The sequence below is a fragment of the Panthera uncia genome (assembly GCF_023721935.1).
Source record: "Panthera uncia isolate 11264 chromosome D3 unlocalized genomic scaffold, Puncia_PCG_1.0 HiC_scaffold_8, whole genome shotgun sequence".
NCBI classification, from domain to species: Eukaryota; Metazoa; Chordata; class Mammalia; order Carnivora; family Felidae; genus Panthera; species Panthera uncia.
The window spans coordinates 69,799,178-69,938,860 of record NW_026057586.1 but is presented as its reverse complement, the minus strand read 5'-3'; the positions used below and the strand labels follow the sequence as shown (position 1 = coordinate 69,938,860).

Below are 139,683 nucleotides of genomic sequence, written 5' to 3'. Positions count from 1 at the left end.
CACAGAATCTGAAGCAGGCGCCAGGCTCCGAGCTGTCAGCACAGAGCCGGACGTGGGGCTTGAACTCACAAACCACGAGATCATGACCTGAGCTGAAGTCAGATGCTCAACCAACTGAGTCACCCAGGTGCCCCAATCCCCTTTTCTATTTCTTGATTTCTGTTCTTTATTATTTCTACAATTCTGCTTGTGTCAAATTTATTTTGTTCTTTTTTCTAATTTCATGAAGTAGAAACTTAGATTATTGATTTCAGACCTGCATCCCGTAAATTTTAATATGCTGCATTTTCATTTTGTTCATTTCAGAATATTTTCTAATTTCTCTTGAAATGTCCTCCTTTACCCATGTATTATTTAGAAGTGTATAGTTTTAATTTGTAAGTATTTGAAAATTTTACAACCATCTCTCTGTTATTGGTTTCTATTTAATTCCATCATGATGAAACATCATAAGAGGACATCATAAGTCGTATGCTTTCATTTCTTTTAAATTTGTCGGGGCTCCTGTGTGGCTCAGTGGGTTAAGTGTCCAACTTGGCTCAGTTCATGATCTCTCAGTCTGTGAGTTCAAGCCCCACATTGGGCTCTGTGCTGACAGCTCAGAGCCTGGAGCCTGTTTCCGATTCTGTCTCCCTCTTGCTCTCTGCCCCTCCCCCGCTCATGCTCTGTTGCTCTTGCTTTCAAAACTAAATTTTAAAAAAACATAAACTTTTTTTTAATTTGTCAATGTTTACTTTATCATGTAAGATGTGGTCTATCATGGTGAATGCTTTATGTGCACTTGAGGAAAAAAGAAGGTTATTTTCGATAGAGTGGTCAATAAATGTAAATTTATTGATTGAAATTTATTGATTGATGGTGATGGTGGTGTCAGTTCTTTTACACTCATCCTGATTTTGTTTACTTATTCTACTGATTACCGAGAAAAGAGTGTTGAGATATTTATCTGAAGTTGTAGATTTGTCTACACCTCCTTTCAATTCTATTAATTTTTGTTTCATGTATTTTGAAGCTTTGTTGTTAGGTACATACATATTTAGGATTGTTATGTCTTCATGGTGAATTGACCCTTTTTCAATATGCAATGTCTCTTTATCCTTCTTAATTTTTTGAAGTCTACTTTGTCTGATATTAATATAGCCACTCCAGCTTTGTTTTGAGTAGTATTTCCATACTTTTACATCCTTTTACTTTGAACCTACTATATCATTATATTGAAAATGGGTTTTTTTGAGACACAATATGGTTGCGTTTTGTTTTTACACATCCAATAGGTCTTTAAATTGGTGTGTTTAGACCAAAATTATCAATATTTGGATTTAGGTCTACCATTTTGTTTTCCATTTGCCCTCTTTTCTATTTGTTTCCCTTTTCCTGCTCTCTTTTGGATTATTGAATACTTTTAAAGTATTCCATTTTAATTTTATATAGTTTTCTTAGAGGTTACACTAGAGAATATACATACTTGACTTTTCAGAATCTATTTAGAATTAATATCTTAATCACTTCCCTTTGATGTTCAGTGGATAATGTATTAGTTTTCTCTTGCTGCTGGAACAAATTGCCACAAACTCAGTGGCTTAAAACAATACCTATCAATATTTCACAATTTCTGTAGGTCAGAAGTCTCGTTGGGCTTGACTGAATCCTTTGCGTAGGGTCTCACAAGGCCAAAATCAAGATATTTCATAAGGCTGAAATTACATGCATTTTTTTGTTGTTGTTTTGTTTTGTCTTGTTTTTTACTGGAGGCACTGAGGAAGGATTCTGCTTCCAAGTTTATTGAAGTTGTTGACCGAATTCAGTTTCTTGTAGTTGTAGCACAAAAGACCCATTTCCTTACTAACTGTCAGGTGGGGGCTGGTCTTTTCTCCTGGAAGCTGCCCACATTCCTTCAAAGGCTTTCCAGCAGGTTGAGTCCCTCTCACACTTTGAATACTGTGACTTTTCCCTCTGTTGCATCACTCTAAATCTGGCCAGAGAAAATTCTCTGCTTTTAAGGATTCATGTGATTAGATTAGGCCTGCCCAACATTCCAGATAATATTCATATTATTTTTAATGTTTTCATTTATTTTTTATTTTTGAGAGAGAGAGAGAGTATGAGTGAAGGAGAGGGGGCAGAGAGAGAGGGAGACACAGAATCCAAAGCAAGCTCCAGGCTCTAAGCGGTAAGCACAGAGCCCGACACAGGGCTTGAATTTGTGAACCTCGGGATTATGACCTGAGCCGAACTCAAAAGCTTAACCGACTGGGCCAGCCAGGCACCCCCGGTAATCCTCATTTTAAAATCTATAAACTCAATTAGATCTAAATGTTCCTTTTGGCATATAAAGTAACATTCACTGTTTCCAGAAAATTGGGCAGGACATCTTTGAGAGGGGTGGGCATTTCACCCACCACGGTTAATTTCTATTGATCTATCTTCAAGTTTACAGACTTTCCTCTATCATCTCCATTCTGCTACTAAGGCCATCCAGTATATTTTCTAATTTTGATGAATATAATTTCTTAGTTTAAAACTTTCTATTTAGTTTTTTTCTATAGCTTCTATTTTTCTGCTAAGTTTTTTCATTTCTAAAGTCTTTTTCCAATAATTCCGTCCAGGTCATCTCAGTGTTCAGACTTTCTTCGTTCTTTCTACATAGAGTAATTTTGGATTGTATCCTGAACATTTTGAATACTATGTTATGAGGCTGTAGGTCTTAGTTAAATCCTATGGAAAATGGTGAGTTTTTGTTTTAAGAGGCAGTTGCCCCATTGAGGTTCAGTTCTGATCTGCCTCCTATGGACTGTTAAAAACAACACTACAAACACAAAGCACAAAATGGAGTCATTTATGCTGAGCCCCATGTCACCAAACTGAGACTTTATTTAATTACAGTTTTGGCTCTACCAAAAATGGAATATTAAACCAGTCAATCAGAAGTTGCCTGATCAGTACTAGTTAGGTAATCTGCCTGATAAATCCCTGCCATCCCCTAAAGAAAAATTACCTTGCAATAACCTACCCACTGTTTTGCCTAAAATAACTTTCTTGTACCTGCTCCTTTCTGTTTAAAAATGTCTTTCATTTTGTACAATTCCTTGGAGCTCCTTTCTTTCTGCTAGATTGGATGCTGCCAGATTCATGAATTGTTGAATAAAGCCAGTAAGATCTTTAAAATCTACTCATTTGAAGTTTGTGTTTTAAAAGAGCCATTGTTCCAACGTCATTTCAATTTTCAAAACTTTTGCAATGTAGTTTAGATCTGTCCTAAGTTTGTGCCACTCAGGGGCCAGTCTGAAATCTGGGTAGTCTACCTAGTTTAGTTCTGGAAGTCATTGGAATACTGTTTAGAGTCAGATCCATGCATGGAGCCTACCAGTTCATATGGAACTTTATGGGATCTATTTCTCAAGCTCTCTCTTCTCCACGATCTCTGCCACACTTACGAGTTTTCAAGACCACCCATTCCCTGTTCCTCCAGCTAGAAATCAGGGCCTTTTGGTCTGCCTGCTCTGCAGCATACATTCTGTGACTGGGTCTGCTCTGGGGCCAAGCAACAGGATGAAGAGATAAAAGGTAATGAGAATTCCTCCCCCTGCCCCTCCCTTCCTCCCTCCATACACACTTTTCTTATGGCGACAGTTCTTTTGGTCAGAGAGCAAGATTCCCCTCAGAGTTTGGTGTGCTTTCCCAGCTGCCACTGCCACTGCTGCTGCCCTGAGTTCTAACTTAAGTATGAGGCTTGCCTGGGGATAGGGCAAAAGAAGAGAAAAGTCGGGGTTGGGGGGGAGGATTTCCCTTACTTTGTCCTAAAGGGGCCCTCCTTTCTACTCCTCAGACCAGGAAGATGGCTTCTCTTGGACTGTTTTCTTCCACATCCAGTGCACAGGTCCAGGAGTCACGCTGCCTCTGAGACCAGGCCAGGAGATACAGGAACAAAAAACAAAACAGGAAGCTCACCGCCAGATTGTTAATACTTCAAGATCTGATTCCCTGTCCCAAACCACCTGCTACACTTTCATTTTCAGAGTCCTCAGAGAGCTGCTCCATTCTGTCCAGTGTTTTTAGTTGCATTTGGGGGAAGGACAGATGATGCTTACTCTATCTTACTCAGAACTGGAACCCTAAGAAATTTATTTTTAAAAATATGTGCCCATTTGCAGAAAAAGGAAAACAAATATAGTCCACCTACAATACTATCTTCAGGCAATAACGAAGTCAGCATTTTAGTGTACTGGTATATTTCCTTCTATGCATTTTTTTTGTAGTTGGAGAAATATAATTTTGGATCTTCCTTTTGAAAATAATCTTTTTAATTTTCAGAATTGGTTGTGGTAGGACCAGGATTTCACATCCTAAGTGGAGGAGGTTGAGATCAAGGGCTCTTGGGAGGGTTCAAGTCCTTTTCCCAAAAAGTTCGCTTCATTCCTTCAGACTCAGGAGAGTAGCCCTTTACTCAAACAACATAGGAAAAGTAGGTCATGTTGGAGCTTTGACATAGTCCTGTAATAGGAGACAACGAAGTGATCCTCACAGCCCAACATCCTGGCCTGGAGCAGGGATTCCAGGTCTCTGTGAGATTTTATGAACCTTTAACTTTCCCACTTTATTTTTTTTTTAAGCTTATTTATTTATTTTGAGAGAGACAGGGACTGTGAGAGTGGGGGAGGGGCAGAGAGAGAGGGAGAGAGAGAGAGAATCCCAAGCAGGCTCTACACTGCCAGCACAGAGCCTGATTCAGGGCTCAAACTCATGAACCTGTAAAATCATGACCTGAGCCAAAACCAAGAGTTAGACACTTAGCAAACTGAGCCACCCAGGTGCCCCTAACTTTCCCACCTTAAAAGTCCAGAATTTCTTTCTTTCTTTATGATGAATTAAAGAATTAATGTGGTTTAAGAAGTTTCTGTGAAATTCATAATACCCTGTCAGATAAATAGTGACATGATAGTGGCCCTGGTGATTTCCCTGAACAACATGTGTTAAGATGGTGATCCTATTACAAACCCCAAAGACAGTTAGCTCTCGACCCTGAAGCACACAACCCTGCTTACCTATCTCTGGGATGTTACATCCAAATGCCCTAAGAATCCTTCAAACTCCACCTCTGGATTTAGGATCTATATCACGTAACAAGCTTGAAAGAGAATCAAAAGATGGATTTTCATCCTGCTTTGTGAGTTCAGGCAGACCCTGGAATTTTTCTGGAATTCTGCCCGCTCTGTAAAATGTAAGTGACAATGGCATCTATGGTGATTCTAAGAATGTGTCCCACAGACCTCCAATAACAGAAAGAAAAACTGACCAAGGGCAGGGTGAAATCCATCACCATGTTTATGCTGAGGCTTGATTTCCCTCAAACTCCTTCTAGCCAGTTCCTGAGTACAGCAGGGATGTACTCAGTAAGGCAGACCCGGTCCTAGGAGACGTGGGACTCTTCTGGTTGGCTTCTTTGGCTCAAGGACTCTGATGGCCCTGCCGAACCTTCCTTAGACTGCAGCATGGTCAGGAACGTTTCTCCCCAACCATGCTCCCCTCTCTCCTCCACTCAGAGTCTGATTTAAATCATGATCTGACAACTCTCCCAGCCTCCCCAGCTTCCTTCCCATTTTCTCTCACAAACATTTGCCCTCATAAAACCCTTGTACTTTTCATTCCACCTTGGTGTCTCCTTCTCAGAGGACCCAGAGTAATACACCATCCTACCCACCTCTCAGAGTTTCCAAGAGACACCCAAAAGCAGAAAGCTCTCAACACATGTAACAGCCTCTTGCCACAAATCTTTTTAGACTTTCCCTTGACAAAACATTTGTAATTCTTTCCCCCTGAAGACAAAAATGTTTTGTTGACTGAGCTGGGGGATACCTGGCTGGTAGCTTCTATGACAGACACTCCCTGTCAACCTGGGCCAGACCCTGCATACCTCCATAACTTCACACCCTGGCTCTGTTCTCAGAGCACAGTGGGGAGCAGGATATGGCAGAATCCAAAAACTTAGGAGGTGAAATCCTAGCCCTGCTGTTCATTCTTTGCATAAGATTTTTGCTATGGTCTGAATATTTGTGTCCGCACCCCCCACTCAATTCATATGTTGAAAACTTAATGCCCAAGATGATGGTATTAGGAGGCAGGGTCTTTGGGAGGTGTTGGGGTCATGAGAGTGTACCCATCATAAATGATATTAGTGCCCTTATAAAAGAGGCCCTAGAGAGCCAGCTAGCCCCATCTGCCTTGTAAGGATACAACAAAGTGACCCAGAAAGAGGCCCCTCACCGACCATGCTGGCACCCAGGTCTCAGACCTCCAGTCTCCAAAACTCTAAGAAATTTCTGTTGTTTATTTCTTACAGTTTTGGAGCCTGTGGAATTTTGTTATAGCAGCCTGAACAGACTAAGATAATCATCTTGGTTCTTCCTCCTCTTTGGGCTTTAGTTTCCTCATATATTTGACAAGGACTGAATTAGATCTGTGGTTTTCAAACAGGGTTCCTGAGAAATTTAGCAGCAATGCCTCAGGGGTAAGAGGTTTCCTGGTTCATCTAAGGCCACTCAGCTTTCATTTGCTCTCTGACTCCAGCGTAGTATGCAGGGACAAGTGTTCTTCCACCAAAGAAAGTTTATGTACAAAGAGAAATGGCCTAGTCCAGGCAGCAGGTGCTGCTGGGCCAGAATCTACCCAGTTGGGATGCTTGGCAGTGCTTAGAGAAGGAAGGAGGGGCACATGAGGGTTGTGGCTGTCAGGAGCAGGCAGTAGGAGGTCTAGATACTGGAAGGTTCCATCAGGCACCGGGAGCAGATCTGGCCTCATATAATTGGAATAAATCAGAGGGAGGGAGCTTGGAGATATCAGAGCATCCAGGGCTTCAAATAGACCAAGGAGTCTGCAAGTGGGGAGCAGAGAAAGCAGCCTCCAGCCCTCATTGAGCAAACATTTGCCAAGTGACCATGGTGGGCAGGATCATATAGTATTTTATCAGGGAGGATGCAGAGGTATGGTTGACAAGATCCACCTGGAGCAGGAGGCTCCCAGACTAATTCCCCATGGCCCCAAGCTGTGTCCTCCTCAATCACTCACTCAGCCAACATTCACTAATGTGGTAGCCAGCCTGAGATGACCTCAAAGATCCTCTACTCTTGGCATTCATGCCCTAATGGTAGTCAAGGTGGGAGGGCCCATACTGAATGGAGTTGACCTAAGCTAGCAGAGAAATAACAGTATTAGAATTAAATAATAAATGAAGTATTAGAGAAATGAGTGTGACTTTTGAGATTGAGTCAAGAAGGACATTGTGGCTTTTTGCTCTCTTTATCACTCACTCTGATGGAAACCAACTACCATGTCATGAGGACACTCAAGATGCCTTGTGGAGAGGCCCATGTGGCAAGGAACTGAGGCCTCGAGCAGCCATGTGAATGACCCATCTTGGAAGTGGACCCTCCAGCCCCAGCCAAACTTGCATATGACCACAGCCCTGGCCGATATCCAGAATTATTCCACTAAGCCACTGCCAAATACCTGACGCACAGAAACTGTGAAATAATTCATATGTGCTGCTTTAAGCCATAATGTCTAGGGATAATTTGTTACCCCAAACGTATACAATTTATGGTACTCTGTGCTGTGCCCAAAACACTGTTCCCGTTGTCATCTGAACCACTACAATACCTCTTCCCTGGTCTTTCTACCTCCTGTCAATTTCCCCTCCACATAGGATCCAGACTGTACTAAAGGGCCATTATCAGGACATGCTTATTGAACATCATGGCTCTTACCTGCTCAAAACCTCTCATGGCTCTCCATCACATTTTGTGTTATTTCCAGGACGTATTGGCAACTGAGCAGGAGCAGTGAGATGGTGGAGTTTCTGGCATCCCAGAACTGATTTTGGAGCAGAGCAGGGAGCGAGAAGAGTCCTTGTTTGCACTGGCCCCCTGGAATGACAATCCAAGGGCCCCCTGGGGAGGCCGGGAGGGGCCTCCTGGCAGCTGGGGCTAAGACAAGGCAGCAGCTTTGTTCTGAATCCACAATGGCAGGATGCCCAGCACAGACCCAGCTTCCCTGGCTTCCTCCAAAGCAGGGCAAGGGGGCGGGAGCTAGGGCATCCACCCCGCTGTGCTCCAAAAGCACTCTCTGGGGGCTCTCAGTGCGCAGTGGAAGGCTGGGTGGGAGGGGGATGGCTAGTGTGAAAAGCTTTGGGAAGGAACTGTGAAGTGTCTGTGTGAGTTAGTCTGCTAACATTTCTTAAGGCCTATTAAGTTTCAGGCACTATTGCTAAGCACTTCCTACACATTAGCCCACTGCAGCCTCCTGGAGCTAGACAGGGTTGGGTTCTACTGCTGCCCCCACTTAACACACAGAGGCACAGGTGAAGGCCTTTTTCCCGGGTCACGCAGCTTAGACACACCAGGGCTGGGGTTTGAACCCAAGTCTGACCCCTAGTATTCTCTTCCACCTACTCTATCCATGCCAGGTATTGGTACTGGGGAGACAGCCGTGAGCAGGACAGCTGTCTTGGCCCTCCCAGAGCCCCTCCTGGTGGAGAAGAGAGGTGATAAACTAGTTCTGAGAGTGGGATGTGCTCAACGCCCCACCTGAAGTACAGGGAGCTGGGCTGACCTTTAGCTGTGGCTCTCAACTCAGCTTGGCATGGGGCAGGGCAGCAGTGCAGTTAGGAAAGAGTTTCCCAAGGAAGGGGACATCTGTTCTGGGTACAGACATTGAGGCGTGGAGAGGCAGAGTGACTTGCCCAGGGCAATCATCTAGTAAGAAGCAGAGCCTAGAGGGGCAGGGGCCCTTGGTGGGGATCACCCCCCACTAAGCCTTTCCTACCAGTTATTCTGGCAATCCTCACTACCCACTCCTAATGAAATGACTCTGTGATGCCAAGAGAGACCAAAACAGGTCACACTATGAGAAAGGGTTTTCTGATGGGGGGGGGGGTGTGCTTTAAACATGACCTTGAGGGAATCTCCTCAATGCAGGATGGTCCTGAGTCTGGTGACAAGCCAGCCCCCCGCCAAGCACAGCTCCAATTCCCCCCTGCCCTATCCCCACAACCACCAAGGGCTGGCTTTGATCTGCCGGGTTTGGGGATGGGGGTGGGATAGGCTCACTCTTCAGCCAAGCCTTCCATGAGGACCCAGGAGCCAGGGCAAGGGTGCTACAGGGAGGATCTTGCTATGGCTGTGGGCCCTCTTGAATGGGGGAAGGGTCCTGGGTACCAGTGAGGTTCTGCCGAACCAAAGATATCTAATCTGTCCTCTCTGGCCAAGCCTCAGAGCGGAGGCTGGAAATGCCCAGGCTGCACAGGGACTGGGCTGGGCCAGTGGCATCTCTGAGTCACAGGCAGGGTGGGTAGTGAGTGACTCAGCCTGGGCCCACTTCCCCTCCACAAGGCCAGCAGAGTGGAGGCCAGGGCCAGGAAACCCTGTGCCTGTCCTTCCCAGGCCAGGTGCCTGAAGGAAGTCAGTGAGGATGGAAGGTAGAGCCCAAGGAGAGGAGAAGTGAGACAGGAGCCTGGTGAGGCCACAGGGGCCAGACCCCGGGGATCTTATGGTCTGGGGCAGGAAGTTCTGACTTTGTCCCAGAAGCAGTATAGAGCCCCAGAAGGTGTGTGTTTTAGAAAGATCCCTCTGGGGCCATGTGAAAGGTGGAGTGGAGGTGCCAGAGCAGAGCAGGGAGGAAGCTACTGCCACCATCCAGAATATGAGCAATGGTGGCCTGGCCAGTGGAGGGACTTTAGAGAAGGGGGCTAGGTTGGGGACCCAGACAGGCTATGACAGGTGAGGAAGGATGTCCCCGTTTCTGGGTGGGTGGCTGGTCACCAGCAGGCCCAGAGCTCTCCCTGTATTTCCTTGGCTGTAACCCTGAGCAATGACACAGGTATACAAGCAAAAATAGTTTATTTAAGGATGGAAGACCCAAAATTGGGGGGCCCAGGGGTGAGGCTACAGCAGCTGCCTGGAATTGGCATAGATGACCCCAATCCCCAGGGGATCCCAGCAACAAAGAAGCCCTTCCCTGGGCCTCCTAGCTGCCTCCCCCACTTCCTGGAGGAAGGATTGTGCAATCGCCAAGAATCATCATCGTCGTCATCAGAACGTGGTGAGGTTTTCCAAATTTTTGGAGTAGTAGTTGATGCTAATCATAATAATCAGTCCGACAAGCACAGTGACTGTGCCAGGTCTGGACCCACCATCCAGTGGTGAGTGAGGTCTGTGATGAGAGGCAGGCAGGGACAGGAGGTGGGTGTCTGGGAATCCCCATGCCAGCTTCCAAGGTGGCCTTTCCAGAAGGCCCCTCTCTCTCCCATGGCCCCAGTAGCTGCCTGCTCTCCACTTTTCCCATGGCCACTGGCCGAGGTTGGATTCAGGCTGGGGCTGTTCCAGGAGCCCACATATTCCCCTAGATGTCATAGACCCTTGCCAGTCTGGTCCCTCCGCCAGAGGCCACGGCGGGCAGCCCAGGAGGCCACGAACTCGCAATTGTGGTAAAGGAACATTCCTGAAAGGGTGAGTGCAATGCCCACATAGCTGAGGGCGCTGAGGCGGCTGCCAAACAGGAGCCGGGACAGGATGAGGTTGCCCACGACAGTGAGGTTGCCCAGGACATGGACGGTGAGGGCAGAGGTGAGAGCCAGCAGGGAGAAGCTGGCCAAGTTGTAGAGCACGGACAGGAGGCAGCTGATCAGGATGCAGGCCCAGAGGTGGGAGTTGGTGGGAGCGGGCGGCGGTGCCACACCAGCCTCCAGCACCAGGGCCGCGCCCGCCAGCAGGCAGAAGCTGGGCAGCGAGGTGGCATACAGCAGGGTCACCGCGTCCAGCCTCTCCTCCTGCAGTAGGGCACCTGCAACCAGGACAGCAGCCATCAGCAATCGGAGGCAGACAACCCCCACTTGGCTAATCCGGCATGGCCTCCGGGGCCCATCACTCTGGAAGCCTGCCTCAATCCCTCGGGCAGAATCAGTGGCTCCTGCTCCGTAACATGACGGACAAGAACCCAGTCACACCACCTGGGTTGTGACCTGTATCCACTCCTTACCAGCTGTGACCTCGTACTTAACCTCTGTATCACCTGCAAAGTTCGGTGATAACCACACCTAATACGCAGCATTGTTGTAAAGATTAAAATAGATAACATTTATAAAGCCTTTGTAAGGTAAATGCTCAGTAAATGTAAAAAGATATGATCAATAAACATGAAGCATGGCTCTAAAAAAAATCTTCAGGGGCTCCGCAGCCCCTGGAGAAAAACATCCGAGGTTCTTAACCTGCTCAGAAGGTCCTGTGCCAAGGGACGCCGACCCACCTTTCTTGGCCTTAGTCCTTACCACACCCACTACCCCACACCACAGCTCCCACCACCAAAGCAGGGACAGACCAGTAGAAGGTCCCAGCTCCGCCACTGACTAGCCAAAAAAAAAAAAAAAAGGAGTGTTACAATAATGAATTGTTTGAGTCAAATGGTGGGTTCATTCATTGCTTCATTCACTTATGACCCCTGGGATGACTAAGAACAACAAGAAAGTCATTGTTTGCACTTGGCTGTCACTCACTGTTTATAACTGATCACTAAGGCTTGTCAAGATGAATTCAGGCCTAAGAGGAAACCTTTTAGTTTTGCAGAGGAGAGGATCCTACCAGCTTGCATACGTGTGATCGTCTGCCTGCGTGTGTGTCTGTGTGTGCACATATGTGTTATTGCCCAGCTGGTTCGCAAAGGAAGCAGTGCCCATCACCAAAGTCAGACACTGCTTCGGTGAAATGATAGTATCTGCACGGGCAATGATGTTTTGGGGCCTCCTCCAAGCTTTAGTGGAGAGAGATGAGTAATTGATGGAGGCCCCCCTCCCAGGGCTCTTGGAGCCTCTGTGCATTTTCTGACACACGGTTTCCAAAGAGCTACAGGGGTGCTTACTCATAGGCTAGAAGAGGAAAACTGTATTTCTCTCTCTCGATTTCATTTTGATGTTTTGGCTTTGTTCTCTAGGCAACAGTTCCTCCAGCGTTTCTAGAAATGAACAGATAATTGAAATGTCTCCTGCTCATTCACTCCAAATTTAGCACCATTACAAGCAGTGTGTGGCTTGTACGTTTAAGGTCCAATCGTTGGAAGGTGTTTAGGGTTTCAGGTGAACTTCACCTCTGTGAGGCAGCCAGGGAGGAAAGTCCTAACCTCCCCCCCACCATCCCCAGCCCCTTGTGCCTATTCTACATCCCACCCAGCCCTCTGCCTCCCTTCCCTGCAGCCCAGGGGAAAAAGCAGTGATCCTCCACCACAGGCCACTCACCCCACCCAAGCCCCCCCAAATGCCAGCCTCTCATCCTGCCTCCTTGATGACCCCTCCCCTGTTAGCCCCACCAAACCCTCTATCTCAACCTCTCCTTCTCTAAAGGCATTTTTGTTTCAGCATCTGAACATACCCAGGCTTCTGCCACATTCAGACAAACATGTCCTCTAGACCCTCTGTTCCACTGCCTGCTGGCTTATCCCATTTTTGTTCCTTCACTTGTTGTGTGACATCACACAAGTCACTCTGTGTCTCGTCTCCTCATGTGTGCCTGGGGAAGGTGACAACAGCCCCCTCACTGGAGTGTGTGAGATGCTGAGCTTAGGGACTGGTGCCCAGCAGCAACTGCTCACTATGACAGCTGTCATGATCCCCCACAGAGCTCCTGCTGGCTGACACCTGTGCCCTGGCAAGGTCTGCTTCCCACTCCCAGAATGCCCTCCTGCATAGAGTTGGGCACAGTGGGGGCACATAGTGAGGGCTCAGCAAGTGTTCACTACTACTATGATCTTATTTTTATCATCATTGCATGCCTCCTCCCCCAGGTAGCCTCCCCTGGTCTCCCCAGGAGGAAGAAACCACCCCTGACCACAGCTGTGCCCACCTTGGCTCTAGAACTTTTCTCTTGCCATAGTAATCTGTTTCTGAGTGCATCTCCCCACCAGCCGGAGAGCTCAGGCAGGGATCAGGTCAGGTTGCTCTCTGATGCAGGTGGGTACAGCTAAAAGCAAGTTCAGCAAGCTGCCCCCCCACTTTCCAGTCTTTTTGTGAGTGTAGACCCCCTGGGCCTGCAACTGGCCCAGGTCGGAAGGAAGCTACTGGCCCTGCCTGTGGCTGCCTGGATGCTCCTCTTCCTGGACTTTCATGCCTACTGCCATGGAGTCTGCTCTCAGGAAAGGAGCTGATATCTGTCATTTACACTCTAGTCTGAATCTGGAACCCCTGGAAGTAGACACCTCCTCTTGTCCAAAACCCAACTCATTTCCTGGCTCCAGTCTGTTTCTCCCCATCCCACCTCTGTTGGTGAGGCCTCCTGCCTCCCAAGCGCCCTCCTTAACACTCTAGGCCATGTAGCCTAACCAGCCTGCCAATTATTCTGTCAGAGCCATTACAACACCACCACCTAAGGAGTACTTGCCCTGTTCCAGGCCTCAGGCCAGGTGTTGGGGACAAGGAGATGCCCAAAACCAGTCCATGCCCACTCAGAGCTCCTGTCTGGGGGGACACAGACAGGTAACCAAGTGGGTACAATACAGGACATTCAGAGTTGTGATAGGGGAAGTAGAAGGTGCTGTGGGAGCCTGGAGGAAGCACCCAACCAAGCCACCTTGAGGGCCAGGCAGTTGACACTTGAGAGAGAAGGCTGGCAGCAGCCAAGAAGCAGCCCAATGCCAGGCACCTGCTGTTCCGTGCCCGTGTGCCTGTGGCCTGGGCGAGAAGCACTGGCCTCAGCAGGCATGGCATGGGCCTGGAAGCTGGGGTCTTCCCAGGTAAGGTGGGGGGGCAAGAGGTCAGGTTTCCCATTGCGACTCCTGCCCAGAGCTCAGGCCCAAGCTTAGTCACCAGCTCTCATGTAACTGGGAGGGCAAAAATAGAACTGAGCTTTGGCCATGCCTCAGGGCCCAGTATGGGGACAAGGCCTCTGAGTGCTGGCTCTGAAGATGCCAGGGCAGGGGCTGAGCTCTAACTTCAACTTTCTCTTGCCTTCAGGCTGCCCCAAACCCCAGCCTAGCACCCTTGGAGCCCCCTCTTCCTTCTCCCAGGCTTGGGTCACAGATCTCAGAGCTGGAAGGGAGAGAGAGCAAGAGACCCCTGGGACTCCCAACAACTCCAACCCTCCTCCACTGAACAGATAAGGAGACTGAGGCCCAGATAAGACCCAGATCTGCTGAAGGCTGACCAACAAGTATGAACAAGGGTGTGGCTAGAACCCAGGCCTCCTACCCCAAATGGGCACCTTGCCTTCCCCAGCCTCTCCCTTCAGTTGAGGAAGAGAGAGAGTGAGGACTGTGACTTGGATGCCCCTTGATAAGCCACAGGAAGGCGTCCTCCACCATCAGACACAGTGATTTGGCAGGGTCTAGGCCTGGAGCCTCCACTTCACCTTCTCCCAGAGCCCCCTGGCTCCTTTCCTCAGAGGTGAGGTGACCCGGGGCACCTCTAGGTCTCAGTTCCATGGGCTATAAAACAGGGATGAAGGTGGTGGTTGCCATGACAATTCAAGGTCAACACCCAGCATGGGGCCTGTTACACTGCAGCTCCCACTAAATATCACCTCACCTCCCAGATCCCGGCTCAAGGTCTTGCCCTCTTTCTCTCTCCCAGGCCCCCACTATCAGATTCCCCTCTGGGTCCACAGCCTTATACCACATCACTTGGACAGCATGGAGTCTGACTGCCTGGGTTCAGATCTTGTCTCTGCTGCTCACTGGCCACATGACCCAGGACAAGTCTCTCTACCTGTCAGTGGGAACAATACTGTGCCTCCCTTAATCAGGGCAGTATGGAGATCCAAAGAGATAAAGGGCTTGAAAAAACACGAGACACAGATCAACGGCAACTATTATTAAATATCAGTTGGGGTCTAGAGCCTAAGTTTGGGGCCTGGAATTCACTGAGCTGTTGGCCCTTTCTGAGTCTCAGTTTCTGCCTCTTCCAAAGTCATGAACCTCAGTTTCTTCATCTGGAAAATGGGATAACAGCCATGCCCCTCCCAGGATGACCCAGGCCACACAACCACCCCAGTCCCCACCTCCTCAACCACTCACTCTGCTGAATGGACTTGAGGCCACGGAGGCAGGTAGCAGCCAGCAGGAAGCCACAGCCAGCAGGAGGTGTCCGGAGCTCACCAGCCAAGCTGCAGGCAGCCCCCAGGCAGAGTGGGCCCATGGCAGCAAATTGTAGCGGGTGGTGGCGACGGCCGAGCAGCAGCGCTGACAGGGCCAGTGTGATCAGTGGTGTAGTAGTGGTGGCCAGTTGTGCCAGATCTAGGGGCACAGCGCTCAGGCCCACATTGCCACAGGCCATCGAGGTGCCGAAGGTGAAGCTAAGCAGCAGCACTTGGCGGCGGGTGCGGCTGGGCATGGGGCGCTGTGCTCCCCAGCGGCATGCCAATGCTGCTGCCAGCATGTGCAGTGCTGAGAGCAGGAGGGGCCGCCCGAAGCCATGCACAGTGAAGATCCACTTGTTGAGGCTCGACATGCTGGCTCCTGCCAGCAGCCACACCAGCGCTGCCACTGCCACCCTGACCCGGCCAGGCCGACCAAGGGCCTGGGGAGTGTCGGGGGGCCACTCGGGGGACCCAGCCGCCCGAGCACCACTGGCCACTGCCACTGCCTCCGCTGAGGTCATCCTGCCGTCATGGTGCTCCAGTGGGCAGCGACACATCCGTACCAGTGGGTCTGGGGCAGAAGGACAGCTCCCCAGTGACCAGCTCTGGGCCACCAGAGAGTCCCACTCTGGGCCAGGCCTGATCCCAAGTTCCTCGGGTCCTGGGCCCAGTCTCAGACAGGTTAAGGCACTGCTTCTTGTGCCAGGCCTGTGCCAGCCAAGGTCCAGGAGCTATGCTGTATTCCTGGCTCGGGCAGGACAGAACCCAGGTCGTAGCTGCTGGGATGCCAGGCTCTCTGGTGCTCCAACCTGGCCTAGTAAGCTGCAGGCACCTCTGCTCAGTCCTAGGTGAAGTCTCCACTCTTCTTCCCGCTTTTAAGCCCACTCCACAATTAGATGGAACCCTCGTTCCTTTTTCTCTTTGGTCCAGACCCCGCGACCTAATGCTTGTTCAGGCCGGGCCCAGGCCTGGCAGGGGCGATCCGGGCACACGCTCCCGGTGGTGCCCGGTGGTCGCGGCTCGCTCCCTCCGCCAGTGCGCCCAGGCCCTGCGGCTGGCTGACACACCGGCCCGCGCTCAGGCTGGTGCCAGGCGACGAGCTCGGCTCGGTTAGGCTGCGGCAAGGCCTGTATTTTAGCCCCGGCTCCGGCTCCAGCTCCTGGCGGCTCCGGCTCCCGGCGGCTCGGGCTGCGGCTGCGGCTCCGGCTCCGGCAGCACCTCCCGCCAGGCTTCAGCCCGAGCCGGCGCGGCGGGCGAGGCCCCGCGCCCTAGACCCCGCCTCCACCGCCGCCGCCCGCGCCCCACCCGGAAAGTTGGGGGGAGCCCCCAGCACCGCCCCTGGCCAGGCACCGCCCCCGGAGCCGGGAGGGCGGTCTCGCTCCGCCCCCACGCCTCCTGCTCACAGCCCCTCCTCCATCCTCCAAGAAGTCCTCCCCTCAGCCGACCCCCCCAGCTGGAGTGTTCAGGCTGCCTGTTCCTTACTCCTCCCACCAGTGCGGGATCAGACCCCTTCACACCCAGCGCCAAGGCAAGCCCCCATAGAGACCAACACGAGGCGGGGACAATAGGGTGCCTTTCTGAGGGATCTCAATAAAATCCCCCAGCCTCACAGGAGACTGCACCTTCAAGGACCCCCACCCAGGAACCCCCATTCCAGGACCAGTCTCGGGGCCACACGATCTCTGGCTACAGTTACTCCGTGGGACCTCGGCATCCAGATGAGTTGGACCACCGGCCCCTTAGGCCCCTCCATAGCCCCTCCCTACTCTCAGCACCTCCTCCCTCTCCCAGCCCAGGGCCGGCCCCTTCTAGGCAGGCGCACGGAAACTGAATCACCAAGGCCACCGACATTTGTGGAAGCGGGGTGCCAGCCAGCATCTATCCCTAGCCAACAGCCCCTGTCCCGTCCCCTGGGCACTCAGAACTGACTCATAGCTGGACTTTCTGGGGTCCACCCTCTGCCCCCTAACAGGACAAAGAGCCCTGGGTGGGCTGGGAGCCAGAGCAGCAGCCACTAAGCCCTTGCCCCTGTTTCGGTCTCCGTTTTCCCATCTGAACAACGGATGCTCTCTGAGCTCAGAGTTGGGTAAACAACGCACCCCAGAACAGAACAAGCTGTTTCGGATTCCAGGCTCGACTCTGAGCTCTGAAGTGTGCGCCAAGAACCAAGGTGGAATGAATGCCTGGAGCAGGTAGGTGCCCACTGCCAACTGTGAGCCTCTTTCCTGACGTCCGGCTTCCTTTCCTGCGGAAGCTCCTGCCCACTGGAACACGCTCAACCTTGGCCTGCTGTCTGACAAGCAAGTCCTGATGACCGCAGCCTGTTCTGAGGAACAAGATCTCAAAGGGGAACCACTTAGCTCGGTCCGCTGCGCCCCGCCGTGGTCAGACCGCGGGATGACAGCAAGCGTCCCCCAAGCCCCATCACAATCACGGGGCAAGGATTAGTACCGTGTCCTCCCCCGACCCTTGTCCCCAGCTTCACTGGAGGCCTGCTGAATCATACGGTTTCTGGTGGGCCCAGGACTCTGCATTTTTACACTTGCCTCTGGTGATTCTGATGCCTGCTGGAGCCTGCAAATAGCTGCTTAATAGCCCAAATTGTAGGGTAAGGGATTTCTAGGTCAAGGACTAAAATAAGGGAGTATTTGGACAGGGTTTCTCTAGGAAGGGTTGTGGGAGAGAAACTGAGCCAGCCAAGGGGGCAACCTCCCTCCTTCCATATTTCCTGAAGAAGAGGAATCAGTGCCGCCTAAGAGTTATATTCTTTTTGAGATTCTGTCAGTTTTCCAGTGTTTCCTTTAATTAAAAAAATAATAATGATGATTTTAAAGATAGTAAATACCCTGACCTTCTCAGAGCTGAGCTCCCAGGGAGTGGTAAACAGTGTTTACAACTCCTCCAAGACTGCCACAAAGCAGCTCACCTCCTACCTGCCCTGCCTGGTAAGGGATGGGCTATGAGTAATGAAGATTAGTCTGATAAGGCTGATATCAGATAGGCCTGAGTGGGCCATGGCAGGATAGAGAGAGCTGCCCCTGTTGTGGTGGGAGGCGAGGCAGAAGCTGAGAGCACAGCCCAAAGCAGGGGTTGTGCAGCCTGAGTGCTGGTGAGGGCATTCAGATTAGTTTTGCCTGGGTCCAGAGCCCCAGTTTTTTAACCTGCCTTGACTTGTAGGCAGCAAGATTCTCTATAGAATATTTCCTTGTGCAAAAATGGGAGCAGGGGGCTCCTTCCATATCCCTGGGGTCCACCCAAAAGCCCAGAGCAGCCTCTCCTTGCCCACAGACTCCCAAATCCCTTAGATCCAAGTTCTGCCCATGGGGGGCCCAGGGTACTATGGGAAGCAGGTAATTCAGGGAGGGACTCTGGGTGGCACCAGGGGCAGGAGAACCCATTTCTAGCAACTGTGCTACAGAGGCTGTGGGAAAGACCTCTCCTCTGGTCACTGCATGTCCCTAGATAAATCACTGCTAGGACCTCAGTTTCCCCATCTGTGATATGATTATGATAGGAGAAGACAGGATTCAGTAGGCAGAGAGGAAAAGATTAGGGCCTGAGGTCCCTGTGTGGGGAAAAACACCTATTTTGGAACAATGCCGGGAGTGTCCAGGTTCCTCTTAAGAGTGTAACAGGTCCCAGCTACTCCACCTCAGGTTTCCCTTCTGGAATTTGACAAAAGACCTAAGTATGGCCATTGACCATCCCTCACCGCCAATCAGGAATGGACAACCCAGCACCTAGAACTATCAAGCCAAAAAAGGTAGAACTTGGAAAGGAACAAGGGGGAAAGGAAGGGGGAGGGCTGACCAGAACCTTATAAAACAGGGACCCTTGCCTTATAGTCCTCGGGCGTTCACTTTTGAATGTCTCTTCTCTGTAAAGAGAGCTTTCCTATTCTTCTTCCTTTCTAATCTTATATTCTAATAAACTTTTGCCAGCTGTTCATTTTGTGTCCACCTCTTCATTCTTCAAAGCAGTGAGACAACGAATCCTGGGTATTGTGGTAAAAAAATCCTGCAACATGATGAGCTGATAAGCATGAACATGCTATGTAAACCCAGGCACCATCACATAGCTGTGAAAGAGGGGAAGTGGTTTGTCTGGAGGTCTACAGATCTAAGTTAAGGCTAAATACAAACCTGGTCCCCAATCCCCAGGGAGGGCCTCTGTTTATCTCTGTTTATCTCTTACGGTGGGGCCCTGCACCAGACATGATTGTGCTCTCACACACACCCCTTCTCAGGGGACCAGTAGATTGTGCCAGACTAGACACCTAGCCCAGAATCCACAGGTGGGCTGGGCTGGGCAGACCCCTCTCCAGGCTATGGGACATGGGCTGAGAAAATGAGAGGGGGCTGGGAAATTGAACTGGAAAGTGACAAAGTCACTGCTGGGGCCACATTCAGAAGAAGCTGACTGAGGGGGAAGATACAGAGAGTAGGGAGCATTAGCAGAGCTGAAGGAACGTTGAGCCCCAACTTCTGTTTCTCTACCACCCTTGGCTGCCCCTGAGTTGGTGAGCTGGGTTTTTTCAGCAAATAGCCTTTGATTTGAGCAGGACTGAGTAGTCCCTGCTCCTCAGAGCCAAACACATCCTTGACTACAATAATCCCTTTGGAAGGGGTAGATCACACCTAGTACATATGCCCTTGAAAGCCTGTGCAGGGGGCTCTCCCTAGCCTGGCCTGAGACCTGCCACTGCAAGCTGGTGAGGAGGCAGCAGGGTGGTACAGTGGCAAGTGCCCAAGGGCTGGCATCAATGGCTCTGACACCTCCAGGCTATATGACCTAAGGCAAGCCTCAGGCCTCTCTGAGTCTCCACCCTTCTTTGTCAGGATTGTAAAACTGAGGAGCACGGAGCAGGTTCTGAAGCCTCTGAGAAGTGCTCCTGATGGTGACTAAGGTGGGGCAAGGGAACAAGCGCTCTGGGGTTCTGGGCACATACATTTCACCTTCAAAGCAGGCTGCATATCTTCATTTGGCTTTCTGGTACTTTGACGTTTGTTTCAATATAAGAATTTTTAAATCGCCTACTTCCCCTTCCAATCCAGATGCTAAATATTTGAAACTGGAGCCCTAGAAAGAGGCATATATGTAATATGCAGGTTTGATAACTTTGTAGCGCTGTAAAACTTGACACGCTGTCTATCAGAAAGCCCCTCTGAGACAAGCCCCCTTCCTAACCTCGGTGAGGTGGGGCATGTGGGGTGCCTCCTTGGCCTGAACCCCACTTCCTGAGGTCCCCGAGGTCAGCTCGGGGTTCAGGGCCCTCCCACTAACAGGCAAGGTTCTGGGGCCTGGCTGCTGGGGCCTGGGGTGGTACCCTGACTGTGTGTTGGGCAAAGCAGAAGCGAGAGCCCAAGCTCTAGGGTCCTGGGCCTCAGGTTGCCTTTGGATTCTGCCATATAGTCATAACAACCATGGGAACCCCCAATTTTCAGTGTTTGAGTGGAAGAGCCAGGAAGCCACCCCAGGCCAGGTCTGTCTCCTAAGGCACGTCCCCTGCCTGACATTGTGGGTGAGTCGCACGTCCTCTTTGAGTACCAATTTCCTTAACTGTAAGGCAGAGATGGAAACAAAAATATCCACAACCTCAGAGTCATGCAAGAAAGTGTCTAGCAAGTACATGCTCCCTAAACAGCAATCACCTTTGCTACGGCCTGCATCACTCCCCCAGCACCCAGGAGAAGGCTCACCCACCTTCCTTTGCTCCCCTGCAGGTACCTCTTCCTTCTGTGTTCCAGCCCCCGGCACTCACTCGCCAACTTGAGGCATCAGGACGCTGGGGCAGGTGCACAAACACTTTAATCATTTCATAGGCAGGGTTTGAGCGTCTCTGCAGAGCCCCCACCAGCTACTATGCCACAGCAAGCACTGGGGCCACCGCCATGAAGGTGGAGTTGAGAGCTGGGATCAGGGCTGTAGCCCCTGGGCCATAGAGGTCTCCTTGCAGGGCTTTAATCCCAGAGGGGCAGTCCTCATAGCACCAGTAGCCGGTGACTTCTCCTCCTTGTGTTGAGGAGTCGGAGATGCTTTTATACCCTACAGACCATGAATGGCCTTCAAAGGATGCCTGTGTGGCCAGACTGAGCCAGACTGGAGCAGACAGCCCTCCCAGGGAAAGCGCTTGGTTAACTGATCCAGGGTGGATGATAGCTTAGGACCTTCGCAAGGGTGGTAGCTGGAATGATCCAGGGGACCCTATCCAAGTGCACATGAGGTAGCAGCAGGGTTGGGCTGTTACAGTGATGTCTGGAGGGAAGGCGGAAGCCCAGGGAGTGGGCAAGGCTGCTGGGGTGAGTGAGCGCAGAAGCTACCAGGTAGCCAGCCTCAGCTCAATGGTTTCTCCATCCTTGGGGGTGTATTCAGCAATACCTGCAGAAACAGATTGAGCAGGGGGGTTAACAGGGAAGAGAATCCTATCCCCAACCTCTTCTTATGGACAAGCACCCTGAGGCCAGGGTCTATAAGATCCACTCAGGGCTTGGTGGTGGGAAAGTGGGAACTATCCAGAGCCAGTCTGGAAACTGAAATTAGCTGTAACCTCGGGTCCCTAAGGCCCACAGGCTTATTTTAAGGTGGGGGAGCCCCCCGCCAGGGGAGTATACAGGACAGCATTCTGGATAACTAACACAGGGTGAAAGGAGCCAGAGACCCCTTGACAACACCTGGTGGGCAGGGTCACTGTCTTCATAGTCCCCTGTGGGGCCAATGGGAAGAGGGACTTGCTCAGTGTGGTCTGAAGGAAGAACCAAGACCATGAGTGAAGTCTCCTTCAGGGCCAGCCTCTGATCACTAGAGACAAACCAGGCTCCAGCATGATACCTGGGTTCAAGCCCCAGCTCTTCACTCATCAGCGGTATGACTTTGAGCAAGTTATTTAACCTCTGTGAGTGCTAGTTTTCCCATCTCTGAAATGGGGACAATAATGGTATCAACAACCAGGTATTCCTTTTTCCCCATGAGAGGGGGTTCAAGCTGGACTGGAGGGCTAGGGGGTGAGAGATAGAGGACACATGGCCCACATCTGCCTCATGATTGAGTTGTCCCAGGCTACCCTCCCTGCGCCACCCCCTTCCTTCCCCACAGCCCAGCCTCAGTAATTAGAGGCCAGATCTGGGGTCTCTATATGCCACATCTTTGTTTTATTACTCAATCTTCTCAGAAGCCAGGCAGAGAAAGAGAATGCTTTTTCTTGGACTCCTTCAGAAAGTCCCACATTCTGGAAAGCACTTAGCTCAATTCCTGGCACATGACAGGTGCCCAACAGAAGCTCCAGGTAACAAGAGCAGGGACAGATGACCCTTAAGAGTCTGCCTGGTGACTGGGGGCTGATGCACAAGGATGCTCATGACAGCTTGAGGTGTAAGAGTTAAAACTGGAGACACCCCAAATATCTAGCAGAAATCAAGAAGCTGCAGCCTATCCATCTCACTCCATGCCCCACCGCAGCACCCAGTGCCAGGGCAGGCCCTGACTGGCCTAAACCAGGTGTGTGGCAATCCTTGCTCTCCAGCCAATGGTGAGTGCAGAACCTGAACCAGCTCCTAGCAACAGGGATGGGTCCAGGAATGTACCTGTGTCCCAATTCCACCTTTGTCTGCTGGGGGCAAACAAAGTTCTAAAAGGGAGCAGCTCTGGGAAGACATAAGAAGGGTGTGGAAGCCAACAGAGAAAGGAGTATGGAGTCACAGGGGAGCAGGGCTGGAGACCAGGTTACACCAGCCCTGAAGTCCTCACTCCAAGACACTCTGGACTTGGGTCACAACAACCCAATGGATGGCATACAGTGGAAGCTAGTTTGCATCATGTTTCCTGTTACTTGCAGCTCAAAGCATCCTCGTGAGTGATATATTCTACGTGGCTATTACAAAAGAAGGGGGAAATATACATACAGCAACACAGAAAGATGTCTACAATACATTAAGAATGAAAAAAGGGGCGCCTGGGTGGCTCAGTTGGTAGAGCATGTGACTCTTGATCTCAGGGTCATGAGTTCAAGTCCCACACTGGGCACAGAGCTTACTTTAAAATAAACAAACAAACAAATAAATAAAATGTTTAAAAAAAAGAACAAAAATTAAAAAAAATAAGTTGCAAAACAATATACAGGGCTCTGCCATGCAGTATGCTAGCACTAGCCACATGCAGCTATTCAGTGTTTGAAATCAGTACAGAAAAAGCATGCAAAATGTCACTAATAATTTTACATTGATTATAACTTGGAATGATAATATTTTGGACATATTTGGTTAAATAAGATACATTATTAATATTAGTGTCACCAACTAGAAAATTTAGAATTACACATGTGCCTTGCATTTTACTTCTGTTGGACAGTATTGCTACAGAGCATGGCTCCATTTTTATGAAAAAATAAACTTATGTATTTAAAAAATTAGGTATAAAAAAATACACCAACAGTTAAAAACAAGAAATAAAAAGCAAAAACAAAAATAAACAAAGAAAAGAAAAAAGAAAGGAAAAGAAAATATATCAATAATTAAAAGAAGTTATTTCCGGGTAGCAAATCATAGGTGATTTTAGCTTTCTTCTTTTTTGCCTGATTTCCTAGAGTTGCCACAGTAACTTACATAAAAATTCTTAAGCATTCAGTTAAATAACGTACAAGCAACCTTGAGCATCAGTGATTATCTGAGGCTGAGGCCCAGAAAGATTCAGAGGAAAGCTGAGGTGTGCTGGCCTCACTGCGACAAGGCTGGATGGGGGAGATGTCCAGAGGTAGCTGGCCACCAGACCTACCCTGTAGTAGTGGGGTGTCAGGGGCTCGGAGGAGCTGCCAGAACTCACGTTCCCCAGCTTCTTTTCCCATCACAGAGGTCAGGAAGGGGCCTGACAAGGTGTTCTGCGTTCCATACCTACCAAAGGGACAAAGAGAGGGAGAAGTGACTTTTGCTTCCACTGACCCAACAGCAGGAGCAGAACTGCCCCCACCAAGAAAGTCCTGGCCTCTCCCTTAGGGCCAGAGTCCTTCCCAGGCCATAGCCCTCACCTCCATGCCTCCGCTGCAGCCCCCTGACACTGCCCACCCAGGGGACTTCACCCCCTCTGCATTGACCAGGACCATGGCCTACAGGAAGGGACGCCTATTATATTAACAACTCAGCAGCTGCCCCCTCTCTGGGAGCTGATGTTGCAGGGGTGACGGTCAGAAGATGCCAGCCCCATATATAAGATGCCAATGCCCAATGAGAGAGCGTGAAGCCAGCATGCAGATAAAAGCAGGAACATGCGAGATGGAGACACCTGGTGGTGGCATTGGGTCTCTGGTTCTGGAAATTTTATGACTCAGTGGCACTCCCCTCTTCTTGTGGCAAGATTGCTCAGTCTTCTCTCTGATTCTACACACCCCATGCTCCCCGTTACCAGAGAGAGTTGGAGTTAGATTTCTGACCTTTGCAACCAAGAGACTCCTTATTCACACCACCCCCACCCTGAGCTCCTGGTCTCCAACTCTGTGTTTCTCCAAACCATGTGGATGCTGCTGCCAAAGGGATCCTCTTAAATCCATAGGCCATGTTCTTCCTCTCCCCAAAAGGCTTATCAACGTTTCTGTCTTAGAGAGGGAGGGTTTTTACAGTTTTAAGAAACAGAAAACCACTCATGGTAACTTAGTCAAAGGGAAAATGTTATTTGAGGGGGTGTCATGGAGCAGTCCCCATTGCCCTGTCATTCCCTAACTCTATGGGTCCGTGTAGCTGCTTGGAGCACGTCTCTCTGTTTCTCTCTCCTCTCTTTCTCTCAGGAATCTCTCTGCAGTCCAGCTTTCCCTGCCATGCATTCATGTGCCGTCAGACATGGCCTTCCTGCCTGGCCTCTGCACCCAGTTCAGACACCTACTTCCACTAACAGAATTGCTTCTCTGATTAATATCCCTGATGTCTTCTCAGAGGCTTTGGAATTCTGAATTAAAACGTTAAGTTCTTTTTTTTTTTTTTTTCATTTTGATGACATTTTACAGACAGGAAGGCCAGCAGGTTCTGGGTAATCTCAATGCCTGCTGGACTGTGGCCTGCCAAAGGTGCTCGGTGCGTGTGGCCGTCTGGGACTGTGTTGGCTCCCAGCAGTATTGCTGTATGAGCTGCAGGCTACCAGGAAGAGAACTGAGGTGGGCTTAGTAGGTAACTCATCACAGGGAGTAGACCAAGCCCATCTGACAATAAAAATTCTTATTCTTATGAAAGCTAACATGTATTGAGCTTACTAAGTGTGGGACCCTGCATATATAATAAGCATGTTCCATGTCTTCTTTGTGCACTAATTCCTGGACTATTTGCATGGGCCCCGTGAGGAGCAGGGCACAGCTGGTGTCTTCAATGGCTCATTGCAAATAACGGGTTCTGGGCCGGTAGCTGGGGAGTGGAGGAGCTGGGATTCCAGTGTGGGTGCTCTGCCTCCAGAGCATGTTTTCATAGCTATGGAACAACGCTGGCCCATGGCTGTCTGTTTCCACTGCAGTGTGAGCTATCAGGGGTGGGGAAGGTGGAAGCAGAGCCTGGGCCGGCACCTCTCTTGAGGGAACATTCTCTTCCATCCTCGTCCCATCCAAGTTCTGTTTCAGGGATGTGGGGTCAGGAGGGGGTGAGGGCTGGGAGGTGGGGGTCTCACATGAATCCTCTGAGCTTCTGGGCCTTCTTAAGGACATCTTCCAAGGAGGACCCAGCAGGGACAGAGATGGAGTTTATGTATGGTGGCGAGACACTGGGGACGTTCAGCACGACACTGATGACCTCTTGGGTCGGTGAAGGGGTCTCCACAACTGGTTTCAACGTGACTATGTCAGGGAGAGAGGAAGGGGCAGTTGGTGTGAGGGCAAGGAGCCAGGTGTTGGTCTTCCTTTCTTCCCTCGAAGACACTGTGGCTCGTCAGAACCACTTCCTGCCCCTTGGTCCCATCTCAGCCAGCACCACCAGCTGCCATCCCAGCCTCCCCTGTCCCTTAGCCCCCCAGTCCCCCAGCTGCCCAAAGTTGGGCCCCTCACTGGTTTTTCTGCCTCCAGTATCCCCCTTCCCACATAGCACCCCACATAGCACCCCAGAGGGCTCTTTCTAGAACATGCATTTATTCATATGACCTCCTGTTACCTCCGAAGGTCTTCCCTCTTCATTCTCCTGCCTGTAAGCCCAGCTGATTCTCCCAGACCCTACTCTCTAGTAAGACCTTCCCCAAAATTTCAGTCTTTTCCACCTCGGTGCCTTTGTTCTTGCTGCCTCCTCTCTCCTCTGCCCTTGCTACTTTCTTCCTCCACTAGCAGATCCCACTCTCCAACTCAAGTCCTTCTCCCACATGAAGCCCTGATTCAAGCTGCTAATTGGAACTCATTACGATGTATCAGAGCTACCCAAAATGTGTCTCTCCCATTCATTCATTCAAACATTTCTATACCGGGCATCATGCAAGGGGCTGCAGATTCATGGCCCACCCAGAGCTCTCTATTTGGTATCTCTCTCCTCATACTGTGGCTTTCTAGAAGCTGTGACTGCATCTTAGCTGACAGTATGTCCCACGTGCACCCCCAAACCCCCGTTGACTCAGCAAATCAGGACTAAGCAACTTCCCTTCCCTGACACATGCAGACTTCAGGAAGGGCCCTGCAGACTGAAAAGAACAGGGCTCCCCTGAAAGGCCTAGCTACCTCTTGGTGCCTCACAGTCTGGGGAGATGAGATCCACATAGCTCTTGCCATTCAGGACAGGCAGCAGCTGGGAAATCATGAGAGCATTCTGGAAGGCCCCATCCTGCACACTGGCCAACAGAGCAGCCCTTGCCTTAAGGCACGCTGTGCCCAGCTCCACCCCAGGCATGGAGGACTTCATCAGTAACTGGTGACAGAACGGGGAAGAGAAGGAGGAGGTGAGGTGGGTCAGCTGGCATGGAGGGGGCAGGTCTTCCAGCCTCTGACCAGGCCACCTCCCACCAAACACCAGGGTGGGCTATGGCCCCAAGCTCTCCTTCCTACCTGTAGTGCCAGAGGGGTGCTGTAGACATTTCCAAAGTAGCCCTCAGGGGTCTGGGCCTTTAGGATCTTCTCTCGTATGTTCTCAATGGCCCGGGTGATCTGGTGTTTCCGATCGGGGTTGAGGTTGGAGTGCTCTAGACAGGTGAAGGCCAAGCCTGCCATGGCCACTGTGTCTGCAAGGGACAGAGCCAATTGGGGTCAGACCAGGCAGGGCCCTGGAGCAATAGGTGACCACCCAAGGCCTCGAAGAAGGGCCATAATCAGATCAGCAGTTTAGAAAGTTTTCACCAGCTAAAGGGAACAACTCAGTCCAGTGTGCCTAGAGTTTGCTCAGTTTGGCCACTGTAAGTCCAGAGTCCTGGAAGCCCCTTAGTTCCAGGCAAATGGGGATGATAAGTCACCCTACCCCTGTCTATTATTTAAGGGTTAGAGGTTAGGGAGAGAACCTGGAGGAGAGAGATCCAAGAGGACTTTATCTTACACCACTCATTCCCAAACCTGCCTGCCCTTTGAAATCACCAGGGAAGTCTGGAACTCACTGATAGCTGGGTCTACCTCCAGCTAGATTTAATCGGTCCAGGGAGCTGCCTGGGCCCCAAGGTGATTACTGTGTCCACAGTGGTTTTTCTACAAGCCTCGGGCAGAGAAAGCTTCCTACTGCCTTCTTTCTGGGGCACCTCCTTGCCCTCCCAACCTACTCCATCCTACCCCCACCCTATGCGAGGCACACACACTCACTCACAGAATGCCAGAACTGAAAGAGACCCTGAATCACAGTGACAAGAAAGGGCACTGGAAGCCCAAGGTCACATAGTGAGGTAGCAGTTCCAAAATCCATGTCTCAGGCTTCCAAGCTCATATAATGACAAGATCATAACTATGTATCCAGAACTTCTCTGTGCCAAGCACCAATCTAAGTCCTTTATTTATAAGGCATCTTCTATCAAGATACTGCTGGGAGGTTATTTTACAGGACAGGCTGAACCATAAAGGCCAGCTGGCTTGCCCAGGGTGTCCTACAATCAGTGTGTGTGACAGAGCAGGGGTCAGGATCTCAGTTCAGCTCCAACACTGGCTCACAACCACTGTACCACACTCAAGAGTCCTCACCATTTCACTCCTAAGGGACTCATGAGGAGGGGCCCCAAGGAAAGGTGATCTTGGGCCAAGGGGTAGAGGCCCTCAGTTGGGGCTGGGGACTGGAGGAGTGCCAGCCTGGCTTTAGCAGGGTCTAGCCCACTCACCCACAGAGAGGTGGCCCTGGTGGAGATGCTGTTCATGTTCCACGGCATACAGGAGCTTTCCCACCACACTGTCATGGAGCCGCTTCTGGTGAACACACAGGGCCAGGATGCCCAGGCCATACTGATAGTAGCTGGTGTGGGGCTGGCCCTTGTTATTGTGTCCTGGGAGGGAGAAAACCATGGGGCAGGGGCTTCATACCAGGTCTGAGGGGTTGCCTCTCTGCCCACTCCCAGCAACCAGCCCAGCCGGCACACAGGACCCCCTTGCCTATGCTTCCTGACACCCTCCTTTGGGTCGCGAGATCCTTCATTCCTTCATTCCCTCAATCCGTTCTTGCTGAAGATCCACTACGTGTCAGGTGCTGTGCTCAGAGTGATGACCAAGCCGGTGGTGACCGGCCAGGCACAGCACAGCCAGGGTCTCCAACAGTAACACAACCTGTACTCATGACAGCATGATTAGTACTGAAATGTGGACCAAAGTCTCTGGGGCCATATGGTAGAGGTCTTTGACTAGCTGGGGAGTCAGAGCAGGATTCTCTAAGACAGTGATGCTGGGATGGTGGGTGGGGGGGAGCTAAGGTGGAGCAGGAGTAAGCTAGAAGGGGAGGGAAATCTTCTAGATAGAGAAAACATATATTAAGACCTTGATCTGCAAGCTGAGAGATCAGTGTGGCCAGAGCCAGAGGGGCAGGTGAGTGGGTGAGCCAGAGAATGGGAGAGTAGGTCTTAGAGAGGAGAAGAAGGGCAGACAGACTGGGCTTGAGGTGCTGTGGACACAGCAGTGGGCAGCCTGTGCAGGGTTTGAGCAGGGCTAATAACATCAGATTTATATTTAAAATGCTTGCTCTGGCTGTCATGTGCCGGGCCGAATCAGGAGGCAAGACAGTTGGCAGAGAGAGGCTGAGGAGTAAGTAGTACAGGGGCTGTGCCAGGGGTCGACAGTCAGGTCAGTCATGGTGGCTGAGCAGTAGAACTTGTCAACAGAGTATATGTAGAGTGCAGGAAAGGCTTGATCAAGGATGGCAACTTCAGCAGGCCCAAGCCTCTAGGTGGATAGTGACACAGGCAGAATGGGGGGTAGGAAAGAAGCCTGAGGAGAAAACCCAAAGTTCTGACTTAGATGCTTCCCCACAGAATACTATCTGATGAGCCCCACCCCCCAACACTCGGCAGACCACGTCCCCCTCACCAATGGCCTTTTTCTCATCCTCCAGGAACCGCTTCAGCTGCGAGACCAGCCTGTCCCCCTTGCGGCCCTCAACAAGCTCACAGTTAGCCCTGAGAGCTAGCAGGTAGAGGGCCAGCTGGCCCATGGAGGGCTTGTCCTGGTAGTCACTGTTGTCATCGTTGAAGGTAAGCCTAGGAAAAAGCCAGTTAACAACACTTCTGTAAGAAAGTGCCACCCTGGTGAGCCTGGCTTGGGGCACCCCCCTCAACATCATAAAGTGAAAAAAAAACCTAACAGTAAGAAACTTTCCTAGAACTGCCCAAAGCAGATGTAATCAGCTGTGCAAGTTGTAAGGTGCATGCCACACATATTTCATAAAGATGAAAAATTAGACTCAAGGACAAACCCTGAGGGTTCTCACATCCAAATGACCTGTGATTACCCCACCATTTTGATCACACTTTGCCTACACAGTCTTCCCTTTCTTCCCTCTCCCTGCCCTGCATCCACTCTTTGAGAGGGAGTCCAAGCAGGACAGGCTTCATGGTGTTCCTGATCCTTCACCTCTCATTCAAACTCCCACAGTGAGCCTCAGAACAGGTCTTCCTTAATGCCCCTGGAAAGGGAGCACAGAGTTAGATGCTGCTAGATGCTGCTTCTGGGCTTAGAATGGAAGACTGCAGTCATGGATTAGTGATGTCTGCCTCAGCATGGGAGGGAAGCACAGACGGATGCTGCTTCTGGGCTCAGTATGGGGTGGGGGGCAGAGGGGGAACTGTGGTCATGGATTAGTGATGTCTGCCTCCAATCTGGTCAAGCCAACCCCATTCTACAGATGGAGGAAGTGCCAAAGGAGACAAACTTGCCCAAAATCTCCCAACAAATCAATGGCAGCCCAAACGAGAACATAGTTCTCCTGTCTTTTAGGATGTGGAGCAAGGTGTGGGGAAAGGAGAAGAAAGTGAACAGCAATACCCCAGGAGGCTGTGCTGGTAACTGAGTTTGAGGATGTGCAGATAGAAGGCCTCCCTGGCCCCAGCCTGCAAGCTGGAGAGGCGCAGACCCACGTAGATACTGGGGTTCAGGTGCTCCAGAGAGAGCCAGTCCATCCAGGGCAAGAGGCGCTGGCCCAGCCTCTCCACCAGCTTGCTATCCACCTGTGGTATTTCTTAAGAAAGAGAACAGACCAAGTGAGGTCACAAGGCCAGGCCACCAGCAAGGAACTGCTTTTACCTTACCAGGGCCTTCTCCGGGGTATAAACAGCTCTACTCCCTCTCCATCCAGTACACACCCTACTTGTATGGGGAAATATGGCTGTAATAAAAGGCAGTATGTAAACAGGGGAAAGTAGATTTCCCAGAAGAGCAGTTGGAGTGGGCCAGGGAGAGGTGGCGGGCTGAGGGCAGAGGAAGCTGGTACCGGGCAACCAGTCTGCCATCAGGAGTAACAGAGAATGGAGGCCAAGCCGTGTGATATGCCCCAGCCACTGCGCCCGACCTCACTTGGTCCTCATGCCAGCCCTGTGGCATAAGTACTGTCATCATTGCTTTGCACAAAAGAGGAAACAGCCATTCAGAATTAGGTTGTGTCTTCCAGAAGGTTGCACGGCCAAGGATAAACCTGCCTACAAAACCCCTGTTCTCTGGTGTTTGGCTAAATTCATGTTCTATCCATTTACACAAACTGCAACCCACATGCAGAACATGTTACATACCCAGTTTTAAAACTCTGCTGGCTGCCTATGGCTAACTGGGGCTGCCTGGTGAGCTTCCTCTGTATAGATCTCAAAATAATGCTTTTCCTATCACATCTGTTTAGGTGAAGGGGACCTGAGATTGAGGGGTGAATCCTTGGAAAGCCATCATCGTTTACAACCATTTCTCTGTGTGCTTTGGGATTTGCCTGAAACTGTGTAACCAAAATGCTGACATACCAGGGGAAGCCTCAGGGATATTTTCTAGCTCCAGCTGACTGCTGCCTTCCACCCTTAGGGAAGGAAACTTGAGCTCAGTAGGTGGCCCTGGAGGCACTTTGGACTTTTCCCCATTTACTGCCTCCCAGTTGCTGTAGGGCTCCAGCTACGTCCACTGGGCCACATCTCAGGATGCTGGGCAGGCCACCCCTCCCAGGAGATTCAGCAATGAAACTGCCAACCAGAGCTCTTCACCTGCCTCTTGGGCCTTCTGATACGAGGACAGGGTTCCTCTCATACAGGCCCACCTTTCTTGGTTTGGGTCCCACCATTTTTTTTTTTTTTAAAGTAATCTCTACCCTCAACGTGGGGCTCGAACTCACGACCCTAAGATCAAGAGTCCCATGTTCTACAGACTGAGCTAGCCAGGTGCCTAATGGGTCCCACCATCTTATGCCTCTTTTCCCAAAAGTCACAGGTATTTGTTGCTACCTGTGGAGGTGGTGGGGGTAAGGGGTAAGGGTGACTTTTCTTTCTCTTTCTCTTTCTCAGTGCCTTTCTGTATCTGCTTCCATTTCTGTAGGTATTTCCCTCATTCTCTCTGGACCTGTCTTAGTCTCTACCTCTTTCAGCCTATCTCTCTGGTCATCTGTCTCTCTGTAACTCTCTTTCCCTCTCTCTTTTCTTCAAACTGGTAGGGGAGCCTCACCCCCACTCCAGGCTTTGACCTCCAGCAGATGAGTCAGCCCTGGGGTTACAAGTGATAAAAAGAGGAGCCAGAGCTATAAAGAGAGGCTGATAACCACAATTCAGCCTCCTTAAAAGGAAGGAGCCAGGCAGATTCACCTCAGTAATAAAAGTGGCACTGGGCAAGCTCCCTCCCATGGTGCCTCCTGCTCACAGGGCCACCCAGCGTTGCCAGCTGACTGGCTTTGACATTCAGAAGCATAGAAGCCTACCCTGGGCAAGCATTAGTGCAGCATCCTTGTCAATTTCACAACTGCACAGAGCTTTAAGCTGGTAAAGCAGATGTTGTGGGATCCTTCACACCACACCAAGGAGGAAGGCCAGGAAACATTCTTAGACCATTTTGCAGGTGAGGGAATGAGGGTTGGGCAGGTAAGTGGCTCAGCAGTAGTGGGCTGTACCCCCAAATCCTGCCCAGGGCTTCTGTCTAGACTATGGGCCCACTATTGAATGGTTCATGCCCAGTGAGGATGAGGACTGGGTCCCAGGTCTCCCCTGGGGACTATCTAGACAGGAACCAAGATCCAATAGTGAGGGGTCTGGTTGCACTTATGGAACACAGGTTGGAGGCTCCTGGTGCTCAGGGAAGACCCTGGCCTGGAATTCTGAGAACTGAGTCCAGCAAAGCCCCAACAGGTCACCAGGCTCCTCCAACCCTTGACAGACTCATCTGTCACTTGGACATGACTGAACCTGCCTCTCGATTTCTCCAAAGATCACAAGAGACACTGGGAGTGAAAGCATATTGCACAGTGTAAGGCCATGGGCAGAATATAAGGAGGGAGGAGAGGTGGGTAGCCCCAGAATACAGAGGCTTCCCTGCCTGCCTTCTGCTTTCTGCCCATCACCAGTGCACAAATAGCCCCAGGCCTGTGTGCTCAGACTCCCAAGGGTTCCCAGAGAGACTCCTGGGGACACGGGCACACAGAGCTGAAGCAGCCAGGCTCCTATGCTAGTATGCAAATGCCTTGCCATGACCTGCCACCTGTGCCTCTCTCGGGCTTGTCTCCTGTAACAGTGACTGCATACTAGCTTCCCTCTGCCTGGGATGCCCGTTCTACCCCCCAAACACACTCCTTTTCTTGCCAGCTCCTTTTCTTCCTCTGGGCCTCAATCCCCCTGTCACCCCTGGTCCTCGGAAATCCTTTCCTGAACACTCTTCCTGAATCAGTGGCCCCCAGCTCTCCACCTCCATGCCTGGCTCACTTCCTTTGGTGCTTACCACGGCCCCCAAATACAGCACTGATTTGTCTCTTGACTTCTTTTGTCTGTACCCTTTACTAGAACAGATGGACTAGGAAGACAAGGACGGGAACTGTCTTGCTCCTTGGTCTTTCCCTAAAGTCTAACACTGCACTGACACAGAGAAGTCTTAGTCAATGCATGTTGAATGAATAAATAAACCCATGAGTGAATGAATGGGAGCATTTTTGCATGGTGGGCTATCAGACATACACAGTTGACCCTTCAACAACACGTGTTTGAACTGCACGGGTCCACTTATATGTGAATTTTTCTTAATACAGTATAGTACTTTAAATGTATTTTCTGCAGTGCCTGGGTAGCTCAGTCACTTAAGTGCCTGACTCTTGGTTTTAGCTCAAGTCATGACTTCACAGTCTGTGGGTTCGAGCCCCAATCTGGCTCTGCACTATCAGTGCAGGGATTCTCTCTCTCCCTCTCTCTCTGCCCCTCCCCTGCTCACACTCTTTCTCTGTCTCAAAATAAATAAACTTAAAAAAAAAGTACTTTCTTTACCTTGTGATTTTCTTTTTTGTTTTTAATATTTTTTTAATGTTTATTTATTTTTGAGACAATGCAAGAGACAGAGTGCAAACAGCGGAGGGGCAGACAGAGGGAGACACAAAATCAGAAGTGGGATCCAGGCTCTGAGCTGTCAGCCCAAGGCCGACGCAGGGCTCCAACTCATGAACTGTGAGATCGTGACCTGAGCCAAAGTCGGACGCTTAACTGACTGAGCCACCCAGGTGCCCCTATGCCCCTACCTTGTGATTTTCTTAATAATATTTTTTTCTAGCCTACTTTATCATAAGAATTCAGTATATAATACATATAACATACAAAACATGTGTTAATTGACTGTTTACCTTATCAGTAAGGTTTCTTTCCAGTCAACAGTAGGCTATTGGTAGTTAAGTTTTAGGGGAGTCAAAAGTTATACATGGATTTTTGGCTGCATGGAGGGTTGTCAGCCCTAACCCATGTTTTTCGAGGGTCAACTATAACTAATCTCATTATAGTGTGTCAAACACTGAGGTCCAGCTAAGTCCCAACTGTTAATGAAGCCCAAAGGGGCAGATATAGTACACCCTCCCACACACCCCAGCCTACTTCCCCAGGTATTATATAATCAGGGGCTCGGACATTATAGTCCTCCCTCCTAAGGACCCAGGAGAAAAGAGGCGCAGGGTAGATCTTGTTACTCACCGCAAATATCAGCGAGAGCCCCCAGGCCCCCAAGCAGGAAGAGGAGGACCCCAAGGTGCCCCATGGCAGGAGCAGGTGGGTGAGCAGCAGGCGGGAAGCTGGACAGACTCCTAGGGCTGGTCTTGCAGAGGCTTTCCTAACCACAGCTGGTCACGGCTCTAGAAGAGGCAGCTTCCTGTCACTGATTAATCCCTCCACACCAAGCAGCAAACTGCTAAGTCAACAGAGAGAAAGAGGAAAAGATCTGTAGCTGAGGGAAAAGGAAGGGCAAAGAACAGAGGAAGGAAGGGCAGACCAGTCTTCCTGGAGGTAGGGAACGGCACCGGGGGGGGGGGGGGGGGGGGGGGGGGGGCAAGTAGGAATGGTATGAGACACCTTGAGGCCAGCCACATTCTGTCTTGCTGCCTAAAGAGCCCTGGGCAAGCACAGAAGGCCTGACATCTGATCTGCCCAAGTTTGTCCAACTGTGCCTGTGTGGTATCCCTTTCACTGTTCCAGCTGTGGACAGGAAGGACTGGGGTGCCTACCTGGTACCCCCCACCCCCAACAGAAGGAGACCCTGGAAGTGCTCACCCAGTTCTGGGACAGGGAGCAAACAGAAAGCTGTAGTGGTCACATGAGTGACTGCTGGTGTCAGCTGTTCTCTGTCTGCCCGCCCAGAGTTGGGGGTGGGAGGGGCTGGACCCAGGCCAGTTTTCTCAACCGGCCAGGAAAGCTGGAGGCCTCCTGAAGACAAAACGAAACAAGGAACAGGATTTAATCATTTGAGACACGAAGCCCTGGGTAGCAGGGCTACTTGTGAGGTCTAGGAAAGTAACCTTAAAAAAATCTGTAAGGAGAAGAGAGAACAAAGGATTCCTCATCTGCCTAACTACACAGGAGAATCAATGTCTAAAAGTTAACCCTGGTGGTACTGTGTGGCCTTGGCCGGGTCACTTAACCTCTCTGAGTTTGAAATAGTTTCTTCTGTGTGAGATGACAGGGTTGGATGAGATCATTCTAAGCTCCTTTCCAGCTCAACTTGTGAAAATGTTATGATCTTAAAACACCTATAATCATTTCCTCTAATGAGGAATGCAGTCATATTATGGCTAATTGCCAAGGTTTAGCCTTTCAAGATAATCTGGTTTTGTGCCTGACTTATCACAATTCAAGCTCTTGACATTGATAAATACAAGTATATGTATCTGTTTACAGAAATACTTTACAAATTAAAATTAGATTCTCTGGTGCAAGAAGACTGGGTGTGGCCCATAGGAGTGAGGTTCTCGGGAAGGAGGGAGGCCAGCTGGAGGCCCAACATCTGCAGATTCTCAGGTTTGGACTTCCAGGGGACCCTCAGCAATTTCTGTGCAATGGAGTTGTCTTGATCTGGGACAGGACCATCCTGGCCCCCCAACCCTCTGCCTGTGGTGGGTGGTGGTGATTCTGATTCCTGCCACTTCCAGGAAGGCAGCCTGGAGGAGGTGACCATGATGGAGGAACTCCCCATCCCCCAGCCTCTGGTGAGAAACAGTTTCCTTTAGGAGGACCACCTCTGATTCCCACAGACTCAAAAGTACTGTGGTGACCAACCAGGGAGGAGGCACATATCCCATAGCTTATCAGAAACAGAATCACTGGGGGCAAAGCTGGGCTGTTTTAGGTAATACCATCTAGAAAAGTGAAAAAGAAAGATGACTAAAATGTTTGGTTCAGGATTTCTACTTAGGGATATACACCAAGAAAGTAAAAGTTAGCTTGGAATGAACAAGTGAAAGTCTGCCCTGTCCATGCATCGGGACAGGTACCGATAAAGTCAGCTGCAATGTTAACAGGAAACATTTTTCCCAAGGTCATGTTACAGCTATAAAGTGTCCCAATAATCATGTTCTTTGAGTGACTATTACTTTTTTACTGAGATTTCTTTGTTTTCCCCCTAAAATCATAAATTTGCTATTTGAAATCATAATTATAAGAAAGAAACATGCCTGGAGGAGCTAACTCACTTTGACACAGAGAAGCAGCCTCAGGTCAGGAGTTTCTGGACACAACATTACACACTCATCCTTGTAATCTCCAAGGGAACAGGACTCTGGGTCCACTTTGCTGTCCAGGTCTGAAGTTGACCCCTCTCACGCAGCTCTGCAATGCATTGAGTCTATCAAAACACTGCTTGGTTTACGTTTCATCTAACCACAGCCTTTTGCCAAATACTTCAATAACCTCTCTGTTTGTGTGGTCAGACCCCCATAGTTGCTCTGCTCCACAGAGGAGCCTGCAGATTCAAAACAGTCCCAAGGATCTGTCTGAGAAGTTCTCTTGGGACCTGCCAGCAGGGATCCAGTGTGTTCTCTCCAAGGGTCCTGGTCAGAACAACCAGCCTTTGAGGATGGAGGGAGTTTCAGGTGAAAGAAGGAAAATAGCACTGCTAGGAATTTAGCCAAGGGATACAGGAGTACTGATGCATAGGGGCACTTGTACCCCAATGTTTATACTAGTACTCTCAACAATAGCCAAATTATGGAAAGAGCCTAAATGTCCATCAACTGATGAATGGATAAAGAAATTGTGGTTTATATACACAATGGAGTACTACATGGCAATGAGAAAGAACGAAATATGGCCCTTTGTAGCAACGTGGATGGAACTGGAGAGTGTGATGCTAAGTGAAGTAAGTCATACAGAGAAAGACAGATACCATATGTTTTCACTCTTATGCGGATCCTGAGAAACTTAACAGAAACCCATGGGGGAGGGGAAGGAAAAAAAAAAAAGAGGTTAGAGTGGGAGAGAGCCAAAGCATAAGAGACTCTTAAAAACTGAGAACAAACTGAGGGTTGATGGGGGGTGGGAGGGAGGGGAGGGTGGGTGATGGGTATTGAGGAGGGCACCTTTTGGGATGAGCACTGGGTGTTGTATGGAAACCAATTTGACAATAAATTTCATATATTGAAAAAAAAAACTACAATAAAAAAAAAAAAAGAAGGAAAGGCTGTCAGACAGGATTACTCAGATTGTCTGATGTTGCCCAGCATTGCATGGATTAAGATAGTCTAACAGTCTTGTGTCACGTGCAAGTCTGTTTTCTCTTAGTAACCTGGAATCCAGACCTTTGGAGATGGGAAACTTGCTAAGTGGACATTTAACTCTTCCCCTGTAGCATTCTTTCCTGGATTTTGATAGTTAGCCATTAATAAGCACTAAAATGGAATGAGCTTGAACCATATGCCTACCACTGTGCTAAGCAGTTCACAAACATTCTCATCTGATCCTAATGAGAAACCTAGGAGTACAGTATTACACTCCCATTTTATAAGAAATGGGCTTGGACAACCATCTCAGCACATGGCAGAAGGAAATGGTAGGTCTTTAAGAATGTACTTCAGGGGCACCTGGGTGGCTCAGTCAGTTAAGTGTTCAACTTCGGCTCAGGTCAAGATCTCGCCATTCGTGGGTTTGAGCCCCAAGTCAGTCTCTGTGCTGACAGCTCAAAGCCTGGAACCTGTTTTCAGATTCTGTGTCTCCCTCTCTCTCTGCCCGTCTCCAGCTCGCTCACTCTCTCTCTACCTCAAAAAATAAAAAAAATAATAAAAAAATAAAAGAATGTACTTCAAACCTAGGCTTCAAAGAATTCCAAAAGTCAAAGAGATAAGACAATGTGAACAGTAAACTGAACAAAATATGTATGGGATTGGAGCTCTGGGCTGGCTCAGTTGGTGGAGCATGCAACTCTTGATCTCAGGGTCATGAGTTCAAACCGAAGCCTACTTAAAAAAAATGTATAGGATCTATACGTAGAAAACTCTAAAATATTGATAAAATAAATCAAGGAAGATCTAAATAAATGGAGAAATATCCTGTGTCCATGGACTGGAAGATTCAATATTGTTAAGATGTCATGGTGACACTGATGTCAATGTGATCTAGAAATTCGAATGACCCCATTCAAAATCCCAGTAAGCTATTTTGTGGATGTTGATAAACTGATTCTAAAGCTTGCATGGAGAAGCAAAATACTGAGAATAATCAACTACTGAAAAAGAACAAAGTTGAAGGACTGACACTATCTAATTTCAGGATTTACTATAAAGCTACAATAATCAAGTGGTGTTGGGGCACCTGGGTGGCTCAGTCAGTTAAGCGTCTGACTTCTGCTCAGGTCATCATCTCGTGATTCATGGGTTTGAGCCCTGTGTCAGGTTCTGAGCTAATGCTGACCACTCAGAGCCTGGAGCCTGGTTCAGATTTTGTGTCTCCCTCTCTCTCTGCCCCTCTCCTGCTCACGCTCTGTCTCTCTCTCTCTCTCTCTCAAAAATAAATAAACATTAACAAATATATATATGGTATAGAACTGGTGAAATAATCAATGGATTGGCTAATGGAACAGAATAAAGACCCCAGAAATAGACCCACACAAAAATTGTCCACTGATATCTTGACAAAGAAGCAAAGGAAATTGACAATGGAAAAAGGATAGTAATTTTGTGTTCTAGTACAACAAATGTGCTAGAACAAATTGGATGTCCATAAGCAAAAAAAAAAAAAAAAAAAAAAAAGTCTATGTAGGGATATGTCTTATTAAAAAAAATGAGAGCTAAATATAAGATACAAAGCTATAAAACTTCTAGAAGAGGCAATAACTTTTTATTTCTTATTTTCATTTTTTAAGATTTTTAAATTTTTTAAAAGTAATCTTTACCTCCAACATGGGGCTCAAACCTATAATCCAAAGATCAAGAGTCACATGCTCTACTGACAGAGACAGCCAGGCACCCTGAGGTGATGACTTTTTAGATACAACATCAAGGTCATGATCTGTGAAAGAAATAACTGATAAGCTGAGCTTCATTAAAATTAAAAACTTCTGCTCTGCTGAGAACACAGTCAAGAGAACGAGAAGACAAGCCATAAACTGGGAGGAAATACTTGCAAAAGACATTTATGGTAAAAGACTGTTATCCAAAATATACGAAGAACTCTTAAAACTCAACATTAAGAAAACAAGCAATCCATTTTAAAAATGGGCAAAAGACCTGAACAGACACCTCATCAAAGATGATATATAAATGGCAAATAAGCATCTGAAAAGATGCTCCATGTCATATGTCATTAGGAAATTGCAAATTCAAACAACAGTGATACCACTACACACCAATAGTGCTCAAAATCCAAAACACTGATAACATCAAATGCTGGTGAGTCTGCAGATCAACAGAAACTGACATTCATTGTTGGTGGGAATGCAAGGTGGAACAGTCACTTTGGAAGACAGTTTGGCAGTTTCTTAAAAGCAAAACATAGTCTTACTATCAGATCCTGCAGTCATATTCCTAGCTATTTACCCAACTGGAGGTCCACACAAAATTCTTCATGTGTAACTTTACAACAACTTTATTCATAATTATCAAAAACTGGAAGCAACCAAGATATTTAAAAAAAAATTTTTTTAATGTTTATTTATTTTTGAGACAGAGAGAAAGAGAGAGAGAGAGAAAGAGAGAGAGCATGAGTGAGGGAAGGGTAGAGAGAGGGAAGCAGGCCCAGGCTCTGAGCTGTCAGCACAGAGCCAGAGCCGGGGCTCAAACCCATGAACCGCGAGATGATGACCTCAGCTGAAGTCAGATGCTTAACTGACTAAGCCACCCAGGCACCATCCCCCAAGATATTCTTTAATGGGTAAATGGATAAACAAATTCTCACACACATATATAATGAAATATGGTATAAATTTAAACAGCAATCAAAAGAAATGGGAAAACAAGCCACAAAGACACACAAATGAAACCTAAAGGCCTATTAATGAGTGAAGAAAGAAGAGAGTCTGAAAAGTCTACCTAGTATATGATTGTAATATAACATTCTAGGAAAGGCAAAACTATAGAGATAGTAAGATCAGGAGTTCCCAGAGATTAGGGGGAAGAAGCTAGGGTAGGGAGATTGAATAGGTAAAGCAATAACAGGGCATTTTTTTAGCACAGTAAAACTATTCTGTATGATAGTAATATGGTGGATACATAATATATGTATTTCTCAAGACTTATAGAACTTTACAACACATAGAGTGAACTTAGTGCATGCAAATTAAAAAAAATGATTGAGGAGATCAGGAGATTCCAGGATAGAAAGCAGAATGTGATAAGCAATCTAGTCTGTATTACCAATATATGAAACAACCTCACTGAAGGGGTGGAGGAAAGGATGCTGACCTAAGAAACTTTGAAAATGAGTGGGATCGTAAGAATAATGGCAAAAGGATTTGCACATAAGCACTGTACTCTAAGTTGTATATCATGAGGGTATGAGTTAATTCTGATACTATTAGGCATGTGTACTGGAACTGAACAATTAAGTAAATGGATGGCAGATTATGGAAGGTAGGTTTCTCACAGCTGGAGTGGGAATTTACAGATAAGCAAGGGGAGGTTAGAATGATCCAGATGATAACGGATTAGCGCTGGAGACATCACTATGAAGTCATATTTAGCTCAACGTAGACAAAGATGGTTACATATAGAATATGTATAGATTTGTGTGTACAAAATAGAACAGTATTGTGAAAATTAAAAAAAGGAAACCTTGTTTACAATGGCATTGGGAAGCCAGCAGGGGGAGCTCTCGTGGCCTACCACTTGTCTTCAGTTGCAGACCCTCTAAGAGACTTTGCACGTGGATACCCTAGTGTCCTAGCTGGAGGAAGGAAGATTTCCTCCTCCCCTGGCAACCACATAGCCAATGAGAGACAGTCAAAGTTCAGCAAATAAGAAGCCACTATTCTTAGAACTCCCAGTCTACTCCAATGGACTATTTACAACAGCCCTTCCAAATCCCCCTTTTCTCTATAAAAAAGTGTTCCTCTCATTTGTTCTCCTGACTCACTTATGGTTTTGCTGTAGCTTGCCTGTCCTGGATTGCAATTCTCAGCTATTACCAAATATAGCCATCTTTTGCCGGTAAAATAATTGGCACTTTTACTTCTAAGGTTAACAGCGTACATACATATATTTTTTGCTATCAGCTGTGAAGGCCTAGAAGCAAAGACACCACAGTAGCAGTAAGATTACCTAGTGCCCAGATTTTGATTTATAATACTATTCTCCAATAAGAGAGAGGAGGGCTCCCTGGAAAATAGCCTGATTCTAGGACTGGGGCAAGAAGTATACAAGATGAGCCTGGAACACCTTATAGTGCCAGAAAGTAAAGAAGTGTGTACACGCCAGCCCTCTCTCTCTCTCTCTTTCTCACACACACACACACACACACACACACACACACAGAGAGAGAGGCATGTATGCATCTGATGGAGTGTGCCAAGGGAATAGAGAAGTCAATGAAAAGAACCCCCTAATGGCCTAAGCTGGAACAATCTGAGCAACAAAATAAAGAAGTATTAGAATATAACTCCCAAAACAACAATATCATTAAGTCCATACTGATTTAATAAATGATTGAATAAGTAAACAAATGGTGCCATAGGCTGCACATTTATGTCTTCCCAAAATTCATGTATTGAAACTTAATCCAATCTGCAACCAATGTGATGGTATTTGGAGGTGGGGCCTTTGGGAGGTGATTAGGAGCCCTCATAAGTGGAATTAGTCCCCTTATAAAAAACACCCCAGGAAGCTCCTTTACTCCTTCAGCCATGTGAAGAACACAGTGAAAAGACAACTGTCTACAAACCAGAAAGCAGGTCCTCCCCAGATATCAAATCTGCTGGCATCTTGATCATGGACTTTCCAGCTTCCAGAAATGTGAAAAATGAATTTCTAGTGTTTATAAGCCACCTAGTCTACAGTATTTTGTTATAGCAGCCTTAACAGACTAAGACAAATGGATAAGAGACAAATATCTTATGCAGAAGAACTCCAAATAATGTGTGTAGATATTCTGCCTTCTTGAAGGGGGAGCATAACTCCCCACTCCACAAGTATGGGCTATGCATAGTGACTTCCTTCAGAAGAGTACAGTATGGAAAGGAAGTGGGAGGAAGAGCAACTTTACAGTTGAGAAAAGATATAAATCCTCAGAATGAGGAATACCAGTGAATCTCAAGCCAGAGAAATATAAACAAATCCAAACTTAGATACACCATAACAAAACTAAAAATTCAAAGATAAAGAGAATATCCTAAAAGAAGCTAGAACAAAACACATTTCCTACAAGAAATAATAATTCTACTGACAGATAACTTCTCACTAGCAACAATGGAAGCCAAAACACACTAGATTAATGTCTTCATTGTGTTGAGAGAATACACCATTGGAATGGTATTCTATACCATTGGCTGGAATTCTATACCCAGTGGATCTATCATTCAAAATAAAAACTGGGTAAAATGAAGACATTTTAAGACAACCAAAAATCAAGAGTTTACCTGAAACAGAACCTCACTAACATACCTCCAGAAGAAGGAAAATGTTTACAGAAGGAAAGTCTAAGATGTAAGAAAGAACAAGAGCAAAGAAAATGAAAAGCTTGAGGACAAATGTAAACAAATATTGACTATGTAAAACAATGCAAATAATGTCTAATATACAGGGCATAACATCAAGATAAAAATAAAGTACAATTGTATATAAGTGTAGAGGGTTCAGATTGGAATTAAAGGAAATAAAGGTCTGTGTATTTTTCCTGAGAAGAATAAAATAATGATTAACTTTAGGATCTGCTAAGTCAAAGGTGTAAGTTAAAATTTGGGGGTAATCATTAGAAGAACAGAAACAGTATATAAACTATTAGAGAGAAAAACAGAATTAGTATGGGGAGAATGAATCCAAAAGAAAACAAAAAGCAGTAGAGGGATGGGGGGCGAAACCTAGAAAAAGTGAATAGATAGAACAAAAGTTAGAAGACATAAACCCAAATATATCAGCTATCACAGTCCATGTACTAACAGTGTCTTGAGTCTACAAGGAGAGGATAATTTGAAACTCTACCTTTGGTACTTTCCTAGACTCCACCCTATATGTCTCATCTCTTGGCTGATTTTAATCTGCATCCTTTGCCTGTAATAAATTGTAAACATGAGTATAACAGCTTTCACTGAGTTTTGAAAATCCATCCTTCTAGTAAATTATCAAACCTGAGGATGATCTTGGGAACCCCTGAACTTGTAATTATTGTCAGAAGTGTGGACTATTCCCTATCTTCCCAGTTGGTGAACTTTTTGCACTATCTAGTCTCCACCAAAAATAACATGGATAAAGTATGGCATATTCTGTATAGCAATGAGAATGAATGGACATTCACACAACAATAAGGATGAATTTCATAAACGTAATGTTGAATGAAAGAAGCCAGGCAAAAAAGAAAACAACATGGAAGGAAATAAAACGTCCATGGCTGTCTCGGTGCTCCTATAGAAAACCCTAGTCTCCTAAGATGTGGACATGTATATGATATAAAGATAGGCAATGCTCACTTTCACTTCAACATTCAACTTTTCAGGTATCACGAGAGTTTAATCTGTAGCCATTTGTCTAGTTAATTTAAGTCCTATCCAAAAGCATAATAAAACTTCTCTTATTTCCCTGAGAAGGCCACTTGGGTACAATCTAACTAGGCCCCTGGCTTAAGCTCCCAAGGTTCCAGGAAGACTGGAGTGCTATTCTCCCCATGTACTTACTTGTCAAAATGGATAAAGCCCAGATACCCCAAACATCTCTACATCATAAGAGCCAGATACTAGGGCTTATCCAGTTCTTGGAAGGATGTATTTACAATCTGTCAGATTAGGGTAAGTACCTAGGAGCTTTTGCATTCAGTGTCCAATAAACAGAGATGTTTCTCTTTCAAGAGGGAAGAAGGCAGCTGCTTTTTTCCTACATATAGAAGTGGGGAAAATCCATTGTTTTCCATCTCTCACTTATGAAGTATGACTCACCACTCACACAGAAAGCCTCCATTAGCTGTTACTGAATTGTCTGTGGGTCTAGGTGCAGGGAACCAATGCTACAGTGCTACTCTAGCTATTGATCTGGTTGTGGGTATCAAGCAAAAATTCTTTCCCTGACCCAGAGGCCTCATGTTTCTGCAGTGTTTATATATAAAATTACATATCTGTGAGAGTGGGTTAACACCTTGAACCCTTCACAGTTCTTAACAAAACAATCCAGAGTCAATTGATACAAAGTTCAAAAACAGGCAATGCTAAGGTATAATTTGGGAAGTCAAATTAGTGATTCTCTTTGAGGAATAGGAACTAAAAGGAAACACAGTTGGGAGGGCTTCCAGGTTGCTGGTCACATTCTGTTTCCTTATCTGGGTGCTGGTTCTATGGATATGCTTACTTTGAACCATCAACAAGCTATGAACCTATGACTGGCTATGTTAGTCCAGGTTCTCCAAGAACAGATGCCAAGATGAGATTAGGGGTGCACAGGATTGACTGGGGAGAATTCTCTGGGAGGGAGCCAGAGGAGGCCAAGGGACCCATCAGCCTGGGGTACAGGTCTAAACCCTGTGAAGGAGAGAGGGAAAGAAGGAAATAAGTAAGGGAGATCAAAGGCTGGTGTATAGCTCTAAGAAAGTTTTAACAAGACTGATAATGAGCCCTCAAATCAGTCACTACAGTGTCTGTGTCTGAAAATAAGCTTTTTAAAAATTGTAATAGAAGTGCTTGACATTAAACTTTTGATTGCCAAGGCATCCATTTCAAGGACATTCATCTGAAATAAACATATTGCCAACTTATGTGATCCAGTTACTAGCTAACCAAACAGATAAGGAGAGAGGCAGTCCCCATTCATGCAGTCTCCGTGTTATTAAGCCCTGGATAACCTATATGACTGCCCATTGAGCGACCCTGCTTTTCTCCTCTGGTGCCCTATTTCCTGTTCTTATGTTTTTAATTTGCCAATGAAGAGTGAAACCTCAAAACCACAGACAACCCATCCTTGACCCTAATAAAGGCAAAACCCCTCGTGCATGCTCTATCTCCCTCTACCCATGACCTTGCTGTATGGCCCTGGGCATGTCATGTACCCTCTAGAATCTGTGAGTAATAAACCTTTTTTTTTTTTTTTTTAATCTCCCTGATGGTTATTGTTGAGGTATGTTTTGCAATCATAATAGGAAGCACAAGGGCCAGTCTGACCACAACACTGGCTCCAGTCTGGGCAATGTCTGTGGGGGCCCACCACAAGTTGTACAGCCCCAGAGGAGTGCCTCACATTCCTAGCTGAGAGCATCACTATCAATAGCTGAGATGGACACAAAACAATCACCCAGTAGAGGAGTCCTGTGATCCTAAGGAACAAGTCTGTATCCTTGCTGTGCTCAGTCATTGGCTGAGAGCAGCCCCATGGGAAGAGTCATCTTGGCACTAACATGTGATAAACCTCATAGCACAGCTGGGGCAGTCAGACAATTGTGCTTCCCACAGTAGGAGATCTAAGGGGTGTGTTTTGCAGCCATTACAGTCCACCCCTTGTGCTATATATATTGGCTTCTCCACACAGGTTCAGGGAATAGCTCCACAGGCCTCGTTTCCTGAGCAGAACTTTAAAAGAGGGAAGTTTGTGGAATAAATTACAACACCCCATTGTTTCAGTTGTTCTCAAGGTTGCAACTGGTACTCCTCCTCTCTGTCTTCCACTATCCATTCTAAATTTACCTGACCCTCAGCTCTCAACTCAGCAGGTCTTGATGGCTAACTCAGTGGTGTAATCCAAACCTTATTGCTGAGGGTCCTGAGCCCTTGGAATGCTGTCTTCATGGCAGGGCATTCCATGTGTCCACTCACAGCTGCAATGGGCAATGGAATACAAGGAAGCTCCCACAATTCACCTGTGCTCTGTACATATTGCCCCATCCCCACTGAATAAAGTGACCTGACCTCTTCTTCCAGCTGGTCAGAGTCAATTACTCCTACCAGTACAGTGACTCCTTTTCAAACCCGATGGTCCCTGGACAACAAGAGGTCAAAGCATCCAGGTGGCAGCCATAACTTATAGTTCAATGGGACCTTTTCTGTGGATCCTGGAAAAAGCATGTTCCCTTTGAGAACCAGGGTCTCCAGCTCTGCAGAGCCCAGAGTTATGAGGATGAGAAGTATAATATCCTCCCAGTGGGTCATTGGGTATAACTGGAATGAATTCCCATTGTTGCAGAGTATTTTCTCCAACCTGATGCTTCAGCTATGCCTGTAGAAGACCATTCCAGTATTCTGTGATGCTGGCTGCTTCTGGATGGTGCAATAAGTGATACAACCACTGAATCCCATGGCCACCTGCTGACTCCTACATAACGTTACATGTGAAATGGGTCCCCTGGTTGAATGAAATGACATGTATCAGGAATTCCATAGGCTGCTGGATAATGATGCTGGCTGAGACTCTCCAGGCAGAAAAGACAAACCCTTACCCAGATTATGTATCTGTCCCTGTGAGGACAAACCAGTGACCTTTCCAGGACAAAGAGTGTACACTGTGGCTAAACTGCCATTGAGTGGCCAGTTGTCTGCCTCAAAGAATAGTGGCATATTGGGGGATCAGTGATTTCTCTATTACTTTCACCATCACATCCATCAACATACATCTACCCCACAGCCAAACCATTAATTACTGCCCAGGAATCTATGTGTGTTCTTCTCTTGGGCCACTTTATCTTCCATATAGAGCAGAGCACTGGTTACTGCCCCACCCATTGGGAAGATCTTCCATCTCTACTGTCTTTCAAGACCAACCCTGAAAGTAGCTATGATGTATCATCTATGGTCTATTTTTGCCTTGTACCTGTATACTGAGCCTAGTCATCCATAAATCAAGCTTGAGTATTTTCCTCCTCCTTCAGCTAGTCAAATGGGACCTCCATACAGCCTTTGGTACAAAGTGAGGAGGGATTCTGGAGCAACTGTTGTGTGTAATAGAGAGGCCTTAGGCTACCTGTTCATGTTGCTTACTTGTGCCCTCTGGTCCCATAAAGGCTTGGTTATACTTCCCACCATGAAAAACAATATGGAGTTTCCTCAAAAAATTAAAAATAGAGGGGTGCCTGGGTGGCTCAGTCAGTTAAGCATCTGACTCTTGATTTCAGCTCAGGTCATGATCTCACAGTTCATGAGTTCAAGCCCCATGTTGGACTCTGTGCTGTCAGTGCAGAGCCCGCTTAGAATTCTCTCTCCCCCTTTCTCTATGCCCGTACTCTCCTCTCTCTCTGTATCTCTCTCAAAATAAATAAATAAACTTAAAAATTTTTAATTAAAAATAGAAATACCATATGATCCAGTAATTTTACTACTGGGTATTTGCCCAAAGAAACCAAAAACACTCATTTGAAAAGATATATATACCCCTATGTTCATTGAAGCATTATTTACAATAGCCAAGATACAGAAGCAACCCAAAGTGTCCATGGATAGATGAACAGATAAAGAAGATATGGTATATGTTGTGTACAATGAAATATTACTCAGCCATAAAAAATAATGAAATCTTGCCATGTGGGACAACATGGATGTACCTAGGTTGTACTAAGCTAAATGAAATAAGTCAGACAGAAAAAGACAAATGCCACATGATTTCACTCATATGTAGAATCTAAAACAAACAAAGAAACAAAACAAAGCTAAACAGACTCTTAAAATACAGACAACAAACTGGTGGTTGCCAGAGGGGTGGCGTGTTAAATAGGTAAAGTGGATTAAGAGATACAAACTTACAGTTATAAAATAAATAAGTCATGGAGATGAAAAGTATAGCATAGAGAATTTTAAAAAATAGTTTGGTATAAGGATATACATACAGACCAACGTAATAGAATTGAGGGACCAAAGATAAACCCTCGCATATATAGCAAATGATTTTTGACTTGTTACTTGTCTCATCACCTTTTTTCCCCATCCATTTCAGCAAGGTTGTTTCATACATTTGTAAAACCTTTAGACTGTTTTGTCACATTCTGCCTTCCATGCTGGGATTCCACCAGCCTCCTAAGTGGTTCTTTTTCTGTGGTTAATTTGCACACAGTAAGATTCACTCTTTGTGCTGTGACATTCCATGGGTTTTGACAAATGCATAGTGTCATACATCCTCCTATACCGTATCACACAGGATAGTTTCACCACCCTAAAAAACTCCTTGTGTTTCATCTATTCAACCCTCTTTCACCCTTACCACCAAACTGCTGTCAACCATTGACCGTTTAACTGTCTATAGTTTGCCTTGTTCAGAATGTCACAAGATTGAAATCTTAAGATATGTAGGCTTTGCTGACTGGCTTCTTTCGCTTAGCAATGTGTATTTAAGATTTATCCATTCTTCTCATGGCTTGATGACGCATTTCTTTTTATTGTGGAGTAATATTCATTGTACAGTTTATACACAATATACCATAGTGTGATTTGTTTATCCATCCGCCTATTGAAGGATATCTTGGTTCCTTTTAAATTTTGGCAATTATGAATAAAGTTGCTGTAAATATTCAGGTGCAGGTTTTATGTGTATATTTAGTGATGAAGGAGCATAAGGCAAGCTGACAGGCTGCAAATACCCCCACACACCCCACACACCCCACACACCCCACAGGGGGGATATGTGTGATATTCCTCAGGCGGCCCAAGAACAAAGGAAAGGGGAAAAACAAATGGTTAACTGGGAGAGATCACAGTCATGCTGGACCCGAGTCTCCATCTATTTACAAATATCTTAGTAAATCACAAGAAAAAAGCAATCTCATCAATAGCCTAATCTCCAGAAAACTATAGACTCCGTTTCCTGGTGCCCCAACATCACCCCTCCATAGTGATGTGAGAAACAAAGGCAGAAGGAAATGACAGGTAGAACTAAATTTCCTTATAACCTGCAGCCCATTGAGAAATACTTGAGGTTGGCAGAGTAAAAAGTTTCTCCAGGAACTCCTTATGGCTTAATGCTAATGCTTTGCTGGAGGGAAAAACCTTAGCCTGACAATAGGTAGGCCTCCAGGATCCTGCGAGTCCTCTATAACATATGAAAATCCCATTGGAAACTTCCCCAGGACTTTGACCTCCACAGTATATAACCAGTCTCTTCTCATGTTCCCCGGGCAGCTCTTTTCTGCCCACGGGTCCTTTCCCCGTGCTTTAATAAAATCACCTTTTTGCACCAAAGATGTCTTCAAGAATTCTTTCTTGGTCATCAGCTCCGGACCCCACAAACCCCACTGTCACCCCAAAAACCTCATCATTTTGTAAGGGTTAAATTGTAGTGTAGGGCTAATGCTTAGCTTGAAAAATAACAGCTTTGTGTTGACACTGAAGGTTAAGAGCTAACAGCCTTGCTTTGCTCTGGTAAACTACGCCTCATACTCTTGTAAATTAGGCTTCACCAATTAAGGAAACAAAAGTTCAAAGAAAAGAGCATCAGAGGCAGGGTCAAGGAGATCGACTGGTTGCAACTTAGAGGCAGAAAGTCTAAAGTAAACACCTCATTAGGCAACTGTTTCTAACTCATCTGGAAACTGTTTCTTTGTTCTGTTCCCAGGTGATGATAAAACGATGTGATCAGTTATAAAAACTCTGTACCCCAGCTGTTCGGGGCCGCACTCTTATCAAGAGTGTTGGTCCCGGATCGGTTGGCCTTGCCTCTCATTGTAATAAACTTTGTTGTGACTGTCACTGGTGCCCGTAGCATTCTGTTTCAGGAGTCGTGTGGATGCAACAATTTAATATTCACATCAGTTGAGTAAATCCCTAAAAGTGTTGTTATTGGATAGTATGGTAACACCACATTTAGTTTTGTAAAAAAAACAAAACCTGCCAAACTATCTTCCAAAGTGGCTGGATCACAATTGTCTGTTTAAAAAAATAATTTAACAATATTTATATCAACAACTACTTTGTGTTTTCCCCATTTTACAATTGAGGAAGTGTGGTACAGAGGGGTAAAGTGGCTTGTCCATAGCTTGGGGATAAAGCCAGATGTGTCTACCTGCAGAGACTGGGTTCTTCACCCAAAATGGTGAATAATGAATTCTGTGAGTGCACAGGAGGAAGAGAATAAAGGCAAAAGGAAATGTAACTAAAATTAAATTTCCTTACAACTTGCAGCCCATTAACAAATACTTGAGACAGGCAAAGTAGGACATTCATCCAGGAACTAACAATTGTCTTTTAAAGTTAACGCCTTGCTAGAGGCAAAAAGCAACCTTAGCTTTAAGATAGCAAGACCTCCAGGATCCTATTAAGTCTTCTTTAACATAGGGAAATTCTTTTGGAAACCTCCTTTCTCTGTGTCCCTCCTCAACTTAAAAGTGTATAACCAATCATTCCTCACAAATCCTGGGTGGCTCCTTGTACCCATGGGTCCTGTCCCCATGCTTTAGTAAAACCACCTTTTGAAAGAGCGGACCTAGGCCAGCCGACTTCATTTTGTTCTGTGTCCTCCATCTTGAGTGACTATATCCCCGACATGGCCCCCTTTTCCGGGAAAACCACAGAAAGAAATTCCAGCTCAAACCTCAGACCACGCTTCCTCCCCTTGAGTAACTTCCCGCTCACCCGTTCAAACTTCCCGTTCAAACCACACCCAGCCACCTGCGCAACGGGACTCTGACCCTTCCCCAGCCAATCGGCTAAGGCCATGACCATTATCCCACCAACCGCCCCTAGATCCCTATAAAACCTTTGTGCTTTTGAAACTCGCTCTCTCTCCGGCATCTCACCGCTGCGTCGGTGCAGGTAGGGGATTGAGCTCGAACTAGCTTGAATAAAGGCTCTTTGCTTTTGCATCGGACTCGGCTCCCTGGTGGTCTTTGGGGATCACGAATTCTGGGCATAACACTTTTTTGCACTGAAAATGTCTCAAGAATTCTTTCTTGACCATTTGCTCCCAGAGCCCACATCATATTACATCAGACAGATCTAATGATTAAAAACCTCTTCCCTCACCCTCTTGCACTGTTGGTGGGAATGCAAACTGGTGGAGCCACTCTGGGAAACAATGTGGCGGTTCCTCAAAAAACTAAAAATAGAACTACCCTATGACCCAGCAATAGCACTGCTAGGAATTTACCCAAGGGATACAGGAGTGCGGATGCGTGGGGCACATGTACCCCAATGTTTATAGCAGCACTTTCAACAATAGCCAAATTATGGAAAGAGCCTAAATGTCCATCAACTGACGAATGGATAAAGAAGATGTGGTTTATATACACAATGGAATACTACTTGGCAATGAGAAAGAATGAAATCTGGCCATTTGCAGCAATGTGGATGAAACTGGAGGGTATTATGCTAAGTGAAGTAAGTCAGTCAGAGAAAGATACCGTATGTTTTCACTCCTATGTGGATCTTGAGAAACTTAACAGAAGACCTTGTGTAAGGGTTAAATTGTAGTATAGGGCTAACCTGTAGCCTTAAGAAATAACAGCTTTGTTTTAACACTGTAGATTAAGAGATAACAACCTTGTCCTATCAATCAAGGGAACAAAAGTTCAAGCAAAATCAACTGGATTAGTTTGATTGGATTGGGGCTGTTTCCACCCCCATCTGGGAACTATTTCTTTGTTCTGTTACCAGGTGATGATAAGACGATGTGGTCGGCTATAAAAACTCTGTACCCCGGCTGTTCCAGACCGCGCTCTGGTCAAGAGTGTCTGTCCCGGGGCGCCTGGGTGGCGCAGTCGGTTGGGCGTCCGACTTCAGCCAGGTCACGATCTCGCGGTCCGTGAGTTCGAGCCCCGCGTCAGGCTCTGGGCTGATGGCTCGGAGCCTGGAGCCTGTTTCCGATTCTGTGTCTCCCTCTCTCTCTGCCCCTCCCCCGTTCATGCTCTGTCTCTCTCTGTCCCAAAAATAAATAAAAAACGTTGAAAAAAAAAATTAAAAAAAAAAAAGAGTGTCGGTCCCAATCGGTTGGCCTTGCCTCTCATTGCAATAAACTTTGTTGTGACTGTTACTGGTGCCCGTAGCATTGGGGGAGAGGAAGGGGAAAAAAAGTTACAGAAAGGGAGGGAGGCAAACCATAAGAGACTCTTGGATACTGAGAACAAACTGAGGGTTGAGGGGGGTGGGGGAATGGGGAAAGTGGGTGATGGGCATTGAGGAGGGCACTTGGGATGAGCACTGGGTATTGTATGGAAACCAATTTGACAATAAATTATATTATAAAAAAAAAGACAGCTTTTCAGGCACAGAGGTTAAAGCTTCTCTGTCTTATCCCTACTTTTAATAAAAAATAAGACAAAAAAACTCTTCCCTTTATGGAACTAAAATCTGCCTCACATTGTCCTGGAGTTATACAACACTTTCCATAAGACAGGAGGGAACTAAGCCTTACATGCCTGAATTGAGCCTGTCTACAACTCTTCAGGCAGTGGAATGTGAATTCAGCAGTGGGTTCTTCAACCAATTTACCTTGGGTGCAGTGACCTTGGGTAAGTCCTTTCACTTCCCTGAGACTCAGATACCTATAAATATCTGGTACCTATATGACCTCGATTTTGAGCTCTGCACCTAAATGTACAACTGCTTTCCTAGATACCTCCACTTGTGTCTTCTACTGACCCCTCAAGGTCAATGTAAGCAAAACAAGGTCCCTCCTGTGAACAGGACCAACTGATACTAAGAATAAAGGCAAAAGAAATGTAGAAAAAACTAAATCTCCTTACAATTTGCAGTCTATTGACAAGTACTTGGGACAGGCAGAGTAACCTTCCTCCAGGAACTCAACTGCCTAGATGTCAATATTTCACTAGAGACAGAGGCAACCTTAGCTTGACATTAGCTGACCTCCAGGATCCTGTAAGTCTTCTTTAACATATGAAAATCCCCTTGGAAACTTCCTTTATCTCTAACCGCCCAAGATACAGGTTAGCAATCATCCTCCAAGCCCACTGATTACCTCTGAAGGGTCTCATGACTTAAGAGTTTACTAGACAGTAGTAAATGACCTTACTTAATAGCAGCTAGCCCCTCAAGGTGCTGGAAGCTTTGCTTCCGAATTCCTTAGAGACTTACACTATCCCTAACTCCTAGTAACTAAAAAGTATAATAATCTCACTCCTCACAATCCCAGTGCAGCTCTTTCTACCCATGGGTCCTGTCCCCATGCTTTAATAAAACAACCTTTTTTGTACCAAAGACGTCTCAAGAATTCTTTACTGACCGTTAACTCCTGACCCCCATAATATCACATCACCAGCTACATGATTTATCAGGGGCAGTGTGAAATGAAAATGCAGGGTGCCTTGTTAAAAAATTGTTAAGAATTTCAAGACAGTGGGACAACTGGGTGGCTCAATCGGTTGATTGTCCAACTCTTGATTTCAGCTCAGGTCATGATCCCAGGGTCGTGGGATCAAGCTCAGTGTCAGGCTCTGTGCTGAGCATGGAGCCTGCTTAAGAATTTCTCTTTCTCCCTCTGCCCTTCTCCCCCCACTCGCATGCTCTCTCTCAAAAAGAGAGAGAGAATTTCAAGATAGCAATGGAGAAAGTACTGGATCAAGCACAGGGCCAGGAACAACTGCCCAGGTCACATGTCTCATACAGGTCTCACTCCCATCTTCCTTTTAGGAACCAGCCACTACTGACCTCTTGTGTCCATCATCTCCTTTTGTCCAGTCACACCCTCCAGGCTCCAGTCATAATGGACTTCTGCAATCTGTCATTCTTCAAATCACCCAAACTTTTGCCTCTGGCCTGGGCAGTCTCTTTCTCCTTCATCCTTGCTCCACTCCTATTGTCCTCAGATTCTTTGTGAAACACTCCTCAGTCTTCTGCTGTTAACATCACATGCCCCTGGTTTTCCTCACACTTCTCTCTGGCAAGTTTCTTCAAAGTCTTTGCCAGCTCACTTTGCCCTACCTGGTTTTTATTTCATTTTTCATTGTTTGTGAAATTGCTGGATCTTTATTTTAGCTTTAGTTTAAGGTAGATAATAGACTTCACATAGTTCAACACAAGCATCAGCCAGTGTTTAACGTCTGTCTCTACCTCTAAAAGATGAACTCTGTGACCATGACTTTGGGCTAGGTCAGATTCACAAAAGCATCAAAGTTAAACTTTCAAGGCAATATCTAAATGGGAGTTTGGAGGCCTTAAAATTTTTATCTACTTCCCAAGACCACACTGATGTGGAGAAAAAAGGCAAAAGGAAAAAAAAATTAAACTTCCTTATAATTTATAGCCCATTGACAAGTACATGGGACAGGCAGAGTGACCTTCCTCCAGGAACTCAACTGCCTTAATGTTTTGCTAGAGGCCAAAGGCAAACTTAGCTTGACATTAGTCCAACCTCCAGGATCCTATAAGTCTTTTTTAACATATAAAAATCCCTATGGAAACTTCCTTTATCTCTACCATTCCTCCCAAGATATATGTTAGCAATCATCCTCCAAGCATATGGCCCACTGATATATATCTGAAGTGTCTCATGACTAAGGGTTTACTAGACAGTAGTAAATGACCTTACTTAACAACAGCTAGCCCCTCAAGGTCCTGGAAACCTTGCTTCAAAACTCCTTAGAGACGTACACTATCCCTAACTGCCTCCCAACTTGAAAGTATGTAATCAGTCACTCCTCACAAACCCATTGCAGCCCTTTCTGCCCGTGAGTCCTGTCCCCATGCTTTAATAAAACCACCTTTTTACACTGAAAATATCTCAAGAATTCTTTCTTGACCATTTGCTCCCAGACCCCAACATTTTACATCTTTCAGGGCCCAACGTGGGGCCTGAGTCTTCTCACCTGGACTCTGAGGCTAGGTGCAAGATTCATGAGTATCTCCTCTTCTATTCCTTTACTTTCATTCCAGGAGCTTTTCAAGGAGTATGGTCTTATCGGAACACTTTCATGTCAATTGTTCAGGCTGCAATGCTCTAGCCCCTGGCTGCTTTATGGGGAGGAATTAAAAGCCTGCCTTTTGACTCGAAGTTAGTACCATGGCCAGAATGATAATAAGACCCAGAAACTTGTTCCCCTCTCTTCATTCATGTCCTTATACAAAGGTGTCTGTCTTGGGCACAGGACAGCCACCTAAGTCACAAGGACAGCTGCAAATCTTGACTCCCATGTGAGGTTTCCTCCTAATTGGTCTAATGTGATCCCCTCCACATCTCTGGTTTAGCCACTTCTGGCCACAAGACCTCCACTCAGAGCCAGCCCAAACTAGTACCCAATTGAATTAAAACCCAACCAGGAACCATTTCTTAGGGAACGTGGCTTTAAGGATTACATGTGTTAGAAAGTTTTTCAGACCATAATGGATTTCTACCTTTATTGTTTCCCATCAATGCTCCCTATTAACTACTTAAATTACAAAATTGGGTAATTTCCCCTTTTAAAACTTTTCTAGTGTTTTCCATGGGTTAAAAAGGGTAGGTTCTTTAAGGCATGGCATGGCATGGCATGGTGCAGTGTGTCACAGTATCTCAGCCCATACACCAGCACCCATTTGTAGTCTAGAATGCAATAGGGAAGCAGGGGACTGCTGGCATCCCTCCTACAGGTCAGGGCACTGATCATAGTGATTTCATTTGAGGGACACCTCAGGTCACTTTGACACCAGGAACTTCTGACATATCCTGCATGGGATGCCACCTGGGAGTTGGAGGTGATTTTTTGGGTAATGGACCTTCTCTACTTTTCTAGGATCTTCTTCAGTTCCCAAGGACTCTTCCTTTTAATGCACTGGAAACAATTCAGATTGCAAAATTTAAGAAAAGCCTGATCTTCTTCTGTAACATTGGATGGCTTTAATACTCCTTAGGAGACGAGGAAAAATGGTTCATTAAAGGAACATTAAGCTTCAATAAATCAGTTAGATTTCTTCTGCAGGAAACAGAGTAAATGGATGGAATGTACTCTATGTCCAGCCCTGCATGGCCCCAAATCAGAACCCTGATCTAAGGGCATTTTGCAGAATGTGTTTGGCCACTAACCAGGCTGGTAAACTCCCTCCTGACAATGGATAATAACTATCTAAATAGGTTTCCTCCTAAACCCAGGTTGCTGGAGGAAACACAGACCATCCCTAACGAAGGGGATGCTGACCCTCTCTCACTGTTCCTCCTAGTAGATGTGGGGGCTTCTTCTTCATTCATTTCCTGGGTTAATGGCTATGATCATTGGAGCCAACTGTGGTTAGTCTACCTTGGGATGGGGACTTTAAAGAATATTCCCAAGCAGCTGCTGAAACTCCTTGTATCAGGGAAGTTTTCTATTTTCTCTGGCCTGACATAGACAGCCTACTTTTACTTGTTGGAAGAAAAAACATGGCATCTGCTCATCTGTCTGAGATGATAAGCTTTAGAACCAGAAGTCCTCTTTCTGGCCCTCAGGCAGCCCCTCACTTCTTCTGCCTCCCTCTCCCCCTCTTCCTGTTTCTGTACCACGTTGGGTGTAGTCTGCATCACTGGCTCCTGTACCATTCTGCATGCCTCTGGCACCATGGGCTCCTCCTCCTACCCTCACTGTCAAGGAGTGAAGAGCACCCCCTTGAAGTGGGTGAACTCCACCCACTTCAGATTTCCCCACTGGTGCCCCAGGTAAAATTGACATTGGGGAACAAATTGACTGACTTTTAAGGAGACCCAGGTGGAACATAGTTGGTATTTAAACTAATTTAAGTTTGTTGGTTTAATTAAGATAGACATGTCTTCGGAGTTATCAGCATTAAATTTGAAACTTTTATTCTACCCTGGTTTACTGATGGTCAAATTAGCTCATGTTACCTGTTGCAATTTGTCAGCAAAACAGTGACTTAAAATGGTTAATTTTGTCTGTCTCAATGTTTTCATGGGTAATTAAGACAGTCTTTGGCAACCTGAAACTTTAAAGTTTTGCTTGGATGATAAATTGGATTGAATTCATTGGACATCTAGACCTTTTCCAAATAGGAGGGAGTGCTAAAGCACTGATTCCTGCATGTAGGTTTGTGCTTTTGGCTTCTTATTGCAAAGAAGCTAAGGATATTTGCATCTGTTGGAAAACATGCTTTGTGCTTAAATGTATTCATAAATTTGCTATCTAAAGAATTCTGGCACAACAGACAGTTCACAATTGATTAGTACTTAGTTTTCACTAGAGACTAAGATTTCTAAGAGTTAAAATTCTGCTAAATGTAATTAAGACTGATAGATATAAGGGAAACAACTCTGTATGTAGGGAAAGTAGGAGATGTATGAGAAAGATATAAGGAACAGGAATACATTTTTGTTGAAGGAAAAAGAAAGTAATTTTGTCCTAAAATGAGACTGGCTGTTTGGAGAGAAATGGATTGGGGCAAAATCTGAATACAAAAGCAACTTGTAGAAGGTTTGTGAAGGCAAATCTTTGGAAAGGAATTTTATGTGTGGTCAGGATGGACTAGATTGAAATGAATGGATTTAAAAAACAATTTTTTAAAATCTTTATTTACCTTTGAGAGAGAGAGAGACAGAGAGAGAGCGCAAGAGGGGGAGGAACAGAGAGAGAGGGAGACACAGAATCCAAAGCAGGCTCCAGGCTGTCATCACAGAGCCCAACACGGGGCTCAAACCCACAAACCATGAGATCATGACCTGAGCCAAAGTTGGACATCCAACAGACTGAGCCACCCAGGCTCCCATGAAATGAATGGATTTTAAAAGTACACTTGTATAAGACTGAAAATCTGCTTTCTCCTGTTAAAAAGACAAGGTTTTCTTGGATTGCTGATCTGCTCTTGGCAAGAAAATGTAAACAAAGTTGTTTTTTCTTTGGCTGCCCAGAAAAACCAGTTTCTATGTTTTGTTTTTATCAGGTCTTTGATGATTCCTAATCCTACTTAGGCTTGTGCTTTAAAACTTTCTGAGGTTTTTAAACAAACTTCCCCAAGATTTAAATCTTAAGCTCAGTCTCTGACTAATTAGGCTTGTTTATTTGGTATGTTATGTTCTGGTATAAGGTCACCACTTGATATTCTGATTATTGAAGTGTTATGTGTCACAGAAATAACTGAATTTCCTTGTCAATTGCATTATAGTCCTTTTGTCATTTGTGAAACGTGTTTAATCTCCAAGGAGATTCATAAAAAGGTCTTTTGACAAATACAGGTATTTGGTATCTTTACGATCCTAAAACTGAAGTGGGGAATAATTTCCAGAACTAACTAAAAAGCTGCATTCAAACTGAACAAGAATTAGTAACATGGGACTAAATGAATTAAGGAAGAGGATTACAGTTGTTGTGACTCTTGTTTGAAACACTGCTGGTTCTCTAATGTTGGCTCCTCCTGATTAAGGAAACTTTCTCTTAAGATAACTATGACTTACAAAAATGTAATGAAAGTATTCATTTGTGAACAAATGGAAGCACTTTTTCTCCCTACCTGAACCCTCTGAAATTCAAAAAGTCTCAGTATTTTTCCCCCATGGCAATTATAATCCTTTGCATAAGTTCAGTAAGAAGCTGCTCTCCTTGTAACAAGACACCACTGGAAACACTGTTTTGTTGTTGTTGTTGTTGTTGTTGTTGTTGTTGTTTTAATTTTTTTTTTTACGTTTATTTATTTTTGAGACAGAGAGAGACAGGGCATGAACGGGGGAGGGTCAGAGAGAGAGAGGGAGACACAGGATCTGAAGCAGGCTCCAGGCTCTGAGCTGTCAGCACAGAGCCCGACGCGGGGCTTGAACTCACGAACCGCAAGATCATGACCTGAGCTGAAGTCGGACGCTTAACCGACTGAGCCACCCAGGCGCCCCATTGTTGTTGTTTTTAAACCAAGGCTTTGACTGGAATGTCATATTTGAGAGAGACATGCATAGACTCAGATATGACCAGATGGCTTTAAGGAATTAAGGTTGGCTTTATGGAGTCAATAAAGCCCTTAGAAATGTTGGCCTGATGCCTTGCTTATAGAGTTCCCAGCAGACTTACCAGGTAAGTAAAGAATGTCACTTCCTGGCAGGTACAGAAACCTCAGGATATTGTGGGGATCTTGAGAAGAAGAATTTGCCCAAATCTACAGCTCTTTCAAGTATGTCTGATGGCAAGTGTTCGGCTTGGCTATTGGCCTAGAGGGGCTACTAAAAGTTTAATCTAGATTCCTTATTAAAGCTCCAGCCAGGGGCGCCTGGGTGGCTCAGTTGGTTAAGTGCCCTACTTCAGCTCAGGTCATGATCTCACAGTTCATGAGTTTGAGCCCCATGTTGGGCTCGCTGCTGTCAGCACAGAGCCTTCTTTGGATCCTCTGTCCCTCTCTCTCTCTGCCCCTTCCTTGCTCATGCACGCACTGTCACTCTCTCTCAAAAATAAATATACTGTAAAAAATAGAAAATAAGAAAAGTTGATTAATAAAAAAAAAGGAAAAAAAAGAAAAAGAAAAAAAGTTCCAGCCAAACAGATTTTGAAAGATCTGTACGATCAATCACTATTCTTGCCAAACTTATGTAAACAATTAGGCCAAGTTGGTTAAAATTGGACTTGTTTTACAAACAAATAAGTCTTGATTTGGCTATCTCTGGAAATAAGGGTGAATTTAAAGAAAAATTATGTTTCAGGAACACACCTTTGCAGATGTTAAATTCTAGTTTTGATTGTCTTTGAATATTTGTTAGTTGTCTAAGGTAGACAACTTGAGGTTTACTTCCAAAAAATTGCCACAATAGCTCATGTATAGACAATCTTCATGTTTGTTATTCTGTGGGGATAATAACAGGACCCCATGGGCATATGATTATTTGAATAGCCAGAAAATGGGAGGGATTCCTCAACAATTGTATAACTCAACTATAATCTTGACCAATTCTGTGTGGCTGGGATGAAAAAATCACTTCTTAAAAGCTGTTGTAGACTCTGGGTCTAAAATTCTCTTGTCTAGCAAGAGAGCAGAACACAGGATTAAAAGCGAGAGACGGCTAATGTCCTGGAAAAGACAAGAGCCCCAAATAAGGGTCCTTGCCCTCTATTTATTAAGATCAGAAGGCTTACAAACGTGATGGGCGTGCACAAAGAGACAAAGAAACTAGGAACATTAACTTGGGGATGTGAGGGAAAAGGGGGTTTTGAAGATATATGGTGTTTGGGGTTTGGGTCAATATAAAACAAAATCCTGGCACCAGGCAGATGGGCAGATTGTTGTTAACAGCAGACAGGAGGCACCCTGTCTTTATCTTAGCTAGCCTAGGGGATAAGGCAGATAGGGGGAATAACCTGAGGGTTAACAAGACAACTTTTCTTTTGTTAACCATTTCCACTCTGGGCTGCTTCACCTGCAGTGCAGAGGTCTGTAGCTCAATTTACCAGTTAACCTAACTTCGTCCTTTCCTCCTGTGAAAGCAGCTTTTTGCTATAGTACTAGATTGGGGGATGCTTCCACCCTGAACACCTAATCTTGTTTACCTCATATACCTTTGTATTGGGTGCCTTTGTGCCCCTCCCTCTCTATTCTGGGGGCTCTGTGCCTCCTCTATTTGGGGGTGCCTTTGCACCTCCCTATTCCAGGTTGCCAATCTTATTTACCCAAACTCGGGTGTAAGCATCCTATGGCTTTGTATTTCTTTATGCCTTGTTAACCTACTGGTGAAGCCCAGGGGATTCCTACGTTTATTCCCCACAAAAAGTGCACCTCACTCCATGGGGTTAACTATGGACTTGTGGAGATAATGGATGGCCCCACTTTCCTTATGACTGTATTGGATATTGCACTTGGGGATGCCCATATCCCCAGACAAGTCTTCTCCTACTTGCCAGTGATTCCTCATAATTAGGATATTGTTAAAGTTAGACATCAAACAAAGAGGGTTTCTTGATGGTTTCATCCCTTAGCCATATTTGTCCCAGGAGTTGCCTCTAATGATATAAAATTGCAAGTAGAGGCTTCAGCCAAGCATACAACAGCCGCCTTCAACCAGACCCAACTCGTAGTCAACCACAAATTCAAAAGGTGGCCCTCTAAAACCGAATGACCCTTGATATCCTGACTGCATCCCAAGGAGGCCCAGAATTAGATGGCTGGCTCCTAATGAGACCCAATGGCTATGCAGCTCTAACCTGTGGTCATGGTTTCCCCCAAGCTGGATAGATTGCTGTACTCTGGGTTTTGCCTGGATGTACAGATGCATTATTAGAACCATTACCAACCCAGCCAACCTTCCAAATTTAAAACAACCATGGACACATTCTGTTGCAACAAAAATATTACTGGGTTTCTAACTGGCATGAATACTCAAATGGTCACTTTATTATTTTTTAAGTTTATTTTGAGAGAGAGCAAGCACGTGCCCAGAAAAGGGGCAGAGAGAGGAAGAGAGAATTTCCTTTCAGTGCAGAGCCTGATGTGGGGCTCAGAGTCACAGTGAGATTGTGACCTGAGCTGAAATCAAGAGCCAGATGTTCAACCAGCTAAGCCACCCAGATGCCCCTCAAATGGGCACTTACAAATGATCCCTCTCTTTCCTTTAATGATTGGTTAAACTCCTAGACTGGAGATGATTTTTGTCAACTATCAAAGGACTCTTATTTGGGCTTCTTCTTCTTTTTGTTATTCTAATCATGTTTTGCTCTTTTCTCCCATACCGCCCACCTGGTGAGCAGGCTCCTTCACTGCCATATCTTCAAGTTGGCAGATGATCCCTTCCACTCAGGGAGATCCATATATGCAGTCTCCCTTAGATTCAGCTGCCTCTACTTTTCATAACTCCTATATATATGTCTCCAAGTGACCATAGGTAGGGACATCTCTACACCCCTATTCAGCAAGAAGTTACAGAAGATAAGACCTTCCAACCTCGGCAACCTTAAAGATTTTAGGGTCAAGATTATTCGGAGGGGTGGGGCAATGATTTGGAGAACAAAGGCAAAAGAAAAAAAATTAAACTTCCTTATGACTTACAGCCTACTGACAAGTACTTGAGACAGCCAGAGTGACCATTCTCCAGGAACTCAACTGCCTCGTTGTTAATACTTTGCTAGAGGCAAAAGGCAACCTTATCTTAACACTAGCCCAAAATCTCCAGGATCCTGTAAGTCTTCTTTAATATATAGAAATCTCTATGGAAACTGCCTTTTTCTCTACCCTCTCCCCCAAGATATATGTTAGCAATCATCCTCCAAGCATACGGCCCACTGATACACATCTGAAGGGTCTCATGACTAAGGGTTTACTAGACAGTAGTAAATGACCTTGCCTTAGCAGCAGCTAGCCCCTCAAAGTCCTAGAAACCTTACATCCAAATTCCTTAGAGACTTACACTATCCCTGCCTCCAACTTGAAAGTATATAATCAGTCACTCCTCGCAAACCCAGTGCAGCTCTTTCTGCCCATGGGTCCTAGCCCCGTGCTTTAATAAAACCACCTATTTGCACCAGAGACATCTCAAGAATTCTTTCTTGACTGTTGGCTCCCAGATCCCAACATTTCACATCACACACCATCTGCAGGTGGTGTGAATATTTGTATAAACCTTGTAATTATCCTTTGAGGAACACATACGGAAGACATATGTACATTTAAAAAGCTCAAATGTGCTGAATGTACATTTAAAATACCACAAGTTCCATAACTCTACTTGGCCTTTTGTCATTTTTCAATCCACCGCTAAGGCTGGGTATATATGAGTGGCTTCTCAAGTCACTATATTTCTGTGAGGAAAAGTCTGCTTTTGATCTACTTTATCCCCACTAAGAGCCAAAGAACCAAAGGAAAACCACACAGGCCAGCGGGGAACAGAGTCCAGCTTCACTCAGCGCCCCTGGCGGTGGCTTTTCCTCCACGGAGGCCAAATTCCCAAGTTCCCACGACGCCTAGCAACCGTTACCGGGACAACGCCACTGCCGCTCACGCACCTCAGAGTGTAGCCGTCTTTGGAATCCCAGAAGGTACTGCGCTGCAGCCGCAGGGCCTTCCGCCTCCCTCCATCCCAACATGCAACGGGGCTCATAAAGTCAAGCGATCGTCATCAGGATGTCTATAGAAACGCCTGAAAATCTGCGTTCGCTGAAACATTAAAACTGTCTAAAATAGGTCCACAGATGGAAAAGAACTCTAAAGAGAGGTCTCAGTGAATTTTTTTTCCAGAAAGTTCAGTAGTAAATTTCGAGGAGGAAAGTCAAATAATTCCCCAGACTCGCTCAGGCACCTCATCGAGCAGCCCGCGCAGACCAGCGGCGTAGGGGCCTCGGGACCCTAAGCGGGGCACGTTGCGGGAGGAAGTGGCGCCGTCTGCCCACGGGGCGCTAGTAGACTCTTCAACGTGGAGCCATGGGAGGCCTAGAGAAGAAGAAGGTAAGTGGGGCATATGACCAGGCGGGGTGGCGCTGGGGGGCGGGGGGCGGGTGGTGGGAGCGACGGAGGCAGGGGACTGCGCCTTTCCCGGCCTCAGCCCTTCATGCGTACAGAAACGGCTGGGATCAGCGCAATGAGAAACAGCCACGAGATGGGGTCCGAGAATGGGCGAGGACGGCTATTCGTCCGATGAAGTTCAGGAAAGAACCTTGGAGTAGGGCTGTAAAACAAAGTTGGTGTTGCCAAGCAAAGCTTCACCCCAAATGCAGCCCCGGTCATAGCATCTTGCTTAATATTTGAAACATAGTAGAGATCCTCTTATTTTCTGTTAAGTGAATAAATGATGGAGGGGAGAGGTTTTTTGGCTTAGGGCATGCATTTTCAACCAGATATCACCCCCAAAGGAACAAAAATTTGTTGAAGGGATCTTAGATATTTCAATGGTTTGTGGCCCTCTAAAATACCACATTAAACAGATCTTTGGTATGTCTGTAGTATTAATATTTCGTGGGGCTGTGAGAGGGGATGATTAAGGGGGAGGTCTAAAAAGCCTTCTGGTGGTAAGGGTTGGTTATAGTGAAAAAGTTGAAAAAACCAGTTTAGGGGATTAGGCACTGAGGCTCAGGACTCAGACCTACGTTTGAATCCCAGCCCTTAAAAATCTGTGTGATCTGGACACAAGCCATGGTTGTTGTGAGGATTAAATAAAATAATTGCTGATCAAAGTAGCCAATACTTAGAGCCACTACTAAGTGCTTTTGGTATAGCACCTGATCCATAGCAACCTCATGGTCCCCAGCATCATGCAGATGTGTGTGTCCTTTATGCTGAGTACTGCAAGGACAGTACAGGAGAGCTTGTTCAGGTGGGTGGACTCCTTCCCTATAGCATTTCCTGTCCCAGAAGCCTATCAGCTGGTTATGCACAGTGATAGTTGCCCCTAGCATGAGGCATGCCCAGAGATTGATGCCATCACTGCAATCATTGCTAATGGTCACTTGGGTTTTTTTCTCCCCAAGTATGAACGAGGCTCTGCCACCAACTACATCACCCGAAACAAAGCCCGAAAGAAGCTGCAGCTGAGCCTGGCCGACTTCAGGTGAGGTTGGAGAGGAGTGGCATAAGGGGGCCACGGGGGTTCCTGAGCAATGAATCATGCTCAGTAATGGTGAAAACTCAGCCACATCCCTATCTTCCCTGTGCCACCACAAACTGTCCAGAATTCTGACATTTCTCATTCTCTTCCTCATCTGGCTTTGCTGTAAGTGAGCTGTGCTTTGCCAGGTGTGGTCTCTAGGGAAGCTGGAGAATGGGTCATGCCACCCTTAATCATCAGAATGGGTCCACTGGTACAAGGCATTGCTACTCTCTGGCTGGGTCTTTGTCACCCATTCGCTCTGTTCTGGCAGAAGAGACCCCTGATCCTGCACCTAGGGGTTCTCAACTCCTCGTAGAGTCAAATCATATCTTTCCACAGCCTGTGGGCCCTGCCACATGGCCCACTTTTAGTCACGCAGCACTTTTCGCTCCTACAGCCTCTGTCCTTCCTAGGATGCCTTTCCCTCTACCTTTTATATGGCTGAAGTGTGAGTTTCTCAGCAAGGCCTTTCCTGACTCCCTTTGTGAAAAAAGGATACCTGCCATCTGGCCCCTGTTAGCATTCTGATTGTTTCCTTTCTGGTGCTTGTGACAGTCTACATTAGGTGGTTTTGGGGGAACTTGGGATTGTCAGATCCTGCACTAAGATGTGAATTCTCTAAGGGCAAGGCCCCCATTTTCATTGTTCCCTGCTGTTTTGCTGGCCTGATGTGGCCAGTGCTTAGTACATTTACCTACAGAAGGAATAATTTTTATCTTCCAGGCGGCTGTGCATCCTGAAGGGCATTTATCCCCATGAACCGAAACATAAGAAGAAGGTTAACAAGGGCTCCACAGCAGCCCGAACTTTTTACCTTCTCAAAGACATCAAGTTCCTCCTCCACGAACCTATTGTCAACAAGTTCCGGGAGTACAAGGTAAGGCCTAGGCTCTAGTGTCTGGATGGGGTCCATCGCTGCTCTGTGACCCACCACCCGTGACCTTGGGCAGATTGTTTAACCTCTCTGAGCAAGCCTATGGAAGGGTGAAGTAATTCTACCTCAAAGGAATGTCTTGAGGATTAACCAAATGAGATCACATGTGTGGAAATCATTTGCACAGAACCTGGCAAATGATTAATGCTTTACCTGTTGTACCTTTCCCCTGGGTCTTTTGGAAGAATAAATTTATTGCCTTTGAAGCAAAGGTGGTACTATTTGAGCGGCTTTTTTTGTGTATTCTTCTTTGCCCAAAGAAACCGCTGCTTTTCGAATTCATTCTGGAATTGCTCCCAGGAGACCAAGCTTTTTATTCCACGAATAGAAACTATTAAATGCTTAAATACCACAGGGAAAGTAGAAACCTCATAGACCAAATGCAGGTAATTGAGAGTAGACTACTGTTACTGAAGCCTTCACTGAGCTGCAGGGCCAGGCTGAGGCCCTGTGCTAGGAAGGGTGAGGCGCCGCCTGGTGGCCACAGGAGACTGGCCAGCGCCTGCTGCTGGCCCTCTTGTGGAAAATGGCTGTCTTGGAGCTGCTGTTCACGACACTAGCAGAGGCAGCTTTAGAGCCTTTGAAGAGCACCAAGGGCAGGCCTGACCAAAAGTACTTATAGGGAAGAAATCAGTTGGCTTGGAGGACCTTCTGGGCCCATGCCTGGCCTTGGCTGCATTTTCCTGTGTGACCTAGCCCCATATGTGGGTCCGTGGCTTGCTTCATGCCCGTGCAGACTGGTGCTGAGAATGAAGGCCAGCCTTCCTGGCCCTGAGCTGCTTTGCTGGTGAGTCACTTGGCCTCAGTTGGAAAATAGAGCTGAAAACATGTTTTCATGTAAATGTGAGGAGTCAGCCTTCTAAGTGGTTATCTCTGGTCATCCATCATAGGTGCAGCAAGCTGGCTCTGCTTATCAGTGTGGGTCAGTTTTGATGTTTTTTGGAGTTTGCTGTTTTATACATCCTGGGCTTGAGGGGGTCAGATGGCACAGACAGCTGTGGTCAGCTTCAGAAAGCCTTGAGAGCCCTCCTGCCCCATGCATCCCTCTTCGATGAAAGAGGGGTTTCCAGGAGCCTTTGGTCCCAGCATCAGTGATCTTCTGTCGCCCAGGTGTTCGTCCGGAAGCTCCGGAAGGCCTATGGGAAGAGTGAGTGGAACACGGTAGAGCGTCTGAAGGACAACAAACCAAACTACAAACTTGATCACATTGTCAAGGAGCGGTGAGTTGGGGACTCAGTCCAAGCACTGGGATTAAGACCAGGACCCTGCTTATGTTGCTGGCATCCTTTTGGAGGAAGCCGACCAAAAAAAAAAAAAAAAACCAAACAAACAAATTGCTATAATGATTGCAAGTCACGGCAAGAGCCATGTGGGATGCTAACAGTGTAAAGGGATCTGGGGGACATATGTTAGTTACAGGTTTGTCAGATAAGTCTTTGGGGGCAGATGTTTCAGCCAGCCAAAGGAAGCCTGGTCAAAGCAGAGGAAACAGCAGGTGTATAGGCCCTGTGGTGATCGAGAGCCAGAGTTCTGGGAGTGCACACCAGGCACATGGTCACACCTGGCAGACATGGCTGGCTGCCTCTGATCTTAAGTGTTTTTTGCCCAGCCTACTCAGCAGTCCCACTCATCCATTGACAAAGTCAGTGGTTCTTAACCAAGCAGTTTTGGCCCCTAGGAGACATTTGGCAATGTCTGGAGGCACTTGTGGTTCTTGTGACTTGGGCTTGGGGGGCAGGGGAGGAGTCTTACTGGTGTTTAATGGGTAAAGGTCGGGGATGCTGCTAAACAGTCCCCACCACACAGAACAACCTGGCCCAAATTGTCAGTAGTGGTAAGGTTCTGAAATTCTGGGCTAGTGAATGTCTGCTTTCTCTTGGGGGCTGATGGCCTGGGAACACTTAGTTCCAGGCTGGATGGACTTGGCTCATTGAGTCAGGCCAGCCATGGGCTAGCATGGGAAGAGCCCTGGCTTAGGAGCCCAACATGTGTCCTCACTATAGCTCTGCAGCCTGGGTGGCCTGAGAACAGTTCCTGCTCTGAGCAAGTTCTCTCAGAGAGAGACGATAGCTCCTGTCCTGTGTGTGACACACAGCTGTTGTGTGGAGCAAATGTAAAATTACACATACAAAAAATCAAGTGTCTGGATTCATGCCCATACCAGGTGGCCATGTGGTTGTGGTGTTCCAAGTGTGTGTCACCCCCATTTCCTTAACCATCCGGTTAAAAAAAAAACAGGTGGCTCGGGTGCTATTTCTACAAAGGCCCTGGATTGGTGGGTTTGTCAATGAGGTGTAGAGAGGAAAACTTTGAGGCACCAGAGGGGGCCAGTTGAGGTTCCCACCTCCACACAAGAAAACCAGATGCCTCTCTTCCTGCTGTCTTTGGAGAGGCCCCTGCAGCCTTTCTTCCATCTTGGTATGGTTCGAAGACTGGCAGGTTCCTCCTGAGGCATTGCAAGGAGTGTTGCCCTGGAAGGACTATGGCCACCTCTGGTCTCGTGGCTTTCAGAGTTCCTTTTTGAAGCAGCAGAACCCTTTCTTCAAAAGAAAACTTCCTGGAAGGCAGTTAGGGTGCCAGAGGCCCTGACAACCACTCTGGCTGGGGGAGGGAGACCTGAGGCCCTGTCTGTCCACTTGTCCCCAAGTGTTTCCAGGGAGCTGCAGGAGCCCAGTTTTAAACCAATAGTCTGTTCCAACAATGTCATTTTCCAAATGATATCACTAGGGTTGGGTGAGGCAAAGGGACCCATTCTGGGTCACAGCTGGGACGAATCCAGGTGTCCTTACATGTACTCCAGTGTCCTCTCCATGACCCAGGCCCCCATCCCTCAGCAGGGCAGATGTGCCGTAGTGGATCCTCCACCGCCATGGATGGCTCATTCTCGTCAGCTTCCTAATTTACCACAGGATTCCTGGAGGCACTTTCTTGCTCTGACTTTTCCTGCCCCAGGACTGAAAAAATTCCAGCATTTTTATCATCTGGTTCTAATTGGTTCTGCAAACTTAGAGGTCTGGGTGGTGAGGCACAAGACATAACCCACTCTGGTGACCTGTGGCTGGGCCAAGCTGTAAGTGCTGCTGAGTGTGGGCAGGCCCCACCCTCCCCCTTGGTCCACTAGGTCAGCATCACATTTTTCTGCTTTCTGTTTTGGACATCCAGATATATTTGCTTTGAACTGCAGTTTCCACCTTGAAAAAGAGTTAGCGAGCCACTGACTCGGTCTACCCTCTTTGGCCACAAATAGAAATGGGTCCAGGTGGAGACTGGTGAGCAGTGGGTGTCTTCAGAACCTCCATTGGGATTTCTCTGGTCCTCAGAGCTAAGTGGGCATTTCCTCATTCCATGGTTCCTCCCAAGGCTATAGGGAAGCTGGCACTGCCAGGCCCCTGGGCTTTGCCCAACTTTGTGGTCAGGAGATGAGAGTGGCAAAGCCTGATTGGGAATGGGGCCTCTGGGGTGACTAACAGGGTGGGCAAGGGATTCAGGGTCCCCCTTGAAACCCAGAGTGACAAAGCCTCTGGGCACTGTTCTCTTGGTCCTGCAGGTACCCCACATTCATAGACGCTCTACGGGACCTGGACGACGCCCTCTCCATGTGCTTCCTCTTCTCCACCTTCCCACGGACTGGCAAGTGCCACGTGCAGACCATTCAGCTGTGCCGCCGGCTCACTGTGGAGTTTATGCACTATGTCATTGCTGCCCGTGCCCTGCGCAAGGTAAGCCCAGGGCCTCCTGGGGAAGGGGGCACCGCCCAGCTCCCTCCTTTGCCTGCCCTTTTCACCACACTGTCTCTCCCCATAGGTCTTCTTGTCCATCAAAGGCATTTACTACCAGGCTGAAGTGCTGGGGCAGCCCATCGTGTGGATCACACCGTATGCCTTCTCCCATGATGTGAGTATGCTCATGGGGAAGGCAGGGGCCTGTGCTGGGCCATTGCTCCTTCTCTGGCTCCTACACAGAGATGAGGACTTGGGCAGGGTGGGGGATTTTGTTGTCCTGCATAGTCCAGCATGTGCTGGGTTCCTGCGTGTGGCCGGGGCTAGGATGTGGGGTGAGGAGTGTACTGCACAGCATCATAGTAAGAACTGGAGTCAGCCTGTCTCCAGCATCCTCCAGCTGGGTGACCTTGGACATGTTCTGCACCTCTCTCTGCCTCAGTTGATGTGCTTCCACTTTCTAAGCCTTGTCCTGAGGATATAAGAAAAAATAAAATCTTTCAAAGTGCCTGGTGCCTGGCCCTTTGGGGTTGCTGAGTGAACAGTGAGCAACTGCCAAGGCTTGGATGAGCCTAACCCTACCCTCAGACCCATGGGGTCGTCATCTCACTCTGCCACTAGTGGCTGCCAGACCTTGGCCAGGCTGCTTTGCGTAACTCCTCAGCTTCCGCTGACCGCTACCCAGGGCTGGGGGGACTGGGAGAGATGGAGGAGGATGAGCACATGAGAAGCTTTTAGCACATGGTACTACTTATTTATTTTGGTTTAAACTGGGAATTTTTGGCAGGGATCCACAGAAATCCTGGTTTTGCCTCCTCGTGGGACAGCATTAGCCTCTATTCCCCTCCACAGTCTCGGTCAGGCTGTCCCTCTGCCTGACTTGTCATCTTGTGGGCCTGCATTTGACCCAGTTTCTTGCCTGTGCCTTGAGCAGCAAATGCACCAGCCTGGCTGGACAGTGTGTTCACCTGCCAAGTTATCGGGTGCTCCAGGTTGAGCTGGGGGTCTGGGCCCCTCCCCTTTACTCTGGGTTGGCAGGGGTCCGAGGCCAGAACCCACTCTGACCACAGGGCAGTGGAGGTGTTTGGGGGTACGCTGCAGTCTGTGGGTAAGAGGCAGCTTGGTCCTCAGCAATCCCCTCTTCCCACTCTTCAAGGCAGTTGTGTGCCAAAGCCTTTGGCCCTTCCCTCTTCCTTGTTCCTTCCCTTCTGTCCTTCTCCTTCCTCCCTGTCTTCCTGCCATGCTTCCTTCCTCTCTGGCCCTCTCTCTCCTTCCTTCTCTCTGATGTCCCACCCCCGTGCTGCTCAGACTGGTCTTTGTATGTCCTCTGGGTAGTGAATAGGGCCCTGTGGAGGCCAGCCTCCACACAGCTGACCCTGGGGGAAGGGAACAGACTGCCCATTCCTCCTTCCTCCCTGGCCAGCTTACTGCTACTTCCTCTCAGCAGGAGAATGGGGGACCAGTCCTGGGTCATAGCTGAGGCCCTTGTGTCCTCTTTCCCTGAGCAGCCAGTGCTGGGCTCTTCAAAGTACGACCCAGGCAGGCAGTAGGGTGGGGGGGGGGGAGGGGGTTGGAGGGACCCTGCTCAGCACTATGCAGTTCAGAATGGAGTTGTCCTCAGATGCTCTTGGAAGGATGGAGGTGTGAGTAGGGGGACAGGTGGGGTACCTCTTGGTCCCTGCATCCTCACACTCACACTGCCCAGTGGCAAGATACAGAAACAGTTCAAAGTCACAGGCATGGCCAGCATAAAAAGGGACGTTGTGATCACTACTAACTTTGACATTGCTCGGGATATCCTGCCATCCAGGTCCCGGAGGTCAGCAGAGCTGGGCTAGCCTCCCGGGTTGTTGGGGGCAGTGCTGCTCAAGAGACGAGGCTGTTTTTCTGGCTTTCAGATCCTTTCCGTGTTTTGCTTTATCAACTCCTCAAGGGCAAAGATGAGTCCTTTGATGTTCCCTACTTGCTGGGTTGGCTGCTCTTGAGGGTAGCTGTGTGCCTTTGCCCCAAGCAAGCAGCTTTTCTCCCATCATTTCTCCAGAGCTTCCTGGGGCTGAGCCAGGCAGCTGTTCCACCCTATCTTGGATCCTTAAGTTGTGCCTTTGTCTCTGGCTTGGGGCTGGGGCTGAGTTGCTGAATTGAGTCTCCATCCCTCCTGCCAAGGCTTGAGGATGCTGAGTTCTGTCCACCCAGGGTGACAGACTGCTTGCTGCAGGGCCACCTCTCCCAGCTGGACTGGCGATGGGGCGGGGCTCTGAGAGGCTAGCAGCTTAGGCCTGGAGAAGACATTTAATGAAGATTATGGGATGACTGATGCATAGGAATGAGCTGTGACCAGACTGGCCTGGAAGGCCACCTCTGTGACCGAAGTCTGGTCTGAGCTGGGATTTATAGGATGATTGGGGAGTTTGGGCAGGGGCAGGGGAGCTCCATCCAGTCCTGGGAGCAGCATGACAGAACTTTCCCTTTTCTCCTTTTCATCTCCCCCTTTCTGGCTCAGGGATTTGGACTGACCTCAGGATGCCCCTAACCTTTGGGACCCCTGTCCAGAGCCTCAGCCAAAATGCTCCCGGGTAGAACATGCCACATGGCTCCTTCTCATGGAACAGAGCTCTGAAGGCAGGGCTACCATGGTAGAGCTTCAGGCAGGCTGGAGTCCCCTGCCCCATGTGGGTTGTCCGTGCTGTCTTTCCCCTGTACCTGCACCTGCACTGCCAATGGGTCTTCTGTGCCCCCCAGCACCCAACAGATGTTGACTACAGGGTCATGGCCACCTTCACCGAGTTCTACACCACTCTACTGGGCTTCGTCAACTTCCGCCTCTACCAGTCGATCAACCTGCACTACCCGCCCAAGGTAGGACCCCAGCCTGGGTCTTTCTCAGTGTGCAGGGGCTGTGGCCCTTCTCCCCACATGGATGTAGAGGGCTGTGGCATCTTCTCCCTCTGATCTTCCCCCTGCCTCGCAGCTGGAGGGTCAGGCCCATGCAGAGGTGAAGGCCAGTGAGGACACCTATGCCTTGGACTCTGAGAGCTCTATGGAGGTGAGAGAAGCTTCCAGAGCACTGGCCCTGTATCCCCTCAGAAGGGTGGGTCCTGGCCTGGGGGTGGGACTGTGCATGGCTAGATGAGTGGGCTCGGGGCTTGCCCTTGCAACGCAAGCCCACTGATGTCCCAGAACTGTTGCTGCTCCACCTTCCCCACCCTGACCGTGCACGCAGACAAGATCTCCCACCTGCAAGCAACAGCTCTGCTTCTTTCCTATAGAAACTGGCGGCCCTTGGTGCCAGTCTGGCCCGCATGGTAGTGCCTGTGGAGGAGGAGGCTGAGGTGGACGAGTTTCCTGCTGATGGGGTGAGGACTGCGTGCTGGGGTAGTGGCGGGCGTTGGGACTGAGGGACCTAGATGGAAGCTGAGGACCATCTCCGCCCTCTGCCCTCCAGTGCGGGTGTGGGCAGGTCTGATGGTGCCATGGCCCCTTTTGTGGCAGGAGATGACAGCACAGGAGGAGGACCGCAGGAAGGAGCTGGAGGCGCAGGAAAAGCACAAGAAGCTCTTTGAGGGCCTGAAGTTCTTCCTGAACCGTGAGGTGCCCCGCGAGGCCCTGGCTTTTGTCATCAGGTGGGAAGCTGATGGCATTGGCTCTGCCACACTCTGGGCTGCGTCCCGCCCCGGATGCCCGACAGTAATATCAGGGTGGTGTCAGCATCCACCCCTCAGGGCGCTTGTGCAAATTCACCTGTGTGGGCTTGGAGAGTGCTTGGCTCACTCTGGAGTATGTGGCAAGCACTTGTCAGAGGGCAGCTGACACCACTTTCTCACCAGCTTAGGGCAGGCCTCCACTGGGCTGGCACTGGATATGTTAGCCTGACGACAGGGCTGATCCTGGTGTGGGGTGGGGACAGGAGTGTCCCGGGAGGGTGAGCTTGTGGGCCAGTGGGTCCCAGGACAGCCACTTCATACTGAGTACTCTTGTGGGCTCCTCCTGTGCCTGTAGGAGTTTTGGGGGGGATGTGTCCTGGGACAAGTCTCTGTGCATTGGGGCCACATATGATGTCACAGACTCCTGCATCACCCACCAGATTGTGGACCGGCCTGGGCAGCAGACACCTGTTATTGGCAGGTAAGCCCCCAAGGCTCTCATCTTCCTCCTCCTGTTTGGGTTTCTGGGTGTAGAGGTCTGTCTCAAGCGCAGATGCAGTGGGGCTTCAGGTTGCTTCCATGACCTGTCTCCACCACCAGGTATTATGTGCAGCCCCAGTGGGTGTTTGACTGTGTAAATGCCCGGCTCCTCCTCCCCGTGGCAGACTACTTCCCTGGAGTGCAGTTGCCTCCACACCTCTCACCCTTCGTATCAGAGAAGGAAGGAGATTACATCCCTCCTGAGAAGCTGAAGCTGCTGGCCCTGCAGCGGGGAGAGCACCCAGGTGAGTGGGCCAGGCGATGGGGTGGATGGGTGCCTCCAGGCTGGTTTTGGCCTCGGCCCCACCTGTTTGTTTCCCTTCTTGGCTACAAAGATAGCAAACTCCTGAGAGTGGGCAGCAGGGGCACAAAGCCCTTTAAGCCTACCTTTGGAGTAAGGCTTAGGAGAAGGCAACGTTTGTATTCTATGATCACCTGTTGATGTTGAGAGTAACTGAGCATGAGTGGTCTGGAAGTTGTCATCAGTATTTATATAGGAGGTGGCAGAGCTCAGGAGGAGGCGCCTTGAGTTTCCTCTGAAGGTGTTTGGGGCTGTGGGGAGAGGTGCCGGAAGGAGCTGTGGTTGGGGCAGCCCTGCACCGTATCTGGAATGTCTTCATGGCTGAGGAATGTGGTGCCTGGCCCCAGTTCTCACCCTGCAAGGAGGAGAGCAGGCTCAGAAGTCGTTGGTTATTTACAGGAAGTATGGATGAATCTGAAGAGAAGGATGAAGAGGAAGACAATGATAGTGATGGTGATGAAGGGGGAGAAAATGAAGAGGAGGAGGAAGAAGATGTGGAGGCCGGTTCAGAAAAGGAAGAAGAGGCCCGACTGACAGCCCTGGAGGAGGAGAGGATGGAGGGGAAGGTACTGGGAAGCTGACTGGGGGTGCAGTCTGGAAAGCAGCTCCACTGGCCATCTTTGGTACCAGCCCTGGGCCAGAAGGGCAAGAGCCAGGGGACTGGTGGGGGTGGGGCATCTGCAAGTGTTGACCCTGTGTCCCCAGAAGCCCAGAGTGATGGCAGGCACTGTGAAGCTGGAGGACAAGCAGCGGCTGGCCCAGGAGGAGGAGAATGAAGCCAAGCGCCTGGCCATCATGATGATGAAGAAGCGGGAGAAGTATCTTTATAACAAGATCATGTTTGGCAAGAGGCGCAAAATCCGAGAGGTGAGTCCCTGCCATCTGCCTGAGACTCCAGGTATGGCCACCAGATGTGGCTGCACATGTGAACTCTGGGGCCAGCTGGCTCTCCTCTGTGCTGATTCCATCCCTTTTGTAGCTTATGCAAGTGGCCTGTTACCTGCTGATAGGATTGGATTGTTTTTCATTTTGAGGCATTCTTAGAAAATATCCTTGAGCGCATCCCTTTGAAGTCTCTGCAGAGTAAATTCTTAGGCATGTCATTGTCAGGTTGAGAGGCCTATGTGTGTTTTGTAGTAGGTATTGCCAAATGGTCCCCAGGGGAAAAGACTACTGTTCCAGGTTGACACCTCCCCAGCAGCCTGGTGAAGGTTTGATTGGCACTCAGCTTTCCCAAGGAGAAGGGTAAATGGGGCAGTTGCCTCTGGCTCTAGGAACGTGGGATCCTATTAACTTGCTGTGGGCCCATAACATAATAGAGTCATAAAGGCAAAGGTAAAGGCATGTTTAATGACCTGAGGTGGTTCAAATAATTGTTTTTTCTCCTGGTAATTTGCTTTTTTAGTTTCTGTGGAAGCTCTGCTTTTAAGGGATGGCCTTGAGTAGGAGAAGTACCCTACAATCACAGCTTGATCCCCCTTTGCTCCTCACAGGCCACCAAATTGGCAGAGAAGCGGAAAGCCCACGACGACGCTGTGAGGTCTCAGAAGAAAGCCAAGAAGGCCAGGCCCGTGTGAGTGGTGGCAGCCTCTTGATGGGCGAGGCCCGCTCCTGGCAGCTGGACTTGGCACAGGCAGGCCAGAGGACCCAGGCTTGGTGGCAGACCAGAGTCTCTTCTCTTTTCATCCCCTTCCTCCCCCTGCCAGCCCTGGCTTCCTCTCAAGCTCTCTGGCTGGATCCCCAGCCTCCCTTGGATGGAGCTCCCTGCTGGTGGCTGGGCAGAGGAGAGGCCTTTGTGCCCAGCCCAACTTGATGCTCCCAGGAATCAGTGACATGGGGGGCAGGACCAGCCCCCCACCAGTTGCTCCCTGTTCCCTGGTTTTCTGTAGTGCACCCCTCCCTGCAAGGTTGGACTGGTGATTTTCCTGCTGCTGTGTTGGGGCGAGGGTGAGGAAGCATTTGTTATTAAACAGCTGGAGTTTTGGAATGATTGAATTCTGTGTCTCATTAGCCTTCTTGGGGTTGGAGAAGGGACACCTAGTGACGTGGAGTCTACCCTTTGTTCACATTCCAGCCCAGGTACTTTTCCCCTGTAAACATTGCTTCCTTGTGTGTAAATTAGGGGTAGAAATTCTGGAGCCTCTCTGGGGAGCCAGGAGTGCTGTAGGTGAGGAAGGTTCAGTGATAATGTTATGCAGACTTAGTATCAAGGTCTAGAAAGTAAGGTGCTCTATAAATACCAACTGTGATTGTTATAACTTTCTGCTGGAGTAAGACCAGAGGTGAAAGCCAGTGCCTAAAGGATTTGTGAGGCTTGAGTTGAGGGGTACCTAGCTTTACCTTGTTGGCTCATGGTCAGAACTACCCAGTAACCCCCAGTGTGGGCATTGCCACCAGTCTGACTTGTGACCCTTGCTGGGACAGCCTTACAGCTTCCCACCTGACCCTAACAGTGCCCTTGCTGAGGCCTGGAGAAACATGCCTTTGCCTAGACTGCTAGGATCCCACTGCAGAGCCAGGGCCAGAAACCAGGGCTCAGGACGGTGCTCAAGGCTATCAGGAGCTGGGGCCAGGGTATTGGAGTGTGGCTTTGGGATGGGGTTCCATGTCCCCCCAGTCGGCACCTGAGGGCCTTGGCCTGTGCCCAGTCTCTCTCAAAGTGTTTTGGGCAGTGGCTGCAGGCTCACCGTGTGCAGGGGGGAAGACCAGAGTTTGGCAGGCTCTGGCAGAGGGACCAGAGAACCCAGGGCCCCCCTCTTGGCTGGGCCTTGCTGTGGGTGGGGAGGGTTATGTTCTACTCTGGCATGCTCATGGGGATAGGGTGGTATATGTCCGTGCAGAGGCAGGGATGGGGTCAGGGCCTCTGGAGCCAAAGCCTGCTGCCCTAGGGAATGAATGCCTTGGGCCTGCCTCGGTGCATGTGCATCCCAGGACCATGGCAAGAGTGCCAGGGCAAGGCTGGAAAGCAAGCCCATCAGATATGGAAAAATCCCCGGCAGCCATGATGATGTGGAATTTTCCCCATTCCAGAGTCGCCCATAATGGTGGGGGCAGTGGGGCTCTGACGTGGCCCATGCCCCACTGAGTGGCCACTGGTTTTGCACTGCCCACAGCTGGAGCTGTGCATTCCCAACTCAGGCGGGCACTACTTCCTATCCTTGGTCCTCTAGGGTGAGGAGGGAAGCCAGGAACTGAAAAAAGGTGGATGGGGATGGGGCACCTGCAGCCTGTGCTATGCTCAACTCTTATGGGCACCCTGGAGAGGTGTGGCAGCTGAGACCTCCTAGTGGCATGACTGGTTGCAGATAGGTCCCTTGTCTGAGCTTCCCTCAAGGGATTCTGGCACGACCCCCACCCCTCTTATCCACATTTTGGACCTCAAAAATATGTCCCCGGCTTGCCCTGACTCTTGAACCAGGAGCCCATACCTTACATTGGATCTTTAGGGTTCCGGAACCCCCAATAAAAGTTCAGCAATTGGTCTAGCCACCTCCCTTTTCCCAGAGCTGGGCTGCCCTCATCACCACCACCACGCCACCCCGTTTCCCAGGCACCCTCGAATCCCCTTCCGGGGCTGGGAGCTCAGCCCAGCCTCAGGGTCCGGCGGTGGGACAATGGCCCCGTTGGCGCTTCCGAGACAAACGCGCCTTGTTGAGCCGGCGGCGGGGGCGCGGCGCTGCGCTCGGGGACGCTGAATGCGGCTTCTGTGCGTTCCGGGCGGGCGCGGAGGGGCCGGGAGGGGGCCGGGGCCAGGGCGCCTATTGGCCGCAGCACCGGGGGACGGGCCAGGCGGCCGCACCTGGCCGGAGTAAGTGCGGCGGCGGCGGAGGCGGGAGCATGGTCCAGGCCCGGTGGAGTCGGGGGCCCGGGCGGGTACGCCCCGCCGCCTAGTAAGGGCCCGGGCGGCGCGGCCCGGGACGAACCAGCCACGCCAAGCCCGAGGAGAACGGGGCCAAGGTATGTTCTGGGGGCCCAGGACCCACCGCCAGCTTGTGCCCTGCCGGGGGTCTCTCGGCCGGTACTACCCAAACCTCCAAACTGGGACCGCAGTCAGACTCAGACTCAGAGCTGAGTGTTTGGGGAGTGCTGCACAACTGCTCCAGGGTCCCAGTGCCCCTGCCGGCTGACAGAGGGTGGGCAGGTGGGGGCAGGGAGGGGGCAGGTTGGTGTGTGCCCTGCCCTTGATTTCTTCCTCATAGACCCCTGTCCAGGGTTTTCCCAGTCCTTGGATGTGGGGTGGGTGGAGCTGGGTTGGAGCTGGAAGTCCATTAATGATTAATCTTGGACACAGCAGCCTGAGCTCTGGAGGAGGAAGGGCAGGGATCTCCCCTGTTCCCACCAGCACTCTCCCCAAGGAGGAGGGGCATCCGACCAGGGGCTAGGGGCCAGGAGAAGGGATGGGTCCCCTCTGCTTGGGGAAGGCCCTGTCCTAAACCACAGAGGGGGCAAGGCCACCAAAGAGAGGCATGTGGGAGTAGGACAAACCTTGATATCCAGGAAGGGCCCACAGGAAATCCAGCCAGTTGAGTTTCCAGGACCAGTGCCCAGGAGGGGGTCCAGCTTGGTCTGTCCCCTCAGTATCAAGCCAGTATTTGGTCACAGCACAGAGTAAGACTGTGGTCTCTTCCCAGTGGAGCCCTTCTCCCCACCTGTCTTGAGCAGGAGAGGGTATGATCACACATCTGGCTGCAGTAACCCACACCAGTGGGGGGGAGGGAGAGAGGGCTGCAGACCTGACACCTGATCGCCTGTGTTGCCAAGGTGACAGGTGCCATGAAAATCCTCAGGAGGACAGTCCAGTTGGGAGAATCCAACCTCTTCCTTTACCAAGGGGGTGACCCAAGGTCCAGGGAGGGTAAGGCACGAGTAGGCCTGGGCCAGAGCAGCCCCAATACTGCTGCACTGTATTTTGCCCTGCAGCGGAGGCATTGCTACCATCCCCATTATCCTTACGGAGAAACTGAGGCTCAGGGCAATTCAGTGACTTGCCCAAGGTCACATAGTTCAAAGGTGACTGAGTTGACTACAGATCACAGGAGTCCTGTCCCAGCCTGCATCTCAGGACCAAAGCCCTGCTCAAGACCTCTCTGCTGCTCTGGGGTCCTGGGCTCTTGGATCTGCCTGTGCTGCCCCAAACCCCTAGCTCAGGACCCCTCCCCCTCCTTGCCTTCCTAGCTCCCAGCTCTGCCTGACACTCAGGGGGTGGGCAGGCTGCTACCCTGGGAGCAGAGACAACAGAGCCCTGTTCCCAGCTGCCACCTCGGGCTGCTTCATTCCCTGCTTCTCACTCAGGCAGAGCCCTGCCTGAAGGAAGCTCCCTGTGGACAAAGAAGCCTGCCTGCTTCCCACATATCCCCTTGTCCAATGGACATGGGTCTGCTGTTTGAGAGCATGGGTTGGAGGCCCTCTTGTCACCCCGCAAGAAAGGGGTGTATCCCTGACAGTCCCCACTCTGGGCCCTAACAGACTGGTGTGTCACCCCAGTGAGAGGCAGTGATTAACCTGGGAGAATGAGACACAGATGGTAGAATTCCAGGCATGGCAGCAGGCTTGGGAAGGGCTTCTTGCTTCACTTTGACTGAGTGAGGAATATGAAGAACGACCCCTTTTGTGAGCCTTATTCTACTCCAGACGGGAAGGGCAGGATTGAGCAGAGGTGTCCATGGGGATCAGTGGGCTGGGGGCTGGAGGAATCCCCAGGTGAGGAGTGATGGTTGGAAAGAACTGGCGTCCCAGACAATACCTTCTTTTCCACCTGCCAGTTCCAGGTGGCTTGGGCACTCCCAGGCCTGGTCCCAACAGTGCCCTGACTTGTCATGGGACCTCAGGCAAGTCTTTTCTTATCTGTGCCTCAGCTTCCCCCGATGTGAAACCTGGGGGTTAGGGAACTTGGGTTTGGAGCATGGGAAGTACGGGTGTTTGGATGAGGAGGGTAGCCTCCCAGAAGTCTGCACTGGTGGGTTCTGTTTTTCCCGCCAAGTGGGTCTAGAAGGGTCATGATAATAATCTGAGGTATGAGCAAAGGGCTCTGCATGCCTTGTCTCATTTGATCCTCACAGCAAGCCCTTGAGAGGGTCAAAGTATTCCCATTTTTAAGAGGTGAGGCTCAGAGAGGGGAAATCACCTGCCCAAGACTGCCCAGCTGGGGAGTGATGGAGCCAGACTTCATAGCCAGAGCATCTCAGCCTCTCTACGAGGGGAGAGGCAGGTGGGAGGACCTAGGACGTGGTGCAGAGCAACTGCTCAGCACTTTGGAAAAACCTTTATATTGTTACATATTTTTATGCAAACAAGTGCATGACATTCCTTTAAAAAACATTTCAGTCAGGGTGCCTGGGTGGCTCATTCAGTTGAGCGTCCCACTTTGGCTCAGGTCGTGATCCTGTGGTTCCTGAGGTGGAGTCCTGAATCAGGCTCACTGTTGTCAACACAGAGCCCGCTTCGGATCCTCTGGCCCCCTCTCTCTCCCTGTCCCTCCCCTGTTCATGCTCTCTCTCTCTCTCTCTCAAATATTAAAAAAAATAAGTAAGTAAAAACAGTTCAGTCATGCTAGAAGATACAGAGAATGATATTACCAACCTCCACCTACTCACCTCTGGTGTTCTCAGTAATTTTGGTGCCAATAAAGAAATGACTGACTTCTTGGTTAACCTGTTCTTTGCCACTCTGAAGCTACTTTGGGGCAACTCCAGTCTGGTGGTGATTTTGCCCAGGCAAGGCAGTGTAGCAGGAAGAGCTTGCCTGTAGTTCTGACTTTGCCCATTTAGCCCCTCCACAAGTTTCTGAGCCTCAGTTTTCCCACCTGTCACATGGGCCAGCAGGTGACACTGGGAAACCTGTTGAGGTCCCAGGTATGGGTGCCATTTGAAACAGTAAAGACAGGTGACCCTGCAAGTTCAAAAAGTGCTTTCCGAGTCTTCAAAGACATTGCCCTCTTGTCAGTCAGCTGCCAGGCCTGGTACCCAACTGGCAGCCATTCCCCCAGCCAAGGGGGCAGTAGGAACAAGATGTCAGGGCTGACAGTTTGGGGGGGATCCTGCAAGCCAGCAAGTTGGGGTTCAGCTTAAGTGCCTCTCTGGGCGATCCTACCCATCTCTACTCCAGCACCCCACTCCAGAGGGACAGAGTGAGGAAGCTTCTGGGTCCTTGCAGGTCACTGCCCCAGGACTCCCAGGTAGAGGACCAACCTCTCCCTTCTGCACCTTTAACTGTGCAGCCCACACTTCCCAGATTCTCTGTCCCATGCCCCTGCTGCCTTTTCCCCACTGTAGGACACTGAGGCTCAGAGAGGGCTATGGTCACACAGCAAGGTGGGGTATGGTTCAGACTAGCCACTTCTCCCTCCTTCACCAGCCAGACTAGTTTTTCAAAATGGAAATATCTTTATTTTTCATTTTAGTTTTTTTCCCCAAGTAATACAGACTCTTGGTAAAACAAAATTATATATGTGTGTATATATATTTTCACTTCATTATATATTGTGGACACCATTTAAATGAATACATAACAAACCATGGGGTTAATGGCACGTAATATTTTTAACCATCCCCTATCATTGGACATTTAAGTTGTTTCTCTCCTCTTTGCTAAACTTTTGCACCCATCTCAGATCTCCTGTTAGATTATCTTCTGTGAACAAATTACCACAGATGGTATTGCTGGGTCTGAGATTGGACACTTTTAGAACTGTAATAAGTTGCTGTCAAACCTGCAGTCCGAGCACCGTAGGGAGTTTTTTTGCTCCACTTTTGAAGTGTCCTCCCCATGAGATTCCCTTCCAGCTACAAGAAACAACCCTAGGACACCCTCACCCGTTCAGCTTCTCTGCCAGAGCCCTGTTGCTATGCACACTGAACAAACAGCATTGATGACCAACAGTCAGGGAATGGTTCATGGGGAGCAGTGTTCCACAGAATGTTCTACAGGGAGTGGCTCTAGAGGCAACCTTTATCTTTATCTCCTTGGGGGGCTCTTCCCCTCCCTGCTCTCTTAAGCTCAGGGCTCTTCACCTTCCTCACCCTTTCTTTGATGATCCCATCTGCCCCTCAGACCTCAGTCCCCACCTCTGTGCCCATGACCCCCAACCTCTTTCTCCTGAGGTCTCCCTCTTATGCTCCAGGCAAGGGATCCTATTGCTCTTTGCACATTCTACAAACATCCCCCACACACCCCAGACTTAACTGGTCCTAAATGGAAACTGAAAATTGAAACACAACTCCAATAGTAAACATACGGCTCTCTTATCTGCCCCCCACTCAGGGACTAGCTCCACCCCCAGCCAGCCGGTCACCCAGCAGGAGTTCTTCCCTCCCCTCTTCCACACCCTATCACTCACCAAATGTTGTCTATTCCATGGCCTACAGATGGTTCCAGTTCATTCCCAGTGCTTTCCTTGGTCCAGGTCATTTCACACCTGGACAGCTATAACAACCACTGTCAAGGTCTGCTGGCTTCTCCCAGTCCTTCCCCACCTCTACTGTTTGTTTTCCATCCAGCAGCCTGATGGGAATCCCATCTCCTCACTCCTCTGCTGAAGACCTTCCCAGGGTTCCCCATTGCCCACAGGATCCAGCCCAGATTCCTTAGCATGCCTCCCAAAGTCTTGCATCTCCTGCCTGCCCCTGCCCCCTTTCTGGCTGTGCCTCCAGTCTCCCCTGTACACCCAACCTCTGACATACACACATACTGGACAGGCCAGCCAAGCTGAACATTTGTTAGTTTCTCAAGTCCCCTGGGTCTTTGCCAATCCAGGCAATCCTGCCTCCTGGCTCATTCTAGGGTAACAAGTGCATTAATTAATGCTAGCTGCTGTAACAGACAAGCCCCAAGTTCCAAAAGGCTTGACACACTGGAAGTTTAGTTGTCATTTTGAAATGGGTGTTAGGACTGGGTGTTGTATGGAAACCAATTTGACAATAAATTTCATATATTAAAAAAAAAAGAAAGAAAGAAATGGGTGTTAGGAGAGTGGTCAAGCGAATACCAGGCTCTCCCATTCATAGCCCTGCCCACTTCCAGATCCTTAAAGACCACCTCATTCATCCAGCCTATGGGAAAGGAGACCACAGAGAAGGCCTCCCCACTTAACATCAACAGTTATTATTCTGCTTACATTCCATTGGCCAGAATTCTGTCACATAAGGACACTGAACTGCAAGGGAGGATGGGAGATGTAGTTTGGCCATGTACTCCAGGAGAAAAGGGAACTAACTGCCTTTAAATTGGAAAACATGCAGCAGCTTCTGCTACCAGGGCCCTGTAAGCCCAGGAAGCTTCCCTGACCATGCTTTTCCTGCTCCCCAGGCTGGATCAGGTGTTTGTGTTCCAGCAAGGCCCACCAATGTGTCCTCCATCACAACCTGCAGCTGTCTGCCCCTCTCACCCCCAGGAATGTGAGCCCGGAGCTCTGGCACAGGACAACATGAACCCCAGCACTGGGCATGGTGCAGGTGCTCCCTAAGTATCTGTGGAACAGATCAATTTAAAACTCATTGTGGTCATGAAAAAGATATCCACAATCTATTGATATGTGGGAGGGGCCTGGGGAGCAAGTTAAAAACAAAATGTGCTTCCCTGAAGAGACCCTTCTGTCATCTGTATGGGTTAATATAGACAGAAAAAACACGGGGAGGCTTGTGCTAAAGTTTTAAGGACAGTGGCCTCCTTTAAATGGTCTTCTTTACATTTTTCTGTAATTGTCTGATTTTTTTTTCAGTGAGCATGCACTGCTTTTATGATTAAAATAAATTTTGCCAGGGTTTAGGGGTTGAGCTGGCCAGAGATGGTGTCACTATCAATATTCTGGCAGGGCTGGAAGCATAGGTTCTGCTATCTGTGCTTCCTACTCTAGAAAGCTTTCCTTCATGAGGCTCTTCTTTACTGGCCTTCCCACCCCACCCATGACCTCACCTTTGGTTCAGGAGCCTGAGCTCCACTCCCACCTGCCTGAGGTCCTTAACCTTGTGTGTCATATCTGGTCCTTGAGACTCAGCTCCCTCCTCTATAAACTAGAGGTGGTAACAGGGCCTTCCAGTGGCAAGGATTAGGGGTGTGTGTGATGCATGGGAAGTCCCGGGCACCAGACTGTGTTTGGTCAAAAGTCCACACTCATAAACCACCTCTCTGCTGTTTGATGCCTGCTCTGCCCTGACTCACGCCCATACATTTATCTGTCTTCAGACTAGCTTGGTCCAGGACAGATAAAACGACTCTACTCCATGCCCTGGACCAATCCAGCACTCACAGATATAAGGACTCTGAACCTTCCCAGTGGCTGTTTAAACTCTGGTATTTCATGGGTACTTGAGGGTTGCTCCCAGGCTGTGTGGGGCTCTGGGGGAAAGAGCAAAATGTCAGAGCAGTGTCAGATGCCTGCTGTTCCCTGGGAGGAGCTGGCAGCCGCTCAACTTATGACAGTGCTCAGTGTGGGATACATGATTGTCACAATAATGGTCACTATTAGCTGAGAGTGACACCTTGGTTCCTAGAGCCCCCCATGCCTGAAGGAAGGGTGTGAGGTGCTTTTCTGGGCATCCTCTGTTCATGGGCAAGGCTGAATCCAGACCTGAAGACAGACCTGAACCCAGCTAAGAGCGAGGCGTAAAAGATTTCAGTGCCTGGGCTGAGCCTGAGGGCCACTGGGGTTTGGGACTAGGGCCCCTAGAACTGCCTCTTCCTGTCAAGACCTTGGGAAGTATTGGCAACTGCAGTCAGGACAGGCATGATCCATACTGCCTCTTTGATGAAGGACTTGGAGCTCAGAGAGGTAAAATCTCATCAGATACCTCCTCCCAGAGCTGGTCAGGTTTTCCGCCTCCAGGAGGCCTCCCAGGCTGGGTTACTTGCTCTCTGGGCTCCCAGAGATTTTAGACAAACCTTGGTCTCTGGTTGTGTCTTAGAATCTTGAAGCCTTGGAGTTTGGCAAGTCTGCATTTGGACTCTGGCTCTGACTGCCCCCTGCTAACTGTGTGACCGTGGACAGATGAGTTCACCTCTCTGAGCCTTGGTTTCTTCACCTTGTGAGTGGGCTAATCCTGGTGCTTCCTGCCTAGGGCAGGCATGCAACTTAAATGAGGTGCAGCTTGAGGAGCAATTAACCTCCCTGCCCCACTTGCCTCCCTGTCCCTCCCATGGCCTTTGAGCCTGTCCCAGACTCTCTGCAGGGCTCTGCGGCTGCTTGTGTCCTTTATCCAAGGACACCTGAGACCTTGCTGAGCCCTTGGATGAAGGAGCTGCCTGGCTGCTGAGGTCTAGAGACAGTCAGGGACCACCCAGAGGGTGCTCCTGGCAGAGGGCCAAAGCAGCACCTGCAAGGTATAGACACATGCCACCTGCTATCCCCAGGGAGGGAGCTCATGAATATTCACACCCGCTGGAGCGTGAGGGAGCCAGCCAGAATACTGCTGGGTGTCATTGGAGCGTTCCTGTTTCCCAGTGACCACAGAGGCAGCCTGAGAGTCAGACGTGGCTCATAAAGGGAGAGGAAAGGGGCAACCAGCTACGGCCCGAGGTGAGTGTGTCTTCCTCCACTCCTGCATTTAGGTCCCTGGGAGAGCAGGACACCTGGAACCAAGGCCTGCCAGTAGTGATGCTATAGGACAGAAGGTTTACCATCCTGGGCTCGGTTTCCCTATGTGCACACTGTGAGGATGAGTCCTGTTTCTCCTTCATTCTCTAGAGGATGCTGGTCCAACCAAACAGGAGGATTGCTGGGCCTGGCCTGGAGCCAGCTGTCAGCACAGATGGAAGGTGATGTGGCTAGGGTAACCAAGAAGGACCGGAATAGATGGGGTGGACTAGGGAGGGGGTGCCATCTACCCTGAGCGCCTGGAACTGTCACGACCATAGGCAGAGGAAGAGAGACCCAGGTTCTAGTTCTGTCTCTGCTATGGCTGTGCTATGTGACCTTGAGGGTGGCCCTGTCCTCTCTGAGCCTTAGCCTCTCTGCCGTCTGTCTTCCAGATTGGAAGCTGTGAGGCTTGGGCCACACTGAAATTGTGCCTGGTACCCCATGGCCTTGGACCTGGGGCTTTTAGCTGACTGCAAGCCTCCATCACGGGCCAGTGAGCACACACCTTGAAGCAGCTGTGACTGGGACCTGGGAGGGTAATAATAATGATGATAATAATAATAATAATAATAATGGTGGCAGCTCCTGCACAGGGAGTGTCTGCTCTGTGCCAGCCCTGTGCTGGGCACTTTCCTTGTGGGATGCTTTCTGCAGAGCACCCTGTGATGGAGAGTTGGTGGCATCATTTTGGAGGAGAAACTGAGACCCAGAGAGGGACACAGCCTTGCCTAGGGCACACAGAAAGGAAGCAGCACAACTGGGTTTCAAATCCAGGACTCTGGCCCCAAGGTGCTGGCTCCAGGTGCCTCTCATATGTGTGACTCACACATGTGGCTCTCACACTTGTATTAGCCCTGGCCACGCTCTGCTCTGAAGGTCAGGGGGGTCATTCATCAAACATTTACCAGGTGCCAGGCTCCAAGAGCTCAGGGATGAGTTAGCTTCAGGCTTGCATGTGGCTGGGCACAGAGGAGATCTCTCCTCCCATAAGCCTGGGACTGCGAACCAGGACTGGGCCCTGGTCAATAGTGATAATAATAATTAATATGGATTGATCTCCATTTGCGTGCATGCATTCTCTCATTCAAATCTCAGTCTCATGACTATTTCCTTTCTGCCAGGCTCCTGGCTGCCAGCCAGCCCCTCTCTGGGCCTCGGTCTACCCAGGGGCTCTGCCTGCGATTACCAAGGGCCCTGTTTGCCCCTAACTTGCTGTTGTGTGTCCATTGTACATGTGAGGAGACTGAGACTCTTGAGAGGGTGAGCGACATGCCTAAGTTCACAGAGGCCAGGCAGGAAGGAAACCACTAGCCTTGAATGCTCCAGGCTGACACAGTAGGGACCAGCCACCAAGGCCCCCCATCTCTCCACTCTTCATCCTAGCTGCTCTAGCCCAGCCCACAGAGGCCAGAACCTGCTGTGCTGCTGAGAGAGAACCCCATTAGCCACACTGTGGCCTCCTGCAGTGGATCTTCTGGCTGCACACACACTTCCTGCAGGCTTGGGACCAGGCCTGGGACGTGCCAGGCAGAGGCTGTCATGGACAGAGCTGGAACCTACATATTGGAGGCCGACAGACTTGGGCTTCAATCCCAGCCCTGCCCCCTGCTTTACCTGGGCAAGTCACATCACCTCCTGGAGCCCCAGTTTCCCCATCTGCAAAATGGGGGTGACAGTGGGGTCTGCCTGGCAGGATAGCTGAGCAGAACCCATGAGATGCTCTAGAGAAACCCCTGTCCAGGGCCTGCCTCATAGCAGGGGCTCAAAAGTGAAACCTGAGGGCCGGCATGGTTTGAGGAAGCCCAAGTGGTGGAGTGAAGTAGTGACGCCGTGATGGGAGGGTTGGGGGCGCTGTCCTGGGCAAGTCTAGGCAGAGCCTGATTGGTGGTTTTGGGAAGCTGGTCTGCCCCCTACTGCTGGGCCTCCACCCCAGAGCCTGTGCCTTCAGCTTCCAGATTTCTGGAAAGTGCCCTGGTGAGTGACGCTGCTGGGACAACGGTGGGCCCTTGGGATCTAGGGAGGGCAAGAATTTTACCCTTCCCTGTTTTAAAGTCAGAGAACCTGAGGCCTAGGGCCTCATTCAGGGTTTGGGCCCGAGTCTGAGGCTCTGGCCTGGCCCAAGGTTCTGCCCTGTTTCCCCCTAACCACCTCCTCGCTGGGCCCCCAGGGAGCGGGAGGCCAAATGCGGCACTTGATTCATGGGGCCAGTTTGTGCTTGGTGGGGGACAGGGAAAGGGGGGAGGAGACGGCGGGGGGCTAGCAGCCACTCCTTGTTCAGGAGAGCCCACCCTGACAGACCAGGAGCAGGTCCCCAGGAGCTCAGGAGGGAAACAGCTAATACTCTTTGAGAGAGACCTATGTGCTAATTGCTTTGCCTACTCCCATCTCTGGAAGAGCCAGTGAGGGGGTCTATCAGCTTCCCAATTTCAGAGGTGAGAAACTGAGGCTCTCAGTGTTCCTGTGATTGAAACACAGGCCTGGGGCTTCCAGAGCCTGAGGTCAGCACCTCCCCCTCCATGACCATACTGTCTAGTCACCTTACCCCACCTGGCAAGCTTTATGACCTATTATTTAAACATATTAAATATATTTTATTGCCTTTTTATTAAAAAATCCATATTCCCTTTTGGGGCATCTGGGTGGCTCAGTCGGTTAAGCGTCTGACTCTTGATTTCGGGTCAGGTCATTGTCTCATGGTTTGTGGAGTCAACCTCCACCCCCCAACCACTGGTTGCCTGCTTGGGATTCTCTCCTTTTCTGCCCCTCCCCTGCACATGTGTGCTCTCCCTCTCAAAATAAACTTAAAAAAATACATAACTGCTTTTTAAAAAAGTAATTGTTACAGAAACGCATAATATTGAAAAATATTCCATTATGTACCCCTTTCCAAGCTATGTAGAGGATACTACGGCTCAAATTTAGAATACTTCCCTCCAGTTGTTTCTGGGCCTGCATGTATATTTACCTATATATGCATATGGATGTGGGGGCATAAAGTTCTGGAACTTTCTTTTTTCACATTAATAGATCATGTGCTTTTTTTTTTCTAGGATTAAAAAAAAAATTTATTTATTTTGAGAAAGAGAGAGAGAGAATCCCAAGCAGGCCCTGTGCTGTCAGTGCAGAGCCCAACTTGGGGCTCAATCTCACGTGAGATCGTGACCTGAGCTGAGATCACGAGTCGGTCACTTAACTGACTGAGCCACCCAGGCGCCCCAGATCATGATGTTTTTTGAGTCAGTCCACTTAGCTCTGCCTTGTTTTGTTATTTGGTACAGATGACTCCATCTGGGAAAAGGCCTTGGTTTGTGTAACAGTCCCCCCCTGCCCCAATGGACACAGATTGTTTCTAGTTTTTCAAATTTCTGACTAAGCTTCTATGAGCACCGTTACATGTGTGACTTTGTCCAAGTGTTTCTGTAGAATAGTTGGAATTTGGAAAGCTTATACCTTCCTCCTTTGATAGAATAAACGGCTTCTGGAAACATTCTCCCCCATTCTCATTTACTCCTGACCTGTCCACCTTGCCCACCTAAGAGTGAACAGGGATATGTCATTGTCATGAGGGAAGCCAAATTCCCTCTCGCATAGTTTCTTCCTCTGCAACTTGTTTCTTCATGTCCTTTCCGGTGACGAGAAATTTCTAGATAAGCAGAAGACTCAGGGATGGGTGCTGGCTGGTGGGGTTGGCCTGGAGTGCTCCTTCTCTAAGAAACATTTATGGGTGCCTTGGGTAACTTTCCCAGAGGGGAGTGTGGGGTCCTCCTCCAGGCTGGTTATTTAGCCTCTGCCCCAGGGATGGTGGGAACGTGCCATGCGTGTGGTCACGGGGCAGCATGCATGACTTCTTGTGGCCTCAGGGGCCCAAGGCCCCCATGCAGCTTGTGTCAGAACAGGAGTGGAAAGTTTCGTGCCCTGGTCTTATAGCTAAAGGGAGGTAGGAAGGCATCCTGAGCCCTAGTTCTCTCCTGGACTCCCATCCCTCAGCATGAACTACCTCCATTACAGTTCATGCCTCATTCCTCTGCTATTAGGGTTGCCACAATTAGACTAAAACTAGACTGAAAACTTTCCCCAAGCCCGCCCCCCCCAAAAAAAAAACCAGGACACCAAACTAAATTTAATTTTCAGATAGACATTGAATAATTTTTATTATGTCCTGTATAATATTAAAATTAAATTTTATTCATTGTTTATCTGAAATTCAGGATTACCTGGGCAAACCTGCCTGCTGGAAATTAGAGAAGAGGTAGGCATGTGGGCAGAGGCTGTGCTGTGTGACTTGAACCCTCTCCTTCCTCGCTCTGAGCCTCAGTTTCTCCATCTGCCTGCCCTACAGACGCAGGGACATAGGGGCCAGCGAAAGGAGTGGAAGAGCCTCAACCCTTCACCAGGCAGCTGGGAAGGGTGGCACGGGGAACAGGTGGGACTGGTTAGGTCCTTTGAAAGGTGAGACATCCAGGCCCTGGGAGGTCCCTGGCCCCAGGCCTGGGGGGACAGGGCATTGGGAGAGGGTCTTCTTCTCCATCTTAGAAAATGATTTCATTATGAAGCACAAAAATGTACAAGAAATACACTGGTGAACACCCAGGTATCCACCGTACCCTTCAGCTTAAAAATTAAAACCAAGGGGCACCTTGGTGGCTCAGTCAGTTAAGCATCCGACTTCAGCTCAGGTCATGATCTTGCAGTTCACGAGTTCAAGTCCCGCATCAGGTGAGCTCGAGCCCTGCTTCAGGCTCCTCACTGACAATGTGGAGCCTGTGTGGGATTCTCTCTCTCGGCCCCTTGCTTACTCTCACCCTCTCTCTCCCCCCAAAAAATGAAAATTAATTAATCAATTAAAATATTTATTTTATTAAAAATTTGTAATGTTTATTTAATTTTGAGAGAGAGAGACAGAGCAGGAGTGGGGGAGGGGCAGAGAGAGAGAGGGAGACACAGAATCCGAAGCAGGCTCCAGGCTCTGAGCTGTCAGCACAGAGCCCGATGTGGGGCTCGAACCCACAAACTGGGAGAACATGACTTGAGCTGAAGTCTGCCGCTTAACCAACTGAGCCACCCAGGCACCCATCAATTAAAAAAATTTTTTTTTATTAAAAATTTTTTTTTAACGTTTATTTTTGAGACAGAGAGAGACAGAGCATGAACAGGGGAGGGGCAGAGAGAGAGGGAGACACAGAATCGGAAGCAGGCTCCAGGCTCTGAGCTGTCTGCACAGAGCCCGACGCAGGGCTCGAACTCACGGACCACGAGATCGTGACCTGAGCTGAAGTTGGACGCTGGACCGACTGAGCCACCCAGGCACCCCTAAAAAAATTTTTAAAACCAAACCAGACAGTAGAACCTTCTCCCTTCTCCCTGTCCCATTGCCGGGTCTCTGTCTGCGTTGGCTTTGCCCACTGTCTGTCTGCAACCCTGTTTCTCCCTCTCCATGTGTTTGTCACTCTGTCTCTGTATAGACCTTGCTGGGGGCCACAGAGCTGGCAGAGGCCAGTCCCAATGTCAAAGGTTGCCCCTCAACCCAGCCAGGCCTGGGGTAGCAGTGGAGGCTCCCTGGGGCCGGCCTCCTAATGCTTGCCCTGTTCTCTGCTCCCTCAGTTGTCTGAGATGCCGCTGCCGCAGAAGAAGCGCTGGGTGTCCATGGCCAAGGGGCTGGTGCTAGGAGCACTCTTCACTAGCTTCCTGCTGCTGCTGTACTCCTATGCTGTCCCCCCGCTGCATGCTGGCCTGGCCTCCACGTGAGTGGCCCTCCTGGAGGGCCAAGGGGCGGGAGGGTTGGGGTGAGGGGGCACCCTGTACCCTGCACCATGCTGTGCTGGGCAGAAGTTGTACTGAGGGCAGAGCTTGCTGTGTAATCCTGGGCCTCAGTGTCCTCATCTGTGAAGTGGGCATAATAGAGCCTGCCTCGTGGATCATGTGAAGAAAATAACACTGTCTGTGTACAGGGCTGGGATTATCATCTGAAGTTGCAATGGGGCTGGGAGGCGGGGGTGACTTGTCCAAGAGAACTCACTGGCACAGGGCCGAGATTCAGACTGCGGTCTGTCTGCCTCCAAGCCTGGCTCCTAGCCATGAGGCTCTCCCACCTCCTCGTGGGGCTGCTCAGCCCAGGCCTGGCATGGCTTGTGCTCTTAGTTGGTGGTATTAAGTTGAACTAGAGGAAATTACCAATTATTGACTTTCCGGTCAAAAACTGACCTACAAAATATGTGGTTCAACCTAATCCTAGTTCATGATAAACGTAGGATGTGGTGGCCATGGATGAGACAAGAACCAGCAAGCTTGACCTCACACCAACACTGCAAATGGAGCCTGTTATTTTCCCCATTTCATAGATAAGGAAAGTGAGGCCCAAGAGACCACACCACCTGCCCACGCATCACAGCCTGGACACAGGCCTGTCTGGTCCCCTGGCCTGCCTCTCCTGCTATCACCATCCTCAACAACCCTGATCTTTAGATACCAGTGGGCAGGGGGTGCTGAGTCCTGAGGGCCCCAGCAGACCCTGAGGCTCTCCCCACCATTTCATCCACAGCAGGACCCCAGAGGGCGCAGCACCCTGCTCCCCGGTCCCGGGTGAGCCAGAGGTGCCCACCCTCGCCAACGGCTCTGCAGGAGGGTGCCAGCCTCGGCGCGACATCGTGTTCATGAAGACGCACAAGACGGCCAGCAGCACGCTGCTCAACATCCTGTTCCGCTTTGGCCAGAAGCACGGACTCAAGTTCGCCTTCCCCAACGGCCGCAACGACTTCGACTACCCGGCTTTCTTCGCCCGCAGCCTGGTGCAGGACTACCGGCCCGGGGCCTGCTTCAACATCATCTGCAACCACATGCGCTTCCACTACGACGAGGTCCGGGGCCTGGTGCCCCCCAACGCCACCTTCATCACCGTGCTCCGCGACCCAGCCCGCCTCTTCGAGTCCTCCTTCCACTACTTCGGCTCAGTGGTGCCCTTCACGTGGAAGCTCTCGGGCCACGACAAGCTGGCCGAGTTCCTGCAGGACCCAGACCGCTACTATGACCCCAACGGCTACAACGCCCACTACCTCCGCAACCTGCTCTTCTTCGACCTGGGCTACGACAGTGGCCTGGACCCGGGCAACCCACAGGTGCAGGAGCACATCCTGGAGGTGGAGCGCCGCTTCCACCTGGTGCTCCTGCAGGAGTACTTCGACGAGTCCCTGGTGCTGCTCAAGGACCTGCTGTGCTGGGAGCTGGAGGACGTGCTCTACTTCAAGCTCAATGCCCGCCGTGCCTCAGCCGTGCCGCACCTCTCCGGGGAGCTGTACCAGCGCGCCACGGCCTGGAATGTGCTGGACGCCCGCCTCTACCGCCACTTCAACGCCAGCTTCTGGCGCAAGGTGGAGGCATTCGGGAGGGAGCGCATGGCCCGCGAGGTGGCCGCCCTGCGGCGCGCCAACGAGCGCATGCGGCACATCTGTATCGACGGGGGCCGAGCCGTGGATGCCGCCGCCATCCAGGACTCGGCCATGCAACCCTGGCAGCCGCTGGGCGCCAAGTCCATCCTGGGCTACAACCTCAAGAAGAGCATCGGGCAGCGGCACGCGGAGCTTTGCCGTCGCATGCTCACGCCTGAGATCCAGTACCTGATGGACCTCGGTGTCAACCTGTGGGTCACTAAGCTCTGGAAGCTCATCCGGGACTTTCTCAAGTGGTGACATCTGGCCCACCGGCAGCCCCCTCTGCCCGCTGCATCGCTGAGGAGGGGCCGGGCAGGGGCCTGCTGGCCTCCCCTGTGCCCTCCTGGTGCCACCCCGGCTCTGGGGGTAAGGTGGGGCTGCTGCAGGGCCGCAGCCAGCCAGGACTGGGCCCAGGCACACAGGGCCTGAGATCAGTATTTGACTAGTTATAGCTTTTTTAAAAGTTAAATCTCCTCCCCTCCAAAAACGAATGTTCTGTTTCCTGCCTCCTCTTAAAGGGGAGACTTGAGAAGTAAAAGAATTTGATGTTGTGTTTTTTGTTAATCAGCCTCAGTGGTGCTGACTGATGGGGCCCTGGGTGGGAGGTGACTGAGGATGGGGGGACCCGCAAGAGAGCATGGCGGGTACCTGAGAGTGTCTGTGGGACAGAGCCCAGTGACGTGACGGGGTTTGATGTGCACCTGTTACATGCTGAAGCCCTGAGTGGTTGAAGGATTCCCATAAGACCTGGAAGAGCGTGTGTGTGTGTGATCATCCTGGGGCTATTCCAGTCACTTACTCCAGTTGAACATTGGTTATGTGCCCAGCGTTGGGCTAAGTGGGTTGGTTATCTCAGTTCATCTTCGTCAAAACTTAGCAACGTGGGAACTGTTATTTTCTCATGCCAGAGATGAGGAAGGGAGCTCAGAGAAAGTCATTTGGCCAAGATCACACAGCAAGTAAGTGGTAGGACTGGAACAGAGGCCAGGAAGGATGGTGTGTGCAGCCAGATTTGAGACAGTCCAAGTGGGGTGTGTGTGTGTGTGTGTGTGTGTGTGGTGTGTGACAGGGAGTACTTGGTGTAGCACTGAGCAGCAAGCCCCGGGCCCAGGCTGAGTTCCTTGTGTAATCTCATTAATCCTCACAATCACCCTTTGCAGTAGGCACAGTTACCATCCCATGTTACAGATGTGGGAATTGACATTCTGAGTGACAGCAAAAGGGACTTTCCCGAGATCTTGCAGGTACACATTAGACCCAAAACTAAACCTTCTTCTCCCTGGGACCCCAGATGCCTTGCCTCAATGCCTGTGCACCCTGTGCCTGTTTACCCCATCTCTCCACTGACCACTCCAGCCTCACCATCTGCTTGTACTCCACCCTGCCCAGGCTCTGGGTTTCCCCCTTCCACCCTGGGGTTCAGTTTAATTAATCCAAAAAAAATTGGCATTTATCAGATAGCTGCTGTGCCCCCAAGCCCTGAGCTGGCCCTGAGCATACAACAGTCAGCAAGTTGATCCCTGCCCTCCTGGAGCTCAGGTCCAGAGACAAAGATAGAGGCCAAGCAATCAAGTCACATTGAGTATGACCAACCAAGGCGGGGATGCATCAGTTCTAACCATCTGTCTCCCTCGGCCTCCCCAGAGGGACAACAGCCCTTTCTGGGGCACGGGACTCTTAGATCTCTAACTAAGAGCCAGCAGCCAGACACGAAAGGCAGAAACCACAGCCAAGTGACTTTATTGGAGACCTGTCTGTACCAGGCTCCAAACCACATGCTTGCACACCTTACCTGAATATCTACAGCATCCCAGCTTTATAAACCAAAGCTCAGAGAGGTTAAGTGACCTACCCAAGGCCACACATCTAATTAGTGCCAGTACCACATTTCAAAGCCAGATTAGTCAGCTCTTATCTTAACCCCTCCCTGAGTTTGAGTCACTGTTTCTCCTGGGAGCAAGTTTCTGGCCCAAACAGGCTGGGAAGAAGTTAGGGTGACCAGCTGTCTCAATTTCCTGGGACTGTCCCAGTTTTTGCACCAAAAGGTCTCACATCCCAGGAAACTCCTCAGTCCTGGGCAACCAGGATGGCTGCTCAGCCTGGAACAGTTTTGACCCCACCAGCCCCCAGGAGCTACTGTCTATACCTTCTTAAAGTTTCTTTGCAGCAAGCAATAAGCACATCTTTGAAGGCTTTAAATCATACGGAGAAAACTAAGCAGAAGAAAGAAAGAAAGAAGAAAGAAAGAAAGAAAGAAAGAAAGAGTTATTATTGACTCCAGATTCATGAGATAATCCCCCTCCCTTTTTAGTAATCAAAAAGAGATGTGACTTAGTGCAATATGATAGTATCTTGGGTTTGTGGAACCCCATAATTTTATTTCATTGGACCTTTAGGGGCCTAAAACTGCCAATAATAATATTATATGTCATCAAATTATTTATTATTAATACTGGCACTTCTAAGCCCTTAGGGATCCAAGGAGAATAAATCTGGCAAATAATAGATGCCAAGAATATAAATTGTCCCATTAGCATTTACTATCTGCCTGATTTGTTTTACGAACATTATAGTTATTAACTCATTTATTAACATAATTAATATTTAACAATATGTAGTTGCCTGGTACTGAACAAGCACTCTGCACCATACAGGAACATGGACAATTCCCTTTGCTCTCCTGAGGAGGCAGCCAAGACTCAGAGAAGCTGAGTAACAAGCCCTACGGTCACTCAGCCAGGCAGCCATAGAGGCAGGATGCAAACCCAGGTCTGTCAGACACCAAGGCTGGTGTTTGCAGGCTCCAGACCTTCAGTGCCATTCCAGCCGGCCATCTCAGCCTCAGGACCGAGGTTTTTTCCATGGTTGAAAATGTATGAGGTCTCCGAGGGGCTCAGCAGCTCGTAGCTCTCAGGAACCAACCTGCTCTAGCCACACCTGGCAGCAGAGAGCGCCATGGTGCCAAATTTGGTCTCAGCCTGTCAAGACATTCCCAGCAGCGGGGGCTGGGGGCACCCACAGTTAGAGCTGGGCCTAAAAGCGAAAGCCAGGGTGAGGGTCATGCTGTTCCCTGGGAGAAATTCAGTGGAACTCCCTGTTCCTCTCTGTTATGGGATGAATTGTATCCCCTAAAAAGATATGTTGAAGTCCTAACCCCCAGTTCCCTATGACTGATCTTATTTGGAAATAAGGTCTTTGTACATGTAATCAAGTTAAGATGAAGTCATTAGGGTGGGGGCTAATCCAATATGGCCATAGCTGGTGTTCTTAAAAGAAGTGGCAATGTCATGTGAAGATACAGACACACAGGGACAGTGCCACGTGAAGACAGGCAGAGATTGGCATGATGCAGTTATAAGCCAAAGGCTGATGGTGACCTCCAGAAGCTAAGAAGAGGCAATGAAGGATTCTACCCAGAGTCTCAGAGGGAACAAGGCCCTGCTGACACTTTGATTTTGGACTTCCAGCCTGCAGAACTGTGCAAGAATAAATTTCTGTTGTTTTAAGCCATCCAGTTTGTGTACTTTGTTACAGCAGCCTCAGGACACAAACACGTTCTCTGTGCCCAGGGCCCTGCTCTGGGTCAAGCCTCTGCCCCTTACCTGGACTCCCTCCCCGGCTCCCTCCCCCAGGCTTGCTCCTGTGATCCACCCTTCACCTGCAACCAGAGGCCATCCTCTGCTCCGAGCCCTCCATGGTCCCCCTTTCCCTCGGGGAGAAGCCATGCAACTGCAAGCATCTGCGGCTTTGCACGTGCTGTTCCCTCTACTATAAGGCCCCTTTCCCACTGCAGGTCTAACACTGCTGAGTGTTTTCAAAGCAAGCTCTGCTGCCTCCTCTGGACATTCTCTGACAGCCTAGCCCTCAAGCTAGCCTGGGGCTTCTGGGCTCCCCCATCTCAGTCCTGCTCACTCAGGGCCACAACTATGGATACGTTTGTCTGCGAGGCCCCGATGGTATGCTCCTCCAGGACAGGATCTTTGTTTGTCTTAACACAATCAGCCTCTAGTGCCCAGTCCATTGCCTGGCACACAGTTGGTTTTCAATAAATATTGAAAGAGGAAAGAAAGAAAGAAAGAAAGAAAGAAAGAAAGAAAGAACATAGCGATAAAGGAAAGAAGGAAGGAAGGAAGAGAGGAAAGAAGGAAAGGAGGGAAGGTAGAAGAGAAGAAGCAGAAAAGGGAGGGCAGGGAGTGCCTGGGTGGCTCAGTCGGTTAAGTGTCTGACTTTGGCACAGGTCATGATCTCATGATTTTGTGAGTTCAAGCCCCACTTCAGGAGAGCTCCGCTCCAAGCTCCTCACTCTCTCTCCCTCTCTCTCTGCCCCTCACTCACGTTAGTCCCTGCTGGGACTGAGCTCTGCTTTATATCCTTGGTTACCCTCCCTGTATACCTGCCTCCCATGTTTGGTCTCACTACCCCCACTGCCCTACTTGGGTTTTCCAGGATCACCTCTGGAATAAACTCCCTACACTGGAACCCTTGTCTCAGGGTCTGCCTCTGGGTGAACAAGACTAAGACAAGTACCTACTGTGTGCAAGACCCCCTGCACACAGCATGATCTTGTTACCTGACCGAAGTAGGTCCTCTCCTTGGTGAGCTATAGGAAGAGACTACACCAGGTGGCCTTGCTTCTCAAAGTTATCTTTAATAAGAAGATCACAGGGAATAATTCCCAAAGCAGTGACTCCCTGAACAGGAGTAAATAGGCTCTTTTTATTAGGGTTTGGGGTGAATATTCAGAAAGAGATTTTAACATTATAATGAAGCTATCTGTTGGGCATTTAATCACCTGCATAGGCATGGTCCTCAGATGTGTCTTTTCCTGTTCCAGAAATTTGTCAGTTAGTTTCCAAAAGATGAAATTGACAGTTAGGCAGAAGCTTCCAGGAATTTCCTGAGTTTAGGGAGTCAGGGGGTCTTGCCAGTAACAGTCTCATGTGTCCTTGTCTTGGGCTCTGGCTTTCTGCTTGTCCAGAGGGTATGGAGGCAGACTATAGCCAGGAGTCCCCCATCACCCATCACCGCTCACCCAAAGGTCAGGCTGTACATTCACCTGCTGGGTCTGGACCTGGGGCGTCTCTCCTCACCCTGAAGCCACGTGACCTAACAGCTGTTTGAATCATGGACAGTTGCACCTGATACATCAGGTGGTAGATGGAGCCTGGGACAATTTGGGACACAATGACAATGGGTTCCAGGCCTTTGTTGGGGGTGAGCAGAGGCCAACCCAGCTCAAGGAGGCATCTGATGGGACCATAGGAGTAGAGAGTGGGGAACTGAGGCAGGATGGACAGCAGCCCCTATGTATGTGGGTGACAACAGATGGTGTCCTTCCAACACACCCACATCAATACCGTGGGGAAAGCATCACTGTCCTCATTTTACAAATGACTTTTTGAACCCAGGGCAGCAAGTCTAGGGGCCAGTGCCTCAGGCATCTAGCAAGGAATGGGCCCTACAAGTCACCTTGATGTAGAGAATAGAAGCCCGGCAGGAAGGGGCTGTCTCTCTGGGGAGGGGTAGGCATGGCAGGCTGCCACTGGGTAAAAGACAGGAGGTCTGGAGGAGGTCACAGGGCAGGACCTGGACCCCAGAGCAGAAACTCAGACGCCAGCCTGGCCACCTTGTGTTACGGGAGAAGACTTTAGGCCAGGTAAGTTGGTTTCTTCTTCTGGCCTACACTGTCCTCAGTTTCTTCTTCTGTCCCAGAAAAGGCAGCACCCAAGGCCCCTGAAGTCACTCTGAGCTCTATAGCTCTGGGTTTCTTCCCAACTCTGAGAGTCTTGGTGGCCAGAGGCCACACCAGTGCTATCCGTTAGAAATATAACACAAATCACAAATGCAAGACAAATGTGTCATTTCAAATTTTCTAGTAGCCACATTCAAAAAAGTAAAAAGAAACCAGTGACATAAATTCAATAATATATTTTATTTAACCTGATACAGTCAAATTATTATCATTTCAATATGTAATCAATATAAAAATTATTACTGAGATTTTTTGGGGGGTGGGTACCAAGTCTTTGGAATCCTATGTGTATTTTGTGTATGTCATACTCATAGCAGATTTCAGTTTGGACCAGCCACATCGAGTGGCTCATATTGGATGGCACAGGTAAGGACTGCTAGCCCTGTGAGGGGAGCCTGGCATGGCAGGTCACAACCTTTAGCTGTGACTAGGAAGCAGGAGCAGGTGTGAGTTTTCGTCTCTAGACTGTGAGGAGTATCTCATAGGATCTTAGGGTCCTTCCCTTGTGGTTGCTAATGGCAAGTGTGGGCTCCAGTGAAATTCACACACTTTCATGAACATTGAGGGAGTGACTGGGCAGTGGAGGTCCCGACTCCCGCCCTCGAAGTGTTCCATCAGAAAGAGGGCATATTCCTCCCAGGCCAGGAATAAATCCTGTTACAAGACAGCTGGGGTCAAGAATTGGGTCCAGATCTCATCTGAGCAAATCAAGTCACAAGTTCAAGCCTCAGTTTCCTCACCTGGGGAACGGGTATAAAAGCAGTATCATGTCAGGGTTAATTTAATGCTTAGTCCAGAGCCAAACACTCCTTTGTGTCCTTGAAGACAAAGGTTAACAGCTCATTTGGGGTAGGGGGCCCAGAGAAAGTCCTTTGAACCCTCTTTTAGAAGCTGAGGAAACTGGGACCCGGAGAAAGAGGAAGTGACCCAATCAAGGCCACACTGGAGCTGCTGACTTCTTGTCCAGTGCTCTTTTGCCACCAGATTCATCACTATTGAAGTTTGTCTTTGGCCCACAGTCAGCAACCAACTCTTGGGCTTGCCTGTGGAAGATCCTCTCCCAGGCTAGGTCAAACTGCCCTTCACTCAGGCCTGGACAATGGGCTCTGGGCCAGATGTGTGATCTGGCTCCCAACTCTGCTACTTGCTGGCTGTGTGATGATGGTCGTGCAAATTGCATGACCTCTTTGAGCCTCAGATTCCATGTAGCACCACAATCTGCTCTGAAGATGGGGATTACAGGTGTAAAGAGGGCCCCTCCCTGCCCCTATAGACCTGAGGGAAGAGTCTGGCACATAACCCCAAACTGCATTTAATCCACATTTAATCCTTTCTGAAGCTTTGGGAAACTGGCTTGTTATTATCCCATTTCACAGAAGGAGAAAGCTAATGCCTGACTTGACCCAAGACTTGGCTCCTCCAGCAGGAATGGGTCCTCTCCTAAGGGCAGGTGAGATCTGAAGGCCTGAGGGGTGCTGGCACTACAGAGCACCTCTGACCTTGGTCTTTCCCAATCTGTCCCTCATTCTGGGATAATATCCAGGATGTGCTATCTGTCCTGCCCACCCTGATGACTACTCCTTCCTACTCTGCCTCAAAGTGAGGATGGAGGGTGGAGTGGGATGAGGTCAAGGGTAAAAAGAGGAGTGTATTGTGTATCTATTGCTATATCTACATCTGTTATAACAAGTTACTCCAAAACATAGCCATTTATTTAAAACAACCATAAACATTTCTTATCTCCCAGTGTCTGTGGTCAGGAATTATGGTAGAGCTGACTTGTTCCGGCTCAGGGTCTCCATTGTTACAGGTGAGATGTCAGCCAGCACTGCAGTCATCTGAAGGGTCAACATCATTCCTGCAATATCCTCTTGATTACACAGGTCAGCCCTGCTTGGTGTCAGAGGGGACTGAACAAGGCCATGAAAACCAGGAGTTGTGGATCATTGGGAACCATTTTGGAGGTGACTACCGCAAGGAGTAATAATAATTACTGCTATCTTTTGAGGACTTATTCTGTGCCAAGCACTGAGGAAGATAATTTTTGTTTATTGTCATATATTGTTGTTTTGTATTGTTTTGGTTCTGGTTTTGGTTTTGTCTGTTTGTTGTTTTTTTTTTGCACAACAACCCAGTGAGGAAGATACTATTATCAGCCCCATTTTTCATTGGAGGTAACTGGCTCAGAGAGGTTAAACCACTTGATTAAAGTCACTCAGCCAGCAAGTGGCAAAGCCAGGTCAGTCTGATGTTAGAGGCCAATTGTTTAACATCCTCCCAGAGAAAGAGTTTGGAGAAAAGGATAGGGAAGAGGTTTGCTCTTGAGATATACATTGGAATCCCAGGAATCTGAATGCACACAAAGGAAACCCCTTGTCCATGGCCCTGAGAATGTGGCAGGAGTTCTTGGACTCCTTCTCCATAGGATAGGGCTGGAATCACTTTTGGCTGCTGCGAGGAAGCCAATATAAGCCATTTGATGGTCACACATACCCCAACTATTGCTGAGTACACAAAAATTCCCATCCCCTAATGGAGCAAGCATGCATGGAATACTTAATATGTGATGAACAGCTTTTGTAAATCTTTGAGGGCCACTTGCCTCTGAATGTAGTCTAGTTTATACAAGTTATGACACTTTCTCAGCACAAAGCCTTTGCTCGGACAGTTCCCTCCACCCACAATGCCCCTCAGACAGCCACCAAATCAGAAAAGAATCCCTCCTGGAGTCTTAAAGACCCAGTCTAATCCCATCCATGCCTCTTACTAGCTGGGTGGAACCCAGGACAGGTGACTGAGGTCTCAGTTTCCTCGTCTGTTCATGAGAAACTAGACTCTCTTGTCTGCCCACCAGGTCCATGTGAAGTCAATGCAGTGATCAATGCTGGGGCTCTGCAGACCAAGTGAAACCACTCAGTTCTCATCAGCCAGGGGCACTTAGCAGAAGTGCTGCAGAAGCAGGAGTGTGAGCCCAGAGGAAAAATTCTGGCTCCAAGAGAGCCAGGGGATCACTGCAGCAGCTGGGTTTGGCCCTGGGGCGAAGGACTGGGTTGCCAGCCTATAGGGACTGCTAAGTAAGACCTGATTTGCATTTGTTTCTAACATCCATGTTTTTCTGATTATGATATCAGGGCACGCTTATCATGGAAAATCTGGAAAGTGTAGATAAAGAGAAGCACCATGAGGGTTATAGAAATAACCTGTAATCCCACCATCACCATTATATATTTACATATAATTATTTTTTCACACAATTGAGTTCCTACATTATATACTGTTTTGTTCACTGCTAATTTCAGGAACCTCTCTCCAAGTCATTAAAAAATTTCTTTTTCCCAGGGCGCCTGGGTGGCTCAGTCTGTTGAGAGTCTGACTCTTGATTTCAGCCCAGGTCATGATCTCAGGGTTTGTGAGATCGAGCCCTGCATCGGGCTCTGCGTCTGCCAGCGTGGAGCCTGTTTGGGATTCTCTCTCTCTCTGCTCCCCTCCCTCCCTCTTTCTCTCTCTCTCTCTTAAAAAAAAACTTTTTTTTAATCTTAAAAAAGATTTCTTCTCTAGTATAGTTATAAGGCTGCAGAATGTTCCAGTGGGTGACTCTATGTGATTGATTTAAATGCTCCCTTCCTGGAAGCCCGACTTTCAGTTGGACAGAACTGGTTCCATCTGCTCCATGAACCTCTTGAATTATAAATTTGAGGACTGAAGAATGGCTGGCAATGGTGAAGTGCTCTATTGTCACGTTATTATTATTTTTTTTTAAGTTTATGGGGCACCTGGGTGGCTCAGTTGGTTGAGCGTCCGACTTCGGCTCAGGTCATGATCTCGCAGTCTGTGAGTTTGAGCCCTGCGTCGGGCTCTGTGCTGCCAGCTCAGAGCCTGGAGCCTGCTTCAGATTCTGTGTCTCCCTCTCTCTCTGCCCCTCCCCCGCTCATGCTCTGTCTCTCTGTCAAAAATAAATAAACATTAAAAAAAAACATTTAAAAAAAATAAAGTTTAATTATACAGGGATATCTGAAAATATTCTCATTATAAAAAATCCAAACCTTTCTGATAACATTGAAGCCTCCTGAGCCCCCCAAAATAACCATTGTCACCAGTTTCTGTGTATCTTGCAGACTCTTTTCAATACATTTCCATGCATACACACAGAAATATGCATATAAATATACAAAATATAACATAGAATAGGAGTACCTGGGTGGTTCAGTTCGTTAAGCGTCTGATTTCAGCTCAGGTCATGATCTCGTGGTTCGTGAGTTTGAGTCCCATGTCAGGCTCTGTGCTGACAGCTCAGAGCCTGGAGCCTGCCTCTAATCTGTGTTCTCCCTCTCTCTCTGCCCCTCCCCCACTCGCACTCGATCTCTCTTTAAAAAAAAAAACATTAAAAAAATTTTTAAGAGTATAGATAGAATATAAACAATATAATAAAATAGAAATACCAAGAACACATGATTTAATATATTATAAGAATTATTCTGCAACTTGCTCTTTTTATTAGATAATACACATGGCTTCCAGATTTGTCCATCTGAGAATGTTTTAATACAACTTGTCCTTTTTAATGATTGTATAGTATTTCACAGGGTAGAGGGGTCAGCATTTACATAACCAGCCCACTAGGGGTGGACATTCAGGTTGTTTCCAATGTTTCATTATTATGAACTCTTCAATGTGGAAAACCTACACACTTTCCTTACACAAATGTGTGAGTGTTTTTCTCAGGTGGATCTCAAGAGGTGGGGCCACTGGGTCATGGGCTGCCTTAACTGAGAGGTAAGAAAACTGCACTCTAACAGAGAAGGGAATGGCTCAAAGTCACAGGTTGGTGACTGTGGAGATGTGACCTTTTGGGTTATCCACCTTATGGTTTTTTTTTTAAGTTTATTTATTAATTTTAGAGAGAGAGTGTGTGTGCATGCACAAGTAGGGGAGGGGCAGAGAGAGAGGGAGAGAGAGAATCCCAAGCAAGATCTGTGTTGCTGTCAATGCAGAGTCCAGTGCGGGGCTCGATCCCATGAACCATGAGATCATGACCTGAGCCAAAATCAAGAGTCAGACCCTTAACCAACTGAACTACCCAGGTGTCCCTCCTCCTTATGTATTTTAAGTCATTCACAGTCTGAACCAGTAGTTCTCAAAGTGTGGTCCTGGAACCCTGAGGGCTCCCAAGACCCTTTCAGGGGGCCCTCAAGGTCTAAACTATTTTCATAATAATATCTAGATGTTATTTGCCTTTTTCACTCTCATCCTCTCATGTATATACACCAGAGTTTCCCAGAGGCTACATGATGTGTGATGACATTCTTGCTCTGAATCTAAGGGACTGCATTGGGTTTCTTTTATCACTGGTGTGGTAAGAATTTTTCTTTATGCTAATTGATGTTTTAATTTTTTGTTTATTTATTGCCTCCTGGTATCTCTTGCCCATTTTCTAGAAAAGTATTTTTGCTATTGATTTATAAGTGCTCTTTACTTATTAAGTGCATTGACCTTTTCTGTCATATTTGTGGCATGTTCCCCAGTTTGTAGTTTTCCTGCTATCTTTGGCTTTTGACTTTGTGTTATGTTACATTCATGGGGCTTTTCCTTTGGTTTCTCCATTGCTTTTATGTTTCAGTAGTTCATACCTATTGTAGGATACGTTAGATACTTTCCTCTGCTTTTTTTTTTTAAGTTTGTTTTGAGAGAGAAAGACCACATGAGCATGAGGGAGGGGCAGAGAGGGAGGGAGAGAGAGAGAATCCCAAGCAGGCTCTGAACTGTCAGCGAGGTGCCCAGTGTGGGACTTGAACTCATGAACCATGAGATGATTACCTGAGCCGAAATCAAGAGTCAGATGCTTAACTGACTGTGCCACCCAGGTGACCCTACCTCTGCTTTCTTCTACTTTGTTCCTACAATAACATTCCTTTGTCTATGGACCACCATTGGCTATCTCAGAGCAGCTTGTGGGAGAACTGACACAAGCTTGTCCCCAGTTCTGGGGGTGCTGGAGCTGTAGATGCTGAGGGGAGAGGCTGATTGGAAGTTCAGTTTCTAAGGGAAAGGAAGCCCAGGTCAGAGATAGCCCCTCCTCGGCTTTGGGTTCCATGAGGCGCTAGTCTGAGTCCCTACTAAGATGGCCAAGGGGCCAACACCTGGACAGATGAGGGCAGGGTGCTGGGTCTAGAGGGGCAGGCCTGGGGGCAGGAACTGGTCAACACAGGTGCATATGGTAAACCCCCAGCCTAGATCTACAGTCTCTTAGCTTCTTCCCCTAAGGGCACCAGAAGCATGCCAGGGATAGGAAGCAGTATGCCACAGGAAAGCACTGGGCTTGGCGTCTCTTGCCTCTTTCAAGCCTTCCTGAGACCCCACAGGTCCCCTCTCCTCCTCCCACAGGCAATGGAAGCAGGAGCTGCCAAAGTTCATCAGCCCTGAGCAGCTGCCCATGGAGTTTGGGGGGACCATGACTGATCCTGATGGCAACCCCAAGTGCCTGACCAAGGTACTCCGTGCCCAGAGGGTGAGAAGGGAGGGCTGATGGCTGGGGTCAGTGCTCACTCAGCAGCCGTCACCCACAGATCAACTATGGGAGTGAGGTGCCCAAGAGCTACTACCTGCGCAACCAGGTGAGGATGCAGTATGAGCACAAGATGACGGTGGCCCGAGGCTCCTTCGTGCAGCTGGAGAACGAAATCCTGTTCCCGGGCTGTGTGCTCAGGTAGGGATGGCGGCCATTCCACACCTGGGCCCAGCTGGGAGCGGCCCGGAGCCCCAGCGGGTGGTCATTGATAGGGCCCTGTCCCCTGCAGGTGGCAGTTCGCATCACATGGGGCAGACATCGGCTTCGGGGTTTTCCTGAAGACCAAGACGGGTGAGCGGAAGCGGGCGGGGGAGATGGTGGAGGTGCTCCCCATCCGGCGCTACAAAGCCCACCTGGTACCTGAGGACGGGAGCCTCGCCTGCCTCAAGGCTGGCATCTGTCAGTATTGGCAGTGAACAGCTCCACTAGGAGCTGGGGGGCTGGAGGCAGGCGCCTCAAGGTGCATCCAGGCTTTGCCACGTGGGGGCCCCTGGCTCCGGTAGATACAATGTATAGCCGGCTTCAGGCTCTCAGTCATGACAATGGCTCCCTGGTCTGGGTCCTGGTACAAGGATTTACACCATGGAGGATGAGGTCCTGGGTGGGTCACCCTGTCTGAATGTCTGTCTCTCAATGCAGATGTCTTGAGGTTTGATAACACTTACAGCCTAGTTCATTCCAAACACATCAACTCCACTGTGGAGGTGCTGCTCACTGACCAAACCTTTGTGAAGCAGACGGAGAGATCCTGGGCAAACCTTGTGGCTCCCACAGGCTCCCCTTTGATCTCTGGGTCCACAGTGAATTCACAGCCTTCCCTGGCCAGACCCCCTCCAACCTCCCCAGGGATGGGAATCCTACAACAGCTGCTCCCAGCCCATCTGTCACAGTGGGTCTGCGTCTTAGGACCGTGTCACTGCTGGGACCGTGTCCCGGTGGCCAGACAGCCACAGCGAAGCAACCAAAACACTCTATCCTCCTGGGACCTCAGGCTCAGTGAAAACTCTAGGCTCTTTTCTATGAGCCAATACCAAGTCATGAGTTACTGTTCTAACACTTGAGGTATAGTAAGACCAACAGATCTGGAAACAATTGCCGTTGAAAAGATAATTTATTACTCACAGTTCCCAAGAGGAGGAGATGGAGATGCCAAGCCACAGAGAGCCACATGGAGAAATCGACAAATGGAAGAAACGTCAGGGTTCCTCATGAGGTAGAGGGGGAGAGGAACAGAGCGGGAGTTTTAGTTATAGTTTTCCCTGGAAGGAATGGGTGTGGCAGGGAAATCATTAGGATTAGCTAGTTTGCATAATGTCAGCAGGCTCTGGGGCATAGGGACTGCCCTAGGTAATAGGGTGATCAGGGCAAGGAAATAGTGTGGCCCTAAGTGCTAGAGCCAGCACTGGAGGTGGTTGGAGTGTAGGCTCTGTATTAGTTGGTTTGCATTTGAAAAGCGCAATCCTGGGTGAGTTGTTTGCTATCTCTAGGAACTGGCTATCCCTGGGAGACACAGTTCCTCCCGGGGTCAGCAAGGCCCCAGATGTCAGAGCATCAGAATATAGAAAATAGAAGACAAGGTTGACACAGTTAATACAGAAGACAAGGCAATACAGCAATCACCACTCTGAATTGAAATTCAGCCTCAGGGGCACCTGGGTGGCTCAGTGGGCTTAGCTTCCAACTTTGGCTCAGGTCATATCTCATGGTTCCTGAGTTCGGGCCCCACATAGGGCTGACTGCTGTCAACCTGTCAACGTTAGAGCCCGCTTCAGATCCTCTGTCCCCCTCTCTCTGCCCCTCCCCCACTGGCATTTTGCCCAAAATAAATAAATATTTTTAAAAAAGGAATTCAACCTTAGAGCTTTCCCCATCTAGAAAGAAATTTTGACTCATAAACTTTCCATTCCAGTGTTAGGGCATCTGAGAATGTCTTCATTGTCTGGTTCTCCATCTAAACTCTCCCTTAAGATTTTATTTTATTTTATTTTCAGTTTATGTATTTATTTTGAGAGAGCACAAGTGCACAAATAGGGGAGGGGCAGAGAGAGAGAGAGGGAGAGAGAGAGAATCGCAAGCAGGCTCTGCACTGTCAGCGCACAGCCCGACACAGGGCTCAGACTCACCAACCGTGAGATTGTGACCCAAGCTGAAGTCGGAGGCTTAACTGACTGAGCCACGCAGGCGCCCCTTCATTAAGGTTTTAGACTCAGCCTCGGACTGAGCTGATGTCAGGTCCCACGGGCGCATTAGGTTAGATCTCAACAGAGATTCTGGCCTAAGCATTCCACTACTCACACACATTGTCCCCGCTTGCTGTCAGTATGGTAGCCAGCCAAACTACTTCTTTCATTGGCCACTTGGCAAACATGGCCAAATATGGCCACCTGTGCAAATACAGAAATGTGGGCATTCAACAGGTCTTTCTTAGTGACCCCACATAGGCTCCTAGGGGTCATTGCCTTCATTTTTAAGGGCTCACCATAATCCACCCCTACTCAACAATCTGTCCCAGAATTTTGGTAGCAAGTTTACTCAGCTGATTCCTGATTGGCTGGTTCCTACCATCCTCCATGATTCTACCATGTTATCTCGCACAGACGGCACCAAGGAACTGGGGTTGGCAGGGAGGGGAGGTGGTTGAGGGAGGTTAGCTGGAGGTGCCATGTGGGCTGCAGCTTAGTGGGGGAGGGGAGGGCACTGGGGAGCCAAGGCAAGGGTCGAGGGGTTTCCCATGATCTGCCATATCCCACCCATCACCCCATCTGCTTCTAGCATCTGCCCTTGCTACAGTCTTCTTGAAACGTGGGCCGAAGGCCAGAGCCATTGGCCAGATAATGGACACGTCCACAGCTGTCCCCACCTGCCTCCTCTCCCACTGTCCCCCCATCCAAAGCCTCCACTCCAGGCTCACCCTCCCCTGCCCCAAATCTCTGTCTTTGTTCAAGCTGTCTCCTCACCTAGAAGGCCTGCCTTTCTCCCCCTGTGCAAATTTTCTCTCCAGCAGGCAGTGCTGAGTCAGAGTGAGGGCATGTACTTAGTAATTTATACCTGTGAGACTCTTTCTTTTTATCATACAATCCTGGGAGCTTTGACAAACGCATACAGTCCCATAACCACTGCCACAATCAGGACACATAGCAGCTCCATCACCCCCCAAATTCCCTCCTGCTATCCCTTTGAGAGGTTTTGGAGTGGTGGGGGTCTGGAGCTGATGGCCAAGAAAGAATTCTTGAGACATCTTTGGTGCAAAAAGGTGATTTTTATTGAAGCACAGGGACAGGATCCCTGGGCAGAAAGGGCTTCACTGGGGTTGTGAGGAGTGACTGATCACATACTATGGAGTTGGGGGAGGTAAAGGCAAAAGGGAGGCCTGTAAAAGGACTTTCATATGCTTCTAAGATAATGGAGGCTTTGTTATTGTCCCGGTAAGGTTGTTTTCCCTCTAGTAAGACATTAACATTAAGACAGTAGGCAGTTGGGGCACCTGGGTGGCTCAGTCAGTTAAGCAAGCGGCTGACTTCAGTTGAGGTCATGATCTCATGGTTTGCGAGTTGGAGTCCTGCCTTGGGCTCCAGCTAGAGTTCCAGCCTCATATCAGGCTCTCTGCCCCACACAGGGCTCTGCATGCTGACAGTGCCTGCTTGGGATTCTCTCCCTCTCTGCCCCTCCCCGACTTGTTCTCTTCCTCTGTCTCTCTCTCTCTCTCTCTCTCTCTCTCTGTCTCTCAAAATAAATAAATAAACTTAAAAAAGAGAAAGATAGTAGGGAATGCTGGAGAAATGTTATACTCTGTATATGCCTTAATTCAATGAGCAACAGGTTATAAAGAAATTTAATTTTACCTACCATTTCCTTCTTGTCTTTGTTCCCCACAACACTATGGAGGGGAGGGTGATGTTGGGGCTCCAGGAAACTGAGTCTATAGGTTTCTGGAGATAAGGCTATTGATAAGATTGCCTTTTCTTGTAATTTACTAATACATTTGTAAACTGACAGAGACTCAGGTCCTATGTGACTGTGATCTCGATCAGTTAACCATTTGTTTTCGCCTCTTAGCTTTAGGGCAGCCAGGAGTGCCTGAGGAACATCACACATATCTCATGGGGTGGGGGGAAGGGGGTGGTTTTCGCTAGCTTGTGCTTTGTCCTCAGCTTGCCTTATGTTCCCTCATCACCTTTGTGGTCAACCCCTCCCCCAGTCCAGCCCTGACAACTGCTGATCCCCTCCCCCAGCCCAGCCCTGACAACTGCTGATCTGTTCTGTAACGCTGCAGTTGACTTTTCCAAAATGCCATGCGGATGGCATCATACAGTATGTGGCCTTTTGGAGCTGGCTTTCTTCACTCGGCATACTGCCCAGAGATTCATCTGTGTTGTTGCATGTGGTTGGTTCCTTTTTGTGGCTGAGTAATATTCTGTTGTGCCGATGCACCACAGAGTGTTTATCCGTTTCCCAGTTGAAGACTAGCTGCACTTCCAGTTTGGAGCAATGACTAATGAAACTGCTAGGTGCATTTGTGTCAGGTTTTTGTGTGATCCTGTCTTCATCGATCCAGGGTAAATGCCCAGGGGTGGGATCACCGCTGAGCTGCTTGTTGGGGTATGTTTAATGTTGTAGGAAACTGGCCAACTGTTTTGCATCACTTTGCATTCCCACCAGAGTGTTTGAGTGCTCCATTTGCTCCACATCCAGGGCCTTGATATTACTAGTTATTCTGGTGTAGCTACTCTAGAAGGTACCTGGTTATGTTTCTGTGGTTTTAATTTACATTGCTAATGACTAGTGATGTTGAGCATCTTTTCGAAAATAGGGCACAGTCTGTGAGATAAGGCAGACCCAAGTTCAAGTCCTTTTTCTGGCACTTGTCTGACCTTAACCAGATCTCTCTGAGGCTGTTTCTTCACTGGAAAGTGGGGAAGCCAACAGTACTTAGAGTGGCTGCTATGAGGAGAAATGAGAGCCACAGGCACAGAGCAAGTGGGTGGGGAAGAGCAGCTACTAATGGGTGCTGATAACAAGTGTTAGAGACCTACCTGCACCTGTCCCACAAGCCTTGCCCAGACAGCTTCATCTCTCCTGCTGTTCTCCCCCTGGCTAGCCCAAAAGTCCCTCTGTTATTTACCCCAGCTCTGATCTCCCAGTGTACTCCGGTGCCCTCCACCATCTCCCCTCAGCTGGCTGCTGGCGTCCTAGTGTGGCCAACCCTGACCCTGATCTCTTGCACATAGGACTCAGTGACCCCCCTTATATCTGCCCCTGAATTTTACCTTCTCACTTACCCTGTTCCTGGACTTTCTTCTCTTAATTCAGCCAATAGCTCAAAACACCTGCTCTCCTCAGGCCATTAGAGAGCCGTCCCCCATTCCCCCTGCAGGGACTGCTTGCCAGATCCGGGGCATGTGTCTTATGTTCTCTGTGGCCCCGTCCAGCCTGGGCTGATTCAGTGCCCATTGGTTTCCACTGCCATTAGCTTGTGAACTTACACATCTTTCCATAGACTCTTTGCTCTGGGTGGTGAGTGCCCCTCCAGACCTGGGAGAATCATCCTTAGTAAATGATCTTGCATCTATTCCAACTCAACAAATTTCATGGAGTGGTAACGCAGACTGCAGCCACCCACTTGGGCTCTGGATGCTGGGCATTAGGCCTGCGAACTATCCGGCTCTCAGAACATCCCCCATTCTGGGGTCAGTGCAATCTTGGCCATGAGGCAATGACTCTGGCAGCAGGGTAAGAAGCCCCCTTGTGCAGTGCATGTCCCCCCCACCCCTGCTGCCCTGGCCAGGCCTGGGATTGTCCACTCACCCCAGGCCTCCAGGACACCACCACCCTGCAGCCATATAAGAGGCTGCTAGTGTACCTTAGGGGCAGAGAGGAAAGGAAGCCTAGAGGTCTTCTTCTGGGAGCACACATGGCCCTTGGCCAAGACCTGGGTGGGCTCCTGGCCTGAAGGACCTATTGTAGGCAGCTGAGGGTTGGCAGTACATGCAGGAGCTCCTAATGTTTCCCGTCCACAGTTTCCACTGACCGTCTCCAGCACTGGGCCAGTGCAGGGCGTGGAGCTGTTGCTTGCTGAATGAATAAACGATGCCAAGTTCCTCCTCCTCTGCTGTGCGTAGGGCTCTGATGAATTTCTGGGATGCTCTGCTAAGAGGCTCGTCTTCTGCACCATAACCCCAGGGGCTCCTGTCACACCCATGGTCTCCTGGGCCTGGGCTTCAGGCTGTCAGCCAAAGGCAGCCTCTGTGAGCAGAAGCCCCCCATGTCCTGCAACCTGAACTCAACAAGCAATGGATGTTCGACCAGCCTCACCACCAGAACAGGCCTAGGGGCTGAGCCTTCCAGAGTTCAGGCTTCAGAAAACTAGTCCCCCTGCCAAGGACTGGGGAGGCTTTGGTGTGGCTCCACTCACAAGGCTCTTCCAAGGCCTTGATGCTCATTCTACAGCTCCTGCCTCTTCTAAAGGGTCCCTACTCATCCTTTTGTCTCTCTTTCTGTCTCCTCAATCCTGCCCTACACTTGGGCTTAACTTTCTATTCCAAAGACCCTCTTTTCCTGTCTCTCTATGCCTTCCCACTGAGCATGTCCTGTCCAGAGGAGATGGCCAGGCCCCACGGGGCCTATGTGCTGACACTTCCCAGATGGGACATCTGGGGTTGGGGAGAGCAGGGACTCCAGAGTCCTGGGCTCTTTGTGCTTCTGCCTTTAAGAAAAAAAAAATTGTGTTCCCAAAAATTAAAAAAAAAATTTTAATGTTTGTTTATTTTTGAGAGAGACCAAGAGACAGAGAGACAGAGAGTGAGTGGAGGAGGGACAGAGAAAGAAGGAGACACAAAATCCAAAATGAGCACCAGGCTCTGAGCTGTCAGCACAGAGCCTGATGCAGGGCTCAAACCCATAGACTGTGAGATCATGACCTGAGCCAAAGTTGGCTGCTTAACCGACTGAGCCACCCAGGCGCCCCTGTGTTCATCAAAATTTAAACATAGAATTGTCATATGACCTAGCAATTCTACTCCTAGGTAGATACCCACAACACTTGAAAAACAGGGGTTCAGGGGCGCCTGGGTGGCTCAGTCGGTTAAGCATCTGACTTCAGTTCAGGTCACAATCTCATGGTTCGTGAGTTTGAGCCCTGCATTGGGCTCTGCTGACAGCTCAGAGCCTGGAGCCTGCTTTGGATTCTGTGTCTCCCTTTCTCTCTGCCCCGCCCTTGCTACTGCTCTGTCTCTCTCACTCTCTCAAAAATAGATAAACATTTAAAAAATTGTTTTAGAAAAACAGGGGTTCAAACAAAGACTTGTACACCCAGGTTCACAGCAGCACTATTCACAATAGCTAAAAGGTAAAAACAACCAAGAGTCCATCAATAGATGAATGGATAAATACAATGGGTATATCTACACAATAGAATAGTATTCATTCATAAAAAGGAATGAAGTACTGATACACATTATAACATGGATGACCCCTGAAAACATTGTGCTAAGTGAACAAAGCCACACACAAAAGATCACATATTGTATGATGCATTGAATGTGAATTATCCAGAATAGGTAAATCCAGAGACAGAAAGCATATTGGTGGTTGCCAGAAGCTGGGGAAAGGTGGGAAATGGGCAGTGATTGTTTAATGGGGGTTCTCCACACCTGGGTGGCTCAGTCAGTTAAACATCCGACTTTGGCTCAGGTCATGATCTCACGGTTTGTGGGTTCAAGCCCCGCGTCAGGTTCTGTACTGACAGCTCAGAGCCTAGAGCCTGTTTAGGATTCTGTCTCCCTCTCTCTCTGCCCCTCCCCAGTTGTGCTTGCTCTCTCTCTCTCTCTCTCAAAAATAAATAAACATTAAAAAAATTTAATAGAGTTTCTCCTTTTGGGTTGATGAAATGTTTTGGAACTAGGTAGAGGTAGTGGTTGGACAACATTTTGACAAATAATGCCACTGAATGGCACACTTTAAATTAGTTAATTTTATGTTATGCAAATTTTACTCCAATAAGAAATTTTTTAAAAATAACATTTGTGGGGGCACCTGGTTGGCTCAGTGGGTAGAGCATGTGACTCTTGATCTCAGGGTTGTGAGTTTGAGCCCCACATTGGGAGAGAGTTTACTCAAAAAACAATAAGTAAATAAAAATAAAATAACACTTGTGGATTCCTTCATCTCAAATATATAAGCAATACACATGCAAAGAAATAAAATCCATGGGAGATATGAGTTGGCCACATAGTCATGGAAAAATAAAGAACTACATAAAGAACAGAAGGGCTGACCAACTTTATAAAGTCAGACTTTATAATAGGTGAGAAGGGGGTCAAAGAAGGGGCCACACACAATAACCAAGAAGAAGGATGCGTCAATAGTATGTTCCAAGACTGTGCGGTCCAATACAGTGGTAATCAGCCACGATTTAAATTTAAACAACTAAAATAAAAAATTCAGTTCTTCAGTTCATTAGCCATATTTCAAGGACTCGGTAGCCACATGTGGTTAGTGGCTGCTGCAAAGACTTTATCCTTGACCAAGTTCAGCATGGCTTCTAGCTGCTTGTGCCCATGTTCCTAGGATTGCCCCAATTCCCTTAAAATGCCCACTGACAAGCTTGCAATTATAAATCCTTTCTCTACCCCTGTGAGAGGTAAATCATCTACCACCCAAAACTATTGCATCAAGGACCTGAAAGCCATCTCTTTCAAAGTCAAACATTCAAGAAGATGACTTTTGATCCTGCTCCCAGTTCCTGTGGGAGGGTAAAAGCCTAAGTTGGGGGTTGGGAGTGAATGGGAGGGAGGATGCTTACTCCAATTAGCACCACTACCTCCCTAAAAATACAAGAATTTTGTTTGCCTTAACTAGTTAGTGTCTGGCTTTGTTGCTCCTTGGCATTACCAAGTTAGACGGCGTGGACATAGGACATGTCCATCATTGGGGAAAATTCTATTGGGCAGTACTATATAACATGATGACATCACGAAATCTTCCCAAGGGAGGGGGGGCCCCTGATCCAAACTGATCCTTTATCTCCTTGGAGAGGACACCTCCAAATAGCTCAACCAATGAAGCAGAATATTTAAAAAGCAAATCAGACCAATGATTCATAATAACAGAAAAGCATAAAAAGCCATTTTGGAGAAAGGAAGGGCACTTTAAGTTGTAAACAAACAAGTGAACCGTGTGTAAAAGGTGTGAACTTTAAGTCTGACTGAGGTAAAAAGTAAAGTTTATAGACAGTCAATTCAGTCTGGCTTTAATCCCCTTGGGAGAAAACCCCAGATTCCGTGCTCCCCTAGTCCAGTTAATTGGCCTGTAACTCAGAACTGTGACACCAAGAAGTATTTACATTTTCACTTGGGCCTATTCAAATTACAACTCCAACAAAATAATTAAAGTGTAACAATGAAATTCAGCAGAGATGTCAAATTATAGAGCTGTAATCCTGTGGTTATGTTGTAGGAAGGTATGAAAGAAGTATAGAAATAACAAATAAACAAATGAAGTTCAAGTGGAATATTTAGGAACAAGCTTAAGTATTATTGTAGCAATTTTGAGAATCATTGGATTTCTGCCTTTGCTGTTCAAAGTATTTGAAGTGCTCAAAATTACCACTTGTAATGAGTTGGTAATTTACAGGTAGAGTATAACTCCCACAGACCAGTCAGGCACTGAGCAACTTTCAGCCTTCATATTCCCCAAGCAAGTTTGCCAACAGGGTGCCGGTTTGGGATAGAGGTGAGACTCTGACCTGTCCCTGATCACTGTTTGCTCTCTGTTTCCTCTCCCACATCCACCATGAATTTATGCAATAGCCTCCTGACCAGTTTCCTGCTCTGAACATCTGCTCTGTCATTCTTCACTTGGGCCCAGGGTTATCTTCCTGGCACAGGGAGAATCATCAGTTTCTGCCTCTAAAGCTATCACTTTCTTTTTTCCTTCCTTCCTTCCTTCCTTCCTTCCTTCCTTCCTTCCTTCCTTTCTTCAGAGTGGGGCAGAGGGAGAGGGAGAGAGACAATCTTTTCCTTTTAGTATTTATTTATTTTGGGGAGAGTGCAAGCAGGGGAGGGGCAGAAAGAGGAGGAGAGATGATCCAAAGTGGGCTCTGTGCTGACACACTGATAGCAGTGAGCCTGATGTGGGGCTCAAACTCATGAACTGCGAGATCATGACCCGAACCAAAGTTGGACGCTCAACCGAGCCACCCAGGTGCCCTGGGAGAGAGAGAATCTTGGGCTCCTTGCCCAGCACAGAGCCTGATGCAGGACTTGATTTCATAACCATGAGATCATAACCTGAGCCAAAATCAAGAGCCACCCAGGGATCCCTCTAAACTTTCAAAGGCTCCCCACCAACGACAAGGCATGGCCCAAAGTCCCCAGCATGGCCTGAAGTTCTTTCATGACCTGACCTCAATCTTTTTGAAGTCCCTGCCCTCATGGCCCCTCTCCCCTCTCTTACCTCTATGAGTTTCTTCGTCTCTACCCAGAATGTCTTCTTCCCGTTCCCACCTTAGAGGCCCAGCCCAAAGACCATCTCTTCTGGGGGACATTTCAGGACCCCCCTAGTGCAGAGTTCTTGCTTATGTCTTTACTAAAACACTCTATCTTCAGGGATCCAAGACAGGTAGTGTTTAAAGATCCAGGCCTTGGGTACAGACAAATAAGGGTTCAAATCCTAGCTCTGGGTCTTACTAGCCTCTCAGTTGCTGCCCATGTAAATGAGCACATGGGTCCAATGGTGAGCACAACAAATATGGCCTGTGCCTTCATGGGGCTGACAGTTAAGGGGGTGAGTCAAATAGTCGAACCAAGGAATGTCTAATGAGAACAATATTCTGGAATAGAGGATCACGGTTCTGTCTGAGCATTTAACTGGGGATCAGAGAAGTTGAGGCAGCACTAATGAGGCAGTGCAGGAAGAGGAGGCAAGGAAAGAGTATTCAAGTTGAGAGAATGGCGTGTGCAAAGGCCCTATGGCAGGAGAGAGCAGCAAGGGGAGAGAGAGATAGCTCTATACACTCCCTACCTGATGTTCTGTGGCTTGGGAAAGGCCAGAGACCTCCTGGCTTTTGTGAGGGAAGAAAGATAGAAATGCAGTTGTGGTCCCAGACCCCTAACCCATGTTTTTCCTCCCTGGTCCCAGGTCTTTAGGGTTGTTGGTCAGGCTCCCACTCCCCACCCCTCCCTCTCCCAGACCCTTGTGACTACCCCCCTTCTTAGAGTTAGAGCGTAGAGGATATGTGGCCACACCAGACCCCACCTTTTCCTGGGGTCATCCTGAGTTGGTGGTGGGAGCCAACAGAACTCTCCCCCAGCTGCTGTAAAGCCTAATCTCCACTTCCCAAGCAGGCTCAAGCATGAGGCCACACCTGCCCTGGGCATCTGTGTCAGGTAGATACTCCTTTCCAAACTCTGCACCTAGGGTAACCCAAGCCACATCCTACATATTTGGAGAGACATTCAGTGGCATCTGTCCAGCCAACAGGTCTGAAGGGTAGGACTGATTTAGCCATGATGTGGAGGGGCAGAGCAGGCAGGGGCTCCTGCAAAGAATGATCCCACTCCAACAACAGAGATGCCATTCACTCCCACAGAACTTCCTTCAGTTGGTAGATTTCAGGCTTGAATTAGGACTGCAAGCAGAGCACTTATGGCCCCTGAGAGATGCCAGGAGTTTCCAGAGCACCCAGAAGGTGGGTGGGAGAGGAAGTGCAGTGAGTGGTCAGGAGGTGTGGGATTCGGGTTACATACCATGATGATACCATCATTGTGGTTTAGCTTCTCAGCCCATGGGTCAGGGGGGACCAAGGGAATGAGCTTGAGAAGGCAGGGGGAGACAGGCACACCATGGAAGAGGGGAATTATCTGTCCCTCAAAGCACTGGAACCCAGATGGTTAGAATGAAAGTCCTCCAGGGCGTCTGGGTGGCTAAGTGGGTTCAGCGTCTGACTCTTGATTTCGGGTCATGATCTCACGGTTTGGGGGTTCCAGCCCCAAGTCCGGCTCGGCACTGTCAGTGCGAAGCCTGCTTGGGATTGTCTCTCTGCCCCTCCCCTGCTCTCTCTCTCTCTAAGTAAATAAATAAATATATTATATATGAATAAAGAATATGAAAATTCTTTAAAAAAAAAAAAAAGAATGAAAGTGCTCCACAACCAGCCAGTAGATGACGTTTGAGGAGGTGGCATACTGCTACAGGGTCAGGGGGAGGACATCTGCCCCTGTTAGCATGATAGGACTTGAGGGTAACCTGGAAGCATGGAGCTCGGCAGGCAGAAGGACACGACATGGGCGATGAGTGCCTGGACCGGCACCAGCCTGCCTGGCTTTGCTGCTTGCTGGCTCTGAGACCTCAGAGGCTCCTTGAGCTTCAGTTTCCTGGTCCCTAAGGGGGGTGATCACAGTGCCAATCTCAGAATGTGCCAGGAGGACTACATGAACCAACCCCGCACTGTTCAAGAAGGCAACCACTAACCACCTGTGGTAGTTTGCTAGGATCGCCCTAATAAAGCACCCCAAACTGAGTGGCTTATGCAACAAAATTTATTCTCTCACAGTTCTGGAGGCTGCAAGTCCAAGATTAAAATGTCAGCAGGCTTCATTCCTTCTGAGGGCTGAGGGAGAATCTGTTCCCTGCATCTCCCCTGGCTTCTGATGGTTTCCCCACAATCTTTGGCATTTCTTGGCTTGTAGAAGCATCACCCCAATCTCTGTCTTCACCCTCACATGGTATTCTCCCCGTGGGCATGTCAGTATCCAAATTTCCCCTCTTGTTAAGGACACCAGTCACAGTGAAATAGGGGCCCATCCTTCTCCAGTATGACCTCATCTAAACTAATTACATATGCAATGACCCTGTTTCCAGGTAAGGCCACATTCTGAGATACTGAGGATTAGGGCTTCGGCATACGAATTCGGGAGGGGACACAATTCAATCTAAAACACCACATGTGGCTCATTGAGCGTTTGAAATGTGGCTGGTCAGAGTTGAAATGAAATACTACATACTAAGCTGAAATACTAAATACACACTGTATTTCAGAGGCTTTGTACAAAAAAAAATGCAAGATATCTCACTATTTATTTTTTAATGAGATAATTATCTTCTTTATGGATCGTGTTTACAGGTGACAAAATGATAATATTTTGGCTACCCTGTGTTAAATAAAACATTATTAAAATTAGATTTTTTTAACATGGCTGCTAGAGAATTTGAAGTTACCTTTGTGAGGGTGTCTGGGTGGCTCAGTCGGTTAAGCGTCCCACTCTTGATTTTGGCTCAGGTCACCATCTCATGATTGTGAGATTGAGCCCCGAGAAGGACTCTGCACTGGGTGTGGACACTGCTTAAGATTTTCTCTCTCTGTCTCTCCCCCCACCCTTCTCTCCCTCAAATAAATTAAAAAAAAAAAAAATTAAAGTTACTCATGTGGCTTTCATTATTTATCTACTGGACAGTACTGAACTAATATTTACAAAGCCCTTGGAACAGGCCCGGCCCAAGGGAAATGCCTATAAATGCTGTTAAGTAAAGGCTTCTCTTTGGAGGTGACTTGTTACTTGTGGCATTTTAAAAATACGACTTTCCCCACTTCTCGGAGACTGGGAAAAGTTGGGAACATATTCCTTGCCTGGACTTCCTTTTATTGAATGGATTTTGTTGTCTATTCTGGAAGCATATGGCATATATAACGTGGTCTCATCTTTGGCAAATTGTTCCATGGTATTTTTTTTCTGTGTCATTATAAACTCTTCATCAACCACATTAAGCACTGTGGTTTCTGGAAAAATTGTTTCCAATTTTCCTATTAACAATGCACACACAACTTTAAGTTGAAAATCCTTTCTGTTGGGCACCTGGGTGGCTCAGTCGTTTAAGCGTCTGACTTCAGCTCAGGTCATGATCTCACAGTTTGTGGGTTCGAGCCCCATGTCGGGCTCTGGGCAGACAGCCCAGCGCCTGGAGCCTGCTTCAGATTCTGTCTCCCTCTCTCTCTGCCCCTCCCCCACTCTGTCTCTTTGTCTCTCAAAAATAAACAAACATTAAAAAAAAACTTAAAAAAAAAATCCTTTCTGTTAGTTAGGATTGTTATTGGACAAAGTGGTAAACTACTGAAGGATCCAATGCATATTGTCAGGTCGTTTTCTAGAAAAGGTGAATTAATTACCAGTCCTGCCAGCAATGTATACATATCTCCATTTCACCAGCTTCTTCCTTTATTTATTTATTTTTAATTTAATGTTTATTTATTTTTTAGAGAGAGAGAGAGAGTGTGAGCAGGGAATGGGCAGAGAGAGAAGGAGACACAGAATCCGAAGCAGGCTCCAGGCTCCAAGTTGTCAGCACAGAACCTGGCCAGGGCTTGAACCCACGAACCGTGAGATCATGACCTGAGCTGAAGTCCAGAACTTAACCGACCGAGCCACCCACGTGCCCCCAGCTTCTTCCTTTATTATCAGATTATTTAAAAAAAAGATGGGTGTGTGTGTGTGTGTGTATGTGTGTGTGTGTGTGTGGTTTGGTTTGTTCTGAGGCTGATTTAGCCAGGGGAAAAAAAGTATCTCATTGCTTGTATACCCATTTCTTTGATGACCTGGAATTTGAGCATTTATCCATTGGATTATTTCCCCTGTGCATTTCCTCTTCTGACAGTGTGTTGAGTCCTTTGTCCATTTCTTAGTGCCTTACTATTTTTTCTTATTAATTTACATGCATTCTTTATAAAAATATCAATTTTTGTATATTATTTTTACAAATTCACATTAGCAAATGCTGACTTAGTTGTGTGTCTTGTTTAACAGATTTTTGCATTTTTATGTAGTCAAATCGACTGTCCCCTTTGTGATTTCTGTCATTGCTTTTAAATTAAAAAAAAATGATGTTTATTTATTACTTTGAGAGAAAGAGAAAGACAGCATGAGCAGGGGAGGGGCAGAGAGAGAGACACAGACACATAATCCAAAGCAGGCTCCAGGCTCTGGGCTGTCAGCACAGAAGCTGAAGCAGGGCTCAAACCCACAAACTGTGAGATCATGACCTGAGCCAAAGCCGGCCACTTAACCACCTGAGCCACCCTGGCACCCCTGTCATTGCTTTTAAACAAAGACCATGCCCTTCCAGAGATGGGCTGTCAGTTTCACTTTCTTTTAGCTTTTTACAATGTTGTTTTTTTCTATTTGAGCGGAGAGGGAAGGACAGAGAGAGAGAGAGAGAGAGAGAGAGAGAGAGAGAATCCCAAGCAGGCTCCATGCTCAGCACAGAGCCCACAATGGGGCTCAATCCCACCACCCTGAGATCATGACTTGAGCCAAAATCATGAGTCAGACGCTCAACTGATTAAGCCACCCAGGCTACAATTTTTTTTTTAATTAAGATTTTAAATCCCTCTAGGACAGTGCTGTCCAAATGAAATAGAATGCAAATCACAAATGTGAGCCACACATGCAATTGAAATTTTTCTGGTATAGCCACATTTTTTTAAAAAGTAAAAAGAAAAGAGCACAGAGGATTTTTAGTGAAAATAGTAAAAGTATTCTATATGATACCACAATGGTAAATATATGTCACTACATATTTGTCCAAACCCACAGAATGTACAGCACCAGAAGTAAGCCCTAATGTAAACTGTGGACTTTGGGTGATAATGATGTGTCAGTATAGGCTTATCAGTTGTAACAAATGTCCCACCCTGGTAGAGACTGTCCATAGTGGCAGAGGCTGTGCATGTGGTGGGGAGAACAGAATATATGAGACGTCTCTATACTTTCCACTCAATTTTGCTGTAAATCTAAAACTGCCCTAAAAAATAAAACTTATTCATTTAAAAAAATTCTAAATTATAAAAAATATTTTAAAGAAACAGATGAAATCAATTTTAATAATATATCTTATTTATCCCAGTATTTCAAAAAAAGTATTCCAATATTATAATCAATGTAAGAAATTAATTAATGAAATCTTTCATTCTGGGGGTGTTAAGTCTTCACAATTTAACGTGTATTTTACACTTACGGCACATCTCTATTCTGCGAGAGTGACGAGCCAAGGTCCCAATACTTAACAGCCCCATGTGGCTCATGGCAACCAGATTGGTCAGTACAGGTCTAGAACTTGGTTCAGCCTCCAGGGAGGGCAGAGGGAGAAAGGTTCTGGTGGCTTGATTTACCTCCTCCTTCAGTTTCCACCTGCTCCTCTCTTGAAAATTCCTGCCCAGCCAAGCTGTTTTCTCACCTTTTCCATGACCTCTGCCTGGTTCCTGGATGCCATCCTGGCCACCTGTGTCAGCCGCCTCCCACCCTTGGCCTCCTGACTCCTCCATCACCCCACCTGGGGCTTCCAGCCATCCACTGCCACCTCCCATTCCCCAGCTTTCAGGCTGTAGATCTTACCCAGGAGCTCACCAGCGTGGGGCCGTCCCAGAATTTCCACCTCTGCAGCTCCCTGCTCTGGTGAAAGCATCAATAATAATAATGATGATACAATATTCCTAACATTGCATACTGACTGGTGGTGCAATGCCAGGCTAACCCCTGGTGGATCATCTTATCTAATCCTCCTGACCATCTTGAAGTCTGGAACCATTTGGCACATAAAGACTTCTATCAGCCAGTGAACACAGACAGGGCCCAGCCTGTGTTCAAGGCCAGGGGAGGGAGGATGGCGTCCCTCAGGGCAGAAGGTCCTGGGGATCACCTAGAGCGTTGAGCCAGGTTTATAGAAGGTCCCTCCATATTGCGGGGGGTGGGGGGTGGGGAAGGATCTAGGTGTGTTCCCCAGAACTTGCCCACATGTCCTTTATGCCCGCCCCCCTTCCCTTACCACGCAGGAACCTGTGGAAGCCTTGGGATGAGGACGCCTGGAGGTGGTGACACCTACAGCCCTCCCCTGGAGTCTGCGCTCTGGGAACCCTCTGGAGCCGGTCACCTCCCAGCCCCGGGTAGGGTGAGTCCTGGCCACCGCCGCCAAACAACCCGAGGGGAGGGGAGAACTGGGCGGGGCGGGGCAGGGCTGGTCCTCTCCCGTCGGGGCGGGACCAACATCTGATCGGCGGGGCAAAACCAGGCGGCGGCGAGGCCAGGCTGCGGGCCGAAGATTCCAGACACACCAGCGCCCCGCGACCCCCTGCACCCACGGGCACCATGAGCGGCCGAGTCGGGGACCTGAGCCCCCAGCAGCAGGAGGCGCTGGCCAGGGTGAGGGGCTTCGCGGGCGGGAAGGCTTCGGGAGGGGGCGAGCTGCCTGACGCTGCCCACCAGGTCTGGAACCCCCGTTGTTCCAGAAAAGGGACTCAAGAGAGCGCCCGCCCCCTTCGGGACGCAGTTGCTGATGCGGCCTTATGCGGGACAGCACACTTGAGCCCTTCCCTGGGCTACCCGCGCGGGGGTATCCGGCTTTGCACTCCTGCCCTCTCCGGACCCCGGGGCTTTGGCCCTTGTCCCCTGGTTGTGGGGGTAGGGTGGTGCTGCCATTCCTCTGGGCAGTCTCGGGCAGACAGACTAGCAGATATCCTGCCGGAATTGCAACATTTGTTAGGTTTCTTTTTGTGCCTTTCTGGCTCCCCGGGGGTCCAAGGCTTCTTCCTATTGTCAATGTTTTCATTAAACAGGAATAGGCCAGCTTTGGTGACAGTCCTGCAGGCTGCCTCTGAGAGTGTCACCCCACGGGGAAAGAGGAGCATATTCAGGTCTTAGGTGCCACAGCATTAATTTGGTTTGCAGATGGCAAGACCTAGAAACTGTGACTTCGGGTTAGGGGAGTGAGGGTTACAGGCCTGGCTTACACTTTGGACAGCTTCAGACTTGTGGAGAATAGTTTCTTTTGTGACTCCCACCCTGGGAAGGGTCCTCCAGGGAAGAATGAGGATCCCTGATGAAGGAGGGGAATCCTGGGTGAATTCCTAGCAAAGTAAAGAAGGGTCCCAGGTGAAGAGTGGGGTCCCTGAGTGAATTGCCAGGTCAAGGAGGAGGTGCCAGGAGCTGAGGGTCCTGAGCTGAAGGAGGTGTCCCCAGGTGAAGGAGGAGGGGGAGTCCCCTGGTTAGCCCTCTCCCTCCCCACTGGCAATGACCTCAAGGAAGCCCCAGCCACTAGGTTCATGGGAAGGGCTGGGCACCTGGACTTGGGGGTGAATTATGATGGTGATGCTTGTGGGTCAAAGAGCTTTAAGTAATGTAAAACGAGTTTATTCTTATTTTATCCATCACTTAAAAGAAATGAATGGTAGTTGTTTTAAAATTTAGGGAAAAGGGAAAAGTAGGATAAAGAAGAAGTCACCCATGGTCCCAGAGGTCTAGACAACCATGCCTAGGAGCGTTTCCTTCCAGCTTTTTCTGAAGCCTGGTTTTTACCACCTTTGGTCGCAACTGCCAGAGGCTACTTTCTCCCTATGGCATCTTTGTTAAGATAGTGTTTTCTTTAAGTTACTCGAGACCCTCTCCAGCACCTGCTTAGTGGCTTTCTCTCTTACTTGATGTGCTTTCCAAAGATGGAGTGGCATTGGGATTGGAAACTGTGGAGTCCTCCTAGCCTTGCAGCTCCCCCACTCTGTCCCTGGGGAAGACCCTCCACCGCCAGCCTCAGTGTCCTCATCCACAAAGCAGGGATGTGACATTTGCTCCTCTTGCCCTAGGGCACATCCTGAGGTTCAAAGGAGGGACTCTGGTAATCTGGAAGGGCGGAGGGGTGCAGAGTTACTGTTTCTCCATTATTGTTACTGCCTTCGCTCCCACTAAAAAACCTACTCGAAGCCCAGAGGTTGCAGTTGATCAATGTGCAAGAACCTCCATTCCAGGAGCCTGGGGGTGGACTGGGGGTTATGATAGCACGTGCTGTCATTCATGTGACTGGTTAACACTGGAGATGTTTAATCCTATTATTCGCTTTTAATTATGTGAGCAATACATGAATACATTCTTATTTGAAACATCATCCATGAAGCTAAAGGAGGTTTGGTGGATGGCTGTCCAGCTAGCTTCCTGTGGCGTTGCTAGCATTGGCTTCTAATCCCAAATTCCCATGCACGGGTCCCCCTGCAAACCCGCTCCTCCAGGACTTGCCTTCAGCTCCCTTAGTCCCCATGGAAGTGAGGTCTCTTCTCCGTCCCAGACCTGAGCCTCAGTCCCGTGCCCAAACTTTCAGTGGCTTCCCCAAACTTTGTCGGTAGGAAGAAGCTCTGGCAGCAGGTCAGCCCCCCTCTTTCTCCAGCCTCCATGGCGCCTGATGAGGCATCCCTGGCTTCTATTTCAGTTCCTCCCTGCTGACCTTTGCCTGGGGTTGTTTCCACAAAGACTCCACTGTCCAGAGCTCCGGGCAGCCCAAGTTTGCTGAGTGCCCACATTTTTTTGGCACCTGTTGCAAGCCAGGACTGACACTAAGTGCTTTACCTGTGCACACTCCTTTGATTAGCACAAGTTTATCTTTATCTCCACTTCACAGATGAGGAAATTGAGGCTCGGAGTGGTTAAGTAACTTGCTTCCAAATTTAGACCCTCGAGATACGGTATATCGAGGGCAAGGTTCCTACGATGTTCTGGTTTGCTCACATCAGCTTTTCCAGGGATCTTTCTGAAAATAAGGATGGCAGGGCTCTACCTCAGACCTCTAGAATGAGGATCTTGGGGAGGTGTAGAACCTTCAAAGTTTGAGAAGGACCCAACTCTTCCTGCCATGGTGGGCTGAGGGGTGCCCCATTCTCAGGTGGCAAAAAGGTCCAGGCAGCTGCTGTTAGCTGTGCAGGGTCCCCCACCCTGCAGGGTCCCTGGACAGGACTGACTGGCAGACTGAGTTTGGGAAGGGTCAGGGATGGGGTGGGGAGCACAGGGGTCATGGGAGCCCCTTTGACCATTGTATCTCCCCCTCAGTTCCAGGACAACCTCCAGGACCTGCTGCCCACCCTGCCCAATGCTGACGAATACTTCCTCCTGCGCTGGCTCCGAGGTGAGGCTGGCAGTGTCAGGGGGCAGAGAGGGAGAGAGGGCAGAAGGGTTTCAGGAAAGTGGGTGGGGCTTTGGGAGACAATGGAGAACGTAGGCCCTGGAATCAGCCTGCTTTGGACTGGAGTCTGAGCTCCCCTCCAAATCAGCATGGCATAAAAAACCCATTGAGCCTCAGTTTCTTCATCTGTAAAGTGGGGATGGGGCTACCTTCCCAAGGGTTGTTGTCAGTGTCAAATGCCAGGCACTGGGTGGGCATATGGTCCAGGTGAGGTTAGAGTTCACACCTGGGAAGTTCTCAGGATGACTTGCCTGGCCAGGCCTTTGAGTCTGATAACCCTGAATATACTCTGCACTGCTTGCCTTTGGGTCTGTCTCCAGTTCCTTGAAGACAGGGCTGTGTCATCCCCCTGGGGAACCTGGAAACTGAGCAGGTGCCCGGCAAACACTTCAGGAAGTCGATGCAGTTAAAGGTAGAGAAGCAGTTTCTTCTAGGAATTGCCACAGTTGTGGTGTAAAATTAGAATAACAGGTGTAAAATTAGAATAACAGAAACCTTAGGGAAAAATGTGTTTCAACTCAACACACCCCATGGGATGGATTTTGAACTTGAAATGGGAGAGAAGTCAGAAGCCGGGCTGGAAAGTGCACACACAGTGTGGTGATAATAACCAGCCTTGGACTCAGGCACACATGCTATTGAATCCCAGCTCTGCCCCTTGCTAGCAGTGTGCCTATGGCAATTACCCACTGTGTCTCAGCCTTACTTTTCTCTTCTGGGTAATGGGTGTAAAACTTCTTCCCACCTTCAAGACACTGTGAGTCAGATATGAGGTCAGGGGCGTGCACAGCGCCTGCACAGAGGAAACCCTCCCTCCCTCCTGTTCTGTTCTGTTTGGTTACTTTTTAAAATTACCATTTTCTACAAACTTTTTTTTTTTAGGTTGGTTTGGATTTACAGAAGTGTTGTGAAGATAGTACAGGAAGCCCCCATATACGCTGCACCCAGTTTCCCCTGTCAACATTTTTCATTCCTATGGTTCATTTGTTACAATTAATGAGCCAATATTTTTTTAATGTTTTTATTTCATTTTTGAGAAAGAGACAGAGTGTGAGCAGGGGAGGGGCAGAGAGAGAGGGAGACACAGAATCTGAAGCAGGCTCCAGGCTCTGAGCTGTCAGCCCAGAGCCTGATGCGGGGCTTGAACCCATGGGCTGTGAGATCGTGACCTGAGCTGACATCGGACACTTAACTGACTGAGCCACCCAGGTGCCCCTTAATGAACCAATATTGATACGTGACTATTAACTAAAATCTCTACTTTATTTAGATTTCCTGAGTTTTTCTGTTCCAGGATCCCACCTAGGATGCCACATTAAACTTGTTAGGCGCTCTCGGCTGTGGCAATTTCTATTCTGTTTTTGACAAGTTATGTCCATGTCATTCTCTTGGGCTAAAGAAGGAGTGAGGACAGTAGATTCCTTTTTTTTAAGTAAAAAAAAAAAAAACAACTCATTGAGAATCTCTGGGATGGTAGTTATCGCCTCCCGACCTACAGGGAGGAACCAACATTGTAGGAAATCGCTCAGAAATCACACAATCCCAACATCTCTGGCTAACACAGGAAGAAGAAAAATCATTTCTCTGAAAATTGGTCAGGCTTTGTTCATCCAAGAAGGGTTGGGAGGACAGATGCAAAAGGGACCATCACATGATACTGGGGGCGAGATGGGGGTATGTTGGACCCCAAGCTAGCTTCAAAAACCAGGGGAGAAATAGACCCACTTCTTCTCTGGGGGTGGAGTTCCTGGTCACCAAGGGAGTTTCTTACCTTGATGAGGCTGTCGCTGCCCCAGGGAAAACTTTCATTCTGTAGGTTCAAGACAAGGTTGTCAGCAGTGAGATAGATTATGGTTCTGTGATGTGGCAATTGTCTTGGAGATGTTCTGGGCTGCCTGGATCTTGTGAAGTTTGATATAGCAGGGTTCTTGCTCAGGGCTTCTCCAAAGTGAGCAGGGTGGGGTTAAGGGTTCACACAAGGCCCGGTCTCAACGCCTGACCCCATCCTTACTCCTCTAGCCCTTCTCTGGGCTGTCAGATCCAAGGTGGTGCTCAGATGGCTCGTGCCTAGTCCCACCTTGGCCCCCAGACAGTAGATTTCTTGAAGCCCCTTGATATAGCATCAGACCTCTCTCCTCCTTTGGAGTCTTTCTGGGGTTAAAAACCAACTTTTCAGGTACCCGGTGTGTCCTTGAGAAAGGAGTGAAGTCACAGACCCTGTAGGCTGCTGGGTCACGGGAAAGGAAAAGGACCTAAGGAAAAGGACACCTAAGGACACCAGGTGTCCTGATGCCTCCCATTGTCTGTTGTGGCAGACCTGCTGATGTGGCCCTGTCCCCTTCAACTTCACCTCTGTAGCCACTTCCTGCCTCACTAGCTCAAGACCCAGGCAACAGGGAGAGTGATCACTGGGACTGAACTTGGAACCTTCCCCCTCAGTCCAGACACAGAGAACCCTCTCTCTGAAGTCGCTTCCCTTTGTTTTCTTTATCTCCATTCCATGACTGTGTCCATCTCTCCCAGTCAGATGCCAGCCCCATGAGGGCAGGGACTGTGCCTGCCACATACCTCCAGCCTGACACATAGTAGGTGCTACTAAAAAAGTTGTGAGGGTCCATCGACAGCACCCAAACCACTTTCTATAGAACAAGAAAACACCCTGGTTCTCTGTAAAAAAATCTATAGACACCACAGAGATTTTTTAAAAAGCTAATAAATATTAAAGGGGCACCTGGGTGGCTCACTTGGTTAAATGTCCGACTTCGGCTCAGGTCAGGATCTTGCAGTTCGTGAGTTCGAGCCCTGCATTGGACTCTGTGCTGACAACTCAGAGCCTGGAGCCTGCTTTGGATTCTGTGTCTCCCTCTCTCTCTGCCCCTCCCCCACTCATGCTCGCTCTCTCTCTCTCTCTCTCTCTCTCTCTCTGAAAAATAAATAAACGTTAAAAAAAAGTTTAAAAATAAAAAAGTAAAAAAAAGTAAAAAGCCAATAAATATTAAAGACACGTAAGTGGTACTAAAAAGCTTCCCTCCTTCCAAAACTCAGACCCCAATGGCTTTACAGGTGAATTTTTCCAAAGTTTTAAGACTAGCTAATACCTACTTTTATAAATTGCTTGAGTTGCTTTAAAATATATAAAAAATTGAAAGTTGGGACACATGGGTGGCTCAGTCAGTTAAGCCTCCAACTCTTAATTTTGGCTCAGGTCATGATCTCACAGTTGTGAGATCAAGACCTGCATGGGGCTCTATGCTGGGTGGTGGAGTCTGCTTAAGATTCTCTCCTTTCTCTCTCTCTCTCTCTCTCTCTCTCTCTCTCTCCTTCTGTTCCTCCCCTGCTCGCATGCACTATCTCTCTCTCTCTCAAAAAAAAAAAAAAAAAAAAAAGTGAAAGTTACTTTATGAGGCTTGAGTAAGTTTGATTCCAAAATGAGATCAGGACAATAAAAGACAATTCTAGGCTTGTTTCACTTATTAATGTAGATATAAGGAAATCTAAGTAAAACATTACATAATAGAATCCAACAGGGTATTAAAATTACACAGCATGGTGAAGGGGAGTTTATCTTAGGTATGCAGGAAGAATTCAACTTTAGAAAATCTATCAGTGTCATTGCACACATTAATAGAATTAAAAATGAGAATGATGTGGCTATCTTAATGCAGGAAAAACATTTGAAAAGGTTCAAATCCTGTTTATAATATAAAAACAAAATAAAAGTCTTACCAAACTAGAAATAGAAGGGAATTTCCTTGGCTTGGCTTGGTAATGCTCATGTAGCAAAAATCTTACAATACATGTTATGCTTAAGTAGAAGGTTTAGATTCATTTTCTTTAAAATCAGGAACAAGGAGGCACACCTGGGTGGCTCAGTCGGTTTAGCATCCAGATTCAGCTCAGGTCATGATCTCATGGTTTGTGGGTTTAAGCCTCACATTGGGTTCACTACTATCAGCACGAGTCCACTTCGGATCCTCTGTCCATTCTCTCTTTGCCCCTCCCATTCTCATGCTTTCTCTCTCAAAAATAAATAAAACATTTAAAAATAGATAGATAGATAAATAAAATCAGGAACAAGGAAAGGATGTCAAACAACATTACAGTTTAAATAGAACTAGACCCTTGCCAATGTTATAAGGGAAGAAAAAAAGTAATCAGTGGTATAAAGACTAGAAGGGAGGAGTTAAATTTCTTTTCTAAATTTAGAAATTTTGTTTTTAAAATAAAGCATCATATTTTCAATTAAAACGAATTTATTTCTTCAAAAGAAGTAGTCACAACAATAGTTTCTATTTACTAAGAAGTTACTGGGAGCCAGGTGATGTGCCAAGCACTTTACATGTTTTATCTCATGTCATCCTTTGAATACCTGAAAAAGATACTATTCCTACTTAGCAGATTAAAAAACTAAGAGTCAGAGAAGGTAAGTGAGTTGCTCAATGTTGCACAGCAAATAAAAGAACAAAACTAGAATTCAGACCCAAGTCTGTCTGACTCCAAAGTCCATGCTCCTCACTAGCCTTAACACTGAGGAGGTCTGTGCTCCCATGGGGACGTCAAATATTACAGGTTAGATCAGCCTCTGGAATGAACAGTTTAAAAAGTCCTGGATACTGAAATCAAGGACCTCCAACATCTTCTACAGGATTAAAGATCCTTGCTTTTACTTATTTATTTAATGTTTTATTTATTTTTGAGAGAGACAGAGACAGAATGTGAATGGGTTATGGGCAGAGAGAGAGGGAGACACAGAAGCAGAAGCAGGCTCCAGGCTCCGAGCTGTCAGCACAGAGTCCGACGTGGGGCTCGAACTCACGAGCTGTGAAATCATGACCTGAGCTGAAGTCGGACGCTCAACGGACTGAGCCACCCAGGCGCCCCAAAGATCCTTGCTTTTAAAAATAATGTCTAGGGGGCTCCTGGGTGGCTCAGTCAGTTGAGCGTCCAACTTCGGCTTAAGTCATGATCTCACAGCTCGTGAGTTCAAGCCCCACGTCGGGCTCTGTGCTGACAGCTCGGAGCCTGGAGCCTGCTTCGGATTCTGTGTCTCCCTCTCTCTCTGCCCCTAACCCATTTGCATTCTGTTTCTATCTCTCTCAAAAATAAATAAATATTAAAAAAATTAAAAATAATGTGTAGACCCCCAGTGTATTCTCGGGATGTCATGAAAGACTCAGGCACCCCTGCTATTTCCTCATGAGTTTTCAGGAAACTGTGAGTTCTAGTCCGGCCTCAAGCCTCCTCTTACCTTGGCTCTTCTTCCAGCTCGGAACTTTGACCTGCAGAAATCTGAGGACATGCTCCGGAAGGTGAGGCCCCATACTCATGAGTGTCCTGCCTCCCACACACTGTACCCCAGGGATCATCAACAAAGGGTGGGGACTCTTGTCCTGTCCTGTTCTCATGTGTTTCCTCCCTTCCTCCTTGGATCCCTTTATGCATCAGACCTGGGTCTCCCACAGCCCTCCTCCTGGCATTGCCGTTCCCGGTTCTGTGAGTAGAGCCTGGGGATGCTCTTGCAGGGTCTTGGGGCTGTAGGCAGAGGGACTTGGCCTGATGCCCTCAGGTGCCCTCAAGACCTTTGTAGCAGGCAGTCCTCAGGTCCTGCAATTTCTCTGCAGCACATAGAATTCCGGAAGCAACAGGACCTGGACAACATCCTCACGTGGCAGCCCCCAGAGGTGAGCCCCATGGAGCACCCCCAAGACAGGCAGATGTCCCTCAGACCTCCTCACATCCAGCCATCTGATGGAGCAGGGACATGGCCTAGTAGACTGGTTTGAGTTAAGATCTCACCCCCATGCCCAGGTGATCCAGCTGTACGACTCTGGTGGTCTGAGCGGCTATGACCCTGAAGGCTGCCCCGTGTGGTTCGACCTCATTGGGACCCTTGACCCCAAGGGTCTTCTCCTGTCAGCCTCCAGGGAAGAGCTGATCCGGAAGCGCATCAAGATCTGTGAGCTGCTTTTGCAGGAGTGTGAGCTGCAGAGTCAAAAGGTAAGTGACTGGGTCTAGGATGGGAAGCATATGGTGGACCCGATCTGTCCAAAGGGTGGCACCAGGACCAGGTAGGAAGGACACCCTGCCTCTGCTTTTCCCCAGGCCTCAGCACTCTGGGCCTTGGTGGAACGTGGCTTCTCCCGAAGTTACCCATCCATGAGCATCTAACATGTGCATGGCACTCTCTGCTGGCAGGTGCCAAGGAACACCAAAGCCCTTTCCCCTCTGACCTTGGGTGAGAGGTTGACCTTGGGTGCAGTGAATGCTCTAGTTCTGTTCCCTGGGAGCTCTAGGAACAGTGGATGGTCAGCTTTGCCTATGGAAAAAATGTTCCCAGTTGTAAACTGCATAACTATAACACCTGACAGGGGAGCCATTGCTTTGGGTATCCCCAAGAACAGTGACCCTTGAAACTTGGTGCATCCTTTGTGGATCCCTAGAAGCTAATATGGAATTACTACAGAAAAAAATATTGAGTTCTGTGGGGCATTGGGATTCCAAGCCAAGAAGGACCCACACCCACCTGTGCAGATCTTCTCTTTGCCCTGGCTCTGTGTTTCCCGGTTCATACCCTTCAGAATGAATCCAATGCCAAGCATGATCTGTTGGCCTTGAGTCTAAGTGTCTACGTGAGCCTAAGAAGAACACTGGCAGGGAGCTCTCATGTCACTGTGGGATGAGTTGCCTAATGACGAGGACCGGGCGTGCATCCCCAGTGTCTGTCATGGTGTCAGACACAAAGTAGGCCCTCTGCACAAAGATGTGTGGCAAGCCTAAGAAAATTGCAAAGCACCCTATTCAGTGCCTAGTTTGAACAGATGTGTGTCTTTCGAACAACGTGGCTGACCTTATGGGGTCACAACAGTATCTTCTACTTCATGGACGTTTCCAGTTGGAGCTGATAATTGTGGTGATGATAATACTAGTAATAACATCTGCTGATATTTACCAGGGACCAGCGTGTGTCAGGCACGGGGCTCTTTGTGAGTTATCTCACTGAATCTTCACAGAAATTCCGTCAGAACCTGGAACTATCCCCCCTTCACAGAGGAAAAAAATAAGGCTCAAAGCGCTTAAAAACCCACCCAAGGCCACACAGCCTGCCAGCAGTGTAGCTCTGGTTTGACACACCATGGGACTGCAGACACTGTGCTATTGTACGTGAAGATGCCCAATGAGCGATGAGTGATATCTTTAATTCTACAGTTAACTAATTCCAGGCAATTGTGTTGAGCAAACAGTGGGATAAAGGAGACTGTGCCAGTGCTCAGATGCAGTATCTTCTTAGATCCTGGGTGGGCTCTGTTTAGAAAACTCTGTGGGCAATTGGGGTTGAGGGTAGCTGGAGGGTGGGAGCAGTGAGTTCCAGGTCTCCCTGACCAGGACCTCCTGGCTGGAGTTATTGTCTGACCTATGTATCTATGCTGTCCCACGTAGCTGGGCAGGAAGATCGAGATGGTATTGATGGTGTTTGACTTGGAGGGGTTCGGCCTGAAACACCTGTGGAAGCCAGCTGTAGAGATCTACCAGCAGGTAGGTAGGCAGCTGGCTCGAGGCTAATAGGGAGCCACTCTCCACACCAGCTTCCCATCCATGGAGGAGGAATTGACCCCCCAGAGGCCCCCAGAGCAGCCAGAGAAGCTGGCCTGGGGTTTCCCTCTCCAAGGAGAAAGAGGAGCACGAACATCACAGAGAATGAAGTACATCTCATGGGGGAAGTGGATGGCCGGGGGCGTGGGGGTTGGCATGGGCTCTGGTCTCAGCAGGATTAGAAGCCACCAAGTCCAGGCATAGAGTGTGTTGGAGTGTGACCTTGACGAGACTTTTCTTGCCACAGTTTTTTGCCATCCTGGAAGCAAATTATCCTGAAACGCTGAAGAATTTAATTGTCATTCGAGGTGAGCGCATAATGGGAATGACTCTTTGGGGAAGGGGGAAGGGGAATAGGGGGGAACAGTGGACAAATCACCCAGTACAGGGCTTCTCAAGCCATCCTTTGAGAAGGTCAGGTTTTTTGTTTTTTGTTTTTTCAGTCTGCCTTTCACAGACCGATACTTTTGGAGTATACAAACTCATGCTCTGGTGCATGGCAGCAAATATCAAATAAGTTCTGTTTCTAAACATACACCCTTATTTTCTTTACCTCTCTCGGTGTGGATTGGTGGTAACAGACAGTTCGTGGATCACACTGGTTGATAGACGTGCGCTGAGTGGGCATGTTCCCTGTCTGTGATGGTTGTAGAGTGAGGGGGCCACCATGTGTGTCCTGGGGTCAGATGATCTGCTTTCCAATCTAGCTAGCTCTGTGATTTTGATCAAGTCTACTTAACCTTACTGAGCCTCAGTTTTCCCAACCCGTAAAATAGGGGTGCAGTGGCACCTCCCTGTAGGGCAGCTGTGAGTTTAAATGAGACACTTTATGGAGGAGTCACACAGAGTCTGGCCCATAGAAAGCACCCAGTAAGTATAAGTAATTCAAGTGGGACGTGAGGTCTAACACAGATGCCACATCAACTTGTACCCTAGAGAATTCCAAGACAACTTGGGAAAACTGTGAGTGTGGAAAAAAAAAAGAGTCACCATTGGGAAATCCACATTATTGGCAGCCTCCAACTGGGTAGGGGAGGCACCCATTTATTGAGAGCCAGACACTATGCCAAGTGTTATGCATACATTGGTTAAATTTCTCCATTTTCTAGTTAATAGCACTAAGACTCAGAGAGGGTGAGTAACTAGCTGAAGGTCACACAGCAGGAAATAGCAGAATCTAGATCTATCCAACCCCTGTCCAGCTTATGCCCTTGGCCATAACTATACCTCCAAGTCCTCTAGCCCAGCTTCCCAAAGGAGCTTCATGTGTTTCAGCCCCCAAGCTCTTCCCTGTGGCCTTCAACTTGGTCAAGATGTTCATGAGTGAGGAAACACAAAGGAAGATAGTGATTCTGGGAGGTGAGTGACCTGGTGTCCTGGCTGTACCTGTCTCCGCATCTACCAGAGAAGCAGAGGTCAATGTGAAAGGCCCCATTTCTCCCTGGCTCATCCTCTTTACTCAGGTACTGACTTTGGCCTGACCCCTGCTGGCCTTTGCACACTCAGATGATATTTCAGCCCAAGACCCCAGCCTGAGTGGCCATATAAAGCATTTGGGTGTTCTCTGCAGTAGGTGCATAGGGGAGCAAGCCAAGGTCACATCAGGTTTCCTCCCTGGACTTGGCTCCTCTCCCTTCTGTCAAGCATCCCTGATTTCCCCACAGCTCCCCCCCACCACCTTACTCCCACAGGCAACTGGAAGCAGGAGCTGCCAAAGTTCATCAGCCCTGAGCAGCTGCCCATGGAGTTTGGGGGGACCATGACTGATCCTGATGGCAACCCCAAGTGCCTGACCAAGGTACCCCGTGCCCAGAGGGTGAGAAGGGAGGGCTGATGGCTGGGGTCAGTGCTCACTCAGCAGCCCTCACCCACAGATCAACTATGGGGGTGAGGTGCCCAAGAGCTACTACCTGCGCAACCAGGTGAGGATGCAGTATGAGCACAAGATGACGGTGGCCCGAGGCTCCTTCGTGCAGCTGGAGAACGAAATCCTGTTCCCGGGCTGTGTGCTCAGGTAGGGATGGCGGCCACTCCACACCTGGGCCCGGCTGGGAGCGGCCCGGAGCCCCAGCGGGTGGTCATTAATAGGGCCCTGTCCCCTGCAGGTGGCAGTTCGCATCACATGGGGCAGACATCGGCTTCGGGGTTTTCCTGAAGACCAAGACGGGTGAGCGGAAGCGGGCGGGGGAGATGGTGGAGGTGCTCCCCATCCGGCGCTACAAAGCCCACCTGGTACCTGAGGACGGGAGCCTCGCCTGCCTCAAGCCCGGCGTCTGTAAGAGCTGTAGGATTCATTGGAGTCTGTTTTCCTCCTTCTGGCAGAGAAATGAGCTGATATCTCTTGCCAGGCTGTCCTGTTCGCCCTCTATTTCTGGCTCTCGGGGAGGGTGTGGGGGTGTGTGTGAGCTCCTAGGTCCCGTGGTTGCCAGGGGAATTGGCTTCAGGGTGTTGGATCTGGTGAGTGGCCCCTGGGTGTGGGTACAAAGGCAGAGATGCATTTTGGAAAGTGGGATGCACAGTCCAGAGCCATAAACTCAACTCCTGGGAAGCCCTTACACAGCACTCAACAGGCTAAGAGACAGGTTAGTAAACAGCTGTGGGCTTAGCTTCCGGGGTCCCAGCCTGCCCAGGAGTATAAGCAGACCCACTGTGGGAGTCCCAAAGAGATGATTCTTCCATGTGCTTATCCTTCATTCTCAGGCCACCCAGGCCAGATGAACATTCCCCAGGAACCGTGCTGACCTCCCGCCTCTATCAGCAATAGAGCTAGGAGAAGGGGAACCCAAGGTTGAGGAGCACAGGTTTTACTAATGCTTTGGCTTAATACATACCTAGTTCACCTTTGTGGAAAGGGAGAATTAGAAGGGTGGAGCCCGAGAAATCTGGATGACTTACCACCTCCCAGAGCTCACTTTGCATCTTGGCGTTGAAGGGAATGCCTTCTTTGAATGGCGAGACGGAAAAGTGGCTTATGGAGCTCAGCCCCCTCCTCTGGTGAGAGCAGGGCTCCTCTCTGTGTTGGAGCATCAGGATAAGGGAATCCTAGTCCCTCCCATCCCTAGCTCGGCACTCATTAGATAGTTCCATCAACCTCTGTAGGCCTCAGCTTCCCCATCCTTAAAATGCGGATGATAGTACCTTCTGTGGGGCTGCTTTGAGGATTCAGACAGCTGTGAGCGCAGATGTGATGCCTGGTGCATAGAAGGGGTTGGTGCGTGCCGGCTGGTTATTATTATTCCTTTAGTTAGCACAAGGAGATGGTCCTGAGCAGTGGGCTGGGGGCTGGGGGCTGGGTCGTGGCTGACCCTCCACCACCCACAGCACATTCTCAAGGGCACCAGGCGTGCAGATGAGTTGGGTTTACTTCGCCTGACGACTTCTCCGTCCTTGCAGACGTACTGCGCTTCGACAACACCTACAGCCTGATACACACCAAGAAGGTCAGCTACACTGTGGAGGTGCTGCTCCCAGACAAGGCCTCTGAAGAGAAGATTCAGGGTCTTGAGGCGAGGAGACCGTCCCCAGCGCAATGAAGACCCCTGATACCTCTCAGTCCCTGTGCTCTTCAACCCCTTAGTACCCCCTCCCTGTCCCTTTCCCTCCTGAGCAGCATGGTGTTTGGAGGAGCCACCCCCCTCCCCGCATCACCATCTCAGCTCTTCGTGGGCTCACCTGGCATGGTGGCAGAGCAGGAAGGGGACATCCAGCTCATAGGCCACCTTGAGGATTCAGACAGGCACCTGATCCTCTGTTTGCAGAGACTGAGAATGGGGACGCTGAGGATGAACCAGAAGCCACTGAGGGAGGGTCCTGCCCACAGAAGCTGCCCTTATGTCACTCCTGATGAGGTCCACCAGTCTCAGGACTCACCCACACCTAGCGACCCGGCTTGGGGGCGTGTGCATGAGTCCCAGGCCAGGCAGGGAGCACAGCATCAAGTCTGAAGAGCAGGGAAGCCCCCATCTCTGCATGTGGGGGCTCGACACGGATAGACAAGGCCAGCTGGAGGCAGCTGGGTGGAGGGATGGGGCCAGCCGGGTGGTGGAGCTGAGGGTCTTGGTTCTGGCAGGGCACCAAAGCCTCTTCAGAGTCTCCTTACTGCCTTTGGAGGGAAGATCAGAAACGGAGCATGAGGCCCAGCGGGGATAACCATCAGGAAAAGCCACGCTCAGCCACACAGAGCTAAATAGGTGAAGACTGAGTCTCTCAGAATTCTCAGTGACCCCCGCCTCCTCCTCACCTGCTGTGATCCAGCTGACATTCAGCTTGGGTTTTTCTGGCTCTGAATAAGGACCAGGATCGTAGCAGAGCTGGAGTGAGGTGGAACATGCTGGAATAAGGTGGAACGCACCTGGGTGGGGCTGCCATCCCAGGGTGCTCATCCTAGACTCTGATTTACTTCTTGGAGAAACATCAAGCTTTTCCTCCATCTTTGTGTGTCACTAGAGGGACAGCTAATGTCTGCCAGCTCCCCACCAACCCACCCCAAATGCGACTCCGTAGCTGGCCAGTGATGGCTTCCATTTCCCAAAGGCTGGCTCTCCTGGTGCCCCACGCCCACAGTCAGGACCGCAGTCCGCTCTCCTGGACAAACCGCACCCAGCAGAGCAGACCTTGCCCGGGATAAGCCAGTGAAGCTGCTGAGTGGTGAGATGTCCCTGTCAAAGGGGATCCTTGCTGCAAAGGATTAACATCCTGGCCATCGAGACCCTTGCCAGAGACCAGAAGCTTCAGCAAACAGCAACATCCAGGTGCTTTGTGAATAAGAAGCCAGTTCTAGCCCCCTTCTTGCTCTCAGATTCTGTGATTTCATTTTCACTATTTAATAGATTTCCTGATTTCCCAGGGCCTGTTCTCCCAGGTAAGAAAATGATGAGGCTTGTGAAGGTGGGTCTTCAGGTGAGCTCTGTGAGGTCCTTGGGGCCCCAGGCCCGCCCTCTGTGGCAACCGCATCACCCATGGTTCAGCACATAGTCTGAACAGGGGCTCTGCTGCTGTGAAAAGCAAACTAAAGAAAATAAAATACGAAAAGCTGGTGCACTGAGGCATTCCTGGCCCAACAGTGTTTGAGGAGTTTGGCAAGAAAAAAACTTTTGTGCTAGCTCCAAGGAGATAGCTTGGGGCTGTCAGGTGAAAATCACAAGACATCCTTATGTCCAAGCGCCGCTCCTGCATCCCCGATGCAAGAAGCTTTCCCAGCACCCCCACTGCACTGTGTGGCCACCCTCTGTACAGCCTCCCCAGATGCAGAGACACTTGGGTGTTCCAGAGCCATCTTCCCACTGGGCCAGCAGGGGTTGTAAGGTTTCCCCTGACAAGTTTCCCTGGGCCCACCTGTTGTCCTGACTGGGGGCTCACAATGCCTCCCTTCAACCTCACAACCCCGGCCTAAAAACAAGGTGTTCATGGATTTGAACCCTGATCCTTGCTTTTCCAACCACCCACGCTCATTTTCCACCATCAGCACAGCCTCTGGTTTCCTTGTAGGTAGCAGATTGGCTCACACCATGCCCAAGGGTTTAATTTGCACGGGACTGCCTGGGGAGTAGCAAGTCACAGAGGGGTCGGGTGCAGGGAACCAGTGATGAATCTCGGAGCTGGCAGAGTGCACCTCATGTTAAGCAGTGAGTACAGTGGTCACCTTCGGAAGTGAGGACAGGACCTCCTATCTCGCAAGGTGGACAGGGGGCATGTCCTCCACAACTCCATCCCTTACTCAATACCATCACTTCTTTACAGGAAAAAAAAAAAAAAAAAGTAGCCCAGAGAGGGGCTGGCTCACCTAAAGTTTGCTTCTTCCTTCCATTCATTCGTCAATGTTTATTGAGTCTGTCCCCAGTGCCCAGGCACTGCAGGCCCTGGGGACACCGGGGGTGCTGGGCTTACCCGACTTTGTGAGCAGGAAGCTTGCCTGTATTGAGGGAGGCCAAAATGACTCTGATGGGCATGCTCAGGTGGGCAGCTTGGTGGGGCAGGAGCCAAATTCTGGGGGAGCATCCAGCAAAAAAAGCCTGATGGGGGATCAGACATACTTTGCCCAAGGCAGGAACCCCTGAAGGGAGAGCTGAAGGTGTGGGCAAGCCTTCCAGACTGAGGAATGGGGTGAGGGCAACCGTGGGGTGTTTGAAGCCAGAGGAAAGCCAGGAGGGCCCTTGGGTGATGCAGGTAATAGGTCACTGATGTTTGCTATTTCTTTGTGAACAACTAAGTACACATTAGGTAGTCGTTAATAAAACCATTTCATAATGAGGGTTACAAAACAGAGACTTATTGTTCATCAGGAAAGAATGACAAAATCTTGGCAGGAAGCCATGGATCAAAACTCTTGCTCAAAATGAGGTGGTTGGAAATAGGCCTTACCTGTCCAGAGGAATGGGGGCGGGGCCTGTCCTTCCCCAGGGCGTATCTCCTAACTGGAGAGCCCCACAGTCTTCCAGGGCAGGCAGGCGGATAAGCAGGGGGGTACCGCTAGGGTTTTTTGAGGGCACTTGGAAAGGCTCCCTTGCCCCCAAAACTCTACCTCAGTTCAGCTCACGTTCCAAGTCCCCAGGCCAGAAGGGACACCAGTGTGGGACAATCACAGCGGCCCAGAACAAGTCTTCAGCAGGGCTCCAGGCCATGGTCCTCCACAGTTTGTACAGCTCCTTTACATGCATCCCTGAAGCAGACAGGGATTATAGTCAGGAAACCAAGGCTCAGTGAAGGGGAGCGCCTTGGCCAAAGGCTGAGTATCCTGTGGCAGAGTTAGAGCCAGCACCCGGGTTAGTTGCC

General features: G+C 48.8%; 7 protein-coding genes across 10 annotated transcripts in view; 5 read left to right on the top strand and 2 right to left on the bottom strand.

Annotated features, from left to right (window-relative positions):
• Nucleotides 1–3,169, top strand: part of DUSP18 (dual specificity phosphatase 18) — an 11,390-nt gene extending 8,221 nt beyond the window's left edge. Inside the window, exon 2 of the mRNA XM_049619005.1 lies at nucleotides 1–3,169. This exon is cut by the window's left edge and continues 5,206 nt beyond it. The gene's annotated coding sequence lies outside the window, so the exon portion shown is untranslated.
• A 6,679-nt stretch (nucleotides 3,170–9,848) lies between these two features.
• Nucleotides 9,849–16,408, bottom strand: SLC35E4 (solute carrier family 35 member E4). The gene is made up of 2 exons (XM_049619003.1): nucleotides 15,046–16,408; nucleotides 9,849–10,833 (listed from the first exon to the last, which is right to left on the bottom strand). The coding sequence occupies exons 1-2, from the start codon at nucleotides 15,662–15,664 to the stop codon at nucleotides 10,400–10,402; spliced, it is 1,053 nt and encodes a 350-aa protein (XP_049474960.1). The 5' UTR covers nucleotides 15,665–16,408; the 3' UTR covers nucleotides 9,849–10,399.
• A 4,489-nt stretch (nucleotides 16,409–20,897) lies between these two features.
• TCN2 (transcobalamin 2) lies at nucleotides 20,898–63,389 on the bottom strand. 3 transcript variants are annotated; one of them, XM_049619001.1, is made up of 12 exons: nucleotides 63,318–63,389; nucleotides 36,602–36,737; nucleotides 35,187–35,339; nucleotides 34,614–34,827; nucleotides 30,481–30,673; nucleotides 29,527–29,696; nucleotides 28,335–28,496; nucleotides 27,091–27,263; nucleotides 26,767–26,953; nucleotides 25,740–25,905; nucleotides 23,874–23,989; nucleotides 20,898–21,485 (listed from the first exon to the last, which is right to left on the bottom strand). In XM_049619001.1, the coding sequence occupies exons 4-12, from the start codon at nucleotides 34,675–34,677 to the stop codon at nucleotides 21,424–21,426; spliced, it is 1,293 nt and encodes a 430-aa protein (XP_049474958.1). In that variant the 5' UTR covers nucleotides 34,678–34,827; nucleotides 35,187–35,339; nucleotides 36,602–36,737; nucleotides 63,318–63,389; the 3' UTR covers nucleotides 20,898–21,423. The 3 variants fall into 3 exon arrangements, with proteins under 3 accessions (XP_049474958.1, XP_049474957.1, XP_049474959.1); XM_049619000.1 differs by having other exon boundaries at nucleotides 34,614–34,824; XM_049619002.1 differs by lacking the exons at nucleotides 35,187–35,339; nucleotides 36,602–36,737; nucleotides 63,318–63,389 and adding an exon at nucleotides 34,989–35,169 and having other exon boundaries at nucleotides 34,614–34,824.
• Nucleotides 63,390–63,621: 232 nt separating this feature from the next.
• Nucleotides 63,622–76,024, top strand: PES1 (pescadillo ribosomal biogenesis factor 1). Of its 2 annotated transcripts, none has more exons than XM_049618999.1 (15): nucleotides 63,622–63,756; nucleotides 64,776–64,855; nucleotides 65,618–65,771; nucleotides 66,939–67,048; nucleotides 69,376–69,547; nucleotides 69,633–69,722; nucleotides 72,287–72,403; nucleotides 72,516–72,590; nucleotides 72,814–72,900; nucleotides 73,037–73,167; nucleotides 73,544–73,669; nucleotides 73,789–73,973; nucleotides 74,429–74,595; nucleotides 74,738–74,896; nucleotides 75,523–76,024. In XM_049618999.1, the coding sequence occupies exons 1-15, from the start codon at nucleotides 63,733–63,735 to the stop codon at nucleotides 75,604–75,606; spliced, it is 1,761 nt and encodes a 586-aa protein (XP_049474956.1). In that variant the 5' UTR covers nucleotides 63,622–63,732; the 3' UTR covers nucleotides 75,607–76,024. The 2 variants fall into 2 exon arrangements, with proteins under 2 accessions (XP_049474956.1, XP_049474955.1); XM_049618998.1 differs by having other exon boundaries at nucleotides 63,625–63,756; nucleotides 74,735–74,896.
• A 13,852-nt stretch (nucleotides 76,025–89,876) lies between these two features.
• GAL3ST1 (galactose-3-O-sulfotransferase 1) lies at nucleotides 89,877–93,573 on the top strand. The gene is made up of 3 exons (XM_049618997.1): nucleotides 89,877–90,021; nucleotides 91,200–91,339; nucleotides 92,137–93,573. The coding sequence occupies exons 2-3, from the start codon at nucleotides 91,209–91,211 to the stop codon at nucleotides 93,278–93,280; spliced, it is 1,275 nt and encodes a 424-aa protein (XP_049474954.1). The 5' UTR covers nucleotides 89,877–90,021; nucleotides 91,200–91,208; the 3' UTR covers nucleotides 93,281–93,573.
• Nucleotides 93,574–98,005: 4,432 nt separating this feature from the next.
• On the top strand, nucleotides 98,006–109,592 carry LOC125914343 (putative SEC14-like protein 6). The gene is made up of 6 exons (XM_049619577.1): nucleotides 98,006–98,060; nucleotides 105,134–105,261; nucleotides 105,338–105,477; nucleotides 105,569–105,738; nucleotides 105,979–106,274; nucleotides 109,491–109,592. The coding sequence occupies exons 1-6, from the start codon at nucleotides 98,006–98,008 to the stop codon at nucleotides 109,590–109,592; spliced, it is 891 nt and encodes a 296-aa protein (XP_049475534.1).
• A 12,761-nt stretch (nucleotides 109,593–122,353) lies between these two features.
• Nucleotides 122,354–139,177, top strand: LOC125913951 (SEC14-like protein 4). The gene is made up of 12 exons (XM_049618996.1): nucleotides 122,354–122,525; nucleotides 125,190–125,265; nucleotides 130,588–130,631; nucleotides 130,944–131,003; nucleotides 131,131–131,319; nucleotides 132,760–132,855; nucleotides 133,160–133,220; nucleotides 134,188–134,271; nucleotides 134,604–134,710; nucleotides 134,787–134,926; nucleotides 135,018–135,187; nucleotides 136,306–139,177. The coding sequence occupies exons 1-12, from the start codon at nucleotides 122,472–122,474 to the stop codon at nucleotides 136,443–136,445; spliced, it is 1,221 nt and encodes a 406-aa protein (XP_049474953.1). The 5' UTR covers nucleotides 122,354–122,471; the 3' UTR covers nucleotides 136,446–139,177.
• The last annotated feature ends 506 nt before the right edge of the window (nucleotides 139,178–139,683 follow it).

Excerpts from the sequence above, each read along its gene's own strand:
- SLC35E4 (XM_049619003.1), bottom strand. The coding sequence starts at position 15,664 with ATGTGTCGCTGCCCACTGGAGCACCATGACGGCAGGATGACCTCAGCG. Across the intron at positions 10,834-15,045 it reads CCTCAAGTCCATTCAGCAGA|GTGCCCTACTGCAGGAGGAG; the intron begins GTGAGTGGTTGA and ends TCCTGGTTGCAG.
- TCN2 (XM_049619001.1), bottom strand. The coding sequence starts at position 34,677 with ATGGGGCACCTTGGGGTCCTCCTCTTCCTGCTTGGGGGCCTGGGGGCT. Across the intron at positions 29,697-30,480 it reads TACCAGCACAGCCTCCTGGG|GCTTACCTTCAACGATGACA; the intron begins GTATTGCTGTTC and ends GCTTTTTCCTAG. Across the intron at positions 28,497-29,526 it reads GGATGAGAAAAAGGCCATTG|GACACAATAACAAGGGCCAG; the intron begins GTGAGGGGGACG and ends TCTCCCTCCCAG.
- PES1 (XM_049618998.1), top strand. The coding sequence starts at position 63,733 with ATGGGAGGCCTAGAGAAGAAGAAG. Across the intron at positions 65,772-66,938 it reads ACAAGTTCCGGGAGTACAAG|GTGTTCGTCCGGAAGCTCCG; the intron begins GTAAGGCCTAGG and ends TCTGTCGCCCAG. Across the intron at positions 73,670-73,788 it reads CAGACACCTGTTATTGGCAG|GTATTATGTGCAGCCCCAGT; the intron begins GTAAGCCCCCAA and ends CTCCACCACCAG.
- GAL3ST1 (XM_049618997.1), top strand. The coding sequence starts at position 91,209 with ATGCCGCTGCCGCAGAAGAAGCGCTGGGTGTCCATGGCCAAGGGGCTG. Across the intron at positions 91,340-92,136 it reads CATGCTGGCCTGGCCTCCAC|CAGGACCCCAGAGGGCGCAG; the intron begins GTGAGTGGCCCT and ends TTTCATCCACAG.
- LOC125914343 (XM_049619577.1), top strand. The coding sequence starts at position 98,006 with ATGGAGGCAGACTATAGCCAGGAGTCCCCCATCACCCATCACCGCTCA. Across the intron at positions 105,478-105,568 it reads TTCCCGGGCTGTGTGCTCAG|GTGGCAGTTCGCATCACATG; the intron begins GTAGGGATGGCG and ends TGTCCCCTGCAG. Across the intron at positions 105,739-105,978 it reads CTGCCTCAAGGCTGGCATCT|ATGTCTTGAGGTTTGATAAC; the intron begins GTCAGTATTGGC and ends CTCTCAATGCAG.
- LOC125913951 (XM_049618996.1), top strand. The coding sequence starts at position 122,472 with ATGAGCGGCCGAGTCGGGGACCTGAGCCCCCAGCAGCAGGAGGCGCTG. Across the intron at positions 134,711-134,786 it reads ACCCCAAGTGCCTGACCAAG|ATCAACTATGGGGGTGAGGT; the intron begins GTACCCCGTGCC and ends CCTCACCCACAG. Across the intron at positions 135,188-136,305 it reads CTGCCTCAAGCCCGGCGTCT|ACGTACTGCGCTTCGACAAC; the intron begins GTAAGAGCTGTA and ends CCGTCCTTGCAG.